Raw genomic sequence first — 144,179 nt, forward strand, 5'->3', positions numbered from 1 at the left:
GCAAAGTAAGCCAAATAACTAACAAGTGTGAATCCCACATCAATCAAACTTTTTTTTTTAAACCAAGGCTTCTTTTGAAAGCCTGCTCCCTTATTCACTACATGGTCACCGCCCAGTTTTCATTAATGAATGTAGGGCCCTATCGCTTGTTATCACTAGAACTTAAATGTAATATTTTAATTTCTTCTAACATCTAACCATCCTGAAGGGTTTTAAAAACTACACATTACACATTAAAGTTCAGTTGTGCAATATTAAATTTGTTGTCACTGCAGTGTTTTATGGTAGAATCATGTGTAAACAGGGTTTATGATTGCCCTTTGAACCCCTTATCAGAGCTGTATTTTCTCACATTATATAGGCCTCATGCTGTTGTACACTGGGACTCTTCCTTATAAGCAGTTAAATATAAAACATTTATCAAGAATATCTATATATGTCATCAGCTTTTATTATAAGACAAAAGCAATATTAAACCAAAGCTGTCCCAGTCCTTCAACTTCACGGCAGAATACACATAGTAGCCTGCAGGGGGAAGCAAATCACAAACTTAAGAACAAAAGTTTGGTGGCGAGTGGACCAAAGCAGTTTGATCTTGACATCTTTATTCCTGTCCTGCAATACATTTGCCACATTTTCAAAGAGTAAATACATCTTAAATAGCTAAACAGTTGACATTTTTTTCACAAAATCCATCCACGCGCCCATTCCACAGTCTGCAAGGGGACAAACAAGCCCTTGAGCCCACCGAATCCTTGTGCAAAACCCCCAATGGTCCTGAAAGTCTTTGTCATGCTCGCCAGGTTTTCAGACATGTATACTGGTGGTTCACTGGCTGAGTATTGCGACAACATGATGCTTTTTCTAATGCAATGGTAATCTGAATGCATAGATTTGTGAAATTCTATGGTATTATTATATCACGGATGTACTGTTTAAAGATTAACAAGGATACCACAAGGACTGTAATTACATACTACAAACTCCACGCTCCTTTTCCATTGAAATGTCTGAGTACAGTGGATGAAAAATAAAAGCTGGGTACAACACAGCCAAAAGTAGGGCCCCTACGATTATCCCTCAAATAATGTAAGCAATATAAATTGTAAAATCGAGGCTTCTTTCAAACAGTATCAAGAGAGTCAAACACATTCACAGTTCATATCCTTCCTCCAAGCAGAGAAAAGAACACAAAACCTGACCACCATCATCCAGACAGTAATTAGACTGGTCATATTTCTGTAAGCAATGGTGAGAGTGAAAGAGAGTTCATTTGCATGTACAATATCAATTAGGTCAAAAAATAAAAACACTGTTTCCTTTAAAAGAAGGACAATGGCCAGATAAAGTTTGTCATCTGTTACATCAGAGCTTTGGATTTGAAGCAACAGGCTTGTAGTGTTTAGGACTCGGCACATTTCGACATATGCCCAATTCAGTGAACTACTATAATCTAGATATAATCTGTGCTAAATGCAACAATTTAGTCAAATCACTATCACATGTTCCAATGTGATAGAACTGAAATGTCATGAATATTTGATTATGACAAATTGGCTTATGCTGGGTTCTCTCTAAAGTTCATTACTACAGAAAAGCCCGTCTGTGTAGTGTTTTTAGGGACCTGTCTTTCAAATTCTGTACAGCGCATGTCGAAAGTCAACACACTCGTGTCTTTTTTTTTTTTGCACACATAGTTAAAACAAACAAACAAACAATTCAGCAAACTGAACAGATGACCATCTCGCTGCACACATGAGGTACGACCTAGCTAACAGATAAGGCAAAGTAAACACACATCAGTCTTTTTATTCAGGCAGCAAATTAATCCAGTTACGGAGCGCACAAGCCTGTCTGTAATAAGAAACACAAAACAATGCACTCCCATATCCCGCTCCTTACACCTGTTACACACAATAGTCCCACATATACAGTAAATATGGTTCTGACATGACTAGCACCTGACTTGATATTGTTCCTTTGAAAAGCTGAAAGTGGCAGATAAAGCAGAGCAGTGTGAGGATAGTCTGGTGTGTGGAAAAACTGAAGTTTTACTCTGAGGCAGGACTTGTGCATTACACTTTGCAAAAACTAACTTATGACATCTATTAACCCTGGTTTCCTGGACTGATAGATATCCTCCGGGACACCAATTCCTGAGCCTTTTCGTCCACAAGGAGTGATTCTTGCAATCTAAAAATAGCTGTTGTACACCATACAGCTACTAAAATGAAATGCAGAGACTTTTTGCATTGCTGTTTTGTTTTTTTTTAATCGACTCGCTGCCAACTTTAAGGTATTTATCCCATTCTACAGGCAACCTATCGTGCTTTTGCAACTGCAAAGATAACAACAACTACATTTTCATGCACGGTACCTCTCCTTCTTAAACAAAAAGTAAAGCAGAAAAATAAGTAGTCATGACAGAGGGTATATTCCCAATACTTTGTAATTTGGAAAGTAAATTATTCTATTGCACCAGAATCTACGTACACTAACCATTACTATTATTATTCCACAAGACGACTCGCAATGAAACATCTGTAAAGAGAGAAGGCAGCGGTAAGCCATCTATCTAGAAATTCTCCATTCAAGAGATCTAGTCCAAAAGGATCTTCAACTACCTCAGGCAGGTCAAAAAAATGTCAAACCAGGTGCCAGCTGAAATAAGCACTTTCAAAACTGCCAATCAAAAATAAATGTTTCATATCAAATACAAAAATCAAAGTTGTTTTTTTTTTGTTATTTTACAGGTAGGCTAATTGATAAACAACAAAAAATACAGTCTTTCCCATGTCAGCATCCACCCCCTGTATCCAGTTAGAGCGCAGGGATTTCATTGCCATTCAAAAGAAACCAAAGGCAGGTAGGGTGAAGCGGGAATGGGATGGGTTAGCATGAGAGGTGTTGGGTTAACTAAAAGTCAATTCCAGTTCTTTCCACTGAAGTCACTCATTCCTTCCAGCAGCTAGGTGGGGGATGGGGAGTGGAATCAGGCTTTTAAGGAGGGCGGAGGTGAGATACCCGCCCCCCCAATTACCAGTGTTGAGACTGAAAACAATAAGTTAGCAGGAAAGTTGTGGAGCTACCCAGCGATGCCACATTGCAGCTGACAAAGAGTCATTAGTGGTGTTGCTCACAGGTCGATGTGGACCAACAAAAAAGATGGGGCTGGACCAGTCTAGTTCCGCTAGCCACTTAGGCAACAGTCCAATATTCCCCTTTCCATACAAGTCTATAGTTCAGTCAGCCCTGATGGTTTCTGTCAGGGCTTTTGTTTCAATCATCCTTTTGTTGGAAAAGTTTTTGTTTTCATCGTTGGGTTGTTTCATCTTCCAGTCCTTAAGTCCATGCTGCCACTTTGTGCCGTAGCGTTTCTCAACATGTAGCAGTGAGCTGGGCAAAGAAAGTGACACAAGATATAATTAAAGTTTTAAAACTCAGATTGTTTCAAAAGTGCTTTTTTTTTTTTTACAATGAGCATCATCTACACAGAGTTACAGGTGGTCAACAAATGAATGGTGAAACCAACAGAACAGAGATATCAAGCTCATTTTCCATGTTTGACCTTAAGTGGGCCAGACCAGTGAAGCACCCCTTTCTGCCATTGCAAGTACTATGTCTCAGTTTCTCTGCATGATAAAGAAATAATTCTATAGTAAATGGAAGAAATCTGTCAGCATGACTCTTTGGGACTAAATTATAAGTAATAAATGTATCAAATTACAGAAAAAGTAGCTCATTGCCTTTTTTATTGTAAAAGGACTATCTACAATGGAATTTTATATTGTAGATGGTGAAAAATCATAGACATTTTCTTATTTAAATGCTCACCTATTTGTTAATTACTTTAGTGTAATATGAAGTTTTTTATCGGAAGGAAAAATGGTAAAACTTCAAAATATATGGCCTTTCCAAAGCTGTCCTGTGGGCCAGATCGGAGTCTTTGGTGGGTGAGTTCTGGCCCCTGGGCTGTATTTTTGATACCCCTGCAATAGAGCTTTGGGCTACCATGTGCTTTGATCGCTCAGGCTCTGGAGCTCTGAGAAAATATTTCCAAAATTTATGTGTGACTCTGGTGCTACCTAACATATCAGTCCAAAATCTCCCTTACATGTTCAGTTACAATAGCATATAACATCATTTTCATACTCATCAATCAGTGGCTGCTTGTACTCTATGGTTGGGGGCTTGGAAGAGGCCAGCTCCCACCCTAACAGGATAAAGGTGAACAACTTTGTATTAACTTGTAATGATATGTCCCTTTAAAGGTAAACCTTCCCCAAAGCCAGTGAATTCCATCATTCCATGCATTCACAACTTAGCTTTGCAAACTGATTTGGTGACCATTACTGTGTATATAATTTCTCACCTGCATCACGACACCACACAGCGACAGCTCATACAGTCTTGACCACTCTCATCGGGTGGGTTCAACTTCCTCAACTTATGCTGCCTGATCTCTCTAACCAGTGTGTAGAAGGCGTCCTCTACTCCCTGTAAACACACGCAAAAACACAGACATACAGAAAAATCCAGGCACTTAAAACACTCCCTTTCAAGGCTCCCATATTAAATGCACGTCTTCTGATTGACAGCAAAGCTTTTAGGTGTGCTCACCAATTGGCAACATTACCATGACAACCTTAATCATTGCGTGCACTGAGAATTATTAAATACGTTGTCAAGAAATCATGATGACTAAAAAGACTGCATTTCTTTACTTCTTGCATTTCCTTTTGAGTGACAGATATTCTGCAGGTGTAGCGATGAATGCGAGTATGTATGTACCTACATAATGTGTCACAGTGAGTCACAGACAGTGGGAGCTGTGAGGCAACTGGTCCTTATGAGCCCTTTCAAATACTGTAGCTCTGTTCTCAAGCCAAGGTAACCTGGCTATGAGTCACTGCCTGCAGCATAATAAAATGTTCCCAGCAACACAAATCACATCATAGCGCATGGTCTGCTGTAAGATGCGCATGAATATTTTTGCAAAATGTGAAATTACACAGCCTAAATAAGAACACTGACATAACCTGCAGATAACATAATGATGCAGCAAAATTAGCATATGAGGAATTTTAAAGATTCAAACACCAATAAAAGAGGCAGGACACGAGAAAAGTATTCCTCTGCGGAAAAACTTTATGTTGCTCCTTACTTTATGTAAACTGCTTACCTGCCGTGTTTTGGCAGAGGTCTCAATGTAGGGGATGCCATAGGAGCGAGCGAGCTCATGGGCTTGCCTCGTGTCCACCGTGCGCGCAGGGAGGTCACATTTGTTTCCCACAAGGACCATGGGAACATCATCGGAATCCTTAACACGCTTAATCTGTTCTCTGCGTTGCAAAACAAGAAAATTGAAAATTTCGTTTATTTCATTTCCTTATTATTATTTTTGTTCCTTGATACATCCAAGCACTTTATTTAGCCACAGTTACATGTCTGTTGGCTGAGATCCTCCCAGCATCATCAACAGCTCCACCCCTGGAGAACCAACCACCCGGGGAACTTTAGGACCCAGAGGAAGAGCTAGTGCCTACCGGTGCTGGGCTGTGCTGTGCTGCACTGCTGAAGGAGGGTGGGTGGGTGGACAACAGGCAAGCGGCAAACAGCATTACCTCATCACTACAGCAGCAAGTGCCAAATGCCATGCAGCCAGGGGGGACTGAGTGAGAGGAGAGGGTCAGATCACTCCATCAGCCCAGCCTTTCTTCTCAATCAGCCCCAGTATAGCCTGCAGTACAGTCAGCCAAACCCATCTGCAGTCAATACTGCCAATGGTAATTATGACAACACTTGCTCTGAGTTTTGATGTCAAAGCAAACAAGTTACCCTATCAAACCACAGATACTTGTATACCTGGTATTAAGGCGAGTGCTTAAAGTTTAGCTTTAAAGAGTTGTGGATTGGTCTTTATTTGGTGTTTTTGTACATGGATGAACACTGCTCTGCCATGTAGCGCTAGTCAGCACTGATAGTGGGGGGGAAAGTTTTTGTGGGTTTTATTTCTTGTCACAAACAATTGTTGCCTGTAAATACAGGCAGCAGATGTCTAGATAACTCAAAACATTTAACTGGGCACTGAGCCAAAGTGCACTGCATACCTGTATGGTTTAAGAGCAGTTATGCTAAAGCAGGGTCCAAAACAGCTGAGTTGCAATGGCAACAGGCCAAACAAATGTACATTTACACACTCTGGAAACCTGTGACTTAAAGTGTAGCCTCATGCAAGACCAGCAAGTGGATGCCTAATGTGATGAGAAAGAAAAAATGTGGCAAAGAGAGAAAACACTGTCACTTCCAGCTGAAACTATCACCCCCACCCTCCCTTTCTCCTTCCCTGTCCTTGGGAGCGCTACCTCTCCCTGCTTCTCTAATTGAGTCAGGATCGATTTCATTGGCATCGTGCTGTAAGCCTCCAGTTGGGAACTAAGCTTTCTTTAGCCGTGTTAAACGCTACAGCATGACATCATCAAGTACTGCAGAGAGCTGGCACACACGTATATAAAGCCCTTTTCCTGCAGACCCCACGGGAGTCCCTCTAACACACACTGCATATGCACATCCAGAGAAGCTAACAGACATGATTTAGCACCGGAGCTCCACCCCAACAGGCCTACGGTCTGGCCAAGAAATACAGAGGTGCACATTTTCCAGTTCTCTTTCTTTGCATTACTCTTAGACACACCTATACTGGTGAATGTCCTCAAAAGACTTGGTATTGTTGATGGCGAAGACACACAGGAAGCCCTCCCCCGTCCTCATGTACTGATCCCTCATGGCGCTGTACTCCTCTTGACCTGCAGTGTCCAGGATGTCCAACAGGCAGGTCTCCCCGTCGATCACAACCTGCTTCCTGTATGAGTCCTGCAGAAAAAGACAAACTTGCACTTTTAGAGAAGTGCTAAAGACATCACACAAAACTGATAGTTCACCTTAATGTAACCGGTGGTCCATTGCAGATTCTTACCCTGGGTCACTCAGGGCAAAGAAGTATACTATAGGGACACTATGTCAGTGACTGAATGTTGCTTGACTGTAATCAACTTAGGTTACTTTGTTAAATTCCCTCCTCACTTTCAGGTCAAATGAAAATCAAGAGATCAGAGGAGCAGGGTATCAGAGCCAATGTTTAGCCTTCCAACATGCAGTCACAAAAACATGGGAGTGCTGTCCCTTTGTTTGTTAGAGCATAGGGGCCAGGAATGCAAATACACAAAAAGGACATTGTCTGGCCAGAGGCAGGCGTGGTGAGAAAGAGAGGGATAGAGAGGGAGAAAAAGGGGAGAAAAGACAGGAGAAGACATTCTCACTGGCCTTCCTCTTTGCTCTGCAATATATTCCAGTGTCTTTTTCCTCAGGAAAATATTGAGTAAAAGGTGGAGAAAATGCTTTTCTCTTTTCTGAAATTATGGATTTCTTTCAAGCCTTGTCATTTGGAGGATTGCCACAGAAGTTAATTAATTAAAGTAACTTGGTTTAGACTGTGTGGTTGGACATTTATATAAAACATCTAATTACGCAAAGACTGCACATGAACCATTTTAAAGAATGTCGCAGAAGCACACAACAGTTCAAGGGGAAATACTTCATCTAAAGATAACTGCTGCAGGAATAATGTACAGAACACGTAGAAGCACGTCATACCTCTATTGTGGGGTCATATTCATCCACAAAGTGGTTCTGGATCAGCTGTATGGTAAGTGCACTCTTGCCCACGCCTCCAGCTCCCACCACCACCAGCTTATACTCCGTCATGTTCGCAGCTGCAGCTCAACCACACACTCACACACAACCACCGCTGCTGGAGAGAGGAAAAGGTGCAGGTTAGTATAATGACCAAAATAAACATGACACACAGTTTTGACAAGCACGTGTCAAGATTGACGTGTCCTCAATTGGTGGTACAGACAAAACATATGACAATACCATTAATGCCCACTGGTGAGAAACACGAGTGGTTGTGTATGCTGAAGTGTGTGCATGCAGTGGGGGCTGTAGTTGAGACCCTCAAAGGGGAATGTGAAAAATGTGCTGAAGGTACTCAATGTTCCAGTCCTCTCCCGCTCAGTGTTAGCAGCAAAAAGTGTGCATGAGAGGGAGTAAGAGAGAAAAAGGAGGGGCATCACACTGGCAGATAGATCCATATCACTCAGGGTTTAGATTACTGAGGTCTACCCTCGACCATACAGGGACAGTGATCCAAAAATAAACAAATACATATTAATAAAGATCAAATTGAGTCAATACTAGAACATTTTTAATAAAATAATTCTAAAAATATATTTAAAACTCTTCCACTGTTTCATTTTAACGATGAGGTAAATCACTATCTACGAGACTGTTGTTATGAAGGATTTCTTGTTGATTCACTCTACAGCGATCCATCCAGGAGGGTTACAATTTTATGACCCCCAGGTGTGCCTGCAGTTGCCCCCTACGCTCCACCACACCCACTTAATATGTCCAGTCGATGTAACGTGGTCAAGTTAACCATAAATCAAGCCATGTTATTAAAGAAATACGCAAGTCTCGCGAGGAAACATGCGCGATATCAATTTTACAAAATGTACAAAATGGTACAAAATGGCGCCGGTGAGGTCGGCTGCCGTGCTGGATGCTCTGCCCTAACTTCTCCACTTTTTGCAGTTTTTCGTCACTTTTTGCTATATCTGCGATAATCTTGCATGGGCATCATGCAAAACACACAAATCCGCTACAGTAGAGACACTTTGGTTTCTATTGGTCTGCAGTACACGAACATTTCACCATGTTTAACTCCGGACCCAACCTGGCCAAAGGAGATCCTGAGAGAGAACAAAGGACGCGACCCTAAGCGACGGCCTCGAGGTAAAAGAGCCGGCATCAGGAACAGGCTACGGGCTCGCGCACACCGCGCACCCATGCCCAGTATCCTGCTAGCCAATGTTCAATCCATCGAGAACAAGCTTGATGACCTCAGAGCCAGAATCAAGTTCCAGAGAGACATTCGGGACTGCAACCTCCTCTGCTTCACCGAGACTTGGCTGAACCCAGCGATACCAGACCACGCCGTGCAGCCGACGGGGTTCTTTTCGGTTTACCGCATGGACAGGACAATGGAGTCGGGGAAGAAAAGAGGTGGTGGAGTGTGTTTGATGGTGAACAACAGATGGTGCGACAGCACAAACATCTCCCCACTCACACGCTCTTGCTCGCCCAATCTGGAGCTTTTGATCGTTAAGTGTCGCCCTTTCTATCTCCCTCGGGAATTCACTGCGGTCATTGCCTGCACTGTTTACATTCCGCCTCACGCGGACTCGGACACTGCCTTATGTGAGCTACATGAGGCTCTCACACATCAACAAACACTTCACCGAGATGCCGCACTCATTGTTATGGGAGATTTTAACAGAGTGAATCTCAAACGGACATTTCACAACCTTCACCAGCACATCAACTGCCCCACCCGGGGCACGAGGACATTAGACCACTGCTACACCCCGTTCAAGAACTGTTACAAGGCTCAGCCCCTGCCGGCATTTGGAAAATCGGACCATTCCGCCATCTTCCTCATACCTGCTTACAAACAAAGGCTAAAGCAGCAACCACCAATCAGGAGGGAGGTCGCTCGCTGGACGGACCAATCGGTGGCCGCGCTGCAGGACGCACTGGATGACGCAGACTGGGACATGTTTCGGCGCAGCTCTGATGACATCAACATGTTTACGGAAGCGGTTGTGGGATTTATCGGGAAACTAGCGGACGACACAGCAGAAAGAACTATCATCCGAACGTTTCCCAACCAGAAGCCGTGGGTGGATAAAAACATCCGCGACGCTCTGAGATCACGCACCGCTGCCTACAATGAAGGGCTTGTCTCCGGTAATATGGACCTATACAAGGCTGCGTCCTACAACGTGCGCAGCGCGGTCCGAAAGGCAAAGCGGAGCTACGGGGAAAAACTAGAGTCACAGCTACGACAGTGCGACTCTAGGAGCCTGTGGAAAGGACTGCGGACTATAACGGACTATAAACGACCAGCTTCTTCAATGATGAATGCAGATGCTTCACTGGCTGATGAGCTGAACACGTTTTATGCTCGCTTCGACGCCGCAGCAATTAAAACAACAAACGGCTGTGCGCGCTCGGAGTGCACCAGTGAAGAAAATGCATTCGTCATCACAGAGCATGCCGTGAGGAACACCTTCAGGAGGGTGAACACCAGGAAGGCAGCAGGACCAGATGCAATCCCTGGCCGGGTCCTTAGAGCCTGCGCTGATCAACTAGCACCGGTGTTCACGGAGATCTTCAACCTCTCCCTGGCCCAAGCTGTGGTTCCCACGTGCTTCAAACGGTCCATTATTGTCCCTGTTCCAAAGAAACAACAGCCCGCTTGCCACAATGACAACCGTCCAGTAGCACTGACTTCAATTGTGATGAAGTGTTTTGAAAGACTGATGAGAGATCACATCACTTCTTCACTTCCTCCCACCATCGACTCACTTCAGTTTGCTTACCGGACTAATCGTTCCACAGACGATGCCATATCTCACCTGCTCCACACATCCCTGAGTCACCTGGACACTGGCAGAGGGAATTATGTTAGGATGCTGTTCGTGGACTACAGTTCAGCATTCAACACAATAATTCCCTCTAAGCTTTTCACCAAGTTGACGGATCTAGGACTCAGCTCATCACTGTGTCAGTGGATCCTCAACTTCCTCACAGACAGACCCCAATCAGTGAGGGTAGGAAAACAAGTCTCCCCCTCCATCTCACTCAGCACTGGAGTGCCTCAGGGCTGTGTTTTAAGCCCCCTGCTGTACTCACTGTACACTTATGACTGTGTAGCCACATCCGACACCACCTCCATTGTCAAGTTTGCTGACGACACTGCTGTTGTGGGCCTGATCTCCGACAACATCGAGACGGCCTACCTGGAGGAGATTAGGAACCTGGAGACCTGGTGCCAGGAGAATAACCTCCTCCTAAACATCAGCAAGACTAAGGAGCTGATCGTGGACTTCACTACAAAGCAGGCGAGGAATTACAAACCCCTCATCATCAGTGGCACGCCAGTGGAGAGAGTGGACAGTTTCCGATACCTGGGTGTCCACATCACTCAGGACCTGTCATGGTCCTGTCACATCAACACCCTGGTTAAGAAAGCCCGTCAGCATCTCTTCTTCCTCAGAAGACTTAGAGACTTCCATCTGCCACTGAAGGTGCTCAAGAACTTCTACTCCTGCACCATCGAGAGCATCCTGACGTCAAACATCTGCACCTGGTTTGGGAACAGCACCAAGCAGGACAGACGAGATCTGCAAAGAGTGGTGCGCTCGGCAGAACGCATCATTCAATCAGAGCTCCCTGACCTGCTGTCCATCTACACCAAGCGGTGCAAGTCCAAAGCTAGGAAGATTATGATGGACCTCTCCCATCCCAACAATGGACTCTTCTCACTGTTGAGGTCTGGGAAGCGCTTCCGCTCCCTTAAGGCCAAAACAGAGAGAATGAAGAGGAGCTTCTTCCCCCAGGCTATTCGGGGCCTGAACCAGGTGTAGGACTGGACTCTCCCAACACGTCACTATAAGACTGGACTCTCACACACGTCACCACACGCACCACCACACATTTCCTATAATCCTATAATTCCTATAATTTATAATCCTTATCTTTATAATCTCTTCTGCTATTTGCACATTCTTTACTGTAAATTCCTAAGTTAATTTGTAAATTTTTGTAGTAAATTGTAAATATTGTAAAACTTTTCTTCTGTCATTTAATGGTCGGGCATTGTACAGCTACAAGCATTTCACCCCCATGTCATACTGTGTATGGTTGTGTGTGTGTGACAAATAAAATTTGAATTTGAATTTTATGTTACCTGAAACGGGCACACTCAAACCTACATAAATTTAGGAGAAATGATTAAAACTGGGAGAAAAACCAAGTTATTCAAATATTAATGAGATGTTTTTCCAGTGTAATAGATTTTTGCATGCTTAAAAATGTGGGAAAACTTGCGTATATTACAATTTTGCTCATTTCACCACCAAACTAGGTGAAGCTGCAAATATTCATGTACAGACACAAACCAGTGCAAAGACACGTACCCACAGGTCATCTTCCCCCACCACAGCGTTGCTGGCCAGTAAAATTCCAGTGTTAAAGAGAAAGTAGTCATATGGTTTTTCTGTTATGTTCTGTGGCAAAGTGAGACTCATTGTATGGACAGCTGACCACAAACTCACCAAATATGCAACCTAAAAATGACCAAATAGCTTCTGAGTAGAAGACATGATGAGTTAGATTTATTACTGACTGATATGAACTTGTTGTGCTGGTTTTATAACATTAAATCGGCTACAAATCTATGACTAACAACAAGTGTGCTGGAGGCCCATTGTAACTACAGGACTCTACTATGGTTACAGTTTGACATTGTAGTAATAATGAGTGGAATAATAATGATGTCATATCTGGTTAAAGACCTAAGAGGAAAGTAACTGAGAACAGTTATAAATGATAGAAAGCCATGTGTCTTAACAGAAGCATAGTTTCACTTTCTGTTTGACAATTTAGACCAACAACCTCTAGACGCCACCTCTACGTCAAATATCTGTCTTTCAAACAGCAAAGCCTCGGTTGTCATAATTGTACTATACAATGAATCTAAAGTGTATATACAGTCTATATATAATATGGGCTGGTTCAAAAAAAAAGGGAGGGTGACCTTAAAGGGAGAGCAGCTAAAACAGCTTGTTTCAGACAGTGAGCCCCCCAGCATGAGACAAATAAGACTCATTTTGAACCGTGACTAATGCAAAATGACTCTGATAAATATTCAAGGTGAAAACTCGTATATTATAAGTCCTCCTAAACAAAACAGTTCACTATTAACACTAACTTTACTTAACACCCAGTGTAACCCTAAATCTCTCTTCCTCAAAAGTTTAAACTATGTCTCATTTAGCATAAAAGACGGGCACATGTGGGTTAAACATCTCCACATGCTCATTAATAGTGTCTCACTTTGCTGAATGGTCCTGAAGAGGAAAATCATTAACCTGCACCACCTGCTGCAGTGTATAATCAATCTGTCAGGATTTCATGAGCAGCACAGTTCACATATGCTCTTTTACCTTCCGCAGGGAGCCGTGTGTCATCCCTCATATAAAATGCACTCTTTGTTATAGCTGCTACACAAACTACTTGCGCGCTTAAGAGTGTAAACATCAGGGCTTCAGTTGACCTGAGCAGTAAACACTCACGCCCTGTCTCTTGTGCTTTGACTCCCAAAGGAATGAAAGTACAAGCAATAGCTGGGGTGAATCTTGAACTCTAACAGTATAAAGAGAGAAGTAACAGGTGGCCTGTCATAAACACAGCCTGTGGTCAGTTCAATAACCGGACAAGACACAGAATTTCAAAAGAAAATGAAACATATAAGGTCAATTTAGCTGTGGAGAGGAAAAAAATAACAGACGTTCTATATTTGTCTCTGGGTGTGGTGTTGTATTAATAGAATCTGCATTCTCAGAAAGAAAAAAAAAGTCCTGTTTGGGTTATTTGTGTCTGAGGCTGTATGTGCCTGTGCTGTTAGGACAAACTAAGATTAACCAAGACTGCAATAATGTTAATGATTGAGAGACAACCAGACTTGCTAAGTTGAGGACACAGTCATTTAACTGCTCTCATTCAATCACCATGATACGCAAGCACACAAACGCACACACTCCTGCATCCCGTAAGCCACTGCTTCACCTTAATGGAACAGGTAGCTCTGAGCACCATCACCATTACCAACAACGACCTCCTTGTCAAAACACCCTCGCTGCTATAACTCTGAAACACAACAGGAAGGGAATTATACTGACCCCTCAAACTTGTGGTTAAACATTTAGCTTCCTTTTCCCTCAGTGTAAATAAATCAGCCTGGTACACAGTGCAGCCTGCCCTGGCTGGACTGCAGACTCTGGTGGAGTAGCAGAGCCAGTCTAGCTCCTTAGAGCCCCCTCTAACTAAATAAACAGCAGCTGTGTGGCGAACAGAGACTTGTGTGGGGCAGGCAGACGCTGGAACACCTTTGGCTGCTGAAACTCCAGACAGGGCAAGGATCAACAATAATAGACTCATCGGCAGTTATTTCACGTTTAGTGTGGACACAAGATAAAATGTTCAACTATAGACAAGTCATTTAGATCAAAGATTTGATATGACTTATTCCAGTTCACTAAAAGACAGGATGACCAATATGCCATCATACAGGATGAAACACTTGATGACTAAAACTGAATACTCAACCATACTGTTGGTCAGCTGTTCCACGTATTCGCTCTGTTTTGTCATATCTAAACATTATTGTTAATCAGAGATTGATCAGATGCCACAAGCCTCACTGGTGAGCACTTGTGCATCTTAATTTCACTTGCTGCCTCACAATTAACAATAAAAGCACTGTTTTTCACAGAATTGGATTCTATTTGTGGCAGTAGCGGCCTGGACAGTTAGCCAGTAGGGAAACTCAAGCCTGAAAGAGCTAGATGGGGTCACAGCACTAAAACTAAAGAAGCTAAATCATTCTGGGTTGAGATTTTTTCGAAAAAATGAAATGTTGCCAAAGCCTATGAGAGATTCACACAGAAATATGCATGAAATGCCTCCTTTTTACCCGATATTCATCAATATGGCAGTGATAACTCGTGCGCTGAACTGATTAGTATGACGAATTTAGGCCAAACAAAAACAAAAAAAGATAGCTACATAATCGAATACAGCATCATACACAGTTCTTCAACATTTAACACACGTGGTTACAGCATTTTTTCTACATAACCAGATCTCTAGTGTACACCTGCCAAGCCAGTGATATTTACAGCCTAAAAAATGCAAATTCAACACATCCATGCATCGCTACTGGGAGTTCAGAGGAGGGAAAGCAGACAGCCGTCTTCTCTCAAACTAGGCCATGTCAGCTGCTGATTAATAATCCTCATATACATATGGAGATGAATAGCAAAATCAGTCACTGACACAGACAGTGCTGCGTTTCTACAGCCACTTGTTGTCAGGAGGGGCTCATACTGAGCGGGTCTTTGTGTAGATAGAGAGGAAAGACGAGGACACAGCCTCTGGAGGTCAAAATCATTAGTACTTGCATCAATTTCATCCACACTCAGGGACTAAGCAAAAGAGTGTTTTGTCTGAGCTCTCCTCTACACACAGATGGGTATGTTGGGTATAGCTGTATCAAACACAATATATCCCCATCTTCTCCTCTGCAATCCCGAGTGGAGTTGCTCTCAGCGTATGGTTAAACTCTGCTACCTTTATTTGCACACATGTGAAAACTTGCATTCATGATGTGGCAATTGTCTGTGTCCTTTTTACACACGGTGTACATGTGACCAAAGTAATTATCCTACAGCAGGGTGACTTTTGTTAGTCATTCAACAAAAAACAGTAATGAATCTGCCACAGCTGTCACACAGGCCGCACCTATCTCATTCCAAAGTTCCCAAAACCTTTGTAGAGCAGCTCTCTAATATGATCAAGGGCCACTATTTAGCATGTTTGAGTTTAGGGTTATTTATAGTGCACCACCGCCGGTCTGAAATTAACAGTCCATTTTGAAACCCTAGAGCCTCGCCTGGACCAAAAGGATAATCTTACATGACAGCTTACGGAGGGTGCAAGCAAAGAGCAGCAATTCAGATGGTAGCAGGAGAGTTCATTGGCAAGGGAGAAGACTGCTCTCTATATATACACCAAGGGCATAACAAACACAGAAGAGAAGAGTCTAGCAAGAAAGTGAAAAATATTAAACATAATGAAAATCCTCCAAGCCAAACTTCATTGCATCTTTTTCATCTTCTCAACACACGTGACACAAGGAGCTAGGTACATGGATGACCGTCTTCCTCAACATGCACTCTGGTCTCCATTTAAGTGCTTAATTGGTTAAAGGCTCCATACTGGCAGAGCCACAAGCCCACTGCAGAGATAATAGATTTTTAATGGAGCTATGATGGTAAGGAGACCCTCTCAAGGGAGGTGTCACGGTCAAATACGGAGACTCCGAGACCCATCCTAAAGTCTCGATAACCACCCCACCCTCCCTCTGCTTTCCAGTGACATCATTCTTCTAAACAGCATCCAAAACACTAAGTGTTTTCCACCAGCTTAGGAATGAAGCGCTATTCTTCTCTCAGGCCAGTGAAACACAATTACGTGAAGACATTGGTTCAGATTTTATGAAGTTGGTAGGAGGGTCAAACTGACTACAACATAGTTAAAAAAATTTACTCTTTTCTCTAGAATTTAACACAAAGCTGAATTTGGTTCTTTTAATAAACCATTTCTTTCCAAATTTCTAAATGTTTCACTATCTAAAGAGGCCTTTTAGCTGTTCTGAAAGCCACTAGCCTCTAGTGACCTTTTCCCTACTGGGTCATCCTTTTAGTTTGTAGGACAGGGTGACACAGTGGAGGCAGCAGCAGAGATAAAAAGAGCAGCTGACCTCCACACAAAAGCCTGCCGGTTGGAGGAGCTGCAAGGGTTATCATTAGACACCTAACACCCCCAAAACTCTAAATGTGGGCTCTGGGTAAATCTCAATGAGTTGTTTTAGTTCATGAAACAATGTGAAAGCAAAGAAAGCATCTTCTGGGTCACATAAAAACATCTAATGTCCATTCAACCCCCCCCCCCACACACACACACATCAATACTAAAACCCAGCAGGGAACGGTGTTATTCGTAAAATTTTGGTTTTTAGAGTCACACTTACTGCTTGGCTGCATAAAAACCTTCAAAGGAAAAAACGAAGACACATTGACCTCACACCTCAATCACTGGACCACCTCCAACTGTTTTCCAGCTGACTTGCCAAAACGCTACAGACACCAACACCAATATTTACTCACACAGAATCGCTGCAAAGCCTCCTTCTCGTAGTCATATAGACTGATGCACATTCACTTGCATGATTATGACTTTCACAGAAGATGCTGTGGTCAGCGAACGTGACGATGTGGCGGATTAAAAAAAGAAACCGTGTACCGGAAAGCCCCAAGAAAAACACACGAGTGAAACACTTTCTGTTGTATTGCCTAAGAGGGCACTCATTCAAATGTTTGATACTACTTTGAATGCTGAGTGCATTTAATTGTTTACTGTCCAGGAGCTTCTATGGCCATTCGCTGAGTGTTTGGTGCTGTCTTTGTAAATCCCTTTCACCTTACTAGCCATTTTTTTTTATCAGATACGAGACTTGAAATGATCATCTTTGTGAATGCCTTGTAATGGAATCTCACTTCCGCAGTGATAGCTTTTATTCACTGTGACGGGGCGTCACCCTAGTTGTCTCTGACGCCACTATCGAGACCAGCAACCTCACAGCCTGCTCCAGTCTTTTCCTTATACAATACAAAAGACAGAGGTACATTAGCATCTATTGCAATGGCACTTGCAAATGTCTTCGGTTTCTCTTTCAAAGTGAGGTAAAGCGGGGGGAAATCCTGGATGGTCATGTTATCCCTTTATAACCAAGTTTTAACACCCAAACTCAAGGAAGACCGCTTACCAAAAAATATATAATTGGCTTAAAACAGTCAGGGGCTGGGAGGAAAAATCATTCTATGTAGGCAGGGTAGAAAGAAGGCTGAGTTCTAAGCAGGATAATGTTCAAGCTCGCCGGGCGTGAATTAAAAAATGTTATGATAGCTAGCTAACCTGTTTTTCTGTAAGGACCGCAATCTCCAGCGGTGCCCAAATAACTGAAAGCACTTAAGAGAGGACATATTTCTCGGTGAGGGGAAAAAAACCGACATTTTTCGTAAGCAAGGATGTGTACAGTATACTTACAACAGGCAGAGGTCTATTGGCGACAGGAGCGGCGTTTCTACCGGAGAGGAAGAAGAAAATCTTTCAATTGTTTTGCTTCTCCGCTGAAATCGGAAAAAAGCCACAAAATATTCCGAGTCTCTTTCCCCGTTTCTTCAGGTATTTGCGTCCTATTCACTGTAAGAAACGGTGTAATTTTAAGTAGCTAAACTGCACCAAGGCATTCATTGGTCCTGGGTCCTATAATGTGCCCGCGTTGAACAATGTGCTTCCCAGAGAGAGCGGAGGGGATGAGGAGAGTAGTGCCCACGCCCAGCTCTATCAAACATAGATCCGCCCCGGTTACCAAGCATGTTACCGTGGCGTTCTTGTGCTGTCGGATTTTTGGCAACTCCACTGTGAAGGCCACTGGATCTACACATTTAAGCGCTAAATCCGAGTATTTAAAGAGGCACGTAAATCTGAATTCATGCAAAAACCTGAAAGTCATGAATGCCAAGTTAATTCGTTTGACAAACAGGAACGCTGTCTTTTTAAAAAAAAAAATTACTATTATCCATCTCTACCCAGCATAACCCTTCGCCACTCTGAAAAGTAAGTGCCACCCAAACAGATGACTAGCAGTGTTTTGGTTGAGAATATCCAAAGTTTAAAAACGAATAAACTAAATCACCAAAACTTCCCAGACATTATGATTGTTTTTCTATGTGATGACTCAAGGTTGGGAACCGGTGATAGTTATAAAGGTAATGTCGAAATTATGTGGTAGGGGAGAGCAGGCGTGATTGTAACACTTTTTGTTTCAGTAGTTACAACTCAGTAGGATGTAATTTTGAAACAAAATACCGTTATTGGTCCACTCCAAGGAGTAATGTTTCTAACCTTTTCATATTCAATTTCACAGATTACTTATTCAGGATTGTTGATTTTTTTTAACTGTATGTTTTTTTTCTTCATATTTTTCTGTTCCAGGTGCTGGGATTTTTTTTTATTCCATGCAAGTGCAACAGTTGGCCACTCATTGTGGTTTTATGCTTGTGCTCTGATCCTTTCTGTAATTTTCCCCCCCTCCTGATCCAGACTTTCTTAATGTTTTTAGTTTTTAGTCTTTCTGACGGTTTCAACAATTTTCTTTGGACACTGACTGATTTTTTTGTACTCATTTTGTAGCTCAGTCCATGTGCTTGACCAAGGCTGAGGACTTGTTGTAGACATAACCCAAATGCTTTTGAGGAATATTTTTTTTGTTAAACCACTCACTAACACTGACTGTATGAATCATTCAAGTATAAGAAATGTACCTCACTCGAGGCATGAATCAGCGTTGTGTCTAAACATAATTTAAATTGGTATTTTTAGTCTCTTTGTTACTAGCATCATTTTCTTTAGTTGTATGTATGACAAATGTCAAAGATAACACATGTTTAACGCAGTGTTTGATGTTTCCCAAAGAACTGTTTGCTGAAAACTTGGAAAATCGTTAATACTGTGCAGTGTGCCCCTAAAAAAATCTGGGCAATCTGGGGCAGTGGAGGACAATAAAAAATGTGACAGGCATAAAACGATTTACAGCTAATCAACAGAAAGAAAGACCAGGACCTAAGAGATGTATCTTGTCCTTCAGTTGATCAATCTACTGTTTGCTGAATCTTCATCAGAAATGTTCTCAGTGGCTGTCATGAAGGGAAACGGGGGGGGGAAAGGTTGGAGTATGCCAAATTACACAAGAACTGGGCTGAAAATCAATGGAAACAGATCTTATGTTGAGATGAAACGACTTATTATTATTATTATTATTATTATTATTATTATTATTATTATTATTATTATTATGAATGTAGAAAGGTTCTGTTAGATTTTGATCCACTAAATCGTCTGATTGGGAACAGCTTCATTTTTCAGCATTCTGATGATCCCAAACAGACTGCTAGTGCACACAAAAAAAATATTTAAATAAAAAAGAAAGGCACAAGAAAACGTTATCAGTCCTGGATTGATCTCATCAATATCGACTGAATATTATCCAGTAACTACTGGATAATAGATTAGATGAGTGCCAACCATAAGAAATACCGGAGTGTACTACATATCCCAGGGAGCCACGGGTCTAACTGGGTCTAACTGCACAAACTGACCCCAGAGCCGCTGAATGGAATTCATGCAGCGGCTTTGGGGTCAGTTTGTGCCGTATCCAGGAAGTCGTCTGTGGTTGCCAAGGAAACTTTTGCTTGCGAGCCCTCAGTTGTAGGTTTGAATGTAAATGTATAGACTATCTAGTGACACAGACGGGAAAATTCTGCAAAAGGTGATATATATTCTTATTATAGATATAATATTATATTTCCGTATACACCAGCATGTAGCTAGGGTACATGCTGCTTTATTTAGCGCTACTTAGAATATCTGGCTGTAGAGAAGGTACTGCTCACTGCTTCCCTTTTGTTTCACAAGCCGTTTTGGTGTTTTCAATATAACTTTATGATTGTTTATTTTATACAGCGTGAGGCATGAGTTACTGTCATGGGTCTGTGCCCCACGGGGTCAGGTCTGGTACAGCACGGGTCCTGGTGACTGAGCTGAGTGGTTCAGGCTCCATCAACCCAACTCCTGCAAGTAAACCCTGTGAGGACTCTGAAACACCAGTGGAATTTTATCTCTCCCCGGAGAAGTTGGTAGGTACCTTTAAATACAGTTAGTATTTATCACCGTTATAAACCTCTTATCATGTTGTTTATACGAATATAATATACTATATATATAATATACTAGTGAAAGCATTTAGTTAGTTTAGCATAATTCTAAATTGACAATAGTAAATGTTAGCATCTGGATAACATCTACCATATACATCTTGCCTGTATTATAATGCCTATTTTACTGAAATAATTTCGTTAGTGTTGTCTCTTATACTAATTAAAATCCTCTTTGATTTTTGCTTAAAAAGATTATGTTTGAAACTGAAATTGGGCAAAAAAAAATTCTTCAAAGATTTTACATCAAATCAAAGTCATGTTTGTTAATCGTAGCTACAGAATGATACAGACTACATAAAGTAAAGAGACAGTGCCCTTCTGCCCAGGTCAGCTTCTTATTCTCCTCCTACAGAAATTGCTGTGTGGCACACAAGACCTCTCTAATGTGACCTCACTGGAGATCTGTGTAGACACTCAAGAAAACACACTTGGTAACTTTGGTAAGACATATAACATGTCACTGATTAAATACAGTACTGTGCACTGTGCAAGTCTTGAGGCACCCTTCATTCGGTTATATTTTGCAAGAAATATGGGAAATAGGTGCAGTGATTCATTGAAGTATGTGCAAATATACACAAATATACACCATAATCAGCATTTGTAATAATCTAACAAGATTTGGTCTACCAAAGTCAGTATTTAGCATGACCACTTTTATTCTTCAACACAGTCTCAACTCTCTTATGCAAGCTTTCTTGTCATTTCTTTAAGTAGTCTTCAGGGTTCTAGAAGGACATTTCAAAGCTCTTCTTGGGAGTTTGGCTGCGTTTTGTTCTGTTCTTAGTCAACACGATCCCACACTGCTTAGGTAATGTTGAAGTCCGTGTTCTGGAGAGGCCATGGCATGTTTTTCTATCCAGGTATGCTTTTACAGCAGTGGCAGCGTGTTTGGGATCATTAGCATGCTTAAACATGAAGTTGTTGCAAATACAACACTTTTTAGATTGTGATCAAAATTGGCCCATATTGGTCTTTCACTGGCTTAAATGCAGCTCCAAACCATGACACTGTGTTTTACAGATGTCTGTAGACATTCACTGTTCTACCTCTCTCTTGACCTTCTCCATATATATTGATGATGACTTGAACCAAAAATGTCCAATTTGTATTTATCACTCCACAAGATCTGTTGCCACTAATTTTTTAGTCCATTTTTTTGTGTAATTTTGCTGGACTTTTTTTTTCTAATTTCTTAAATACATGACTTGTTGATACTGTTCCTCTGCTGTAGTTATTTTGCGGCTGTCAAACTGTGTTATCTTTTGTAGACTCGACTAAACAAATGAATTGTTACTGTGACAGGCAGCTTGTAAAAAAGTCCCTAAATATAGAAATTAAAATTGGTTCTTTTCTAAATTGTCTGTTGTGTAAGTTGTGTGCAGACACAAAACTAGTTCACCTCTTGAGTTAGGTACCTTTTTTAGTTGTTGAATGATTCATAGGTCAGTGTTAAGTAGTTTAACTAAGAAAATGATCAAGTACAAAGACTGTACTGAAAATAAGTAAAAAAAAGCAGCCAGTGTCCCATGAAAAACTTCAGAAAGCTTAGAGACCTGTTGTTCAAGAATAATTAAATACAACAAAGTCTGGTTCCTTGAAGACAAAATACAAACAAATGAGGAATGGCTCAAGACTTTTGCACAGTACTGCAGCTGAATATGTAAAACAGTAAAACAATAGGTGTCTGTTTGTATGTGTACTTATTAGAACTAACTGTTAGTCAGCATCAGTGGTGTTATTGTTTTCTTTGTGTAGCCAAGGCTACAAAAATACAGTAACTTTTATCTCATTTAAGTTCAGTTAAACTAACGAGCAATGAGAAACACAATTTACAGTAATGATTCATAACAGATACTTGTAATAATCACAACACAGAACGAGCAGACAGTCATAAATTTCCACACCTGATTACCTCACAGGTGTGCCAGCCATCATTAGATAATGGTAGGGGCATATATTTACTATGACTGAGCTTTGTCCTCAGAAAAAATCCTAGATTGTGTAAGGCATGACAAACACTGTCTGTACATGTATGAGTCATGTTTTACCTGCCACTTCAGGGACGCTTTCTTTTACTTAAATGATGCTGAACATCTGATTAGCAAATAAATCAGGTGATAAGAACGAAACCATGTTAAAATGACACCAGTGTTACATGAAAATGAGAAAAATAGTTTTGTTTAACTAATTTTCTTGCAGGTGTCTACTTGCCTGGATTAGTGCAGCTAAAAATGAACAACAGCAGGATCCTGTCAGTAAGGTAAGTAAGACAAAAATAGTATCTTTTTCTTTACTTCAAAGTTTGTATTCCTGAGAAACAAATTTACAAAGTATAATAATTTTTAGATTTCCAAGATGATACTGATGCATGCTTCTGGTCATTTTTATCTTATTTTATACATGTTTCCAAAATAGGAAAACCCACATATTTCCTTGAAGAGAAATAAATATAAGTTAACCCAGAACAGAAAAAACCCCCATAGTTTAGTGAATGCTGTCGTGGTTTACTCTGTCATTACAGGAAGTCAAAAGTTATGAGCTTACCCAAAGAAGTATAGTATGGCTATAGTGACAAGGTTTTGAAATAGGGACTTCCAATATTTATGTGTGGAAGATGCTTGTTGCAACTTGTAAACCAGACACCATAGAGGTGAGACCTGTGTACAGGTTTAGAGATACACAGAGAACAGGTTAAACCACCTTTCTCACAATAGGATACAGAGGGGTTCAGGTACTATCAGATTTCAAAATCATGCATTTGATCCTCAGAAAGAGACAGGGAATATCTAAAGTTTTTCCTAGCTTGTCCAGTGATCATAGCTACAGCTGTTTCATCAAAAGTATATTGAAGCAAAGCTACAAATAGTTGTCACAGTAAGTGAGATGGAGAGAATATTTTTTACCATTACTGTGCAAAAGTCTTGACCCATCTCTCATTACTTTACATTTTGCTTCTCATGAGACAGATTTTCTTGAATGTGGTCTATTTAAATAAATTATAAACAATAGATTATGAAGTCTTGAAAAGGTTTAATTTAGACATCGGCAGTTTTTCACTCATTTTCAGTCCATCACTTACACCTAACCATTTTCAGAGGAATTTTTTTTTGTTTGTTAAACAAGTTAACATAGAAATATGAAATATGTATTATTCGAGCATAAAAAATGCACCCAACTGAAGGAATGAACGTGAATGTTGTGCACATAACAGAAAGTTTAGCGAAGGAAGAATTTTTGTATCTGTAGGCACTCTGTTAGTAGCAGTCTGTCAGAAAAAACACAATCCGTTCCCAGTTCTGTAGTTGTATCTATGAGCAGATAATAAAAGATACCAAAAGATAACACAAGCAATAAAGTAATATATTTGAACCACCAATGTGATTCCCAAAGAGCTGTTAGCTGAAAACATGGCATATCTAAACATGGTGGGCAGTGTGTCTTTAATTAAAATAAGGAAATTGGACAATGACACAAGTGTTACATGAAAATGAGAAAAATTGTTTCGTTTATCTAATTATCTAATAATCAATATTTATGGAGGAGGACAGGAGAGATGTACAAGAGTTAGTGTCTATAGCCATCTGTAGAACACTGTGGAGGGCTCTGTCATGGTTTGGAGCTGCGTTTCAGCCAGTGGTGTTGGAAATCTCCCCAACACTGAAAGTGTTACGATCACAGAAAAGTACCTTGCAATGCCATCTGAAAATTGCTGGATTGACAACAGCTTCATGTTTCAACACGCCAGCGATCCCCAACACATTGCCAATGCAATAACTGCAACACTGTCAGTCATGGATTGGCCTCCCCAGGTATAACAGACTGTATTTATGTTCATTTCAATAAATCCCTACACCTACTTTTAATTTTTCCTAGCAGAATATAATAAAATGAAGAGTACTCTGAGACTTTTGCACAGAACTGTACACAGAGATAGATAGTGAACTGTCTGCTCCACCCCGAGAGCACCAGAGCAGAGCAGAGTCAGCCGGACATGCACTGGCTCTGATAGCATTTCCTGCTTTGGGTTGTGGGAATTGTAGTGGAGTTGGTGTTGTAGTGTAAGGTACACTGAAACTATTGTGGAAAGGTTCAGGCAGGGAGGAAAGCGGGAGACAGTGAACAGGACATAATTTTCACGAAGAGAAAGGAGCTGCAAGCTTCAGTAGCCAAGAAAGTATCCTTTTTTTAGCCATGATTATGTAACTCTCTTTCCTGCCTCTAAATCAAGTTTGTGTTATTTTGTCTCCCTAGAGACTTGGGAACCACCATCTCCCAACTGCAGGTGCTATGGATGTCTCGGTGCTGCCTACGAGATCTAGATGGGATTACTACTTTCTGTGCTGTTACGGTAGACTTTATAGGTTACAGGTGGCTTTGTAGGAACTATTCAGGAGCTTGGTAGCTTCTTTCTTTTCTCTTTTTGCAAATGTTAAAAAATGTGTGTACGGAACAAAACATAAATTGTGTCAAGGTTTTTTGGATACATTTCAAATAGGCCTTCATACCTCAAACATTAATTTCCATTTGTCATAGTACCTGAGTGACCCATTTTTTCCCAAATCATTTCCTCGTTTTTGCGGCAAATACTGAACGTGCCTAGGTAGTAACATATGATTCAAGTAATTGAACTTTCGCTGTTTAAAACGTCCAACTGTCTGTGGCATGGGATGATACCACAGTGTGACTTGGGTCCAACATGTTTTTTTTCTTTAGTGCATTTTCCTTCTGCTGGTTCAGTTCATTAATCACACATTTTCTACCACTTAACACTTATTTCCTGTCCTTCTTCTCAGGAGCTGTACTTGTCCTATAACAACGTGTCAGACCTGAGTCAGGTTGGCATGCTGGAGAACCTGCAGCTGTTAGATCTGGAAGGGAATGACGTGGATGATTTAGTCCAGGTTCAGTATCTCAGTTTATGTAGCAAACTGGAGAGACTTACCCTGGAGGGAAACCCTGTCTGTTTACGCCCAAACCCTACATCAACTCAGGTATGAGTATTATGCGATGTGTTTGTCCTTTGTTGTTCAGACTTTAAGCGGATGCTCCTATTGCGATTAACATACCCAGTACATCTTGAAGCAACCGCCACAGAGTGGTGCAATGCTCAGAGTGGCAGTCTGGCAAAAGATAAAACGAAACCAAGAATGGTTGCAGCTGAATAGAGCTTGAGCAAGGAGCTGGGCAGAGTTCCTGAAAAGGAAGTGTTGTATTCATTTGATGTTGTAAATGCCAACTTGCAAATGCAACTTGTGGTTCTAATCGTTCAACAGTCTCGCCTGTGCTGGCTGTCAGCCCTGAAGACAGATAATCTCTAACATGTAATCAGTTTGTGCTGAGACATGAGAGCATGTGTGCGATCGCAACTCTCTGTATGTGGGTCCTTAACTCAACAGAAACACTCTGCTAGAGCAGGAGACATCAAAATACTCAAAAATAATTAGACATAACATACTGTTGAAATAGTATATATGTAAACATCAATGCTTTATTTTTATGTTAAGGTGCATTTTTTGGTTTCTGTGACAAAGCCTTAAACAGCTTATCATGGGCCAAGTCAGTGAAACTGATTGTAGCTGGGTACACGGCTGAAGCTGCAGTGAGCTGAGTTTTTTGGGCCACTGTGAATGTGTTTATTTACACCCACCAGCAGAGCATTAATTAAGAAACTAGGGCAATGAGGAGAGATGCTGAGCTGAATATGCATTAGGCCCGTGCTTTGTAACGACTGAGGGGGTTCTTGGGTTTACTCCCTTGCCAAGTGATCACTCTTCATGCGCTCTGTCTTTCTCTCACTTCCTCTTATTTAAAACTCATTCTCCTCCTCTTTTCTCTCATTTTCTTGCTTTTGTTTACAGGCCTCTCACACTCTCCTTTTCATTTTCTGCATCTGTGTGGTTTGGTGAAACCAAAGCGAGGCCAGCGATTCACTGGCCTCTCTCTCGCTCTCTGCTCTCTTCCAAATGATAAAAGTCTAGAATTTATAGCAAATGAATAATTTATTTATTTGCAAGACTTTACAGACGCTAGCTGTTATGAGCTGGGATCAGCTTATGCTGTCTGGCACCCCCTATTTAAAAATACCACGTATTATTAAAAATGTCACTGTTGCAAAAAAATGTGATCTTGAATCTTGTCGTACACCTTAGCTCTGTCATTTTCTCTTGTTTCGTTCCTCCTGCCCAGATGGCAGACTACAGTTACCGGGCAGCGGTGAGGGAGCTGGTCCCTCAGCTGCGTTACCTTGATGATGTAAAGGTGGAGGAGGACAGGCTTAGCTGCTGTACCACCATGGGAGAAGACTGGGACATTCTCAGAAACTCCATTAGAGATTCTAACTCCTCTTATCCTGCTGGTGATGGTGTGTGTGTGTACTGTTTTAAATCCATCAACATGGTCCAGATATTCAGATGACGATTTAACAAACACCTCACTTTTGTCTTTGTAGAGGAGACAACCGACAGTGTACGTCCTTACAGCCGACCCAGTTCAGCCACATGCCCTTCTCCCAGCTTCTCCGGTGTCTGGGCCATGTCATCGTCAGGCACCAGACCACACTCAGGCTCAAGACTCATGTCAGCGATCAGGCCTGGAGTTCTCTCCCCTTCTGGATCCAGACCTGGTTCTGCAGACTCAGATCTGGCAGTAGTGGAAGCTGAAACCAGCAATCTGACTCACAGTTAGGCACTCCTGTGGTTGATCTCATTAGTCTTAGTGCCATTTCCATTTTATTTTGATTAGCATTACTCTGTGCAGGTGAACTGTTGGAGCAGTAAAAACAATCTTTGCTCAACAGTGCCACCAAGAGGACTTAATTGTGCCATGAAATAATGACAGTTTCAATCACTGATGCCTGTTTTACTCTGTCAATTTTTGAAGGAGCGGGTAACATCATCTTCTGTGGGAACCCAGTCCAGGCTATTCGAGCAAAGCGGCAAAAGTTAAGGGTAAGTAGCAACAAAGTCCTGCAATGCAGTGGAGAAAATTATTTGATCTCACTTAATAAATTATGAGATGTATCCATACACCACACGCTGTGATCCATATACATGAGTTATTTCTGTCTCGCTGTTCCCCATAAAACAGAGTCTTCATTGTCCACTAAGAGGAACAGCAAGCTTTATGAGCTTTGACAGGCCATTATGAATGCCTGGCACCAGCAGCTCGTCTCTTTAATGTCATGTCAGTATAAAAAGAATCAGCTAATTATTATCAGGCAGACAAACAACCTGAGAGGACAAGCATAGTGAGGGGTGATGGAGATGTGAGAAGGGTTGTGTCAGAAGAAGTTGACAGACGGGGCTATCACTGTCACCACCCTCTGATCTGTTATAACTGGCATAAATACACCCCACCACTGTCACTCTGCATCTTATTTATACCTTTCTGTCTCATTCAATCTGCCCTTGCTGTGTTTGTTGTTCCTCACTGTTTTTGCTATCCATAATTAATATGCTCTTAGGCCTCTATTACTTTAAGTTTCCTACCATCATCTATTACCACTCATGCTTGTTGTGCCTCTCTACTGTCTGATAGACAGCACCCACCAGGTCTACTTTCACCCCCCGAGACACTCCCATTCACGTACCAGAACACACATATGACCTCGAGGAGCCTGATCTGACAGAACGTGCTGATGTCTTTGCAGAGCTCAGAGCTTGGAAGGAACAGCATAGCAGGTATTACATGCTGAATTACTTTTTTAAAAACACATACATGTGAAAAATAATAAAAGCTACATTTTAATCTATATCTTGCCATTGCTGACCATGCAATAGATTAATTGCATATTAAAACAGTTGTCCATTGAATACCATCAGAGGGCTGTGGAGGATTTCACAAATACAAAGCCTCTTCACAGCCAGTTAAAATCGCAGAAGCTGTCGATGTGGCTATGTCTGAAGACTTGTATGCACATAAAACTAAATATCATCATTCTTTGTTTCAGACGTCTTGAGGCCATAGCGAAAGACAGACTGCCACAAATCTTGTCCATTCAGCACTCTGATGATGAAGAAGCCCGTTGTGATGAGGAAGAAGATGGCTGTGGTGCTATGAGGAGTGACAGCAGTAATGAAGAACATGAAGAGGAGAAAAAGTGTGACAACCAAGATGCAGCCTCACTAGATTTCTCTTTCCAGTCTCTTTCCCCAGGTGAGAACTTTGTGAAGTTATTTATAACTTCATAAATTATAAATAAGGCTGTACAGAATAAAAGCAGTAATTGTAATGTCTGATCTTTTTGTAATGTAAGGAGAAAAATAACTGAATTATTTCAATTATTCTTATTGTTTGTTTATTTTTAGATCTGCTTCCCAGAAAAAACTTACCCTCAGATATGGCTCGACTGTCGCTGGTCCCCAAAACCGCAGTGTCCCCTTCTCCTCCTCTCAAAGGCAGTGCAACTGCTGTTGATTTGAAACCGCAAGGGATCCGTGCACGGAGGCTTCACCTTAGCCAGGCCAGACCACAATATTTACCTGAATTCAGCAGCGCCTTTGAAATATGTAGGACTTCAGGAGATACAGACCTGCAAATGAGTGTGCCTCCAATGACTCTGCCTGCACCCATACCGCACCCACCTCCAACAGCTGCCCCAAGTGAAAGGCTGAAGCATTCACGGTATGTCATTATTAAAAAGTATCTTTATATTCAAATAGTCAGATTTGAAACAACACATTTTGTTGTAAAATGTTTAGCTGAGTTTTGTAAATCAGTGGCATCACCATATTGTGATCTCAACTTGGTCAGTGGAATGTGGACATTAAAAAAGATCTCTATCTTTTAGTGTGAAGATGGACTCTGGTGAGCAGCCAGGCCAGAAGTGTGAGATATCCAAAATCCTCAAGAGACCAGCAATAACTCGCCCTCACACAGCCAGGGCAGCTTTACAGAAACATCACCAGCACCACATACTCCAGTCCTGCAGAGGGAGCTCACAGCCAGATTGACTGTTGACTGTCTCCTGTCAGTATGACTGCTCTTAACTGCTCAATTAAATGGGGTCTTTCCCCTTTTTCAACTCATCACTCAGTCGTATATTGATTTGTCATAGTTTACCACCATCGTTTCTTTTTCTCTGTTTTTTAAGAACTGAAGATACTGTTGTTGTTCACCAGTTCAACAGCATCCAGTGCTCACGAAGCTCACAGCACAAACAGTACACTGTAAAAAGAATAACCCTATTAAAAAAAAAAAAAAAAAATGATGTCCAATTGTCACATCCAAAATATTTGACTTCATAGAATCCAAATTGAGTCACTTGATATGACCTGATACTTTTATGTTGATATAAACAATATTACTAGACTTGACTGAAACTTTAAATTTTGCATTGATCCAAATTGATTTTTTTTTTACATAGAACCATATTTTAATTATTGAACCAAGCTAATATATTGAAATTTAACCAACCCAATGTATTCACATCGAACCAAATTAACATGAAGTAATATGTTTGTGTTGAAGCCAGGTAATTGATTTACATATATTCAAACTATATTTTTTACATTTCATTTTATTTCAGTTCAAAAATGCTCTGCATTTCCTATAAAAAACAAGACAGTTGGCCAACCAATTATTTCAAAATTATTTATTGTTCCAAACCATTTTAACTATAATCAATAGAGAGGATTAGTAATATACAGATTTAGTGCTACGGCAGAAATGATTAGAGAAATGTTTGTTTTATAAAACCTGCAATCTTTTGAAAACCAGTATAAAACCTGCAATCTTTTGAAAACCAGTATAAAACCTGCAATCTTTTGAAAACCGTTGGATATTTTCCTTTACTGAGACAAAACCTCTCACACCACAGAACTGCTCTTAAATAGACTCTTAAAATATCGAAGAGACCGTAAGTGCACATCTCAGGATGCTCTATAGAATTTTTACAAATACAGCCCTGTGCTGTTTAGCTGGAAAGATGTAAAATATGAACTTCCACGAAGACTACCTGCAGTGATGGTAAAGTTCCTGATGTTCAATGTGTAATAGTCTCATATTGTCACTTGAGGGCACTGTGTGTAAATATTAAATCAGAAAATGAATCCATTGCTTCAACCACACTGAGCAAGCAATCCTTCAAACCTACCACCTTGACATGTGACATTCATAATTTTTTTTGTCTGTTTGACTACACTTACGGCTGGGGTTACCTCCATGCTACAGTAGTGCATGCTACAGTATTTGCCATTTAAATGTACAACATACAAGCATATTTCATATTTTACTGATACAGCAATGCCGCAATAGAATGAAAAAAAAAATCAAGTCCATGTAGAGTTTATATGTTTTAACTATGATACAATCTTTGTTTTCCAAGTGCTATGGAGAATTACCCATCGCCTGCACTGTGACGGTCAATCTCAGACTCATTTGTTCTGAGAAACAACTGGAACTAACAACACTGCATTTGTGGAAATGAGGGCCAGAGTGGCAGCCTAATTCCTTAGTGGTTCTTAAGAGCAAATTATGCCGGGACAAGTTTGTTTTGAAGCCGTCACAATAATTATAACATGGAACTTCATTTCAAGGAAACCCCGACAACCAGCACAGTGATGTCTCCAAACTTGCCCGGTGTTTTGTACGAACACCTGACATAAGCACACACATACAGCAGGACACACAGGTAAGAACGCACGTCCCATATTTGTGTCTGTCGTGCGTCACTTATGTCCACAGAAACAGGATGTAAATAAATGACTCAAAGTACAAAAAAAGAACCACAGGATAGTATTGCGAATATTTCTGACCACTGTGCTGGTTTAAGAGATGTACATGCTCTTAAAGTAGGAATTTATGTATGTTTGAACATGTAATTGCCTACAGCCATCCAGCTGTTATGTAACACGTTAGTTCTTTTCTTATTTTCTAGCAGCACTTTCCATCAGGCAGCCACCCCATCTTTTCACATAACTGCTTTGTCTATAGGATTGTTTAATTTTCTCACTCCCTGTCAGGCTTTTGTAGCCACACTCCCATCCCTCTGGTCTCTCTGTATTACATCTCAGGATGCAGGTAGAGGAGAATGGAATTAAATGCAATGCCTTTTATGGTGGGAAAGTGGGATGGTGTCCACCTACTCTGTCTGAACAGTCTTGTAATTTATTCAAAAGGATCATTCTCCTAGCTTGTCAAGACTAGAAACGGAACCTGGCCTCTTCTTCACTCACTCAGTTATTACCAAATGTTGTCAGAAACCATAAAGGTGTGTTTCTATCTAATGTTTAGGGGTGGTAAACACTGTGGAAAAAAACCCAACAAGAAAATAATTAAATAATTTTGAAGTTAATTTTTTATGTAAAAGTAAAAAAAATAATCCAAAACCTATTTTATTCACAACAGAACATTGATAAATATCTGATGTTTAAACTGAAACAACAAAGTTGGAACAGGCCTTGCTGACTGCTGTATAGCAGCCTTCCTTTTTTAAAACAACAATCTGCAAATGTCTGTAGACTGAGGAGACCCGTTACTAGATTTTTAGATGAGGAAAGTTTTTTTTCCATATATAGAATTCTTGCTGCTCAATACTTTTGGATATTTCTGTTGGTTAAAGGTCTGGACTACAGGCGGGCCAGGTTCAGCACCCGGACTCTTCTACTACAAAGCCATGCTGTTGTAACAGTATGTAGCAAGACAGTTAGAAGCATTCCACAGACACCCATGCACTCCCGTAACATCAAAGATACAGGCTTTTGAACTGAGCAAATTGGGTTGTACATGTACTAAAAACAACAGATTTATTTGCCCTTAACGTCAAAAGACATGGTGCTTTTCTAAATTTAAAACCCCCCTCTATCTTTAGAGTTGCATCATATATAGTACCAATGTACAAAGAAAACTGAATCATAAACTTGTTAATTATAAAAATGTATAAGATTATTCAGAAAGTTCTAAAAGAGAATCAAGTCGACTTCAAGAAAAAATGTTCCTGTCTGCCGCTAATACACCCACACAATAGACTTTACACATACAGTATTTGTCAACAGTGAAGTGGAGCAGCACATACTGTATGTCAGCACATGCCATGAATACTTATAATAATAAGTTCCAGATGTGGTGAATAGGACCCAGGTACTTTAGGTTGTAGTTACATTCTTCAGAATACTATCAAAGCCGCACCTTCTTGCTGTAATTGCTGTAAAAAAAAAGTTCAAATAAATTAACGGAAAATTGATAGTGAAAATGAGGTATTATGATAATATCATCGTGTTTTGACTTGAGACGAGTCACTTTTTCTATCAGGCGTTGGAACTGGAAATACCTACATGAGTTCAGACAGGTCTGGGAGACGCCATTTGTACAGTACTACACGATTCTGCCGCGAGGAACATTCCTTTGTAAGATATTTAGGTTTCATAACTCATTTTCCACTGACACCTTTACAACCAAATGCAGACATGCTGTCCATAATGGCAAACAAAAGGCATGAACACAATAATTATTCCTTTACATTTGCAGGTGTTTAATTTGAATTTAATTTGATCTGTATGGTAAAAATATATTCTATTCAATTCAGGTTTACAACAACAGTAACCTCAAAGTACTTTATACTGTAATTTAATTAAATTCAGTTTTATTTCTACAGTGCCAAATCACAACAACAGTCACTTCAAGGTGCTTTATATTGTAAGGTAGACCCTACAATAATACATACAGAGAAAAACCCAAAAATCAAATGACCCCCTATGAGCAAGCACTTTGGCGACAGTGGGAGAGAAAAACTTCCTTTTAACAGGAAGAAACCTCCGGCAGAACCAGGCTCAGGGAGGGGCGGGGCCATCTGTTGCGACCGGTTGGGGTGAGAGAAGGAAGACAGGATAGAAGACATACTGTGGAAGAGAGACAGAGGTTAATAACAAGTATGATTCAATGCAGAGGGGTCTATTAACATATAGTGAGTGAAAAAGATGACTGAAAAGGAAAAACTCAATGCATCATGGGAGTCCCCCAACAGCCTATGCCTATCCGGTTGTTCAGTCTCACGTCACTAGCCGTGTCTGGGTCTAAACTCCGCTGCAGCTCCATATATCAAACGATCACTATGGCATTACTGAGAGTTGAAAAACTGTCTAAAGTCTTTCATCTTTAATAAAATGATCAGCGTTCTGCTCTACCAGGTGTAACAATTGAGTTTAACATCCAGGCATCCATGAAAACGGAATTTATGACATTTAACGGAGTTAGAAGTTAGCAGGGAGTTAGCTCGCTAGCTTCTATCTAAATACAATATAGCATGTCCTGACTGCGAGGTTTTGGAAACAAATTCAAACGTACAGCTCTGTTATCACTTCCAGCATAAATGAAGACAGAAAACTAAACAGCAGTGACGTTTGTAGAGTTACTGAAGTTGGGCTAGCTGGTATATAATGATGTGCTACGTGACCGCTAGCGACACAGCTATGTTAGCATAATATAAACAAGCTAACTTTTTTTCCACTCGATAAAAGTTAACGTGAGTGTTCTCAGTGGTCAGAAACAAATGTAATCGCATGGCAGGATGCTGTAAAAGGACCAAACTTCAGCCAGGAGAACAACTGAGATAATCCATCCACAATACGAGGTTAGTCATTCATATACTGCTGCATGGGCTGGGCTGTAGTTACATCCTAAGGTTTTAAAAACTGAGCTTAAATAAATGATTAGTGGTAATAAAAGCCGAGGGAGGTCAACCGGGATCACTAACTGTTTTAGGAGCTTTTTGAGATCAAATAGAAGAAAATACATAACATTAAACATGTTAACAACACAAAAGCCAAACGCAGACTACTTTAGGCCCGGAAGTAGGATTCGTCGCGTCATCACTGAACAACCGGATAGCAGCATAACTAAGGGAGAATTCAGGGTCACCTGGTCCAGCTCTAACTATATGCTTTAGCAAAAAGGAAAGTTTTAAGCCTAATCTTAAAAGTAGAGATAGTGTCTGTCTCCCGAATCCAAACTGGGAGCTGGTTCCACAGAAGAGGGGCCTGAAAACTGAAGTCTATGCCTCCCATTGTACTTTTAAATACTCTAGGAACAACAAGTCAGCCTGCAGTGCGAGAGCGAAGTGCTCTAATGGGGTGATATGGTACTATAAGGTCGTTAAGATAAGATGGGGCCTGATTATTTAAGACCTTGTATGTGAGGAGCAGGATTTTGAATTCAATTCTGGATTTAACAGGGAGCCAATGAAGGGAAGCCAATACAGGAGAAATCTGCTCTCTCTTTCTAGTCCCTGTCAGGACTCTTGCTGCAGCATTTTGGATTAACTGAAGGCTTTTCAGGGAATTTTTAAGACACCCTGATAATAATGAATGACAGTAGTCCAGCCTGGAAGTAATAAATGCATGAACTAGTTTTTCAGCGTCACTCTGAGACAGGATATTTCTAACTTTAGAGATGTTGCACAAATGGAAGAAAGCAATCCTACATATTTGTTTAATATGTGCATTGAAGGTCATATCCTGGTCAAAAATGACTCCAAGGTTCCTCACAGTGTTACTGGAGGCCAAAGTAATGCCATCCAGAGTAAGAATCTGGTTAGATACCATAGTTCTAAAGTATTGGAAAAACCCCTAACAATCAAGTGCCCCCCGATGAGCAAGCACTTTGTGACAATGGGAAGGGAAACTCCCGTTTAACAGGAAGAAACCTCTGGCAGAACCAGGCTCAGGGAGGGGCAGCCATCTGACAGGACCGGTTGGGGGTGAAAGGAAAGAGAAAAGAAGAAAGAGAAGACAAAAGAAAACAAAGCATAGGAAGACGGACCAAACACACTAAGGGAGAGAGAAGATAAAATTATAATGACATGTTGCAGTGGTATATAAACACATGGAGAAGAAGTGCTCTGTGCATCACATGAAGTCCCGCAGCAATCTGAGCCAATATCAGCATATCTAAGGGATGGTTCAAGGGCACCTGATCCTGTCCTGACTAAGCTTTATGAAAAAGGAAAGTTTTCGGTTTATTTTAAAAGTAAAGACACCTGTCTCCCAAATCCAAATAGGGAGCTGACTCCACAGGAGAGGGTCCTGGTAGCTAAAGGCTCTGCCTCCCAATTTAGAATCTCTAGAAACTACAAGCAAGCCTGCATTTTGATAGTGCACTGTGGGCATAATATGATAGTATGAGGGCCTGAAGCATTTGTATGTGTCGAGAAATTCTGGATTTACCGGGGAACCACTGAAGAGTGGTTAGGAGAAAGTCACGTTATGTATGAGAGAAAGTCACATTACGCAAAGCTGCTGAAACGTGATTTCTTTGTCATTGCCTTTTTGCAATATAAAACGTAGGATAATATAGACTAAAAACTGCAGCTTCACACTGCACGGAGAGAGTATATCAGGAATGATGACCTAAGGCACTGCTTTGAGTCACTGTTTTGCAATCTTAAATTGGCATACTGGAGCTATATAGCACTTACCACTCATTGTGTTTCAATGCCGTGTGTTCAGAAACTTTGAGCAGAGGCAACAAGGATTACCTGATGTGCAAGAGAGAGAGTCTTAAACAGACCGATATTCATTAGTGGGGTTTTTTTTTTTTTTTTTTGCTCAAACTGATGTGAATGAAACACTTAGGCTAACCAACTGAAGCTTTACAAATAATCGCTTAAATGATGTTTATACAGTACACTGAAGTTACTGGCAATGAGAAGAAATGTTATCATTGAACATTATCATTTCACAAAGCTCCACGATGCTCATTGACTGCATATAGAAGATGGACGTAGCTCTCAGGTCTCAAAAATGAAGCCAATGCTAATGTGAAGTAAACATTAATTCCTTTGATTGGCCAGTAGGGGGCACTTCTCTGGTTGCCAGAAGACAGTTGAAGCGTTATAGAAGTCCATAGGAAAATGACCCTCTGCTTCCTTGCACAGTCACCTTAATGAACACTTTCCTAACAACACTATGCACTCAGTAACTAGTTTCAAATCATGCTGAATATGCAATTATGTCATAGAACGATTTGGGAATTAGTCATAACCTCTAATCTATTGATTTATTTTCCTGAACAACAAATTTTTCCAACATTATTTTTGTCTACCAGAACATGATTTTTCATCTTTCCAGGTCTCAAAATACTGATTCATGTTTGTTAGCATCAACGTTATGTAACAATATTTCAAGGAAATTTGTAATGTGTATATATACATTTTTTTTGTCAGCATAGAAAATTAATGCTGAAAAACTTTTTATTGAGTGCAGCCCAAAGGAAGCGGCATTTAGTAGTGCAAACAAAATGAAGGGCATTTTTATGTCCTTCTTTTTCAGTGAGTTACTGCCAGAGCACCAACCACTCCACCCACCAAACGGGTAACAGAATTCAAGCTGTCAATTTATTCAAGGTTGCCCAACAATATAGGGCAATAGCAGTGACACCGCAGAAGTCAAGTGTAAGCACAAAAGTAGCCTATGTAGTGATTTCCTGTGAAATTTTAAATAAAAGTATAAATAACTGATTAACACTTTAACAACAGCAATAAGTGAAGTAACTTAAGCCTGTAACTTTTAAGGAGATGCTCAGTATTCACACATACTCAAATGGAACTTGAAAAATATTTTCAGCCTGCGATGTTGTAATCTTAGTTGAGCTTTTTCACCAGTTCTTTAAAGCTGTGCTTTTCCACTGCGTAACCATGTCAGCAATTTCCATGTTTGCTCTTCCTGTCAAAAGGAGTGCAACTAGCAAGTGCTTCAGCAATGCTCAGTTGAGTCATTTGTTTACTTTTGGGCCACACATTACCAGCTGCTCTCCTTGTAGCCTGGTTGCACATGACGGTGTGTTTTCGCCTCAGTTGGTGAAACAAGTATGTTTATTTTGTTTCCACCTTCAGCAGGAACAGATTTCTTGCATATTTCCATAGCGCTGTGTTTTGTTGGTGGTTGGTGAAGTAGTTCTCGTTTTGCTATAACGTCACTGGAGGTTGACATGCAGCTCTTGCTATCATACATGTCAGATGACAATGACTGGAATCATTAGGGACGGTATGGTATGGCATGACCATAGTGTCTATGTAGACTAAACATTTTTGATGGAGGTGCTGGCCATTGGTACACCTGACACGTTGACATATTTTCACACATCATTTGTATTATTTTTAAAATCTAAATATGTTACGTCAACACCGATCTGTAGTTGTCAGCCATTTTTTTTATTGGCCTACTGATGTATCTGCATTTTGTGCTGATTTACAATCTGCTTATTGTTTGGCTTGATAGATAATAATGAAAAGTACACATCACTTTTCCGCGTTATCTATTTCTTCAAATGTCTTTATCGACAGTCAAAACTCTAAAGGTCAATAAATGGAAAAGCAACAAAAATATTCATAAATTGCTGATGCAAATAATTGATTTTATAAATATATCACATATATTTCTACCAAGTATTCAAAGTATACCTGTATACAAAGACGTTTATCAGTTTATTTACTTTTTATCTGTTATTTATGTTTGCCTAGCTATTCTGATGTGAGGCGTTTTAAGATTGATTATTTGTATTTGGTATTTGATTCTTCCTCGTATTGATTTCATGTATCTCCTCCACTTCTCATATGTTGTTTGTACTTCTCTGTCACATCCCTCACACACCATGTTGTATTATATTGGCTTCTTCCTTCTTTTGAAAAAATAAAAACTTTCCCACTTCACTTTTTAAAACAATTGTTCAGCTCTGTAAACTGTTTTTGTTTCCTCTTCATGTTTTACTTGGAATCACTGAGTGAAACCGAGTACTGAGTGGTCTCCTTTAGTCCATTCAGATTAATGCAAAAGTGCAATGCAATGCCCTTTAACAAACTTTTTTTTTTTTTTAAACTTAACACCGTGCTTTGAAAAAGTTGGAACAGGTACATGCAGCACACTGTACTTTAACAGCTCTTTGTGTTTGTGAAATGAAGGATAGACAGCCAGAAACGGTACGCTACACTGCAGATGTTAAACAGTGCATCAGATACTTTCTCCTGACAGATACAACAATCACCACAATACCAGTGCTCACTGATAAGTATTCTTCTATAAACAATCACCAGTATATGTCGGCCAGTAATTTACCCCCAGTTTAGTCAATTTTAAATTGAGGAATTTTATTTTTTAAATTTAATTGAGTCTGCTACCATATTTGACACAAAGCTTTGCATCATCTTGCAATTTCTGACTATTTGATAAGTAAATGTCAATTATCTTTTTCTCCTTCTTCATCTTTCGGCTGCTCCCTTTAGGGGCCACCACAGTGGATCATCTCCCTCACATCAGCCTATCCCTACCATCCTCCTGTGTCACACCAACTCTCTGTATAGCCTTGTTCATTACATCTGTGAGTCCTTACATTTAAATTCCTCACTTTCGCCTCCAGACTCCTGCTTTTCCTTCTCTCTTTCAATCCAATAAGGCAGGAGAAAATAATCTCAAACTCACTCACATCATAGACTCTCGGGAGCAAATCCGCACGTGGATACTTTGTAATTACGACTTTTAATTAATTTAATTGAGAAAATGCATTCCTATTTCTTCTGAATATTCATAGAAGAAAGTTATTAAGACTGTCGGTCACACACTTTTAGAAAGACTGACAAATAACTCAATGTGTCATTGTATGAATGGGTCAATCTTCAGGTATCTCCAAGCATATCCCAAGAATCTGTGATAAGCCTAGAGCTACAATGTGTGTGCTATCTATTGATAAGCTGGTACAGGATTGTTAAGCCTCTGGCAGACCTCCCCATAACCTTTCTTTCTTTTTTTTTTTTCATGACTGTCCATGCAGTTGATACCGGCGGCTCTGTCGTCTTCATTTGCTGAGGCTTATTGCTGTTATTGTGTCGCCATTCATGTTGTAGGGAGGTAATTGAGCCCCTTATTTCTTGCTAGATGCCTTTGGAGAATGAGACCTACCAGCCACAGCTGAAGCAGGGTAATTTAGTGTCACTGAAGCAATGTATTAAAAGGCAGATGATTGTGTTCAAGTGTTCACTATATTGCAGAGAGAGTGATGGATGTGTGATATCATCAGGGTAATAAACCATCTGCCTATCACTTGTAGACCATATTTGTCTCACTGCTTTGTAGGGGATTTACAATTAGCTGGAAAGCCTCACTACAATTTACTTGACTATTCAGGGAGTGCATAGTGAAAAAAAAAAAAACACAAACTAATTTTGAAGTTTAGGTTTATTAAAATGGTCTAAAGTGGAAACATAAATAAGTCATGACAACAATAAAATAAACAAATGTAAAAGTAGCTTTGAAAAGATTTTAGCTTAAAACAGCTGAATCCGTTTAGACTGAAGAATCGTTGGCCATTCATGCTCCGAGATAACACTAACCTGTGGGGGAGTGATCGTATCCAGCCCAAGGGGCAGGATAGGATCAGTAATAAGTTCTCCTGTGCACATGGATTTCAGATCACGCTTCAGTCATCTGTTGATATTGGATCAAATAAATCAACCTGAAAACGGATTTCTGCATCGCCACTTCCTACAGATGATGCAGCTTTGCTGGCTTCATTTGGCTCAGACATCTGCTGTGCTCTGGGGCTGTTTGTAAGTCGGGCGTATTGAAGTGTTTGAGATGATGCAGTTACCGATTTCCAAGTCTTCAAGCCTTTCGGTAAACACTGGATCGACTCCTTTGGGTTTTAAGAGAAGTACCTCCATGAGTGCTGTTAAGATGGAATCTTGTTTCTCCCAAGTTCCTAGTATTAATACTCAATATTTTTTCAATGCAGTTACAAATTGTGTGTGTGTGTGTGTTTTTTTTTTTTTTTTTTTTAATGGTCTATTAGTGTTTTCTTCTGATAATTGATTCATTTTTTTTCTATCACACAGTTACAAGCTATACACACTGTTAATGGCAATATTGTGTGTGTGGTGTTAAGTGGGGGTTCCTCAGATTGTTTCAAGTAATTCTAAATGCACTACTGAGCTGGCGGTAATGAAACCGGCACGAGTCCCTGCTGCTAGCACCACAACCACTGTTCAGTCATATTCTCAGCCTTTTTTTTTTTTTTTTTTTTTAATCCTTTTCTTCTGCAAGAGAGCAGCTGAAGCCAGTATCTTATTACATTGGGGGGGGGGGGGGGGGGGCATAGTAAACTGAGATGACTGAGAAAGCCCAAATTTTCCCTTTTCATGATTATAGTGGTCTAATGATGGCCCAACAGAATATAAAATGTTAATCTAACATTTACACATACAGCTGTTTTGTTTTTATTAAAGCTGGTATATGTGTGACGGGTGGTTTTGGTTAATGTTTCATGATGACAACAAGTGTCATTTGGTCATGATGGTGTCCTGTCAGAAAGTGTATGCTAATGCACTACATGTAATAAAACATTACTAAAGTGGAAAGGAAGTTATAGAGTGTGTCAACTGTTCTTTTAATATCCTATTGTTAACAGGAAAAAAAAATAGTTTCCAATTTATTTCATGTTGAGTTTAGACTGTGGAAAAAGTTTTTTCACTCAAGCGTCAGGTCAGCTATACTTTGAGTTTCTTTCCCTTTCTATCCTTGTCTCTTTATCTTAGGTCCTCTATCACCCCTCCACCCAAAAACGCCATCCTTCTTTTTTATTCTCTTCTCCTCTCTCTCAGTGTATAGGGAGTGGTGTTTGGGCAGTCATGTGACTTTTTGTCTGAACACAATTGCCGGTGTTTGCCATTGGCCATTTTTCTTTGAAAGAGCGTTGGTTTCCCGGGTAACGGGGAATGGCGGCACCACTTCGCTTTTCTCTCCAGCTGCCCCCTCCCGTCTGCGTTGTTCTGACCTGGTCTCTCTCTCTCTTTCTCTCTGTCGCCGTCTCTTCGTCAGGCTGTGGATCAGGTAGCCTGTGAGCACGACACACACATACAGTGAGAGGGTTGTCTCGCTCTTCCTCCTCTCCTTCTTCTCCTTTTTCATCAGGCTGGCAGTTGCAGAGTCCATTAGACTGCAGGAGGTGAGTGAAACAAATGACCTTATTTGTTTAGATTTAGGTGCTTTTTTTTTTTTTGTTGCGTTGCACTGTTTCTTTTCTAGCTGAGCACATGGTTGAACTTGTTTAAAATACTAAGTACTAAACTATCCACCTACTAAGTAAATAGAGCATCCAGTACAAATTAGTCAGTGATTAAACAATCATTACTAATTGGAACAGTAATCTTAAAGTTAAAAAATAAATTGGCCTTATTTTAGAGATACTCTAACTCTAATGTCCATGTTAGCAATAGAGTGGGAGCACTATTTGATGCTTGTTAAAAAATATTTTTTTAACTCTAACCGTTTGATACACTGGGATTCCTGCTAACTTGTATGTGTCTAGCACAAAGTTTTATCCATGTTTTATTTTGAAATTTAAAGATATGGCATCACGCACTCATTTTACACATTCCAAAAAGGAAGGAAATCAAAGTCCATCAAGAGGCAAGTTCACTTCTTAAGCATCTTGCTGATGTCTCTGGGTAGTAGAGCTGGGCGATATAAGATTTTTTCATATCACGATATGTTTTTTTCATTTCAGGCGATAACGATATCTATCACGATATAAGCCAAATAACTATATTTGTAAGATTTAAATGTGCCGTTGCTCACAAGTAAAATGTGAAATAATCAGCAGCTTGTTTTTATTTAAATATTTATTTCCCATAATAAGTTCAACAGGGTAGATGTACTTAAGGAACATGAGACTTTTTCAGATAAATAAAGGCAAATATTGCAAACTACACAAAAGGCAGCCGCTAAAGCGTCTAAGTTTCAAAATAGAACAAACGAAACAGACTAAATTGTCAATTCCACTTAGAAACAAAATATTAATTCTAAAAATAAATCTTAGTTTGTTTTACAGAAGAACAGACAAAACTGACTAACTTTTGTCAATATCAAATAAACTGAGAACTAAAAGGAAATTCTCAATCTCTCCTTGTTGTATAGCTGAGCTTTTCAAACAGTTTTAACAGTTACTTTAGTCTGACAAAAGCCGAATGACGAATTGGCGCTTCCAGTCAGAGACTGAGGCTACGTCCACACGTACACGGGTATTTTTGAAAACGGAGATTTTCCGTTTTCGTTTTAAAAAATAATCCCGTCCACACATAAAGGCAGAAATGAAGGAAAACGCTGCTATGAACATGCCAAAGCAGCAGATGGAGCTAGATTCCTAACCGTGCAGAAATGTTGGCCAATCAGAAGTCTAGAAGCCTCGGTGGGAAAAAGTAAACAAAGCTGGGGCATAGAAGCAGAACCGAGTCGTATGTGTGGAGGGACAGTAACTGTGTGTATATGTAAGCATTTAAACACTGCAGAGAGTAGAATTAACAGTATTGTAGAAATTCATTTCACCGAAACAATAACGTGGCGCACAGTGTGACGTCAAAAAATGCGCACACCTTTGACGCTGCGTTTTCTCCGTTTTTCTAGTCCACACGTAAATGCAAAATCGGAGTCTTTACAAATCTCCGTTTTCAGTGACCAAAAACGGCGTTTACGTGTGGACGAAAGGTGCAAACGCATAGAAAATCTGTGTTTTCAAAAATACCCGGGTACGTGTGGACATAGCGCATGCACCAGTTTATTGTATTTCCAGACTTGCTTTCGGCACAATTTACAGTGCACGCTACTCTGTTTTTTGTCAGACTTGAAATAGCCGAAATACCTTCACACTACGGAACTTCTATGGCTCTTCCATCCGGCATTGGAACCATCATCTGTTTTCCCTTCGGTCACGCTCGGTTGATTTTTCTAGTCGGCACACTCATTTCCTCCATTACCTGGGTGGTACGTGGCTGGCTGCTTCCCAAACAAACACACGTGCAGCTTGGCACTTGTGCTGTAAGTAACAAGTCACGTGACGTGACGCTGCGGCTGTGATTGGTTCGGCTCTGCGCTACGTAATTTGGATTGGCTTTCTTTTTTTTGTTTTTTTGTTTTAAGAGGACAAGAGCGGCGAGGTCTATCGCGATAGTTAAATTTTTCTATCGAGAAAAAGTTATATCGCGATACATATCGTTATCGTTCTATCGCCCAGCTCTACTGGGTAGTTATGTGAGGAGTAACTTTTTAAATCCCCGTCCAACTGAATGAAAGAAGTGATGCTTGTTTTCGGAACAGAATGATAATTCATTAATGGTCTAATTCAGAGCGCTGATACGATTACATTTCTGCCCATCCAGTGAGAGTACTGAAGAAATACTCTATTGATTCATGTTATTCATGGAAGTCAAACACACAAAAATAGAGAAGTGTGCTTGCTACAGTGAAGTTGAAACTGTTCTTCCTCTCTGCTACTTGCATCCATCACTGCAAAAACATGATTGGCTAACATAGTTCCTGTTTGGACTGTTGATTTGATCTTTCGAGATATGGATGGGGAAAAACACGGTCTTTGACAGAGGTCTATAACTTTGTGTTTAGGATTTTGTAATCAAGCCGGCTGTCTATTAAGTTGTCTCTGAGGGAAAACTGGCTGGTTCACATATGGGCTGATAGTAACTAGTGCAAACAGGTAATTTAATTAAGTATCAGTATTAACCATAAGAGCCCAAAGCTATTTTGTGGGTAATTTCTAATAAATACCTTTTAAATAAATCTCTTGGGGAAAAGCTAGCTAGTCATACATGCTGTACTTTAATTATTTTTTGGAGCCTTCTGACTTTAGTAGATGGTGCAGTAGTGGAGAGTAGAAAAGGCCTTGCAGCGTATGGTTGCCTGCTCACCCTGTGAGCTAAACTGGCGCCCATGTTTTCATAAATCTTTAAGGTGTCTGGGTTATTCATTATATTGTTTTTATTTTTCATACAACGTGTCTGCTTCATGTTTGGGACATCGCAGAGGTTTTCTATATATTTAGAATTTGATTACTAAAAACTATTTTGCACAGAGAAAAAAAAAATTGTATAATCTGCTCTTAGAAATAAATACACGGGTAAAGCTGTTATTTGGAAAAACGTTTAATCTTTAATCTTCAAAATATGATTTCTGTGCCAGGTTAGATGAACATCATCATAGAGAGCAGCTCTGTCTTGTTATATATATTTCCCCACTCATCCGTGCTGGCAGTCTTTATCCTTCAAGCTTGGGTCCTCTACAAGAGGTCTGGGAGCTAGAGGTTCCAACGACTGCACTCTGCTGGAGTAGGATCTCGGATGTCGTTCCTGGGATCTGCTGGAGCCGCTCACACAGTTTGGGGTTACTGCCTTGAATTCTTCATGTAAACCCTTCCGCTGGAATTACCTGTATAGTAGCGTCCCAACAGCTCCTTTGTCTACTTCTGCCTTCTTGTTCTCCAGCCTTACACAGCTGTAGGTTTTTGTGTGTGTGTGTGTGTGTGTGTGTGTGTGTGTGTGTTTGTGTATTTTGTATGTATTTAACTTGTATTTTACTACTTTGCATTTTCACTGTAAACCTGCATAGGTTTTTATCTTTTCATCTTCTGTCTTATGCACATTTAAGGCTACGTCCGCACGTACATGGGTATTTTTGAAAATGGAGATTTTCCGTTTTTGTTTAAAAAAAATAATCCTGTCCTCACGTAAGCGCAAAAATAAAGGAAAATGCTGCTAGGAATATGCCAAAGCAACAGGTGGCGATATATTCCTAACCGTGTAGAAATGTTGGCCAATCAGAAGTCTAGAAGCCTCGGTGGGAAATAGTAAACAAAGATAGGACATAGAAGCAGAACCGAGTCCTACGTGTGGAGGGACAGTAACTGTGTGTGTATGTGTAAGCATTTAAACACTGCAGAGAGTACAATTAACAGTATTGTAGAAATTCATTTCACCGAAACAATAACGTGGCGCACAGTGTGACGTCAAAAATGGCACACACCTTTGACGCTGCGTTTTCTCAGTTTTCCTCGTCCACATGTACATGCAAAAACTGAGTTTTCAAAAATATCCACCCTGGCAGGCGTTTTTAAAAATCTCAGTTTTCAGTGACGCCGTTTATGTGTGGATGAAAGGTGCAAATGCATAGAAAAAGCTCAGTTTTCAAAAATACCCGGGTACGTGTGGACGTAGCCTAAGTACAATGAATTTTGCTATATAAGTAAGTACAACTGCCATAGTGCTTTCAGGCTCAAAGCATGGTAGTAGGTCCTTGGTTATGATGAAGCAGAGAACTAAAACAGTCATGGCTGGCATGGGTTTTTAAATGTCTCACAGGATATACTGTGTGGAGATTATATGAACATTATTGGCCTAACTTATTTCTATGTTGTAATGAGAGCTGAACAATAACCTCGGTTATTCTTGAATTTCCATGAAAGATTCAACAGCTGTCTGTGATCTGTGCTCCACTCATCGTGGCACGGACACAATAAGGCCTGTGTTTGGGAATGAGGCCAATTTGAGAGGATTTTAAACATTGGTTGCTGTCCTGAAGTGGTTCCCCTTGAGCTTCATTTCTTAGGCTCTACCAACCAGGTGGTTGCTTCTGTGTTTGGTTACTGTGGTAACACTGCAAAGTGGCTCCCTGCCCCTGCCTCAGGTGTACTTTATCTTATGACCCGAAGGACACTTTGCACATACAAATACACATACACTTGCACTCCCATATACAAACACACACTAGGACCTTGATTGCTGACACGGGGAAATATGAAAGACGACTTTGTCCATTCTAGAAGTGACGGTGTAGTGGGAACAATGTTGTTATATATGTTGGTTTCTTAGGTTTATCAGTGTTAATTCTAAGAAAAGGAGCCTTTGCAGATATATTTTCTTCACTCCTGACTTTAAAATCTCTTAAAACTAATGAAGATTTGAGTCTCATCTGCGTTCATGTTTTGTATAAAGCCATTTATCTGTGCTTTTTTTTTTCTTTTTTTCTTTCTTTTTTTGCCAGCTTACATTGGGGCCAAATTTAGGGCTTAAAGCATTTCAAGCCTGTTGTTACTGACTGAGGTTTAACTCTGCACAGTCAGTTCATGAAGATTTTAATTTAATGTTTTTTTTTTTTTTTTTTAAGTATATCCGTTTCTTGTCTGCATTAATCGTTTGTAGACTCAGTAAGCGGGAAACAGGGCTGGAGTGGGTGTCATTGATCCGCAGTCTGGTATTGCATTGCTGATGCAACCAAGAGGAAACTGGTGCCGAGGCCTTGTTGTTGCCTCTGACTGGCTGCCATGATGTCACCACTGCTGACCCGACAATCCTGACATTCCTGCTGATAGAGGTTTTATGCAGACGTGGAGGGCAATATGTGAGAGAGATGCACAGACTTGCACACATACGGCCTTTGTCTAAGCACTGATTAGTAATCTGGCATATACACCAACACACACGTCATTAATTCAGTCTCACGCATATGCCCACTCCAGCACACTCAAATGCTCTACAAGCCGAATAAAGACGGTGATGGCGAGTCTCATCAGCTTCGTTAAAATTCAACAGATCTTTAAGTGTCTCTGCTTGAATTTTCGGTGAATCAGTTTTGCATTCATTCTGTCCTTCAAACTAAAATGTCTATCGTTAAAATGGTATGATTAGAGATTCATTTTGCATTAGTGTTATCACTTCTTTGTCTCTCTATGCGCCTCAGTTTTTTGGGGGTGTTTGAGTATTTGCTTATAATGCTTATTTTTATTTTACTACAAAAGACTTTCTATAGTACAGCTACAGCTTTCCTTTGATTCAGCCAAGCCACAGAAGGAAAGAGATGACAGGCCTGCTGCGGTGAAAGCTTTTAAACGCTGCTGTTCCCGCAGGTGCTTGGATAGTCCTTTCACAGCAAAGGCCAGTATTGTAAACAATGTTAAGAATAAGTGGTTAGAAAATGGAGTGTGACATCTGAGACCATATGGAGGACAAATGGAAAAGGATTTGGACTCAACAAACAGTTGTAAGAAATAATGTAAATCAACAAACTGAAGACTGGAGACAAAGGTGTAGACGAACAGGCTGGGTGTCTGTGAGTGTTCAGTGTGGCTTCTGCCTCACACTGTGTGAGGTTTACAAAGCTTTTGTTCACATTTGACCCGACCCCTAACCTGCACCCATCTGATAACTCCCCTCTCTGTAACCTGGATTTCCTGTCCATCCACTTCTTCACTTTGTTGGGCTTGCTCGACACACTTGGCGTGATAAAGCTACCTCTGGCTCTACCTCTTTGTTATTGAGTGAAACATACTAACAAAGGACATAATTTGCATGCATGATAAATCACAACATATGTTAATGCTTTACTCAGCATATTGAAAAATGTTGGAAAAAAAAATCACAGTAACTTTGTATTATGAGTGAAGTTTTGTGATAATTTTGTATCACAATCTAGTGATTACTACCTGTAGAAGACAACGCCTTAATCTTGCACTAATTTCTCTTTCTTTGTATTCTCGCTCTGTAATCGCACATTAGCTAGGATTGTAATTCATGGGTTTGGTCCTCCCTTTTTCTAAAGAAGTCTTTGGGTTAGTCAGGCCCTGAGGCTGAGACAAACAGGCCCTCACAGGATTGTCTTGATCATTACAAGTATTTTTCAACCTCCTAGGACCTGGCGTCCACATATGTGGACATCACATTTTGGGTTATTTAGACTAAAATACTCAATTTTGCTCTACAAGGGCCTGATATCCACTTACGAGGACATTATACTGCTACTGTTCTATCAAAATTTTAAACGAATATCCTCATATGTGGCTCTTATTTTTCTTAAAAACAAAAATAAGGTTAAAAAAAAAAAATCTGGTAATTCTTTGTTTTTACATTCATTGGGCCCCAATATGCCCAAATATCAAAGAGAAATTAAAAATGCATGTCTTGGAAGAGTTTGGGTCTTAGGAGGTTAATAATGCCTTTATTGAACTTTTAAAGGGCGTAACAAATAAACAGCAAAAAGAACAATAAAATGTTTCTATATTATTCATATCCTTGCAGCTAAATAAAAAGAAATAATAATTCACTGTCACAAAACCAAGTAGCTCGGAATGTTAAAATATGACACAAAAATGAGCTCCCTTAAACCGAAAAAAGAAAAATGTGAAACAATAGTAACAAATAGCAACAAGAATATGTCTGGTGTGTTTTTATTATAGTGATTTAATGTGGCAAGAGTCACATGTTCTCATGAGGCAACTAAAGTGTGTTAATCTGAGGTGTTTATTCACAATTCCCTTTCAGCACAAGCTGATATCAAGTCACCTGCTGAGGTTGCAGTTTCCATATCTTCACCCCATGCTTTTGCATATAATATGATGCATTCGTATTCATAAACGGACTATAAAATTCAGATGAAGCCCTTTATAATCACTTTATAATGACTTGTTGATTTTTGTCTTTTTTCCCCTCCTATCACTTCCTTTTCTTGTATGGGAGAGAGAAAGGAAAAATTGGAAACAGCTGCTACATCTGGTACAAACAGTCTATCCAACTTTGTGTGTCACAGCTCTCTCTCCCTGTAGCATTGAGGCTGGTTGTAGTATCCATTTACTGATAGGAACAGCATGGGGCAACACAGTGTGACACTAATGGCACAGCTTTTTCTCCAGAGACAGTGTCTTACCAGAAAGCGTGATTTTTAAGCAGTCGAGATATTTTGAAGTACTAGTTTGCTGCTTCCAACACGAAGACACTGACGATAAACACACTGCAGCGTGTGATCGCTGTCCAAAAATGTATTTCATCTCTCAAAATAGCTTTTCATTCAGCTGCTCAAAATGCAACGTGACGCAATGTGTGACGCAGCAATGTTTTTGAATGGTGGTAACTTTGTCCTGAGCCAGTCTAGACTGGTTCTGAATAAAGAAGCAGAAAAAGAGATGATGGAGAAAGTGCCAGAGTGTAGCCAAAGTCCTGACAACTTGGAAGCTGTGAAAGCCAACTGAGAATCTCTTTTGCTTCATTGAAGCGGTCTTAAAAAGAGTGATCAGAGAGCGAGGTGGCTTTCTGTATATTTTTCTGTCTTTTCTATCCTGTTTAGAAGAATTCAAAGTTTGTTTACCTGGAGTGTATGAGCTGATCCAGTTGACCGTGTCTTGCTGTCATTTTCCTTTTGTGCTCACTTGTCATCCCTTTGTGTTCAGATTCACCTTGGCGGCAGATTGTCGAATCACCCGTTGTTATTTGTCAGGCGATAATGCGGTGACATGTATTTGCTTTCAAACCATAAATCATCTTGTGATCCAAGTTTCTGGGAAGAAAACAAAAGTCTTTGTCTGTTCTTGATGTGGGATGTGCTATATTTACATCTCAACAGGGCAATTACCTTCACTGGCAAAACCATGTTGTCTGTCATAATGATACACAAGACATAGCTGCAATATGGGAGCACCAACATTGGCCTGACCATAATGAGACAGCAACCCTATACTTAGCCATGTTTGGGAAAAACAGAGCATTACTACCTTGTGTTGCTTGAGAATGAAAACTGATGTCAACAAAAGTTCAGGATTTATTTTTATTTTTTTTAAAGCTTGTTTGGCGTTCTGAAAATAGAAGTGTATCATTCCATTCGTTGTCCAGGTTTTAGTCTTAGCCAACCCGTTGACTACTTGTTGGAGAGTGCTTTTAGTGAAGGGTTGAATTAACTGAGGGAAGAAAATGGTGGTGGTTTCAACAGGGGAGATGGAAATGGATGAGCCTTAGGAGCAACTTCATGCTATTCATTGTTGTTGAATAATAGCCAACAAAGACAGTGTCAGCATGCATTCCCCTCTCTTTGCTCCCAAGTTGAACTGCTGCCAGACACAGCCAGTCTATTTTTCACTCTCAGAGCCATCTTCTTGCCTCTCCTGAGTCGAGTTATGGATGGGTCATCTTTAGACAGACTTACAACCACTTGGTCGTTGAAGTATTGCCTTAGTTTATAGCTGGTGTTTCGAAACCGCTGTGTGACATTTTTACTTTTTTTTTTTTTTTTTTTTTTGAATGCAGATAAATGATAAAGAACTACTTGAAAGACTTGCCTCGAAAAGTGCAGGTTTTAAAGCTGTTTTGGCCTCATCTTTGTTTTCTTTAGCGTCTTTGCTGAATGCAGAGGCGGAGCTGGAAATTGAGAAGGGGAGGGGGTTGCAGGAATGTTTGAGTCACAGGAAAAAAGGGATGATATGTAGAGCTTGACAAGGGGGTGTGGGGTGGGGCACAGCAGTGGGAGGTACCCTGAGGAATGCCTGGAAGGTGTCAGCAAAGTCTGGGAGGCTTTGGACTGATTATCCTTTACATCACAATGCCCTCTGTCTTAAATTAAGTGGATGTGGGTCTGTGGACGGACGAGCAGATGATCCATTTACAAGTAATAGCCCATCAGGACCCAACAAGTGTGGTTACTTTTTTAACTGTGGCCTTTTGGACCTAAGCACCACCTCAGGAGGTTGTTCCCCTATTTTATTCAAGAGGGGTTTAAATTTTGTCAGACATCATAGCTCTTAGATGTGTCAAAAGCTTTGCTGTATAGACAGAACAGTGAAACACTTTACACTGATGGGAACTGACCCTCCGTGAGCCTCTGAGTCAGCCTGGCTAAAAGCTACAGAATTCTTCGCAGGGATCTTTTGTTTTTTGCATGATTTAATTCATCAAATTAATGCAATTAATCCCCAACATCTATTTTTGGAACATCTGCTTTATACAATGTGCACGCTGGTTATTAGGCACTGTGACTGCGTGTCCTCATTAGTTTGGTTGGAATACAGTTTGTTGTCAGATGGAGGCAAAGTAAAGAAAAGGATGACAAAGGTTTTGTTGATCGTCTGCTGCTGCATCTTTGCATCAGAGTTCCAAAACTACAAAGGATTAAAGTAGAGGGGAAGTAAAAAAATTGCTCTGATATTTTGTGACACTAAAGGAAAATTGTGAAATTGGCCTTTTTATTCCCTTGGACTTGGTTAGTTTTTACTTAATTAATGCCACAAAACACATTGATTATAAATTAACTAAAAAGAGGTGTAACTAAATAAGAACTGATGTATTAATTGAGAATGCTAAATGTCACTTATGTCAGTATTGGTGTATATATATTTGCACCACTTTATAGTTTAAAGAACTTCTGGTAACAGCAGGTGTTCCTGTAAGATATGCTGCTGAGTATTTGGTCTCAGTCTTATTAATACAAGCAAATTTTTGGGATTCTCATCAGAAATATTTGCGTATGTTTTCTGTTCATGTAAAAGAGTGTATCAACTGCTACATTTAAAAAAAAAAAAAAAATTATCTGGTTAACATGCAAATCTGTAATCTTGAGATTACATGTTGCCTCTAGGTGAAAAGTTGGAGGAAAATATATGACATGCCACCTGGAGCTGTAAAATGTCCATGGGTACAAATTGGTGGCGCGATCGATTGGTATCAGAAAAGCCTCAGGGCGATATGTAGATTCATTGAAATTCTTCTTTTTATGCATTTTGAAAATGTATTATTATGAAAAGTCAAAGGAAAAGATATAACATGTGCTTTTGAGCTGAACCTGTGTCTCAAATTTATAATGAGGTTGTCAGTAGTTCACATAAGAAAACTACCACTGTGGTTAAATGGTATGCAGGTGTATGTGTTAGACATGAACTTATTACTTCCGCGGCTGCACTTTGTTTTTCATGTGCGAGGCACAGTGGAGGGGTGCCAGACAGAGAGCGGGGATTGCTTCATACTGAAAAGAGCCATAAAAGTTTTATTTTATTTTTTTCAAAACCCATGAACGTGTTCATTTTAAGCCGTGACAGTCTGAAGGGTGTTGTTTTATGTTGCTATAAAAACTGGTAACAATCAGTTTTTAATGTGTGCTTTATTTAGCATCATATAGGCTGTTATAGTCTCGGTGCTAATATATTAGCTCTTTTGCTTCATTATCTGGGCCTCAGTTAGTCCTCCTTTTAAACTCGAGATGTTTGCTTGGCCATTTTCTAGTTTCTTCTGTAGGGAAGATAGTGAGGGAGAAATAAGACACTAAAAAAATAGTTTACGGTTAAGATTGAGGGAGACGTACGGATAAAGATGAGGATAATGTCAAGAGAGTGGGGTATGGCTCATGCTGGGGGCTCCCACACATTCTGCCTAGCCCATTGGTCATGCATGTCTCAGCTCTGTGTGTGTTTGTGAGAGAAGGTTATGGAGGTAGGAGCACAACTCAAGATTGTTACATTATTTTAAAATGTTAAATAGTTTCTATCCTACTTTTGTAAAGTAATGAGTTTCTCTTATAATGTGACTGTGTTGCTTTCTGGACAGTAGTCATTAGATTTAAGTTGCTTCTTTCTCTCATTTTCCCACAGGGCGTTGCCTGACTCAAACACATGCACGCACACACACAAACACACACACACACGTTGTCCAGTTCCACCTGGTCTGTCGGACTATGACCTCATTCCAGGAAAAGGAAGAGAAAATCACCTGACAGACTCATTTGTGTAATCAGCTGTAACCAGAGGCCACTGCGTGTATGTCTAATGCCTCGAGCTACTGATTGTGCTAACAGCAGGGAGTTTATACTGCTCTTAATTTTTAAATTCTCCTGTAAGTAGTCCTTTGTGTCATTCAGAAATACAGATTGCGAACAGAAGAACTGCAAAAATTGATGCTGATAGAGTACGGCAACACACAAAACACTCTTTCAACTACCTGAAAAAGGGGGGAGGTGATCTGATCTGTCAGCACAGCAAGAAAGGGTGGGGAGAAAAAGAGTGAGAGAGAGAATGGACTGGCGGGGAGGGTGTGTTTCTGTGTGGGTGAGAGAGACGGCGAGGAGGAGGAGTGTAGAATGACAGAGGGAGAGAGAACTCTGGCACCTCTCAGATCTCGGCTGTGGCGAGGGCTCCTGGTTGAAGCACATTCCTCAAGCAGCCAGCGACGAAAAGGCAGCGGGACAGTGCGGAGGAGAAGTCGCGACATCCTTTAAATCTCTTCGTGACCACATAGGACTGCCTCTCACCTCCTCTCGGCTCACGCACTGCTCACACAGACACTTGCTAAGCTGCGTAACGCACCAGCCGCTCAACCAGCTCTGCTGCCCTGTCAGAAGTAAAGGATTTCCCCGATTGAGGCACAGGGACAGAAAGAATAAAAAAAACTGATTGAGGAAAAGAAATTTAAATCACTGAAGAGGCGGAAAGGCTTCTCTTTTACTCGGTAAGTGTACGGGCTTCTTTTGGTGATTGTTTGAACGTGTCCTTGACTGCTTGAATCACGGTGTCAGGAAGTTTCTCTGAATACAGCCGGCTTTGCCGTATGTTCCAGCATGCACGTAAAAACCTGTTATTATTACTACTATAAATACTGTTAGTTTTTATTATAAATGGCGAGTTTCTGTTTGTATTGTTGTTTGAATGGCATAATAATGAAGAGACTCTTGTGTTATGTCTGTAGAGTGATGAACTGTGTCTTTACATGTACCTGTTGACACTAGACCCGTCACCCAAGTATTCTTGCCTGAGACAAAAGGACCCAAACCTGTTTGGAGGAAACCTCATTGACTGTGCACTTGTGCAATTATGCCCCTTCCCCCCCTTTTTTCTTTAAAAAAAAAAAAAAAAAACTTTTTGTGTCAGTCACAAAGCCAGCCTGCCTGTGCAAATAGAGGCTGTCCACAAGTGTAATGTATCACAGGCTGCTCTTTTTACTACCCCAGGATTAAAGATTAATTTATGAAAGTCACGGGCAGAGTTCAGCTCACTTACTGCACGTTCCGTGCTATACATCTTAAACACTGTGCAAATCTAATGCACCAAATCCAGTGGAAGTGAGCCTATATAAACGTTGACTCATCATTATGCATGGCTAGCATCTTAGTTACAGATTCTCAGCATGGTTTGTGTTAGACAGTGAAGCTCATTAGCAGGCTGTATTTGTTGTCCAATCAGGGCTGCTGGTTTTAAATCCCTCTCTCCAGGAGGGAATTTTTTTTTTTCCAGGTTGTGGGAGTCAAACAGTTACACCTCGTGTGTTATCTCTGTTAGTATGTTTCACAAAGTTGACTTGTTTCCAGAAAGATAGTGTCAGAATAATAGATGGTTAAGGGAAGGGAGCCATATGGACTTTGACCCAAGCGCTTGGTTCTAATTATTTAGTTTTAGGTTATGTAATCGTTAGCAGTTGTTATACTACAGTGTGTAACCCAAATGATCAGTCCCACCTGATGTTTGCTCAGAGTTATCAAGGACAGTAAATTTATTATCCTAAGTAAATGTAGTGGACCATATTTGCTTGAGATCTTTGAAGGGAACAGAAGTATGACGATTTAATGTACTAGAAAACAGAGTGGCTATTATAGTCATAAGAAAAAGCCACATGTGAAACGTGAAAGGCACTTTTAATTAAACATATTGTGGTTAAAATAAGATCCCTTTATGTTGCTCAAGTGTTTCCAGCTGTCAGTAGAAAGTGACTAAAGCCTGCTTGAATAATGCCATGTGCCACTTAGCATATCCATGATGTAATCGCATCATATTTGCCTCGGCCTAGTGTCTGCCCTTTCACAGCTGCTATAAAAACATTTTCTTTTTTTCCACCTAAATTTCCAGGAAAAGTTTGTCTCACATACATGATTTTATTTTATTTTCCTGTTAAGTAATAGTGACTGAAATGCAGCCCATTAAGACTGCGTTATTATGTTATTATATTAAATCAGATTAGATTACTGCAGTCACTTCAAAGCCATTTCCAAGCAGCTGCTCTTCATGGCTAAAATTGTGCTTCTATATATGCGATATCACTTAAAAATAACGCATACAAATAGTTTGAAAGTAGAGCTGCATTATGACTTTGGTTGTGTGTACAGGAAAATGTAAGATGTCCCATTAAAAAAGAGGAAGTTGGTGGACATGCACAGCTCATTTGTCTGGTGCAAAAAAATCAAGCGATTATAAAGGAAACGATCAATGTTGGTTCAAAACATCATTCGAATTGTTGCCAGGTGCATTTATTTATGTCATTTTTTAATGTCACTACAGGAGGTACAAAGTTGCTAAGTTCCCAACAATAAAAAGAAGTTGTGAGCAAGTGGAGCAGGGCTTTGGTTGCAGATACAAAAGAAAGTTTTGGCACCAAACTGTGGCTTCTGTTTACGTAAAACTATGAATAAATAACTCTATTGTACTATGAACATATGTGAAGGCATATCTGCTGAAGGTTTGAAACCATATTAAGTCGTAGCACTTGCCTCGATGTTTTCAACTTCAACGGCTATAATTTTGCAGCAATTTTTTATTAATATGCAACAATAGCCAAAGGGAAGAGTATCCAGTTTATCATCACCAAGGTAAAGCCGGCTGAGCGGCAGGTTTAAGAAAATATTAATGCTAATGTTTAAAACTTTCACTGCTGCATGGCCCGGTGGTAGGAACTCTGTTATGAACTATATAAATGGTATTATCTCATCCTTTGAAATATTTTCAAATGAGATAATGTGATTTAAAAGGTGGTATACTCCCTATTCCTAGGAATGCATCATAAAACGTTCAACTTTTATTCTCAGCCTTATTTTCTCTCTGCTACCCTTCAAGTCTCCATCAAGTGCTTAGATATTTCTTATTTTCTGTCACATGAATGAGCCTTTTTAGCATTGAGACAGTAGAGTGTCCTGTGAGAGTGGTTGTGCCTTGTTCTCTGCAGTGTTATTTTTAATGCTCTTTTCCTGCTTGAATACACAGATGGACTCCTCTTCTAGAATAGTCCGTCTGTCTCTCTCCGTCTCTGTCAGTGTGTCTGTCTGTCACTCAGCTCACATGGCAAGGAAGGCAAGCCTGCCCATGCACAGCAAGATATCTCTTGGGATTCTTGATGGGAACTTTCGAAGTCATCCTTCATGCTGTGAAGCGTCTGAATTTCTCACAGTCCTTATCAGTAGCATTTCCGTACTCCTGCCGATGCACTCAGGTGCAGATGTAATTGGAAACTCTACGGCCACATGTTGGTGAAATAATATTTTTGCATGTATGAGGCTGTGATTATTTTCAGGCGGGTGGTTTGAGCCACTTTTTCGTCTTTTCCGATAAAACTGTCTTTCTTTCTCGTGTGTTGCTGTGCTTACCTCACTTGCTCTCTCCTGTACTTTTCCGTGCGTCCTTCCCCCTGCTTGTGCAATGTGACGGAAGGTAATGCTGTGCCTTGCTCATGTCGGATCCATTAGGGATGAAAGCACACTGCAGTGATAAAAGATTGATCCAGTACTTCTTGCATCACATCCCTCACATCTTGCTCCCTTATCCTCCCTCACACCCCTCTTTCCAATCCAAAGTCAACCCAGTTTTCAATTTATCAAATCATTTGTACTCCTCTAAATAAATCATCCTCACCGAGTTTACTATGGCAGACGTTTTCCCACAGGATTTCATAAAGGAGAACACAGTCTTGTAGGATGCTGTAGAGTCTTACAAGTTCTCACTTATGAAATTTTCTCGATGGTGTGTTTATTTAAAAAAAGAAAAAATTGGGACGGCTCTGTTTCAGTGTCTCCTTTCTTTAGTGTTCTTGCTGTATCGGGTAGGATAGTATGTACTTTGCTAGAAGAACCAGTGAGAGACTGGCATCCAGCCCAACACACACACACACACACACAGGCCTTTTCTTCGCCTGTTTTATCTGAAGAGGCAAAGACAAACACAGCAGACCTGTAGTTTCAGCAGAGAGGTTATAATTACTGAGAGGAAGGGAGGATTTAAAAAAGGAATTTCACTGTGGCTCTGTTTTGAGATTTTTTAGAAACCTCTCTTTTCAAGAGCACCTGGCTTTTTACTTTTTATGTGTGAGTTGTAAAGCTGTACAGAAATTTGTGGACTGATTATAAACAAGTGTTGAAGTCTTTTGATCCTTGAAGTTGGAGAGGCATTTCCCTGAGGCAGTGAGGCTTTTTTGTTTTTTATGCCAACTTTTCTGAATTGTGCTTACTTTTGTCCTCAGTTATCCCTTTCAGGGGAAGCTGTTGAAATAATTCGAGGTCACCGAGTGACACAAATAGCCACAATCTCCCTTCATTCATCTAACATGTTCAGGTCAGAGGTTACCTAAAGCCATCTACTCTCAGAACCATGCAGACTTGGTCCACCTTAGGATATGTTCCCAAGTAAGCCCAGCTGGCTATAAAGTTCATCTGAGTCAATGTTTTCATGTCTTATCAGGATAAACTTCTTGTGACATTGTCAAACCAATAGCGTCTTATTTCCTGTCGCTATTTGACACCAGTGGCAGGTTACTGTTGCTGAGGTAATGAACAATCTGTGTCTGTTTGTAGGCTTGAGACGCATGGACAGACACTCAATGTGTAGTCATTATACTGCGGTAAACATCTTATTCCCGCTAGGATGGTCATGTGACCGTTTGTGTTTGTGTGAATCTGTGAATATGTGTGAGAGTGAGCGAGCAAGCAGCAAGTTGCTCCCTTGCTGAACCAGCCATGCTATACCGATTCTCTGCACACAGAGCTCTCTGGGCAGTAAATAACATGGTGCCTCAGCCGGGGGACCTGGAAAGGTCCACGAGGGGGGTCAAGACTCCAACAAGAAAGCGAAAAAAATATCTGCCTCTGGGAGCAGAGATAGTAAATCATCATATAGGACAGGAGAGAGGCAGGTGGATCTGACAGATTTGCCCGTCATGCTGAGAGGCTTGACGGTAGACCTGTCATTGAATGTTGATATGGTAGATCAAGCATAAAACATGCAAAACAAACCACCATTGCTCATGGGTAGATGTAGGTAAAACAAAAATTCTCTGGAAACTTTTGGTCTGAGAGATTCGCTTATACATCCTCTTATAAATACACCAAACATGACAACATTACAGCCTATACATAATATTGCTACTTCATTTTGATTGAAGTACAAAAACAGGTTCTAAGTAAACAAAGTTACAAGAGTCTAATGATCCTGTAAGCCAGAGGTAGGCAACTCTAGGCCTCGAGGGCCGGTGTCCTGCAGGTTTTAGATATCTCCCTGTGTCAACACACCTGAATCAAGTGGTTAGTTCATTCCCAGGCCTCTGGAGAACTTCAAGAAATGTTGGGGAGGTAATTTAGCCATTTTAATCAGCTGTGTTGGATCAAGAACACATCTAAAACCTGCAGGACACCAACACTTGAGCCCTGGAGTTGCCTACTCTTGCTGTAAGCAGTATCAGTACGTTTCATGCAACCCTATGGAGTTGAGTCTTCATCACCTGTACAGTTTACTTTACTGCACTTCCTTTAACCCTGTGACAGAGACACCAAAACTGGTCCTTTATTTCATCCAGAGCGATAAGCAGATATAGGAAAGATACAGACATATTTTCAGCATCAGATTACCGTCATACCTGGGCCCTGCTCCAAGACTTAACTTTACTGAGTTTCCTGGATATCTTATCTGGGTAAAACCCTCAAAAGTGGAGCATGTCATAAGTGTTATTTATAAGATATATATTTTTTGTAAGTTTTATTTTGATATATCTCACATTTGGTATTTCCATCTTTATGCTTGCTACTTTTAATATTCCTTCATTAAGAAACACCTCGTCATTGTTCCATCTTGTCCTTGTTGTCCTTGTTATTCCAAAAGGGTAGCTAACATATCTCTCACAAGTATACTCAGCCACAGGATCCTTGTCAGTTTGTGTATATACTTGTGTATCCATACCAAAGATCACCGTGGTGATCATGTGGAAGATCTTAGTCCCAAAGGTGCTCCAAGGATGCTGGAAATCGGCACCCTGCTCTCCTACTTTTTTCTGATGCACACATCCGTCTGCTGCACTGCTCAGGCATCGTCGTTACTCCTCTCAAAGTAATGATGGGGAGAGAAAGTCATGCGTGACACCACCTTCCCATCAAACTATAAATCATCTGAACCTTATGATCTGCTTGCAACACAGGTATTTCATCGTTCACTTTCTGTGCAGTTGAGTATAAAACTCAAAATTATACTATTAAGAGCACTGCGTATAAGAAACCGGTCTGAAAGCTCGTATCAATTTCAATTGTATTGTTTGATCTTCTCTGTACTTACTCAGAGTTTGACTTATCCTGTAAAAATAAGCATATATTTTTAAAGTAAGGTATCTAAAAATGTAGCGTGTTTTTTATTTATTTATTTTATTTAAATAGTTAAATATATATATCTTGAATGTACTCCCTAAGTTACTCTGGATCTTTTTTTTATCTTTTAATGTTTATTTGCTCCACTCTCTGACTGATGTTTTGTTTGACTCATGTAACATTTAGACCACACACATGTGACATCGCAGTTCTGTGACGCATTGTAAATACCAAAGTGTTTACCTGTTTAACCCCTTAGGAGCCTTTATCTTAGCGCACACAAATAGCGTCTTTGTGGAATGAATCTCCTTTCCTGCAGATCTTATCTTTGTAGCAAGACTTAACAAGGTCCTGCTGCAATATTCTACCTTTAGTTTTACTTACACACAGCCACACACACGCACACGCACACTCTTGGTTGCTCTCACTCTATGGCTGTGCTGTATTCCTAGCTAAAGGCCAGGCATGTTGAAACTCCCTAGGTAAATACTGTAAAGGTGTGAGGATGAATGTTTTGCATAGCTGAAGGTCCTTAGCGATGGAATAACATGTTAATTTGTACAGCTGGTGGCTGCTTCTCAAACTTTCTGGCTGTCTTTCAATGATTGTCACGGTCGGGACCCAGCTTTCAGTTTCAAAGTCGAGTCTAATCAAAACCAGCAGTGAATGGACTGCATTAGCTATAGTAGTCACATGGGAACTGCCCATGTAATGTTCACGGCCTGTAAAAAGAGACAAGTGGAATTCCTCACTTTGATCTGTGAAAACATGCTTCACACAGAGAGATGTATGTGCTGGAGTTGTGTGTTTTTTGTTGTAATAGTTCATCCCTGTGCAAGAATGAGCACCTGCTGTATCCTTAAGTAATAACTGCCTCACCTAACAGGCAAACAGACCTGTGATGGACGGGTGTGTTGATAATGATGATCTGATGCTTTGAGATTTCTTTTGTGCTATTTTTGTTGCTGCAACACAGATATAGATATATAGATATAGATATATAGAGATATAGATATATAGATAGTAGAGGTGGGAATCACCATACATCCCACGATACGATATTATCACAATACTTAACGCACGATATATTATTGCGTTTTTTGTTTTTTTTGTTTTTTTAAATATCTGCGATATTCAGATTCTGTAAATAAAGGTAAACTTTATCAATATTCATTTTATCTAATATCAAAGTCTCGCACTCAGTCTTTCTCTCATTTCAGTCAGTTTTATTGTTGACAAACGGAACGGTTTGTATTACATACTAGTCCAACTTAACTGAATGCAACCATCTGGTACAATTATAGCTATTCTGAACTATGCAATTTATGAAAACTATGCAGCCCCTTCAGCAACTGAAGAATTTGAAAGTAAATTAAAACAAAATATAATTTTACATTAAATAAAAACTTAATTAAAATAAAACATGTCTTAAATTAAAATAAGTAAACTGTCATGTTTATTGCTGCCAAAAAAAGTTAAACACATTTGGACAGTGAAGGAATGTCAAGATTCTTGCTCAGAAAAAGGAGCTGATCAACATGCTCTGAAGTCAGAGCACAAAAACTTTTTTTGTAACAAAATATCGTTTTCTGCTGTCCCTGTATCGATACATTATTAGCAAACAAAATATCACGATACTACACGGTATCGATTTTTCCCCCACCCCTAATAGATAGATAGATATATAATTTTTTTTTTTCTTCAAACTTGAGCAACTAATGGTAACTCCCTTCAGCTTATATAAGGACTGACGAGTGTATGTTGCATCATGGATTGCATGGACTTAGTAGAGTGTGATGAACAAAACACCACCTCTCTCAGTTCGGAGGCTCTAAAGTCAAAGGAGTTACTAATTCCATGTACTTTAAATACAGTTAATCATATCAAATGATAAAAAGTAATTAGACAGGGCTCAATACTTAATTATAAAGATTGCATGTTGTCAACCCTAATCATTGTTTTGCTCTTTTGCATTCGAGGCCTTATTCTGATTTTGCTTTAAGATCTAGGAAAAAAAAAAAAACGAGAAAACAAAAAAACAAGAGTAAATAATTGATATGAGCAGACATGGAAGCGACCTATAAATTACTAATGAGTTTAGCGTCAAACTTGTGACACTGGAGGATAGCTTTCCTCCTCAATGGCACATGCATGGGCACATGGGCACATAAATAACGTGCTGGAAAATTCAAGACTACAAATTTTCCACTTATGTACTGTGTAAATTGCATTTGTTAAATTAGTGGGTTCAAGCATAATCATTTTTGAGTCAGGCTCCCTGGTGTCTATACTTATTCTCATGTAACGTATTATTTAGTCTATCTGCTAACTGAATATCTTCTTCTGCGTGTCTGTTCGTAGGCTATATATGACCATGTACTTATTGCGCATCCTATATAAGTGGGTCTGCCACTACTATGTGTTTTATATGAGTTTGGCTGGGAACAGAGTGATATCCTCCTTCCCTGGCAAGCACTGCTGAGTCAGGTTGGGAGTATATAATTACATATGGGTACCCATCAGCAGTCAGAAAGTCTTCTTCTATGGCTCACCCAACAATATAAACTCCTGTGCTTGCAGGGCTCAGCTTGCAGGCAACCAAACCAGTCATCCTGAGCTGAGCTCTCAGTGGAGGCCAGCTTTGCTTGACCTCTCATTGGCTATGTGAAAAGGACTTTATTATCATTCTCACCATTAGCTGCTGGCTCTATGGGCAGATCCATGAGTCAGCGCAAACAAATATGTCCCCTGTAATGTATTCACCTCCGCTCGGCTTCCAGGCTTGAAGCAAATAAGTGAATGGCGACTGCCAAATCAGGTATGAGTAAGTATTCATCACAGTGCGGTGAATAATGCAGTATTGTTGTATTGCGGCCAGGCCTGTGTAAACTCTTGTGGCCACGTGCTTATAGGTGTCTAGTTTATTGGCTTACAGTGAAATCCAAAATTGTGCCACGAGTTCTTTAAATTTCCAGAGTAGAATAATAAAAGCAAAACCTACTTTCTTGGGCCATCGGTCCATTTTGTTTTCATCGCTTTTCAAATTCATAATCGCGTTAGGATTGGAGCCTCTCCAGGCTGGTGTTGGGCGAGAATTTGTAATTTCAAGAACTGAATTTGAACAAATGTTCTTTGTATGACATCTACATATGCTCTTCCTCCCTTGTGGTTAAGGGCAGGTTACGATTTGTCACTGTGAGTGCTGCTGGTGATTCACGGTGAGTGGGATTTTACACTAAGTGCTGTTTTTACACAGTGTGACTGCAGGGGTATTGACTGCCAAGGGTGATGGCAAGACTCTGAACGGCCATTTCAAGGTGTCCTTCAAGTGGAAGTAATTGAGTTTAAGCTGTAAACTCTCACTGATCATCAGTTGCATGCTTAACGCAAGGACAGCTTGTATTTTATTTTAGATATATGTATGATGCAGTGAGTTGCACCATCTGATTTAGAGTTAACATTTAAAAAAGAGCAAAGCAAATGACATAACTAATCTATATCAAGATCAACTTTTTAAATGTGTATAATCACCCTCATGAAGCTCATTTTTAGCAGCTTTTTATAACTACTCTGATTCTATTAATACTATATTGTTTCCTATATTTGCCCTTGCAAAGGTTCTGCCTGTGTTAATGAACCACTGATCCACTTTCACTGAGATTTCACACTTGGATTAGGTAATCATTATAATGGAGAAGGCTAAAAGGCTGGAGTGACAGATCCCTGTATGGAAGTATGACAACCAAAGCTTATTAATGCTGTTTCTGATTCTTTTGCGCTCAGTCATTAGCATGTCAATGGAGTAGAAACACAGGCAGACAGGGGGCATTTTCAAAAGGGCTTGTCAGTAACAAGCACTTGGACTTTTTTCTGAGAAATATTTACCAAAATAATGTACTGTGAAAAACTGCATTATTCATCACGTGTGTTGAAGCTTCACTGAAGCTTTGCTAGTAGAAACCCAGGCAATTGTTCAGTCTCTAATCAGCAAACATCGTGTCTGGAGCCTGGCCCCGGACTGTGAGGAAGAAGTGTCACCATCAGTGTCACACATAATTTTACACATAAGGCTACCCTAATGCTCGCATTAAATTAAATGTGACTTTGCAAGAGGAAACCAATGTTTATTCTCAAAAGTAGAAGAAATGTTTCCATGTGTCACTTACTGACCCTTTTTAGAGTTGCTTTCCTAGCACCTAAACAAACTTATTGACCACTAGTGAGGTGTGTATACATGGAAACTTTAGTGTTAATTTGTGCAGTAGAAGCCCTCACCCCTTGTAAATCTACAGCACTTTCCTCACAATACTCAGTGTGCCTCTGTCTGCTGCTGGCACTTGGTCCCTGCTGATAATAACTTATGCAAAGGAGTTGCTGGTGTCCGTTGGAGAATTTAGAAAGCGTTTCTTACATGTTTTCATCATGTAAGGTTTGGAAGGAGCTCTGTTAAAGATACAATCGCTGCTGATAAATACATGAGGCTAGGCTAGGCTTGTTAGCGTTATTAATTTAAAGCAACTCCCTGAATACCTTCTAATTGTGCCTGAAGGCTGAGTTGATCTGGGATTGCACAGATGTTTTATCCAGTACAGTACAGTTCAATCCCAGAGGCAACTTTTAGTTAAAAATGTGCAGGTGGAAGAAGACAGATTTAAATGTATGGGTACTGGGACTACTAATGATTTTTTTTTTGTCTTTAAATTCAGTTGCTTTTTCCGTCATAGTTCTCCTGTTCAGATATGACCTATCATTGGCCTTATCAGTGAATACATGAACAGTTTAATGTGTAAATTAAGAACATTTCCATTTTTTAGTTTGTGTCCGTTGCAACTCTTTTGCAGCCAGTGTGCAAGACAATTGAGATTTCAACATGTAAAACCAGTTCTATTTGCTGAGGCTAAAGAACACTTTTCTGCCACTGTGAACAATTTTTAGTGCTGTTCTCAACTGATTGTGTCATAGAACTTTTTGTTCTCATCTTTCTGTGGAACATAACCTGTGCTGACGTAGTAGATACTGAAAAATGAAATAGGAGGAGGTGTGACAAAGAATGCGAAACAAGGAAGCCAGGCAGAATGAAATAAAATATCTGTATTCCATTTTATTGGTGGTAACAGTGCTTATCTGTGGTAACACTCCAGAATGGCAGTAAAAGCTGGTGTGTCAGACGACTCAGCGATGCCAGAGGCCACAAAAGAGACTGCATTGTCTGCTGAGTGTAGAACCAGAGCAACAATAGTCTCTCTGCAGTTTAGATGAGACCAGGCTGTTCTGTGCCAGCGTGTTGCTGTCTCTTTGAGTGTTTGTCTTTGCCAACCTGGAACAGAGTGGCACTGAGGGCCTAGCTTCTCCCAGTACTCTTAATTGTCCTTTAACAACAATATTTATCCTATTATATACATGTAAAAAAGCGTGGGACAGGGTCTTATTTCCCCTGCGTATACTGATAGGGATAAATGTTTGCATGCATTTGTTGCTACGATCCATTGACAAATGCGATGTAAACTCTGCCCTTTACTCCTGCCATTGTTCCTCAGACTCGTGTTGCTGCCCTTACTCAGAGCTGGAGCAGATTCTTATAAAGATAAGCCTACACGGTCTGTCTTCTTTTTGTGAACTCCCAAACATATACAGGCATGCATTCCCAACCTTTGACCACTGCATGTGCATGACACAGGGTTGTGTACTGCCCCTGCACACACACTCACATTCATATTACACACCCACACGTAGCCTTGAGCATTTAGGAGCTCTAGTACATTATTAACCCTGCTTGGAATTTTTCTGCAAAGCTTTTGTTTCCGCAGGTTTCCTAATATTGTGTATGACTAACAGAAATGACTTGTTCAGACCTTTAGAAAGGAAATTGAAGGTTAAGGTGTGTCTGCCCAGCTGCATCAAACCAAGTGCATTGTGCTTGAGTGTCAGCTTTTATGTCTTTACATGTCTTGTGTGTTTATATGTATGTAGGAAAAAAGGGGATTTGGAGATTGGGTGTCTTTCAAAACACTTGATTCCTGTCTGAGCAGCCTCAAATGTTTGAACTTTAGGGGGGGGGGTTTGGGTCCTTGTGACGTAAATGTCGTCATCGGACCACGACCAAGGTGGTCGATTGACAGCGTGGACTCGTTTGTGGAGAATTTACATTACAATGCACCAACTACGCATGCGTCCAGGCAGCAAATTTCAAGCGGACTTCAAAGAAGTATAACAGGAGTGGCTAACTCGGTCTTCTGGTCTCCCGCTGTCCGTATATGCAACCAAGTATAATCTAGGCTTTAAGTTCCCATCAGTTCGCAGCTTGAGACAGATCAAGCCTTGTGTATTTGCAGTGCTGTGATAAAAGCCACTTTTTCTTTTAGTCAAATTTACAAAGCAGATGGGAGACCTGTATTGAAGAGACACAAACAGAGGCATAGACAGGGTGATGAAAGACACAAAGCAGGTTTGCTAGATGGATGAGTGATAATAAGGGTGGCACATTTTCTCTACCACTCTCTTTTTTTTTTTAAACTGTCAGCATTTTTTCTTACATATTCGTTGGCTTTCTCATTTATGCACTGTCACTGTCTTTTTTTATCTTTCATTATATAAAAATGACTTATGTGTATTCCTTGTGAAATTCACCAGATGAGCTCCTCAAGTGGCTCTTTTGTGAGTGTGTTCTTATCTGAGCTTGGAGTCAGAGATTATTGATTACTGTTTATTTCTCTTCAGGGGATTTGTGACTGGTCAGAGTTTCAGTGAAAATTGCAACCTGTTTTTTGTCATGGGTAAAGTTGGGTATGTGGTGGTGTATTATTATTATTTTTTCCATTAGAATTGGGTAGGGTGGGTCAATGTGAGTTTAAGGTGTACGGTTGGAATTTAATTCCCATGTGGGGACAAAACTGATTCGTAACACTAAAAACATTTACTTTTCTGTTGCTGCAGCAACTACACAACAGGAGAGTCACTTCCTACATTTAGAATGAGTCACTCACGTGGATTCATTAACCTTGATAGTTTGCCAAGTGAAGCGTTGGAGAATGTTGAGTACATTTAAGCTTAATTATTTATGTTTTCGTTGTCTTTTATTCCTGCTGATTTACAAGCTTTTGTTGTCCTTTCTGCCTTATTAGGTGTAATAGTGAAGTAATAAAGCTCACAAAGTAAAATAAATGAAGGATGACTCTGAGTGATTGCCTTCACACCACCATCTGCTCAGCTGTGAATGCTACTCTGCTGCATGTGCTGCCAGACAGTCCTGAGATTATTGGAAACAGTGGATTTGCTGCCTGAATAACTATTGCCAACTGGACTCTGTTCTACAAGACACACATAAGATGTGTGTCAGGCAATATATAAGGCAGCTGATATCTGTAATAGGCTAAAATCAGGCTCTAGCATGTTTAGAGGCTCATAACATGTGCACAGCAAACTGCAGCTGGTGTTTGTCCATAGCATTTGCATATTTATGTGTTATATTGTCAGTGTATTCCCACTCTTTATCTTTGGTGATTTTAGTCCATGTTTTTAATGGTACCTTTGGTTCTCCTCCTCCTGTTTTTCCACGAGAACTGACACAGGACTCCAGAGCTGTTCTGAGAAAATGAGCTGGGTCAGGCGGATGTCTGGTTGTCAGTGTTGCTCTGCCTTTGACAAAAAGAATAGACAGCAACCTGAGACTAACAGGCCCGTTTGTTTCCTGTTAGTTTATCACATTTCACTAGCCAGGAGGTACAAGAGCTAAATATCACGGGAGAGTGACATTCTGTGCTGGGAGATGTTTCTGTGTTTGTATTCTCATTTAATCTGATTGTTATGGTGCATAAAAATCTTGGATGTCTAATGTAGGAAGTTTTAGATGAGGTGCTGCGAAGAAGTTGCAGAATAAGCCTTAATGTCAAGAGCTCAACCTCTCCGTTAGCTCCGTTTCTGTTTCTCTCAGGGTTGTTTCCGATCCATGATGGTGCCTTCCTATAAATTAAAGTTTGGTTTCCAGCCTTTAGTTTTCATTCCCATGCTTGAAAATGAATGTTTCTTCAAGTTCATATGTATGTGTTCATAAAAAGCCTCAGAGCTAAAATAAACGATTGTCTACACATTCTGTCAACCTGTTAAGCTTGATTGTGCATTACAACATAGCACACCGTGTGCCCACTCAAAGAAGAGCGTTGACATCTTTGCTTGCGTTGACATTTCTGGCGTTGGAGTTTGATAAGCACTCCCTTTTTCATATCAGGTTTCATTCCAGATGAAATCATCATACACGTTTCATCCAAATAATTTTTACCTCGTGTGATCATCCATCACTATCTCCCGCTTTATTTCCTATGATCTCATTGTATGTGATCAATCTCTAAGCTATGTGTTTTGGTGCCACATTCTGGGATGCTGTTGCCACATCCATCGGGTCTGTGATGCTGTTTAGATGCCAAACAAATGGTAAATGGCCTGTATTTGTATTTGCCGGGGAGCAGAGTTCTTGTTTGGCATCTAAACAGCGCAGAAGTAATGGTAGTGTGGACCAGGCAGGTCAGAGGAAGGGTGGGGCGAGGCCTTTGTTACGAAAAACAGGAATTCTTCCGGCTGGAAGATGAAGTCAGTGCATTCCTCCAGAGCAGCTCCCAATAGTCAGTGGAGCATTGAAGGAAGGCCATGGTGAATGCTGGGGCTCAGTTTTAAACACCTCCCATTGAAAACCAGAGAGACAGACAGAAAGAGAACACCATCTGTCACACTGTTTGGTAAAGAGTTGCCTTTTACCCACCTAGGCTACACTTGCTGTGCCAAGTCCTTACAGATAACTCTGCCTGAGGCCTTTTTATGTGTACGACAGTGTTTTATTACCTTGTTTTGAAGTGTAGCTGTAAAAGTACAGACTGACAGCAGGACTGCACATAATGAAATTTCTTTAGGTTAAACCTGCTGCCTGGACGTGTTTTAGACTACCCGCTGATCAACTGTGGAAGTCTGATGAAACCTACTTGTGGTCCTGCTGAGGCCCGTCAAACTGAACACACGTACACACATTTGTTCCATCTCTCCTGCTATGTTTCGTACACTCCCAAACACCCTCTTCAAAACATAGACACACTTGAGTTGCTCCACTTTCCCTGTCTGTTCCCCTTGGCACTAAGCTATCATAACGGCTTTGAAGGAGGGCAGCAGAGCGTTTAATTGGGTTACAGATTGGCATTTATGCTCCCAGGTCCACACGATACTGCCGGGCTTTTAACTAACCACTGGGAACTTAATAAAACGCCACAACGCTGTACCCATCAGCTGCCAGTCTTTTCTAATTCCATGATCCATGTCTCAGCACAGCAGATTTTGGATGTCAGTGCTGTTTGTTGTATAAACTGGTATTTCTACAAAACGTACAGTAAGTGAGGGCAATATGTACTGTACATCAACGCTTTCAATGCATCATGTTTAGGTTATCAACAAGTTGTGTCCCATGTGTTGGTGTTGGATTACATAAGCACATTGAGCTCACGTTTTTGTTTGCTGGGTATTCTTGTTACTTTGAGGAAACTTTGTTACAGTAGCACACCTCTTACTTTCTTCTCTGCTGTTTAATTTTTTTTTCACAGAGTTAGTGCCATGCAGTGGTAAGCTGAGGAAAGCCAAGCTGAACTGATCTGCTCTGAAGACTTTCTTACCCTTCACCGTACCCTATCAGTCCCAGATGGAGCTCAAAGTGTGGGTGGATGGAGTAGTGCGGGTTGTCTGCGGTCTGTCCGAGGAGACTTCCTGTCAGGATGTGGTCATTGCTCTAGCACAGGCCATTGGTAAGTACCTCAAACGTTGTCATCATTTCATGACACCAGCTTATCTTTAAGCCTGCTTAAATAAAAGCTTGGCATTTAGATTTTTATGCATACACAAACAAGTGTACTGAAGCATCGCAGAATTGCCCTCATCCTGTTCTTTATTAACCTTTTTGCTCTCCGCTGACCCAAATCAAGTACGCTGCTGGATTGTCAGCAGGTCAGTTTGAATTTGAGCCGGCACTCTGTCCCTATATCCTCCGGCTTTATTTGAGCTATACGCTGCGGTAGGATTGAACAGAACTCCAGTTTTAGCGCTCTCCTCCTTCTATGAGCAAGCTGCTTGCCAAGTCATTAGGGAGGGTTTGTCCTAATTTCAAGGTCCTTGTGGAAACTTCAGTTTATTTGAACATTTTTCACATGTTGTGTGGCTCTTACGCAGCTGCCTTTTATTCCAGTCCACAGAGGCAGAGATTTAGACGTATCAGCATCGTCATAATGCATCTGATGTCATTTGTTCATTATTTAGAATTGGTACGAGGACATAACCCCACAGTTTTATTAAAAATAAAAGAGAGAAGCAACTAAGAATACAAAAAATTTGACTGATGTATATCATTTTTTAGGAATAAAAATATTGGTGTGCTACTTCTTTGTATGGAAATATTTAGGGTAGGAGGTTTTTTATAGTCACTCTTTATTTTTTCTGTCTTTGTCACAGGTCAGACAGGCCGTTATGTTCTTATTCAGCGTCTAAGGGACACAGAAAGGCAGCTGCTGGCCACAGAGAGGCCTCTGGAGTCTCTCGCAAAGTTGGGCCAACATGGCAATGAAGTTCAGTTCTTTCTACGTCGCACTGGCCCCAGCAGCAGTGATGGACCCGGCTCAAAACAAGAGAGACCTAATCCCCTTCCATTGCCTAAGCATCCTGAACCAGAGCCTTTGAAACGTAGCCAGCCTAAAAAAGCCCTGACCTTTAACTTGGGGCCTTCCACCTCTCCTAAGACCAAGGCCAAACAACTTAAGAGGTCTCCACGGGACTCTCCAGAACAAAGAGCCTCCCCCTCTCCTTCATCCAGCCCTCTGTCCCCTCATATGTCATCCCCTTCTCCCTCACTACCTATAGGCCCTTCAAAAGATGAAGTATTCAGGAAAGTTCTTCAGCAACAGGAGAGACTAAGAGCCATTGAGGCCCAGTTAGAAGCCCTAGAGAGGGAGTCACACACCTGGGAGCGTCCCTACCCATCTCCATGTCCCTCACCTCTTTCTGATGCTCGTTTGCAAGACGAGATGGACGCTTTGGAGCAAGCAATGCGAAGGAACCAGGCAGAGCTTGCACATGAGCAGTACTGGGAGGAGGAGCTAAAAGCCGAGGTAGAAAGCGAGCGAGGAATGCGAAGGAAGCTTGGAGAGCTCCATACAAAGCTAGATGACTGTGGACGGCGGCTCCATGAATTCTCAGTTCGCTCTGCTCAGCTGGAGGAAGAGATCCAGCGGGAAACCCAGACACAAGGGAAAGCCACAGGACCTGAGGAGTCGTTTGACGCTGTAAGGGAAGAGTTACAAAGTCGAGAGAGACATGGGACAGAGCTAGAGGAACAGCTATCTGAGACTGACAAGGCTCTGGAGAAAGCAGAGTCTCTGTTGCAGGTAAGGAGAGAGGTCTGTGCTTTAGAAAAAGGGCTGTAACTCCACACAAGCCCTTCTGTTGTCATTTCAGGGGTGCAGTCCATACCCTTTTTTGTATTACTCAAAACAGTATTCATGTTATACACTCCAATAAACAGTACGTCACGAAGCCTCGTGCATATTGATGAAACTGCAGTAATATGATTGCTGAATGCTCATATTCTACCATGTCTGAAAGTGCTTCATTGTCATGAGCTATTTACAACCTAGCTTAACTGGTTTAGCAGGTATCATCTTTTATGTATCGCACTTTCTAAATACGTGGTTACTGACTGTGTTTATATTATGTCGGCTTATATATGCATATTGTATTGTTTATAGATTTAAAAAAAATATTAAAAAGATTTGATTTGTAGAACAAAAGCCTCTTTTATTGGATCTATTTCTCAGCCTCAGCGTGTTGTAGTTTAGAAAGTCAGTTTGCTTTTGGTTGTCTTAGATGTGGCTTCATCAGTTTGAAGTGAAACGTGTGTTTCCTCTATGATAGTGATAGTTCAGTTTTTCAAATCCTCATGCACTGAAAGCCCAGAGTGTCCCATTCTTTGTCCTGTAGGCCACAATAAATATCAAAATATATCGTCACTCATGCTAATGGGGATGCATTTGTCATGAAACATTTTGCTGCGGAACAGAGATTTTTTTTTTGGGGGGGGGGGAATTGTACATGCCTGTATAAAAACACCAGGTCATAACAGGTAACCAACAGCACTGTGAGTGCTTATAATCCAAAAGTAGCGCCAAAGGCATTTTGCCACCCAGACAGTAATTGTATGGAGGGAATGAGAAACCAGTATTTCCTGTAAATGAAATATTAACCTGACAGGGTATAATAAACCTCCGTTCGTAGTAATGGAAAGGGTCTATGTCAGCTGATTGGTTGAGGCAGCCAGCCGAGTCTTTAAAGTGTTGGTGGTGATGAGCACAGTGTTCCTGCCATCAGACTAATGGAGGAAGACCTGCAGGTATGAACTGCCTCACCAGAATGTTGTGGTCCAACATCAATTACTCAGAGACACACACTTATTGGCTTGTTTGTGTGCACCTGAGTTCAGTCTGCGAGCCTAAAGGTGATGCCACTGCTTCACAATGTTCTTGAACACCAGCTTTTCAGTAATCTGAAGGCATCTGAAGACAGATTTAAAGGGAAAAAGCAAATGAGCTTTGGCCAGTATCTATTTATAAGTTTGCATCAGGCTGCTTAAATCTGACTGAATCAGAAAAAGTCTCATGGCACTTGTGGTGATTTGATTATTCATTGCAACTGAAACTGTCTAGTGACGTGATGGGCAGTAATCTTAATCAGTGACTGGAAGGGAGACTTTTAGAGTCTAGTGCCCCCTTGTGGTGAAAGCAAAAAACGTTCATTTATAAATGCAGTGATAAATTGTCCCTGCAATTGTGCAGATGGGACATATACCCACTACTAAACATCCTTAAATATGCATCCATACTTGAAAATGTGTAATAGTTTTATATGCTGCACCCACTTTCCTTTACAGGTAAAATACTTGTCTTAGATTTCTCTCACTGATCCACATTCTTCCCATTTCAGGACAAACAGGATGAGCTGGAGGAACTGAATAAGGAGCTGAGGCAGTGTAACCTGCAGCAGTTTATTCAACAGGCGGGTGTCCTGCCTGTTCAAACCAACTCACGCACAGAGCTTCAGGAGCAACTGGAGCAATTTCTACAGGATGGATACAGGGATGGAAGTAAGGAAACAAAACAATCCCTCAAATATTAATATTATGTTATGGTATACTTGATTTGTGTCATCTAAAGATATTTCTTCTTTTAACTCAGATCAGGGTGTAATTCAATTTGAATCTCCACCTCGTCCTACTGCAAAGCAGTTCCTGGGACATCCACGCAACCTTCAAAACCCTCTAGTGTCCAGCCTCAACCCTGAGGGTGTGTATGTGTGAGACCCCGCTGCTTCTCAAGTCCACAACCCTGCTCCTCTCCTGCCCTGCTCTGTCCATCCCTTGGTCCCAGAGCCCCTCACCCCTGCCATATTTTCTACCCCAGCTTGATTGGGTTTCGGGCTACAGCTGTCGTTTATGGTGTTGGGTAGTCGAAGCATCCCTATGGTGGCTGTCCCTGCTGCTTCCCAGCAGCTTTCCTCTGCTCTACATTTAAAGACATAAAGACCTCTATGGCTAATTTTCAGCAGATTCTTGTCCTCAGCTTTTTACAGTATTCTTAGAAGTCCATCCAATTTGTCACATATTCCTGTATGCTTTAACTTTTGTGGGTCTGTTTACTCTGTCAATTTCCCTTACTCCTTGTTCTCCGCATCTTACTATATGCTTCTGTACTAACAGTAGCTGCTTTTGTTATCCTTTAATGCATTTAGGGATTTGCTGCTAGCCCTTTTCCCCTCCTCTGTAATAACAGAGTGGCCTTTCCACCCTCGAGTCAATAATCGACTATCAACAGCTGCTTTTCAAAGTATTTCCATGTAACACAGCAATCGCACTGGGAATTACTGTGGCAGGCATTCTGATTGTGTTTGTTGTTTTTGTTTTTTGTTTTTTTACTCTTGACATGAAAATACATGCCACCAATGTAATTTCAGTTTGCCTTTTATGTATGGATACTATTTATAAGAGGGATGTATCTATACAATGCCTTGTACTTTGGTGATGCTTGACCAAAGAGCAAGAGCCTTTTACGAGGGCTCTGCAAAATATATTGCACTGTCCCATTCTCTTCCCATGTGAAGCCTTGGTCCCTGTGTGCCTGCAAAGAAATGGTATCTTCCTGCTCTCTTTCTGGAGACAGTGAATCGTATTTGGTGAGCTTGTATCTCTCGCAAGTCCATTTTTGCCAAACTTCATGCTAAAAGAAGAGATTCATTTCAAAAGTAGTGCCACAGGACCAGGGTTTGTTAAGATGCTTTTCTTTTCCTCCACTGGAATGAATCCGCCTGGTTCCTTTGCTTTCGTCACACTTAACATTTGACCTGTCACAATTCGCACTGTACCTCAGTGTGCTGTAGGTTTAGGATCGGCTTAGTTCACATACGTAGATTCCAATAACAATCATCAATCAAACAAACAATGGGAGCTATCATCCATAAGTGATCCTGCAAACCACCTTAAATCAATATTTATTGTGTCTTAGCACGTAATATCTCATTATATTATCTTTGTATGTGTCTGTTTGCTGACAGGTCAAAGTGACGTGTGTTGAAGTGTGCACTCTCTTTACCTTCTGCTGTGTGATGCGGTTTTCTTTTTGGGGTTATATCAATTCTCTCTCCTTTGGAAACAGACTGCATCCCAGTGCTTGTTATAGACACAGCTTGAAACTGCGTGTGTTCAATAATACTCATCTGACTGCAAAACTACAGTCATGGTGCTCAAACCTTGTGGGAGCAGGAATGAACCCAGTGACTGGGTTTGGGTCTATCTGTGTTTCTCATAGGGTTATGTGAATATCTTGATTGACCCAAATCTCTCGTGTTGTGTCTTAGCTGAAAAGTGTTATTTTTTTCTTTCCCTCAATACAAAGGGATCATCATCCCCATATATTTTTGTGTCTTGCAGTCCTGACATCCCGAGACTCGTCATGGAGATAAAACATGGACCGCAGGGCCAAGGAAAAGTTGTTCACTGTTCTGTCACCATCACCTCTTATTTAACCCTTTCCTTTGTAACGCTCATTTATTTTTTCAATATACCATGATATATATATATATATATATGTATATAAATAAGACAAATATATTTACAGAGTTTTCCTACTGTAAACACTGCAGAGTATCTGTATGAAATGTAAAATAATTAGGAACCTTTGACCTAGAGAAATTATTGCAATAACTATGTATTTAAATATAATAAAATGTCCACAGTGTTTTAGATAAACTTTTATTGTCTGACTGGTTTTTGCTACACTCCTGTTCAAATTTTATTACAGACATATTTCTTTAAATGGTGCAGTCCATTAGAATCCACTTTCTAAAAAGGACAGTGGCACACAGCATGCAAAATGCATTATGAATATATTATATGTACTGAAATATGCATGTTTTCCTCATAGCGGGTGGTACAGTACATGATGTGAGAGTGCACAATAATTTCCAAAGTTCACAAAGCGCATCCTTGCTTGTCTATGCATCACAGCTGTTCCTGTTATGGATGCAGTCACACAGTGCATCTATATGAAACTAAAAACAGGAACAGGAGCATTGCTCTATGATCTGTTTAGCTGTAAATAATGTTGGCGTTCCTTTGACACTGATGATGTCAGTTTAATCAGTGGCTTTTCTTTTCTTTCCACTAGAGGAGATGCCATTGCTTCACTACAACAAGGTCAGGTGCATCGAGTGTCTTGTGTCGTTAAATTGCAGACGTGCTAAATTATTATGCAATTTGTAGTTTGATTGTTATGTAATTTGTAATAAGAATCACCCTGTACAAAAAGGCACGACACATTTGTGCTCCACCCCTTTCCTGTTTTGTTTACTCTGGAGGGTAAATATTCTGGCTGTCACACACTGAGTGACGCGAGCCTTCCTCTCTCTCCGGCTAACCCCCACCTGAAACCCTGTGGACGTCTATAAATACTCTCATGTACTGATACTCAGCAGGTATAATTACAGGGAGAGTAAATATTTTTCTTCTGTCTGTCCATTTAGGTGTGTCTATTAGAAACTGTGTCCATCCATCAAAAACATTGATTTATTTTTTTTTCATCTGCCTTTTCTGCTTTGTGCCAATTTTAATGACTTGTGAATTATGGAAAATTAGATGAGACTGCCAGTTTTGATATTATGATCAATTATGTGGAACTGGATTATCCTGAGAAGATTTAGAGCTGTCTGGCTTTGTAAGGGTTAGATAAGCTTCAAATCCTTGTTTAGGTCCCGGTGTCTGGACAAGCACAAGCCTCATGTGACACTGATGCCAACCTGTGGACATAGGAGGAATTACAAAATGTGCCCTTTTCCTAAAGGAACCTTTATAGTTTCCTTTCACTATATTAACAGTAATATTCTGATCTCTTCAAATTATGTAAAAAAGAAAAGTTGTTACTTGAGGACCCTTCACTTTTTTCTTTCTTTTAAAAAAAAGATTATCACAGGATAATGTTACGCATGTTCCCACACCCCAGACATCCCACGTGCAAAATGAGGCATCCACCCATTTCATATCTAAACCCTGAGGGCTCCAATCTCATAAGGGCACATTAACAGATTACGACTATGTTTTAGGACGACGTGCTGACAAAATCTTTTCTCATCAAACAAATGCGCATAAAAGGTGCTGCAAAGCTTAAAATTTGATTGCTTTCAGATATAAAAACTCACCAGCTCACCATGTGCATCGGGCACTGGTTGCCTGGGAAAGAACCTCCTTGGAATGGGAGTGAGCATCTGCACGTCCACACGTTATGATGATGAATGAGGCCATGAGTTAATGAGTCTGACATACTGCACTTATCTATTCCTTTGTGTCACTGTGAGTCATTATGCACTGATGGGGATAAAACATCCTCACACCAAGAAATGCACTACAGGGCACAACACACAGACAGTTGATTTGAGCAGAAACTTTACTTTGGTTACTTACAAGCATACATTGTACATACTGTATTGCTGCAATCCGTATGTATTTTCTTACACGGTAAGGTTGTGTCACTATATAGAATATAGTTAGTCTATATATGGTTATAGTCTGATTACTATGCATAATATTATCATAATATTGCATAATATTAGTCATTCTGTCCTGAAACCGAGTTTCTTTATAGCACTGTTCATCTTTTCCTTATGGGCCCAAAGGAACCTCTTGGAAGAACCCTCTGGAGGCCCCCTGACCTCAAATTGGTAACCAGTGAACGTGAACATGATCCAAACCCAACAGATGAAACAGAAACGAAACACTCACCAGGAGTCTCAAATGATGGCATTAAAGAGGAGGGAGTGCAAACGCCACACGGTCCTAAATAAGGTACTGTGTGAACATAGTAGGAAGTAGGTTACGGTACACATGGAGACCACTGGGAGAGCATTTATGTCCAGGCGGTGCTCACGGGGCCACGATCAAGGGCTGCTTGTAAACAGGTGTCTGTCTAATCCGGCTCTGGCTGGGTCTCAGACGAGTCAAAAATATGAGAGGTGTTCCCAAAACCAGGTTAGCCGCTGTCACACGCACAGTGGAACTGGAAACTGGCACAATGTGCGTTAGTCAGTGGCTTACCTGCTTTTAGACTGCAGATTTTGGCCTCAAGGCGCGCACAATCTGTGGAGTAATACAGACAAACGCTGTGTCATAAACAGCTGAATTATTTAAAGTTATTACACACACAAAACGACACGATAATGAAATTATCATCATGGAATCTTCTATGGTTTCCTGGAAACTAGTCTCTTCCAGAATAAGACATTACACTTAGCTTCCTGCCCACGATTTATGGATTACGGAAATATATAATAATGCTTTCATTTTCAATTGGCATTAAAAAAAGTTCCTAATAAACATATAATCACACGTGAACACTTGGCGACCCTAAACACAATATTACGCTGTTGTAACCAAATAGAACATCTAATGACATGCAGGATATATGTGGCCTGTTCCCCACACCATATAGAGAGAATAAAGAATAGTGGCAGATAAAGCAGAGCTACTTACCAGTCCCAAGTTTTCTTTTTGGAATATGTTTTTAGGAAAAATCTTGAAGTTTTCCGCCTACGTCCCAGTCTGCTCATAATCCGAACATCCAGCTAGTTTTTTCCTCTATTATAAATCTCAGAGCATGATTAAAGTTGGGTGCATTTAAGAATATAGTGTAGCCTACACCGACGCAGAAGTTCAATTCACTTGCACTACCCCTACCCTGCCCACTCCTCTGCATCTGCAACCCGACCTGGTTATTCAAATTAGGAAGAAGTTGACATCACGCTCAGCCAACGGGCTCCCGCGCTGGGGTTGAATGGCCCACCTTTTACGGATAATTGACCAATCACAGCCTGGGAGAGGCGGGGTTTTAGAAGAGCACCGTTCGGATGAGTTCTCCTGTTATAGTTGGGGTGCGGCGCGTTCAGTTTTGCACGTCGTACATTAGGAATGAACCATTATGTTGTTAACAGTTTCCTGCCCTGCTCGATTATTTATTGCGAGCATCAACGCCGAACAGGTTTCTTTGCCCTTAAATAGACATCATGTGATGCGACAGCTGCCATTGGAGGTGGCATATCTGTACTTTAGACTAGTTTGATAAAAGACGCCCCTACCCCTACGATGTGAAGTGGTTGAACTCGACTCGCTTGTGTACAGTGTTGCCATTAGCCGAGTGTGGCTGAGCACGTACCAAGGATGCTGCATGACAGCCTGATCTGACGGTGACGAGGAGGTGGAGGAGGAGGACGACGACGGGGATAAACTCTCAATTATTTACGACGGGAGAGTTGAGGACTCCCTAACAAATGACATAATATCATAGCGAGTTAAAGCAATGTGATTGTGAACGACCCCCGATTAGATGACATTACCCCCCCCCCCCCCCCCCCCGCCCACCCATATTTATTCATCGATTAATTAGTTGTAGTTATCTGTTAAAGTGAAACAATGTTACTTTGATGAATTAACCCATTTTTAAACTGTAACATGTTCTCTCTTTCCAAGATGTTATCAGACTTTTCGGTTTTGGAGTTTTCTTGTAATCAGTCTTAGACTGTCAGAGCGTTGTGGGATTATTCACAGCCAGGATACACATAACCCGTGACATGGAGTAGAAAATCAGGATTACGCACATTGCATTATGTAACAGTTGATTTTGTGTAAATTGGAGTTATCACTAGGGGGCGACAGAGTTTGGCGTTTCAATACAATCCGGCACAGACTCTCTTGGTGTTATTGCAGGTGTACCCCTCTATACTGTTATGAATTTGTGCAAGTGAACTTAAAATATCACCTTTACTGTGGAGCGCATAGGCACGAACCAATAAAAATAAAGAAATCGGTTTTAAAAAGGGACGCAAAGCACTTGACCTCTCGTTGACCTCATGCCACTTAAGATGATGTGAACTCTAAACTACTGAAATTAAGTACTGTTAAATCTAAAACAGCGTTTTTCTTGAAATGTCTTGTGGTTTATTACTGCCAGACTACACTGTGTCCATCTAAAATGTCATTCTGTATTTTTCTAATCATAATTTTCTGATTAAAAATGAAGACCTCAAATAGACTACCACTCTAAAGCTGTTACTATAAAAACAGCTGCCTTGGTTTATTTGTTTATTTAGTATCTGGACCTCTGAACTACAAATTACATTTGAACTACAAATTGTGCCAAATAATAGAGGTATCACCTCATTGCCCCTTCTATCATTCCCCTGCTACAGATCTCTCCTCCCTGGATGCTCGTATCCTCTCTCTATAACTTAATTTCTCTCCCTTGCATATTGTAGTGGACTTCAAATTCGGGTTAGGGTTATATTGAAAGAGAGCTGCTTTATGGTATACAGTTCTACCACCTAAAATCAGACCTCATGCAATCCCCACAGATTTTTTTTAACACACTGTTTTCAGAAGAAATCTGTTTAAAATCTACACTGTAAGCATTATGCTTTCCTTCATGCTCCTCTGTGCTAGTTTCTGAGCTCCTACTCTGCACTGCTGTTGAGATGTTATTTAAAAAAAAGCAACATTTTAAAACTAAATATTCCTATTTTGTATGTTTCTGTTGTGTATTTAATAAAAAACATAATTCATTCTTAAATCTTTACTCAAATACAGTATTCATGTAATAACTCAGACTATTACATGAACTGGGGGATTGCTGGAGGATTCCCATGATGCAATGAGTATTTCCTTTTCAGTATGTGTTAATAGGCCTCTCTGCCGAATCACACTTGTTATTAATCTCTGGCTCCACAGCATGGCTTTCATCCTGTCTTCATTCTCTCACCCCAACCGGCTGCTCCTCCCTGAGCCTGGTTCTGCCGGAGGTTTCTTCCTGTTAAAAGGGAGTTTTTCCTTCCCACTGTCGCCAAAGTGCTTGCTCATAGGGGGTCATGTGGTTGTTGTTGTTGTTTTCCCCTGTATTACTGTATGGTCTACCTTACAATATGAAGCGCCTTCAGGCGACTGTTGTCGTGATTTGGCGCTATATAAATAAAATTGAAGTGAATTGAACTATTACAAAGGTAATAGAGTAAACACTTGTGAGCTAGAAAAATCTATGATTATTCTATTTAAAAATTATATGGTAAAACAAGATTACACCCAGTCTAATCAGAAAAGACTGAATGAAATATAAAATATGTCAAAGAAGACTGACCTTTGTCCCACCCATGGTGTTGGCCCATGACTGGATCATGCCAATTCCTCTTTGTCGTGCCACTCAATGTTGTGGGTCAAAACTGGCAGTGTTCTTTAAAACAAAATCAAAAAAGAAAAAGTGCATTAAAAATCACGTGTGGAACAGAAAATGTTGTGCAGTCGTAGAATGGCCCATGAATTATCGCACTGTCAGTAGATTACCAAAATAACTTTTTATGGTCACATCTTTGGGAATGCATCATTACGTCAATTTGCCCCAATTTAGTTTTCAGTCACAAAACTGACACTGCGCCTCTTTGGTAAACCCCGATAACAGCTTTATCGATTGCCATTAGGGTTTTGTGCTGGCGCAGACATGACTAAATCTGGTCTTGGATATCAAGCTGACAACTTTGACTACTCGTTTTGTCCTAATTAATCTTGCGTGAAATAGCCTACTGTTCAAACGTGTCTTTAAGAAAAACAACAACAACAACAAAAATGAACCTAGTGATCACTAAATATAAGCTGATTTCAAATAAGAGGACACTATCTCTTTAAGAGCCAATTCTTCTGACTGCACGCGGCCATTTCCGTCTCCAACCAGCCGGTGGTGTCAGTCAACAACCCTGGAGACTTCAAACCACTCTGAACATATACCCTACACCTCTGAATAGGGTAGGTCTTATATTACTGTTAATTGCTTTAATAGAATGCCACAGTTACATGGGTTAAACGGAGAGTTTGAATAAATTACGGACACACTGAGTGCTTTCAGTAAAGACTTCAAGCCAGCTTGTACTTGACGTTTTCTAATTTTAGCGTCCCAATGCTAGCTAACATGCTACACTGGTGCTAACGTTACTAGCTAGCGGCATTTAAGTACGGTTATACAGAAAATGCTATGTTCTTGTCGCAGCGGATAGCTTTAAAGTGGATGTTTTTATATGTGCTGCTTGCTTATTTTATCTGTGAGAAAAGGAAAAACGCAATGTTTGGTCCCTAGTTTCTTCTTTGTTTACAAATGTAGCTCCTGCAGAGTCCATAGGTTGTCCTTTAGCTACCGGGTGTTAGGAAAGCCTTTTGTATTTGTGTGCAAGCAATTAAAAACCATCAAAAGAGTGAAAATATCGTCTCAGAAATGACTGCATATACAGTGATATGACACTTGTGTCGCTTAAGAAAAGTGATTTGTCACTTCATTCTAGTAATACATCTCTGAGACCATTTTCGATTCCTGATTGGGGCAGAGAGGGGCGGGTGTAAATAACAAAATTCCTTAAGTGCGTAGATTCGCGTATATGTTAACAGCAATACATGATTATCACGATCTATTTCATTAGGGGAAAACAGTTATTACCTTCTTTATTTCTGCATTTGTGTTAAATCTTTGAATTGTTATATTGTATTAGAAAAGTTGCTGCTGATGCTGTTCTGATGGTCAACCATGGATGAAGACGACAGCCAAGATGAGCTGATCAATTGCAGCACATCTCACAGCAGAGGAAAAAGAGCTGCACTGTGGGCCATATCAGGTAGTAGTTTCCTTGATCGGGAGCCCCACATACTTTAAAGTTTTACTGCATTTTCTGTTTGTTTTATTTTATTTTATTTTTTTGTTTTTTTTCCACGTTAACCTTTCCCTTTAGATGACTCTGATGACTCAGACGTGGAGTCTGAGGAGGGAGAATCTGAAAGTGGGGATGAAGAAAAGGATGGCCAAGTAAATGGAGATGAGGAGGAGGAAGAAGAAGAAGGGAATGAAGAAGAGGATGGTAGGAGTGACTCAATATGTATTTTTTGTTGGCTGAACATCTTTGTGATCTGAATCTTACCTTAAGTATCATAAGCATATTTGAGAAGCGAAGTTTGCATACTTAGGACATCTTCTTCTTACCTATATTTGCTTACTTTAAAATCAGCAGTCAGGCTAGTTGATTCATGAAGGTGGTTTTCAATTTGCGAAGTTAACGCAGGGTTTCCTACTCTATCACTGTGTTCACATGGTAAATGGACTGGAGCACTCAAAGCACTTTACACAACTAGTACTAGGGCTGAACGATATATCGCATTTGCGATAATATCGCGACATGATCAAGTGCAATTTTCTAACTGCAAAGGCTGCGATTATACTCTGGACATGTCCAAATTCATGGGCTGCATCCTCCTGAGGCCGCATTTGTAGACCGATTACGTCACAGCGACGCGCCGAAGGCTGTCCAAATTACTACCATATCCCAGAATTCATAGCGCGGCCCAGCCAAACTCCAGTTTCCAGCAATGGCGGCCGCTACTAAGTTTTAAAATTACTCATACTAATCTTTCTGGGTCACAAAATAAACTTTTAACATATTTTCAGGCGAGAAAGTAGTTGTGTAAACATCAAATATCTGCTCGGTTTATCAAGATATCCCATATTTGCAAAAGTGCTTCGGCGTTTTCAGAGGCGTCTGCTACCCACCAGCTCGACAGCTAGCCGGGAGCTCGAGGGTTACTGATGCGGCCGAGAACGGCACAACTCCCGGCACATCATTTTCAGATCACCGCGGAGTTTCGCTGCTCGGGTTAAACGTAATATATAAGTCACTTAGACAACCTAAAAATGTTATTGTTGGGCTTTTTTCAGTGTTTTGTTTGTTCGTGAGTAAATCGGTTTGGCTGAGATTAAAGTTATTAGATTAGATAAAATAAAACTTTATTAATCCCCCGGGTGGGTTCCTCCTTGGTTTTCACACAGCTGACTAAACGTCAAACAGAAAACTTATTAAACAGAAGTATGAGACAGTCGAGAATTTACACCAGTGTCTGGTTATATTTTAGATAGCAAGAAGCAGACGGCCGAGTTTATTAATATTATTTTTTAATTGAATGACTGTCTAGTAGTTCACAGATGTTGAAAAACTGAGTGTGGTAAAGCCACTGATTTTTTTATGTATATTTCTGCAATCTGCACATTGTACTGACTTTCATTTTAATGTTTACACCAGGGTTCCTTGTCAGCACTTTATGCTCAGATGTTTGTAAGCTAAAAATAAACTATTGTGTATGTTCAAATATACTGTTGTGATTGAAGAAGTTAAATAAAAATGTCAGTCATCAATTCATGCATCACCTCATGTCATCATAACAGAGGTCTGTCTTCCAGGAAAGAACAGTTTAAAATTAATGTAATATAGTATTGGCCATACTATATGATGTATTGCTTGTCTTTGTTTAATAATACAGAAGACAAAGACCTTAAAAAATAATCGCATACCGCATCGCAATCGCAATATTGGGGCAAAAAATCGCAATTAGATTATTTTCCATAATCGTTCAGCCCTAACTAGTACTTTCACCCATTCATATGAGCACTTTTTTTCTACTGTTTCTAAGTGATTCCTAACTACCATCCACACACATTCATACTCCGATGGATGCATCGGAGAGCAACATGAGATTAATATCCTGCCAAGGACACTTGGCATGCAGACTGGGATCAAACCATCAACCTTCACATGAAAGAAGCGGTTTAGTATCACATGATCAGTTACAAACATGGACAGCATAATGGCATATTTTACAAAGAGAGACTGTAAAATATGAAAGTATGAGTTTAAATGCGTAGTATCACTGCAGTGTGTATATGATAGGAGAAATGCCATATCTTACGTTAAAGAAAAGATGTTTGAATAAGTATTTGCCTTTACCGTATAAGTGCTTTATTGAAAAAGTCTGCTTAGAGCCAGGAAGGAAAGCTGGCCAAAATGCAGACTGTATAATTTAATAGACTGAATGCTATTATTAAGGCATGAAAATTCCAAATTAAAGCCTATTGTTCTCTACTTGAAAATGGTTGACAGATCCCTCTAGGTTTGGGGGAGAGTTGTTTGCCTGGAGCATACAGGTTTAAATATCTTGGGCTCTTGTTTGTAAGTGATGGAAAGTTGGAGAGTGTGGTTGATGGGAAACAGTAATATGAGCACTGTACTGGACCACTGTGGTGAAGAGAGAGCTGAACCAGAAAGTAAAGTTTTTGGTATACTAATTGATCTATGTTCCAACACTCACCTATGTTTATGAGCTTGGGGAAGTGACTGAAAGAACAAGATCCTGGTTACAAGCAGCTGACATGAGTTTCCTGTGTATGTTGGTTGGGCTAAGCCCCCATGACCCAGCTTTGCATAAGTGAAAAGCGTAAAATTTGCTGATAATCAGTAGGAAAAAAGTAAAGAGTTATTTTTTTCCTAAGGATCTGTGCTACTCTGTGCACAACTTTTGTTTTGTTTATGCCAGTTTATGTAGAATATATTTCTGGTAATTTTTATTAGATCTAGAAGAAGAAGAAGAAGATGCTCAGCCGGAAGATGGAGCTTTTGGAGGAACCTCTGCAGACCTTGCAATGATGAGCTCTGATGAGGACGCAGAAAAGTGTCCCATCTGCCTTAACTCTCTCAACAGTCAGCCTGTGGCAACACCAGAGAACTGTGAGCACTACTTCTGTTTCGACTGCATCCTGGAATGGGCCAAGGTGGGTCTGAATTTATGATGTATGAACAAAAGAAAACGTTTACTTATGAAGTGTCTTACATTTTCTAATAATCGCTATTTTCTCTGCAGTTTTATGCTTTTGTGGTAGAATCATAAAGATTTTATTTATCCCCAAGGCGCAATTAGGATACAACAGGGCAGCATGACGTTAAAGATAAGGGCAGGGCATAAACAGGCAATAAGAATGACATAATAAATACACAGAATATACAGTATGTGTGTAAAAATGAGCACAGATGTAAATGGGAGATCAGAGAATGTGTTGTCTTTAACTTGCACTAAAACACAAAAACAACAAAAATAGAGACTTTACACAGTACACAGAGTTTACACTATACACAGTTTTAAAATTGCACAGTTTTAAAATTAAAGTGACTACGTGAATAAATAACCGTAAGTGACTAAAAGTGAATAAAGTGTCAGCAATATAAAAGAGTGTAGAGTAGTTTATGTTTCTGGTGTGGGAAATGGTCTTATCGGCTGGAGTTAAAAAGCAGAGTGGCTTTGGGGACAAAGGTGGCTCTCCTCCTCTTAGTCCTGCAGGAAATGCAGCGGAGGCGCCGCCCAGAGGGGAGCTATTGAAATGTGGGGTGAAGAATGTGAGAGGGGTCATTGATGATTTTGGCTGCCTGTCTAAGTGCCTGTTGGCTGAAAACCTGTGCAAGAGTTCTGACAGGCAGTCCAATGATTTTAGAGCACACTGATGCAGTGTGCTGCAGTCTGTTCCTGTTCTGAAGGCTGAGGGAGTGGAACCAGCAGGTAATGGAGAAGCTCATGATGCTTTCCAGGAAGGCATAGTAAAAAGTCATCATGATGGGTGTGCTGACTTCAAAGGAGTTGAGTTTCCTTAGGAGGTATAGCCGTTGGTGGCACCTCCTCAGAATCTCCTCTGTCTTAGCAGTGAATTTCAGGAGGTTGTCAAAGATGGTTCCCAGGTATTTGTGCTCCTCAACTACCTCCACTGGCTTCCCATGGATGGTGGTGGTGACTGAAGCAGCCAGATCCCTCTGCCTACTGGAGAAGGTCACCACCATCTCTTTGGTTTTGCTCATGTTCAGTTCAAGTTTGGAGCTGTCACACCACTCTACAAACTCCTGAAGAGCGGGCCCGTGGTGTTGTCAGGGGCCTGACAGCAGTGACAGGAGAACTGTGCTGTCAGCATATTTCACCAGGTGACAGTTGGGCTGTGTGGATCTGCAGTCATCGCTGTAGATGAAGAGCAGGGGGGAGAGCACACAGCCCTGGGGGGAGCCAGTGGAGGTGGAACGGAGACCGGAAAGAGAGTTGTTGATCCAAGCTTTCTGAGTCCTGTTGGTCAAAAAGTCCAATATCCACAGGATTAGCTGATCATCCAGGTGAAATTGGGAGGAAAGTTTAGTGGCCAGGATACAAGGTTGCAGAGTGTTGAACGCTGATGATAAATCAGAGGAAGAGAAAGGTCAGCGGCTCAGTTAGTGTTTGTTTTTTGTTTGTTTCTCCTCCAGAATGCAAACTCGTGTCCTGTCGACCGTATGGCCTTTAACAGTATATACCTCAGGAAATGTTATGGAGGCAAAGTGAAAAAAATGGTGAGTTTGAAACAATTATTAACTCATTTTACTCAAAGTACATTGTGTTATGTTTTCTATTTTCCTACGTGTCTTTATGATTATTGCTTCTTTTTAGATAACTGTGCAAAAGCCTGTGAAGGAAGGGCAAGAGGAAACCGTTAATTTGGACTTGGAGCAGACCAACTGTGAAGTTTGTGGGGGCAGTGACCGAGAGGACCGCCTGCTGCTATGTGACGGCTGTGATGCAGGGTGAAGTTTACATTATCATTTAGGGTTGGGCGTTATGTAGAAATTTTCCAACCGGCAACCGTCAGTCCAACAATCGCCGATGGGTGATATATTCACGCATGCGCAGACGTTTTGATGGGCGGGGCTATGTAAACATCCACGGACTGATTCGCACGTTTACAACACAGAAGTCCAAACATGGACGAACTAGTTTCCAAAAAAACGAAACGCTGTCAGCGTTAAAGCAGCCTAAACGCAGTCATCACGATTAAAATTTTAACATTCTCAACCCATCTGGAGTGCAGAATGAACAAAATTTGGACAAACTGCCGAAATGCGTTGACACAGACATTTCAGGTATTTTGACTCAGTCCGCGCTCCAGATGGGTTAATTGTTAATCGCGTGAGTCATGATGACGGCGCGTTAACGCTGACAGCACTAAAAAAAATATATAATGTCGCCAATTTGGAATTTCTTTGGCTTTAAACCAGATGAAAGAGGTAAATCTAAGGATGTAATTATTATATGTTTATATATAAATATATACAGTGGCCCCTAGAGACAAAGCACGTACAAACTCCAAAACACATTTCTAGCGTTAACTGACCTTCGAAAACAGAGCTACCTAGATCACTTAAATTACACAACTGAAAGCATATGTGTGTTGTTTGTGTATTTATACACAAGCCCTCCTATATATATTAAAATAATTTTAAAAAAAAAGTTCATTTACCTGTTACTACCACACACCAAATCCGGTCGTTGGTACTTCCTGGCTTGTGTAGCCAGTAGGTAACAAAAGCTCAACACTGCGCCTAGCATCCTGGAGCACTTCTGTTGTCTTTTGTACTTGTTTTGGAGTTTTTATGTGCTTTGTCTCTAGGGGCCACTGTAAATATACTTTTATTTATTCACTCCACATAAAATGTAATAAATAAATCATTTAGCTCAGGTGGCAGAGCAGGTCAACCACTAATCAGAAGGTCAGTGTTTTGATCCCAGGCTGCCTCCTGGCTGCATGCCAAATATCCTTGGGCAAGATACTAACCCCATGTTGCCTACTGGTGGTGGTCGGAGGGCCCGGTGGCGCCAGTGTCCGGCAGCCTCGCCTCTGTCAGTGCGCCCCAGGGCAGCTGTGGCTACAATGTAGCTTGCCATCGCCAGTGTGTGAATGTGTGTGTGAATGGGTGAATGGCTGAATGTAGTGTGAAGCGCTTTGGGGTCCTTGGGGACTAGAAAAGCGCTATACAAATGCAGGCCATTTACCATTTAATACAAAAACAACTATTCACAGTTCAACTTGTAACTATTTAAATTTTCAGCTTTTTCCTTTTAAACAAATTTAAAGTGAAACAACACAAAACACTACAAACCACAACACAATTAAATATAAATTAAAATATGAAAACAAAAAGAACATGCATATTCTCTGTCATATGGGCCTGCATGAATAAACTTTCTGAATCCTTTATCATCCGCAACTGAAAATAGTTGTGGATGATTACTATACCTTTCTAATGTGACGTTGTTGTCCCTGGCTCTCTTTCTGTCTTTCCCTCCTGCTCTGTTTCTGTGCTACTGTGAGTGTAACTACCGCCCCTTCCCCCCTCTTCCCAGCGCAAAGCACAAGGCTTGCATGCGGAGTGAAGCGGACAAAACGTGCGAGAAAGAGGGTGAGAGAAGGGGGGGGGGGAGGAGCCGGCTCGCGTCGTTCACGTCAAAGATCCGGTTCTAAGAGCCGTTTTGTTCGCGACCGACACATCACTAGAGGAGGGTGCATTTCGCTCACAGATGAAAGAGGGTGGTGTTACAACAGCGCTATTATTATTATTTTTTTCTGTTGACTGCTTCTGTTAGCTCCATAACTATTAGCAAACGTACTTACGGGTAAATAAATAAATAAATAAATCGCCCTTGTAAAAACTGTCGTCGATAGTTGATATATTCGTCCAATCGCTCAACCTACTTATCATTGCTAAATAGCCTTCATATTGTGACTCATGCATATGAATGCTTGCATATTTAACAGTAAGGTGTTTTATTCTATAGATATCACATGGAGTGCCTCACGCCGCCCCTTGACTCTGTTCCTGTAGAGGAATGGTTCTGTCCTGAGTGTGAAGCCAACAACCGTAACTCAAGTAAGCCTTCAAGTTAATGAAGTTCTTTGTGCAGCACGTGATCATTCACTGATAGTAATTAAAAACAAAACCTAAATGTTAATTAAATAAATATACAGTTTTGTACATATACTGAAAAGTATCCCTGTTGGCTTAAATTTTGTTTTATCTTGCTTTTAAAAGTTTATTCTTTGTGTAATTGATGTTTATACATTTAATTTTCTAAAAAAAAAAAAAAAAGATTTCGGGAAAAAATGCACCCTAATACAGCCTTTCACAAATCAAACTTTAAAATCTCCTTTTATCAGGAGGTTCAGCTGAGGAACTCAGTGATGCTGACAGCCTGCCTTCTACTGCACGTCCTGCCACCAGTCGATCACAAGCCCGTGCTTCAGGCCCCACCAGAGCCATTGCCCGTACCCAGCAGAGTGAGAGGGTCCGAGCCAATGTCAACCGACATCGCATCACACAGGCACGCACGTCGCAGGTTTGGCATGAAGCGAGATGCTTATGTCTTGGCTTATTTTCTAACTCATTACTGTTGCATTCATGCGTTGTTGGATTTTGCAGCTTATTGTGTCAAAGCTTAACAAAGTTATTTGTTCCGCGTAATACATTTATTAATACCATTAAACACTTATTACCTCTACCACGGGGATTATGTGATTGGAGCAGCTTGATTGTTTTTTAGCTGTTAGCAGGATCTATCAAAAAGTCATGGACAGATTTGCTTGAAAATTTTCTGCAAATTTTCAGCCCTGGTGGAGGTATGCAGTCTGGGAATGCTGTTGGTATTGTCATGTATCTGGATAATATACTTTAGTGCTATTGACTGCAAAAAAAAAAAAAGGCATGCATTTTTGACTTTTAAGTGTCTTAAATGCCAACTAATATGTTTTTGCTAAGTAGCATTTAATGTTTGAGAGTCAAGTTTGCAGAACGTTGTGAAAGCAAAGCAGTGGAGTAACGCAAACCTTTTCCCATTAGCTGGCCCCGACATATCTGATACAGTCCACTTGGCTGGATGAAACGATTAATGCTGTGATTGCTGGGCTCAACACAGCTGTATACATACGGGACTTAACACCTCGTTTAGCATCTAGCCGTAAACGCAAAACTGGTAAGTAAGGACATATATGAAGGAATTATTTTAGATAAAAGTACTTGCATGAACAGATGATGAGTGAATAAACTGATGATAAAATGCTTTTTTTCCCCTCTCCCCTCTATTTCGTCACCTGTCCAGGAAAGCACAAAAAGGTGAAAAGTAGGAAGACATCTGCTAAAAATGGTAAAGTGTCTAGCACGGGAGTCAAGAGGAGGAAACGAAAAGTAAGGAGGAATAAATCTAGGAGAAGGATGGTAAGTCTATTATCAACATCAAACATTTATATATGTGATTTTAAACATTCTTCATTTTCATTTCAACAATGGAAATTTCTATTGTAGTCCTATGAAAGATTTCAAGAACAACTCTCTTTTCCTGTTAGATGATGAAGAAGGTTGCCACTCCACGAAGCCGTATTGCTAATAGTCTTGGAATTGTAAAGGACAAGAAGAGCTCATCGCTTCCAACAGTTTATAGGCCATCAGAGCACACACTAAGCAATATGCGTGCTGACATAGGAGCTGCATCCCTCTCTATCTATGGAGACCCATTTGATTTGGATCCATTTGTGGATCGGTAAGAGACTCAGCTCTATATACAAAGATTAGAATATCATTAAGTTCATATTTATGTAGTTTCATTTAAAAGTAATCAGCCTTCATATAATTCTATATTTGTTACGTGCAAAGTGAAATATTTCAAGCCTTTCTTTTTATTTATTTTTTCTAAGATCAATCAAAGACAGATTTCTAAGAAAATTATTGTGTCAGTGCAGTGTAGCATGAAAGCTATCAGCTTTTTGTGCTGCTGTGGTGGTTGCTTTAGTAGTAGCCTTTAGCTCATCTGTATTTTTAAAATTGGGTGTTTTCTCATTTTCATAATGGCAGCAAACCATAGATTGTCTCTGGGTTTCAGGAAAGACTGGGTGTCTGGCCCATGACAGCAATGACAGTCAGCAAACCCATTGGTATTTTACCTGTTTGAACAGCAGTTTATTCAAGCTTGAAATTAAATCTTCTAATATTTATCAAACTGTCAATTATAAAAATGAAAAATGAAATGTTTTTGTTTTTTACATATCACAAGTGCAGAATATGTTGAATGTTTAATTTCTTAAATAACTGATGAAAAATACTGATTTTCAAGATTTGAGTAGCACCTGTATGTCTCACTGTTTCACTAAACTTATTCGGTTAGAACTATTAACCCAGATGTATTGATAGCAGTGTTGAATATTCTTACACACAAAAAAAAAAAAATACGTAAAATAATTACACCGTAAAGATGTTTTGTTTTTCTGTTATCTAAAAGAGGGTAGTGGTTTATTTTATTGTAACCTGTAATTTTTTGCAGGTCTTGTAAAACAAAGGGGAGTTTGGGAACCACTGTATTAAGCTAACTTTTTTCCTTTTCTTTTTGAACCTATGGTGCCCATTTGACCAGTGAGGAGGATGAACAGCAGGCTCATGTTTCATCGCTACTGGAGGCCAAGAGACGAGGGATCTCCTGCTCAGCGCTTCGCTCTCATCAGCCCGTGGCTCGACCAATCACTGCAAGTCTTTCCAGGTATCATTTCCTGTTTGCCCTGGGACATGGATTAGGTTAAAAACAACTGAAAAGTTGAATAAAGCTTGCAGTATTTGTTTGCTTTGCTCATGCTCAGACATTCATAGTTAATTCATCTGTATAATTATTGTATTAAACAAACTAATTAAATACAGGTAGCTTTAGTTGGATCTGTGCTATTGTGCTAACTGTTGTTTATTAAAATGTAAGCAACATGATTGATGCATCATACGTCGTTTTACTACTACTGCTACTACTGATAAAGTGAGTCATTTTATCAACAACCCCAATTTTATATGGTAAGGCTCATATTGACCCTGTGCACGAGAAAATGCTAACTTCCTGGTTTGAGACCGGATGTGGGGTTGTACATTTCCGGTAGCTTTACTTTGCAGTCAATCGCTACTTCGACGATATACTCCAAAATCATGTCCAAAACTCGAAAACGGAAAGATCGCGTTAAGTTACAAAAAGCAGAAGGTGGGAACACTCACCACTGTTGTGTCATAAAAAATCTAATGATCAATTTTGACGTTTAAAGAGTTTAGATCGATCAGTTGTTTACATCACTCAACACAAGCAGAACTGCATTACTGCATGCAGAAGACACATCGTCCACATTCAGAAGTATCTCTGTATAGTGACTGGTCTTATGATTTAAACAGGCAAATGTTCAGCATTCAAACTACAGGTGAAGAATAGTCAAACCAGATGTTTCCCCCATTATGTCGAGATCAGCTAGTCAAGTACACACCTACACAGCATGTTAACAAACCGTGAAAAAAGCCACACAAAAAATGAATGATTGCTGGTAAGGGTTTCTATACATTAGTATTTACGAAGGGTATGTTGTGACTTACCTTAAAAATTACAGCGGTCCCTCGCTAATAACGCGGTTAACCTTTCACCTCGCTGTTTCGCAGATTTTTTAGTGCAAGTTTGCATGCTTATTTTTTTTTTATGTCACATTGTGTCCTGCGTCCTGATCGCTGCAGACGATCTCCTCCGTGACGTCTCTCCTGTCGCTGCATCGATTGCTAGCAGTGTGACTCTGAAGTGCAGTACTGTATGTCCACGAAACGTTTTGCACCATCAAAAAATAAAATTGGCTACTTGATTTCACCTATCGCTGGTTATTTTTAGAACATAACACCCGCTATAAACGAGGGACAGCTGAGAAATATAACATTTGAATCCATTTTCTCTTTTGTCCTGAGGTGCAGGGAAAAAATATCAACAAGTCGATGAACATCATTTACAGATATATTGGGTAACTGCCCTAGACATCTATAGAAATGTAAATCGCCGCTTGATTCATTCATTTGCTTAACTTGTTTTGGACCATAAACCAGGCGCAAATAGGACACCGGAAACAAACCTCCCCACAGTAGTTTCCGCACCGGAAGTAGCATATGCTAATGTGCACACAGTCAATTATCAGCTGTTTACGTATGTTGGTATGCATATCTTTTTTTTTTCTGTTAATTGTAGAAGTTAATCTACCTAAAAACCATGAGCATAAATACCTTAATTACTATTAAATTACTCCTAAATATGATTTTGAGCCGTGTTTAAAACTACACATTCAGTTGGTCACTATGAGAGGAAAAAACATGACTTTCAACATTTTGGTACAGTTCAGGCAGTTAATATCAATGATAGGGGCTTGTAATTGTAAACCTTAGAAATTAAGATGGAAATGGCTGAAAAGGTAAGGAAAAACTTAACCTCAAAAGAATGAATGGCCACACCTGACAGCTACTTTTATGTTGATTGTGGTTTTTGAACATAACATGCAAATGTCTAGAACGATTCACCTCTCTGTCGCATCTGTTGTGACCATTTTTCACCCTTGATTGTAGTTATAGAATATTAAATCTGCTCCAGATAGGAGATGAAAACTTGCCATTTTTTTAAAGCTTGAAATTTCTGGTGAACATTAAAACATATCTATTACCGCGGAAGCACTAGCTGGTAGTCGGGCCGTACGCGTGTCTTAGTGCAGTTGAACATAATCCACAAAGTCCGCTTGTAGTCGAAAAACAAACAGGCAAACATGTATTTCCACAGTTTTGAAATACAGTGATCCATTTGAATGTTCCTGTACACTGCAAACACGGTAAGAAACTGTTTTTCTCCACAGCTAGTTAAAGCCCCTGTAGCTCCATACTGCCCGTCGCGAACACTCCCCCCGTGCACAGTTACCGTGTGTTAAAGGAACAGTACATAAAAATTAAATAAGGCAAGAAAAAATAAAATTTAACTGTAATCTTACGCTGAACAAATTATAAAGTAAAAACTGAAATTCCCCATTATCTTACACTTATCCTTATCCAAAATGATTCAAATTATTAACAAATATACACTCTGTGCAATCTGAGTAAACTAAGAGATGATTAGAACTTTATCCTATACATTCTGTAATGCACATATGAATCTACAAACGTTACGTTTGATTTATATCCGTAAATACTTCACAAATCTTATTGAAGGTTTGCTATGCTATACCAGGAGGGGTATGGATGTCCACCCATCAGGAGGTGTTGTGGAGGCAGCTCCTGTGCCTGATCTGCTGGGCAGCATCCTATCAGGACAGAGCATGCTCTTGATGGACAGTTCTGATGTTGTCATTAATCGAGATGGTTCGCTTAAAGCTACCAAACCAAGTAGGTGTATGTAATACATTTTTGTGTCACATATCCAGACTATGAAATGCATTTATATTGTGTGTACTTGTATTTTCTAGCTGTGTGCAGTATATCCCACACATTTACATTCGGGGTGCACGCATTTGTTCTTAAATACTACTGTTTATATTTTACTGCAACATTAAGTTATAATTATTTTTTGCCAAGTGAACAGGCAGTTTAGTATCTGCTTCTGCTGTGAGATAGTATACTTTGTTGTTCTTTGCAGCCATGGTGAGCTAGCGGCACATGAACTAGATCTGCCTTAGCTTAATTGCAGTTCTAGTTAGAATAGCCTGATACTAGGGCTGCTCGATTATGGCAAAAATGATAATCACGATTATTTTCACTGAAATTGAGATCACGATTATTTGACGATATTTATTTAACCCTTTAAGACCTACTATAGAACCAAGTCCACCAGAGCTTATATTATTTTTTTTACATGCTGTAGTGCCATTTGTGGGAGCATTTCAAGTTGCTATACATCAATACAACTGTTATAGCCCATATTTTAATAATATGTATGCATTAAGTCCATAGTAACTACATAAATTGCAAAAAAGTGCAATAAACTACAAAAAAAATTGAAAATCGCTTTTGTTTTGTTTACATATATTTCTACTTGGAGAAATTTAAGAGGTTTATCCCTCAAAACTTTAAATACAATAAAGTTGCAAAAAATAGTTTCCCACCACAGGAAATTTATTTTGAGTGTCTTCATAGTTTTATTTTGGAGATACAGCAATTTTTATATACTGCAGGAAAAACAAAAAACAATCCTATGATGCAAATTTGCAAAGAAAACAGCATGTGCATCATTTCACTGTGGGAAGTGTTACGAACAGCTGATAGGAACGGCAAAGCGTGTTTCTGGAATATTATGTTTTTGTTCCTGCAAGCGCTTTTTATGCAATTTTTGCAAAGCTATATGTGGAACGAAACCGTGACCGAGGACAAGCTGATGGCATAAGATGTAAGTACAACTCCTCTGGTTTCATATGCAAAACAAATTATTGCGCTAGCTTACACGGTTCAGGTTCTACAGGGATTTAAAAATAGTTACGCAAAACGGAGCGTGCTGCTCTGACCGGCTTTAAAGGGTTAACAATGACTTTAAAAAATAATATAAAATAGTGTGCAACACCACTGAAGTTTTTTTTTTTTTTAAACTCTCTTTTCAACCAACGGCAGTCACTCTCCAAATAACTTCTGCTTAGCTTTCCGAGCTTCCCTCGGGTCCTCTTAATCAGCAGTCTCCAACCTTTTTTGCGCCACGGACCGGTTTATGCCCGACAATATTTTCACGGACCGGCCTTTAAGGTGTCGCGGATAAATGAGGGAGGGGCTAATAATCGGCTCAGTCATTTTTAATGATCGTTGAATGCCCAGATCGTAATCGTGATTAAAATTCGATTAATTGAGCAGCCCTACCTGATACCTCATAGCAGAGGTCCATATTTTAAAAAAGTACCATGATAAACCTTAAGATGCTTAAATTTAATTTTAGCAAGAAAACTAAAGTTTGTTTGTTTTTGTTTTTTTTCCTTTCTTCTGTTACAGTGATGCCATCTCCATTAATACCTGGCAGTAGAAAAAGCAGTAGCTCTGGAGATGCAAACAGCCCAGGGATGTCAGCAGGTCTAGGAGACACTTCTGTGTCTGTGAACTACAACAGAGATCAACCAGGGCCCTCCTGCTCCTCTGTGAGCACACCATTGTCCCAGAGCTCAACTCGGTTACCTCCTTTAGCAGCTTCTTCAACTAGCCACACACAAACACCTCTCCATTCTGATCTCAGAGGGCATCCAGGTTTGCATCCACCTCGTCCAAACAGACCCACACCCTCTAATCACCGTGTAAGCAATGGATTTGGAGTCCCTAGGGAAGGCTTGTCATCTGTCTGTCCAACTGCAGAGTCAAGCTCCAAAAGCAAGGGAATGATCCCATCACAAAGCCAATCTAAAAAGGCACCTACAAAACCCATGTGGGTAGATGTGTCAGAACTTCCTAGAATACCAAAAATAAAAAGGGAAAGTAGTGGCATGACAAATGATGGCACTAGTCAAGATGGCAGTCATGAAGTTAGTAGCAGCAGGGGTCAGGGTAGGAGATCCACCCCTAATAATAATGGTTATGGCATGCCTGAAACGGGCATGAATAATCTTTCTGGGGACAAAGGAAGGCAGCAAAGTGTAGACCGGCAAAGGGGCCAGGCTGATGGTCAGGCCCCAAGGCACAGGCCTGATGGAGGTAGCTCATCTTCAGCTTTCTCTAATTCATTCTCTTCATCCTCGTCCGCTGGGTGTCCTGCCGGCCAGCCACGATATGCCTCCTCCTCATCGTCATCATCGTCATCATCGTCGTCATCATCAGTGAGCTTCCGCATCAACTCTAGTGGGAACCCATGGCAATCAAGGCGGCTAGGCATTGCATCATCCTCTTCTAGTGTAGGCACCTTCCAGGAACACTGGAGGAAAAAGGATGATGAAGCTAAAAAGAGACAATTGGACAGGGATAAACAAATGCTTTTGGCATCACGTAGTCTGGGTAGTAAGGAGCAAGATAATATATATGATCCCTTTAATCCTACTCTGTCAGATTCAAGCAGCTCAGGTGACGAAACGGAGGGCACAAGCCCAGATGGCACTTCTCAGTATGTAACACTTGACAGGAAGCCTCCTAGTCTAAGTAACAATGAGACTATAATGCAAAATGAGCAGGACCTGGTACAGGTGAAGACTGAAACATCAGAGATTGAGGTCACACAGGAAGGACCAGGGATAGCTCAGGAAACCACATCTGGGGCCAGACTCTTGGAGGACATTGTAAAGGTTGAAAATGAATCAAGACTATCAGGCATAAAGACTGAAGAACAAACTGTATCACTTGACAAAGTCAAGAAAGAACCTTGTGAAAATGCAGGTGAATCTGAAATCAGTGGTGACAGATTTTTTAATTCAGAGACCACAGACACCACACCGCCTGCTGATCAAACTCTGGATCTTGTAAAGACTGAGAGAGAGACTCAAGAGGCAAAGAGTGGACAACGTGCTGGAACTCCCAGCAGATCTCTCTCAAAGGATAAGGAAGATTCATCAGTGGATAACTCTACAACTGTCAAGAGGAAACAAAAGGAAGAAACTAAATCACATGTTATGTCATGCTCAAAGTCCCCTTCAAGAGATTTGGACTATACGAAGAAAAGCTCCAAAGCTTTGAAGGAGCAGTCCTCCAGTGGATCTGAGACAGACAGAGGCAGGAGAGGAGATCAGCATGGTTCAGGCCATGTCACAAAGCAAAAAGAAGTAGACCGTGAGGAGAAAGAAAGGAGTTCCAGGCAATCACGGTCTAGAGAGAGGAATAGGGCACACTCAAGCTCAGACAGTTCTCAACCCAATTCCCCTGATAGGACTCACAGAAAGAGACGGCGGTCCAGGTCACGATCAAAAGATGAAAGGAGAAGGTGGCGATCCAGGTAAATATATAACAGTTTTTCAAATATACTTTATACTAATTAGGCAGTGATGCTGTGTTTTATTTTGACCTTCACTGGAATGATTTATAATTGTGGACATTTTAGGTCTGCTTCCAGCTCCAGCAGTAGAGACCATTCAACAAGGAAGAAGCATAAACGAAGGAGCAAGGAGAGAAGTGATGACAAAGAGAGGGACCACGAAAGACGACGAGTTTCAAAAGACAAAAGACGTGGTCGGTCTCGGTCAAAGTCCCAGTCCAATTCACGTTCCAGGTCCAGAACCCGATCTAGATCAAAGGACCGTAAGCACGGTCGGTCAAAATCCCGGTCCAGATCCAGGGAGAGGAGGAGAGAACACAGCAAACATTTGTCTCTCTCTTCAAGAGACAAGGTGGAGTCACGATCTAAAGAGAAGAGGAGAAACAGGTCTAGATCCAGTTCAAGAGAGAAAAGGAAAGAAGAAAGATCATCCAAAAGCTCACACCAAACTTCTCTTTCATCCTCTAAAGATGCAAAGAGGTTGCAAGACAAGAAAAAAGAGAAAGATGTTTCTCAAAGCTACAGTAAAGATGAAAAAGTTGAAGCCAATCTGAATAAAAAGGAGGGTCCATCCTGTTCTTTCACCTCTAAAGTAAAAAAGCCGGACAAAGTCCTCAGTGCAGAGAACCAGTTCAAAACTACAGAAAGTACAAAAGAAGCAAAGGATAGAAAAGAAATTAAGAAAGAAAAACAGGCATCGGTTGGCATGTTTGAAGATAATCCTATTAGTATATCGATTAAGAAAGAGGAAACAGACAGTTGTTCTTTGGCAGTAAGCAAAGAGGATATCGAAGTCCCCATTAAGACCGAGACTTGCGAAATTCCAATTGTTAAATCAGAGCAAGTCTGTGTATCCAGCTTACCCCCCGATACTTCCTTTTCTACGCTGACCCCGCCTGTTGCAGACGAAAGCCACCAGGACACAGTCTCTGAGACTCAGCCGTTGGCCGTGGCCAAACATCAAAACACTGAATTGACTGTCCCTGTAAAACTGGAAGTTCAGCAGCCTTCAGACTCTGATGATGACTTTAATATTGATGTGATGCTAGACACCTTGGATTACGTGAAATCTGAGCACACAGAGAGTAGTGGTGCAGCTGTCGTACAAGAGAAAGAAGTGGTGGCCGGGAAGAATGAGGTACAGCAGATATCAACAAAAGCAGGAGCAAAAACATCCAAAACACAAGTGAAGCGTGTTACCTGGAATATACAGGAGCCTGAGGGTCCACAACCAGAGAAGTCTGCGAGCAGTAAGTGGTATATTGTTACTTTACTATATCATGCCAACTAATGTGTTTTTATTTAAGTCACTTCATTATTTTTAAATGCCTTTAGAAGTGATTGCTGTTCAATATAGCCTGGATACAACTGTTCCCTATAAACTGAAAACTCAAGCTTCAAACTGCTCTGAACACTGTTTCTAGCAGCTTTTTCTAGTCTTTAAGCAAAGACTTTTAATATGTAAATAAATAATATTATTTTTTTAATTTTTTTTACCATAAGACATGCAGAACTAATGTTTTACAGTACAAGTATAAAGATGTGCCGAGATCCGAGGTGTGTTGTGTATCTTATGTTGCTAATTGTGTGTTTTTGTGCTTTCCTTTTCGCCCCCTTGCACAGAACTTGCTCTATATAAACTGAAGCTAAAGCAGGAAGGGGCTCGCAGACCTTCTTTGACAGTCCAGGCATCCAGTCAGGTAGGTCTGAGCTACTTGCCACTGCAGTATTTACCAGATATTTTTTGCATGTGCTATTTCTTATGTAATGGCAATATTCGTAGGAAGGTGGCAGTGTTTATCCAGAAGAAGCAAGTTTGGTGTTTTTATAGAGACATGTGATAGAAAGTGAAACTGATACCAAAGCAGTTTCAGAGTAACTGAAAGTAGAACTGTGCATGTAAGCAGTACTTATAAACTGTGTCCCCATACAAGTATCTGTAAGAGACACAACAGTATTGTTTTAGACCCATCAGTATTAGTAATTATTTGTATAGACACACAATAAAACACAGGTTGTTAAGTATAGGACAAATGTGTACAAATTGAATTTTAAATAATTGTGCATTTGGAGAGTGACTTGATTTTAAATTCATGACCACAATTTTCTGTGTGTTTATATGATGGAATATTTTGAATTTTTGTAGGTGGTGGTCACTGTATAATCTCCCTTGACTTTTACAGGATATTACTGCAGCTGTTAGTGACCCCTCCAAGAAGTGTGCTGATGGTCTTCTCAGTACTTCCTCTAAATCTGATGGTCTTCATTCTGGGGAGTTATCGGCCACTGCACAAGGAGAGGCAGAAGAAGGAGATTTATCAAGGAAAGACAAGGTGAATAGAAATGCATTTTCAGCTTAAATAAATATTTGATTATAACTTTTACCTTCATGTTATGCCCCTGCAGACTGAATTTGTTGGTTGTTTTTTTTTGGGGGGGGGGGGCTGGTCTGGGCCATTCCCATTAACTTTATCCCAGGAAGGCTGTATGGGAATTTTTTCAGATAACTGAGATACATGGATGAACTATCCATCCATCCATTCGCGTCCGCTTATCCTTTTCAGGGTCGCGGGGGGCACTGGAGCCTATCCCAGCTGTCATAGGGCGAGAGGCAGGGTACACCCTGGACAGGTCGCCAGTCTGTCGCAGGGCCAACACACAAAGACAGACAACCATTCGCACTCACATTCACTCGCACATTCACAACTGTAATTATTAAAAAAGTGCCCAACAAAATGAAAGGAAGACATGGTAGCCTTTTATTTGCAGGAAATGTCAACGTTCAGCTTCACCTTATGTTGTGCAAAATCACTTCTCTGGCCAGCCCCCCAAATTCGAAAGAGAGAGAAAGATTGTGACACCATGCTTCATGTTTGGGCTTGCTTGGATAACACTTTGGAAAATGTGTGAAAATTAATTGCACAAATGTTCCATGCTGCAGGGAACATTTGTGCAATTAATTTTCACACATTTTCCTATACTGAAGAACGAATTTGTCAAAGAATTTGAAGTTCGAATGAAAGCAAAAGCATGCACAAATGTTAGTTTCAAAATGAACGTGTGGAAAAAATTATGTCACTGCATGAATTATGATTCTATTTCTCCTAACAGTATTTGAAAAAACTGCACATGCAAGAGAGAGCGATAGAAGAAGTTAAGCTAGCTATCAAACCTTTCTACCAAAGGAGAGATATCAACAAGGATGAATACAAGGAGATTCTTCGCAAAGCTGTCCAGAAGGTGGGTTAGAAAAATATGATGATGATGAAATTCTTTTTAATTCTTTATTTGCTTAAACAGTTTTTTTTAAGGTGTGACTCAGGAGTTTCTCAGTGTCTCTTTTAACAATTTGAAATGATCTTTTTCTCAGGTGTGCCACAGCAAGAGTGGAGAAATCAACCCAGTGAAAGTTGGAAATCTGGTTAAGGCATATGTGGACAAATATAAACATGCTAGGAAACATAAAAAGGGAGACGATTTAGGAAAAGCCCCAGACACCCAGGCTGAAGCAGCCAAAACCTCTGACAGTCCACGATGAGGCAGGAACTATAGGCAGGGACAACTACACCCACAATATTCACTTCATATTCATATATTATGCTATATTATTCTATGTCCTAGAATTGGGCGTGATCACACTCTAAACATACCAAGTGCAAAAGGTCAACCAACCTTTGCTCACAGTTTCAAAATGGAACATTTTCTATAATGTTGAGATTTCTATCCTTATGGTATTTTGAACACAACCTTTATTCATTGATGACTTGAACAGTACCTATTGGTGTCTCTTGCCAAGAACTATTCTCCGTTTGTAACACAGCTGAGAAACTTAATGGGAGACTTTGAGAGTGTGCCTTAAAGAGGCAAAACTCAAAGACCATCCCATAGAGGTAAAAACCGGGTAGCTTTCTCCACCGGCATATCACTGGTAGGATACAATGTGGCGTGGCGTTTGAATTTTCTATGTATTTCTTTTGTTTGTTTGTTTGAGAGGGAAGGGGTATTTATCATAGGCAAAACTCAATTTGTCAGACGAGAAGCGGGAAAATATGAAGAATATGCATATTTAAGAAAACTACATGTTAAGAGAGCACATGGTTATGCAATTTTTGTAGAAAATTTATCAGTAGACTTAAAAATAATTTTAGGTTTGGTTGTAAATATAATATATAGATTTGATACATTCACCTGTATGTTCCTTTCATCCGTGTTGCCTGTTGCGAATGATTGACATAAATTTGTTTTAGTTCAAGTTGACTGTGTTTAATGTTTTAAATTTAGCGCTTCTTTTCATATTCATATTTCTAATATCCATGTCTAATGAACTCAGTTCAGCATAATGCAGGTGAATTTGGAGTGAATAGTCATATTCACTGTTCTCCTTTGCTGTAACTTCAGCTCCTTTTAAACCCATAATTTTTTTAAAAGAACCAGAGAATATTAGTTTTTTGTGCCAAAGGAGTAAAATGAATACAAGATCCATAGGTGAGATTTCATTTGTTTCAGTATTATGTTTTTAGACAAGGGATACAATTCCATAGTAAATAATATAGCTTTTACTCAGGAGTGAGGGCAACACATTTCTCAGTGGCAAAGGTGGAAAACCCCAGTTATTTTTGCAAAGAATGTGGTGCAAATTGCCACTCTGTTATCTCTACTAGTTTGTCGACTGTAAACACTGATTAATTAGGTTGCTGGACCTGCCTTGTACAACTTCCTTGTCATTATCTTTAATTGTGCTGTATAAAGCCAGGAACTTGGAATGGAAGAATTTAACAAATAGGTGCTCATGTTATCTGAATGTATGTGGTTTTTTTTTCCTCTATTTACTTGATCAGTCCAGGTGTTTCTACAGGGAAACATCAAATAATAAATCACTGATGACAAAGAGATGTTTGTCTTAGTTTATTTCAAGTACTCACTTACAGTCTGTCCTGTTTTTTACAGTTGTGTTTTAGGGATTTTTCAACATTAGCAGTTTTATTTTATTTTAAAATTTTATTAACACAGTCTTAGCTTTACACGAAACTATACCAAGTTTAAAATAATCTATTTTAGATTTTACATAACCCTTTGTGCATAACTCATATACAGCAAAGGGTATGGAAATGGCAGTTTATTCAGTATAAAAAGTGCAAGATGAAAAGAAGAATAGCTGGTCAGTTTCTTATATATAGCCAGTGGCAGTATGACACAAAAATATTACTATACACATACATCATTATCTTCAAACATACACACAGTAGTTCTATAAATATGTAATCAGTAATATAAACTTAGCTTGTCAGAATGGATTTACCATTATAATAAGCATTCATTTCATTTAATATAGAATGATATCAGTTTAACAATACATTAGATGAAAGACAATTGGACAGTTCTAAAGCGATTTTTAAACTGAGGTTAGTAATGTAACAGTACAGCAGTAGATGGGGCATTTCCCCTCATGTAGTGAAAAGCAGGCACATGGCAGTATTGGCAGCTATAACACAATCACATTCAGCTGCTGAGCGGCCAACTTTTTAGCTGATTCAGAACCTAGTGTAGAATGTGTCCCATTACCCCATAGGAAATTAAAGTGGTTTCAAATAAAAGTCAGTGAAAGATCAAATTTCAAATCTGGTTCGGGAAAAGTGCAGCATCCCGCATCGGGTCTTCAGCTGTTAGCAAGGGAAAGCAGGAGCTGATGAGATCATAGAGGCTGTTATGTGAGATCTGTAGGCTGACGTTGGAGCTGTAAAGAGACGACGCTCCCTCCATCTGGGCTATCTCATGAAGATGTCGACAGATTAAAGGTACCACCTGCAGAAATGGAGAGAAAGATTTACGGTAAAGTTGCATAACTGCTGATGACAAAGTAACCATTGAAAGTGACGGCTGATGATAAGCAACAATAGTTATAGGAAAAACATGTCCTACTTGGCAAGTCGACATTCAACATTCTTTGTCCAGTATATCCACTATCCCTCCTCGGCACGTCTAAACTATTGCCTCTAACGTTCTGTCACCAAACCTCTTCTAACTATAACTATACTATGCACCCTTCTGCTTTTATGCAATTAAGCTTACATTTGATTTAAACTTGTATATACACTTTATTTCTATATATAATTTTTTTTCATATCAATGATTGGTTCTTTTGCTACTGAAAGTGCTGGATACATTTTTCTATGCAGATGAAACCCACTGAAACAACTGGGGTAGTTAAACTACAAGCATACCATGAAGCGAGAAAGGTCTGGATGACCAGGATAACTTATGCTAATAAACAACCTAATTACTATAAGGTCTGACTGGTCATATTCCATTATGCACAGAGCACCTTTAGTCTAGTCTTCTTCACTGTTACCTGTCATTCGGCCCCTGCATGGTCTTATCTGCAATTACTGGATTCCCCAACACGCCAGTTGTTTTATTATTATATTGTGTGTAGTCTGTTTTAAATCCTCTTCCCTCTAACTTTAACTGGTTGAGGCAGTTGGCAGCCCACAACAGGTGGCAGCCAAAAGCCAAGTGTTGCCAGGTGTTTCCTCAAAGGGAATTTTGGGGTTATTTTTGTTCAGTCTCTGTCTTACAGTGCAAGTACCCAGCTGTGCTTTTTTCATGAATTATTGCTAAGAAAATAAAACAAAATTGAATTAAATCGAATAACTGAGGTGAAGCAGGGCTCGGGGGATGGTGTTACCTTCACTACAATAAGCTTCTTCTCCAGCGGTTTTCCATCTGGAAACTTCTCTCCAAAGCACATGGTGATGGTGTATTCAGGAGATCTACCATTGTTCTCCTTAAACTGTTTCAATTCTGAAACAAATTCAGGGGGAGTCATTTATTTCAGGATGAAATCCATTTTTACTTCAGTAGTCTAAGGAGCTTGAAAAGAAAAGTGTCTTCTTTAAGTTGCTTTAAGACGTTTCACCTGTCATCTGAGAAGCTTCTTCAGTTCTAAGGTCAAATGGTGGAGAGTCCCAGATTTAAGCCCTACGGGAGTGTCCCCCCAGGAGGAACAATGGACCCCCTAATGATCCTCTACCTAATCACATGAGCCAAGGCGTGAAAATGGGTGTAGGTCACAATCAGCCAAGTTTTCGGTTGAACTCATTATGAAACCAAGCGCCACCCTATCATGTGATTTCCAGAGGTCAGAAGGCCCAGGATGTGAGTGGGCATTAAGGCGCCTGGGAAGGGATCTCAAAACTGGATTATGGATGGCAGTTGGTGCCGTGAGCCACCACCTCTGTTTGAAAAGAGGTGTTGGCTTACGAGGTGAAACGTCTTCAAGCAACTCAAAGAAGCCCAGACGCTTTTCTTTCCAAGCTCCTTAGACTATGATGACCTAGATGACTAAGAACCTTCACAGACAGTATATGGTGTATATACAAATATATAAATGAGCAAAGATCTACACCTACCATTCACAAACTTTTCAAAATTAAGGAGCTCCACCATGGTGTTTTGGGGAAGCTTTGCTGGCTCTGCATTAGCCAAACTAGGGTCACTGGTGCTGGCAAACACATGGCATCTATCCTGCCTCCAGGCATAAATACCAGTTTCTCGCACTTCCAAGAATAGACCTCTCTGGATGCTATTAAGTATGCGGTTGGTGTATTCAATCTGGTAATAAGAAGGTTGTGGTGAGTAAAACATGAAAATGCTTCATCACACAGCAGTATACTGTACCTAAAATTAGGGGTAAAATCCATCTGTCCTATTCTAAAGTCAAATTTTATTTATCACATCAGAATCTGTCAGCTTCATGCCTGAAGTAACATAAAAAATAATTTCTAGTGTCTGCTTGGATGGTACAACTGTGTAAAACATGCATCTAGCTAATGCAATGATTATACCTGTTTGTGGTCCAGCAGACCATCAGTGGAGGGGAAGCAGAGTTTGAATGTGTCATACTCAAGGGCCTCTGAGTTGTAGTGAAGCTGCAGTTTGGGAGTGTTCAAAGTCATCTTTACCATTTCTTTTTTCCTGTAGTGGATGGATACCTCTAGGTCAAATAGCCCCAGCTGAGGTACTGGTGCAGGAGTTACTGTACAAAACAAAACAGTTAATAGACAACAGATCCCTCCTTCTTGGGTAACTATGTACACATATTTTTAGTAAACCTTTCATCTAGGAAGATAAATTTGTATAAACATACCTCCATAACAGGTTTGCTGAACTGGTAAAAGCTGTTGGTTGTTTCCGGCTGCTACAGGATAGCTTTCAGTTGCGGGTGGATTTTGCTGGCCATAGTTCTCTGTCCACAGTTGCTCCTCTGTTTTGACAGTAAAATCATTTTAAACTACAATTAACCTCCATTATAAACCACAGAAAACCAAATGCAATCGACAAACTTTACCTGTTGGCTGGCTGCCAAGACCCAAGGCCATCAAATCGTTAACCAGATCATGCTGTTTATTGGGGAGAGGCAGTGAAACTGTTAATTTTTAGACAGAAGCACAAAGACAAGTGAGATTACACCAACAAAGAGAAGTGAAAGTGTGCTTTATGTGATGCTGAACCTCATTTGCTGAAAGGAGGTACTCTGTGGAAGAGCTGTATATATCTGGTATAATGTCATTGCCCTCCCAAGGGTCGCGTGTTGCCAGACCGTCTTGGTTTTCTTCAGGGAAAGATGAAAGATCAGCGTTATTTATACATTCAAACTCGGAACGGTTTTACCCCAGAATCTTGGCCTAAGTGACAATTAGCTTACGTGCAGTGTTGATAATCTCATAGACTTTATGTGGGTCATCAGAATTCTTGGAGTTATCTTTTACCATCTTGAAGCGCACAGAGAGGTTGTTCAGAGCACAGCGGAAGTTGGTTTTCCACCTGGCTTTGTCATTAGGGAACTCATTAATTTTCCCACTTGCTACTGCCCAGGCCTATGGAGGAACGCCGAGAGGAGTAAACATAATGACAGCCGGGTAGAAAATTCAGACTTACTATACATTTTATGAGATAATTACACACATTAGACTTCACATGCACCTCCTAATTGTTTTACACACTATTTGCATTTCACATCTAAGAAGAAGTGGCTGTTTATGAAAGATTTAGACACTTGGCTGAAATCTGTAGAATTCCTTTAATGATACTGGCACCAGCGAATAATTGTGCTCTAAGTATGAAAACAAGCTGTGGTTTTGCACATCAAATGTATCAAAAACATTAGTACAGGATTTCTTTGACTCAAGATCAAGTGTCACTACTAGAGATGGTATGCCATAACTGCCTCTGGGAACAGCTGCAACAAGCCAAACAACTCCAGCCTGATAGTAACAATAACACGACAAAACTATTTTTGGAACTATTTAAAGCACACGCTTAGTTTGTAAGTCGCTTACTCATGAATGTAGTAGCTTATTATTTCAGTAAAAATGTCAACATAGTCATTTTAAGCCTTTTATCTGATCGCACGGATAACAAAGGTTAATCTGGCAATAAACTCACCCGGAAGATTTTACTGTCCTCGTCACTGCAGTCTTTTCTGGAGTTGTGCTTCCAGGGGACTCTGAACTTGTTTGTTGCAACATAGCACAGGCCAGCATACTGGCCCGTTTCCACCTGCTCTAATAGCCAGTTGGAGAACTGAGGTTTTGGGAAGCTGAAGGGAAACGCGACAGGTCAGTGCTGTTCTACAGCGACAACAACCGTGAATAAAGAGACGGCTTATGAGCGCACAAGGGGAAATCTAAAGACATTCAAAAAGAAACTCCTAAATCTGGAAGCTGCAGATTTATTCTACAGCAATAAACCGCAGTAATATTAACTATTAAATGTGCAAGGGAGAAAAACAAGACGGGTTTCTTCTTACCTTTGCATTTCACCGATTCTCTGTAAAGCCGTCGGTCTGATTTTTCCGAACACGTCTTCTAACATTTATACTCCGATTATAAGTCCCTCCTTCAGAGGGTGGAAGCATCACCGGCGTGCGATTTTCGAGGCACGGGTGGCTGAGAGTGTTTGCTTCTTACAGAGAAATTGCAAGACAGCCTCGGCGACCGGATGTAATGGGCGTGTTAGTGGGTTTGTATAATGGAATTTCTCGCTGGAGATTACTGGGAGAGATCTGAAAGTCGCTGGCTGCGTGCCAAGCGAAATTTGTTTCTCTTGCGTCGGGAGCGCGCACTTTGCAGTGAGAAGGGGTGGGGTTTTTTTTGTTTTGTTTTTTAATAGAAGAGAATATAACATAAACAGGTTTCGTGTCTACTGTGAAAATAGGCTACACAAACATAGAGCTCCAAATGCTTCATCGCCCTGCCGTATGGAGGCTTAAAGTTGTCTTCTGACTGGAAGTAATCTAAACATTTTGGAGCGGCCCAGCCAGACCGTCATATTCAATCTGATACAGAATCTGTGCAGTGAGCTGGAGATTATGGTGATGGCAAGGAGGCCTTGCAGCCTGGATGAATGAAAAATGTCAAAATACAGACTTCTTTTTTAAGAAACCCCAAAACACTTTAAATGTATATCCATTCGACCAGTATTCAGTCACGTGGTCTATCTGGGGGAAGGGGGATTTCTGTGTTTTAGCTACAGAAATCTGTTTTATAAAAATAAATAGACAGTTGACAACTGTTTTCAGTCATGTGCTCAGCAGACATAACCTTTGGCGATGTGCAAAAATCCGAGCAAATAGTATTTTTATAGGACGTCTGAAAACGACTAGAGCCGTTTACTTGTTGAGAAATTGGTATATTGAGCGTTAAAGATTCTCTTATTCCTATTCTCTTATCTCTTAATAATCCGTAATGATATATCAGTGTCTGTTGTAACCAAAAACTGAACGGTAATGTAAAGAAACCCATCTTTCACTTTTAAACAAAAGTCACACGTCACTACTTCCGCGTCTGGTTGTTTGGAATATGAGCCAGGCTCAACCGGATACGCTCTCCCTGCTCAGTGCGCGCTCCCGACGCGGGGAAACACGGGACGGGAGTAACTATTTCGTCACTCCGTCAGAATCATTACACCATCCCATAGGCTTACTGTCCCATAGTTAAATGCTTACTCGAAGAGTTTTTTGCCCGCTGAAACTTTGGGTCACGCTCAGTTATAGTGATCAGCTGGGAGTTTCACCAGTGTCACGAAAATTCACGAGCATCTGATTAAAAATATGCATCATTTAGCGTATTATTAACGGCCTGCATCCAAGGCTCAGATATGTTAACCGGTGGATCATTCCTAACGTGACCTATTTTGCGATCATGTGGTCTACAAACCTAGGCTCTACAATATATATATCAGTGACATTTTGGAGAATTTTGAAGACTCTGTCCACATCACCACAAATTCTAGCTGAAATTTCACATTCATCTAATGAAAAAAATATGAATTAGACAGTAACAGCCATATAACCAGTGCTGGCATATCCTCCATACATTACACCACCAACAGCATCACCGCTAGCCTGAACTCTTGATACAAGGCAGGATGGAGCCATACTTTCATGTAGTTTAAGTCTAAAATTTTGGCATTCATCTGAATTTCACTGCAGAAACTGAGACCCAACAGCAACATTTCCCCATCTTCTATCGTTCAATTTTGGTGAGCCCGTGCATATTGTAGCCTTGGTTTCCTGTTCTCAGCTGATAGCAGAAGACCTGTATCTGCTTCAAGGTATGAAGTGCTCTGCATAGAAGCTCTTCTGCACACCTTGGTTGTAACAAGTGAGTTAATATTGCCTTCTTATCAGCTTAAAGCAGTTTGGCCATTCTCCTCTTACCTCTGACAAGGGTGAAACAAGCCATTTTCACCCAGAGAACTGACACTCGCTAACTTTCTTATATTCTGGGCATATTCTGTAAGCCCTAGAGATGATTGTGCATGAAAATTACAATAGAACAGCATTTTTGAAATACTTAGATCAGGCTGTTTTGCACCGATACACATGACATGTTCAAAGTCACTGTAATCACCTTCTCCATTCTGATGCATGGTTTGGACTTCATCAGGCTGTCTTGATGTTTGCTGTTTGGCCTGGATACTTGTGTTAGCAAATAGTTGAACAGTGGCTGGTAATGTACATAGTATCAACAGTAGTAGAGTCATATTTGAAAACCTTATCAATAAGATTTAGCAACTGCTAAACATCACTTAAGCAGTTTCGACTCAGATACCTGACATGTTTCTGATTTTCTGAATAGTCTACATTATTGAATGGTTTCACCTTGTCTGTACTTTTTTTAAACTCTTGCTAAATGAGTCCCCCTTGAAACCACCAAGTTCCAGTGAGTTCAGAAAAATAAATCCACCAGTGAATACCCCACAGTGTGTATTAAAAGCTGTGTGTCTCTGTGTTTGAGACTTTCTGAGGCAAAGTTCTGCAGGTGTTGTACAGACTTGTGTCATGCGGTAGAATCAGAAAGAATATTAATAACCTGACAGTGATACTGCTTTGGGGGCGTCTCAGCTGCATGCATTATAGTTTGCGTTATTGAAGAATAAACCTTTGTTGAGCTACTTGATCCAACACAGGCATCATTTCCTCTTTCCGCTGTTGTGTTTTCAGAATTTCTCTGTGCACAAAAGACTAACTGAAAGGTAATTTCTTCACCTTATCCTCCTAGGAACCCTTTCTACCTTTCACCCACAATCCCAGCACAAAATGTCAGTTTCTTTGTGTGCTTTAGATACTTTACATATTCAGATTGCACAACCATGTTCTGACCACAGATTGGGTTGCTGACATTCTCACTTTTTAGGGAATATAGCTCTCAGGGCCGAGCATCTGTGTCAGGAATAAGGAAGTGATTCATGCTGTAGATGGAGCACTTCTCTTTTCTTGCTCACTGAAAACTGTGTGTTTGTAGTCTTTGTAGTTGGACCTTGTAGAACCCCCCCCCCCCCCCGGCTCAAAGAAGCTAATCACGAAGGATCTGGCTTTAATATTGACACAGAACACAGATTGTCACATCCTATTTTGCCAGTTTATGCATAATTCAAGGGTAATATTTTGACTTGTCTGCAGAACACAACAGAAGATCATTCCAGCGTTTGAGAGATAACATACAAACAACATAAGAAGCACTCAGCTAGTCCTTGAAAGACAAACTTGTGTTAAGCAGGTGCATTTCAAGTCAGACTTGTTATGCTTTTAAAGGGGATTTCTACTGGGAATTTTAAATATAGATTCTGCCCCCCCCCTCCCTCCACACACACACACACACACACACACACACACACACACACACACACACACACACATTCATCTCTCTGTTTTGCATTCTTTCTCTCTGTGTGCTATATCATGCCACATACACGCACATACTTTAACAGGGAGCAGTGCTGGCTTAACGTATTGTAAGTGAGAAAAATAAACAGACTTGCGGGGGTGTTGATACACTGGAGTAAAGAGGTTTGATTGGAAAAAAGAGAACCACCGCTTTTTCGTAAATAGACACGCCCTTACAGGTGAATGAGATTTCACCTGAAGCTGTATGAACATGGGTTGATATTCCAAGAAGATAGCGTTTGTTGATTCAAGATTTATTGATTTACTGGCAACGATGTTTGCCTTTATTGAGTTGCATTGTATTATACACACACAGAGTTCTGGCAATTGTTGTCCATCCTTTTGTATATTGCTTGTTTTAGGATCATTTATAGGATACCTCTTTTCCAGCCCTGTGTCATTGTTGGTTAATTGATAATACTCTAATAATATCCTGTGATCAGGTGCGTCTTTTGGGCAGTTGTCCAGCCCAGTGACTGTCCTTTGAAACAGATTTCATATTCTACAATTTTGCTCTAAGATGGTTTCTAATATAATTTTTAATAATGTTTGATATGCCTAATCAGCACTATGTCAGGAAGTCAGACATCTGCTGAGCCAAGACTAACTTGCACTGTAGGTTCCAATGAAGTGTCTCAAAACAAAAGCAGTTTGTTCAAAACAGAAACTAAAATCCTGGAGGTATGATGCAGTATGTTTTTTTTTTTTTTAACGATGTCTCAAAGCGAGAAAGCAGCATAAAGTGTGGATTATATGACTTCCCCTAAGATGAGGTTATCAAGGTCCACAGATCAGTCGTGGCAGTGACCGTGCTGAATGAACTTGTTCTTACAGAGCGTTCACTCGGCGCCCCCTGCTGTTTTTACGGAGAGAAGCGAAACCTTGGCACCACACCGGGGTTTGCCATAGGCTACAAGACGCTATCCTTCAAGCTGGAAAAGGCAGGTTATTATGTTTATCACCGTGTAATTATATTATATTACATGGAAAATACGCATATAAAATTAACAACATCAAAACACAGCTGATTATTATATGGCACTCAAGCATATGAATGCAGGAGTGTATGGATTCTTAAGGCAGGTTTAGAAAGTCCCCAAAGTGAACCCACTTAAGCTTTTATTTATATTTAGTGGTGTAAAATAAACTTTACCCCATCGTGATTTCCTGTTTTTTCTATGTGTGTCATCCTTAAATATTTCAGATAATCAAATAAATTCAAATATTAGAAAATAATAACGCAAGTAAACACAAAATGCAAAAAAACCCAAACATACACATACACAATGACATAAAATGTCATTAAAAAATGACAATAAAATGATTGTGAATTCTCTCATGGAAGTTCCAGCTGAATGTGAGCCAATAAACAGGCTTAGGGTAACCGGGTGTGACTCTACCCTCCGGTATTGGATGACGCAATGCTGATAGTGGAGCGATAATAACAGCCGGCCCCGAGTACGAATTTCAGATTCTGTCCCAGAATTCTCGAACAAGAAGTCACTTTGCCTTAACTAACATGTAATGTAAGTGTAAACTAAACGTAGCCACATAGTACAGTAGAAAAGCGCAATCTAGGCACAGAGGGGCAAAAACTATCAGGGAATTTCGTTTTCTTCAAAAGTGTAAAGTGGCTTTGGATGATGTAATTGCTGTTTTTCACCGCCAGATGCTGCAAATGTCCTTTAGAAAAACACGATGCAAAACTCTCCGTTTCCACGCTGACCTGTTGGTGTTTTTGCTGTTAAGGAAAGTTTTACACATACAAAATATATTTCTAAGATTCGAGTCGATGCTGAATGAAACTAAATTCAAATAAAACAAACAAACAAAAAAGGCTTCAGTTTAGAAGAAAATGGTTGCATGAAGCTGTCCAGTCACGCTGTGGTGCTGAAATGTTGCATCCGTGCACCAGCACATTTGGGTTTGGGTTCATCTAGCCTGTATCATCCTACAGACGTAAATGGGATTATTATAACATAAGGGAATCTTTTTAAAAACACAGATGGGAAATGAAGAGATGCCGTGCATCTGAAAAAGATTTTTCCGGGATAACCTGTCGATTACGCGCAAACAAAGTGGACCTGCAGGGCACAGACTCGAGAGGTAGCCGTAATATTATATTTCCTTTCACAATCATCTCATGAATCGCGTCTCTGCGAGTTTTATAACTGTGTTCAGAGACACGCTTGCAGTTTGCAAAGCTGTAGCCTGGATACAGCAGAGAGCGTCCTTGGCATTTGCGATTGTAAAGAGCTGGAGGGGGGGGGTAAGACTGATAATTTGAAGACTTGCCAGAGGTACATTGTCAAATTCAAAAGGCATTTCAAAGAACCACACCATTCACTTTTTCATTCTATCTTCTTTTTTCTTCTTTCTCTGTCTTTTTTTCCTCCCTTTCTTTCTTTTCGCACGGTTGCAGACCGTTTGAATCGACCAATGGGCCTTCAAGTTAGAGACATTGGAATGTAAATGAGCCCAGCGCGTGCTCCCGGCACAGTGAAAGCCCGGGATTGTTTATTGAGCTCCCGGAGCCACGCGCCTGGCCCGGGGGAGTCGGTGTGCAGAAGAATCACACAGCGGGGGCGGGGCCTCGCCACGAAGCGTGCGTCTCAAAAAAGGGGTGGGTGGGGTGTGTGTTGGAGGCGCGTGTTGAAAAAGAGGAGTGCTGCCAAAGTTTGGGTCAGATCGGCTCGTGGAGTAAGCAGTCAAGAGAGACTTGGACTAGAGTTAGCCACACGGTCCCCACGCGAAGGACACGAGAGCTGTACACTGCCAACTCTTCTCCTCCTGCCACAAGTTTCAGGCTGTCCCTCTTTGCGAGATGGAAACCGCGACCATCACCACCACGCAGACTGCATTCACCTTTGGACTTAGCGAAAGACGCGCCAGCATCAGCCTGCACGCCCCGGCCCAGGACTGCTCGGTGAGCGCTGTGCACCAGAACACCAACGTTGCCGGCTACCAAAGCAAAGCCAAGGTGCTGAAGAGACAGCGCTCCAGCTCTCCGGAGCTCCTGCGCTGCAAGCGTCGCCTGAGCTTCAACGGCCTCGGCTACTCCATCCCCCAGCAGCAGCCTGTGGCCGTGGCCAGGCGGAACGAAAGAGAGAGGAACCGGGTCAAACAGGTTAACATGGGCTTCCAGACTCTGCGTCAGCATGTGCCAAACGGCGCCGCCAACAAGAAGATGAGCAAAGTGGAGACGCTGAGGTCCGCGGTGGAGTACATCAGAGCTTTACAGCAACTTCTAGACGAACACGACGCGGTGTCGGCTGCTTTCCAGTGTGGACTGCCATCCCCGACACTGTCCAACAGCTACTCTGCCGACCCGGAGTCGCCTCACTCCACCTACTCATCAGATGAAGGTGGCTATGAGCCTCTGAGCTCAGAGGAACAGGAGTTATTGGACTTCACAACTTGGTTTGACAGGTACTGAGGCTGTCATGTCATAAATGAACCGCATAGCAGCGTGTGCGCGCAAAAAAGAAGAAAAGCGTCTGACTTCTTCCAGAAATGCTTCGAAAGACTCGATAAAGGCATCAGATCTGTCTTGCTCTCTGTGCTTCCAAGTGATCTGTTGCCTCCCTCACTCGGGCTGCTTCTGCAGGAGCAAAGCAATAGTGACAAACAGGGAGAATGAGTATGAATGCGTGAGAGAGGGAGCATCTTGTTGCATAGAGCGTAGTCCTCACAGGAAGGAGGGAATTGGACACGTTGACGCGTGGAAGTAAAAAACTGTTTGAATAAGTGCAATTAAAATGTGACACAGCAGACTCTGCAGGGACGGCGCTGTCTACAAGATCTGTTCGTCAGTAGTTCATCAGACCCGGACTGCCTTCCTCAGCTGCCACATCTCTTGAAGATGTACAACATAAAAGATGCGTCAACAGACTTTTGTTTTTCTTTTTTCGTGATGTACGTGTCCTCTCCTTTCATAACAAAGCTGTACCATACAACAAACTGTTTTAACACGAAGACATATTTTTGTACATACAGTCAAACAGTGTTGTAGCAGAACGTTCACTGCCACTTTTTTTCCTGACAGTGTTTTGACAACCAGCTGTCAGCGGGGCGGCAAGCTGGCATGTATGAGTTGTGTGACTGGGCAGCAACATCAAGGCTACTGCCTGTAGTTTATTTGTGTGTGTATGTCTTTTTAAAAAAAATAGTTGTCAAGGAGACATTTATTAATGTATGCACTCTCAGCTTCCCGTAGCCTAAAATGTAAATATTTGATTTTAACAGATATATTTTGTGTAAAACAAGTTTTATAAATAAAGATTAATCTATTTATATTATATGTTTTTGCAGTGGCTTGGTTCTTTAGCTGATATTGCGTGTGCGTGTGAGTCTGTGTGTGTCAGCAGCGGCGCTAATTGAGCAAACGAGGGAGCTTCTCTTTTATTCAAAGCCCCTGCATGACCTTTTGCCGACTTGGTTGGGCACACGGGAGAAAATTGCGCAGCTGGGCGAACACTCACCAACCATTATAAACGCGCACCTTCCACGGCGCTTTGTCTGCATTCAGGGCAGGGAGATTAATATTACGTTTCATCCATGCATTGTTTCTTTTGCGTACTCTGCTTTTACCCAATGTCCCAGAGTGCCTGGAGCTGAGGGAAAGGAGGGGGTGGGGGTGGCAATTCACTCAAAGGGTATAGACACTTTGAAATACAGCCTGGGGAAAGTCAGCAAGACAATGAGACGGGGTCAAAATTCTTATTGCCCGATTGAGATCAATCTAAATGAAACCTGGGGTTGTAGACTAGTTGTATCCCCAACTGTGTTTTTCATGGCGCACACAGGCCAATCAAAAAGCCCATCTCCTGCGAAATGGGGAGCACAACGCCCCATTGTGAGCACTATTGTGTGCGCCTTTGCGCCTCATTATACGAATTATTGAAGATCTTCTATTGTAAATAAACACTGATGCCGTGTTCAACTAAGCAGAACGAAGTATAACGAGTTTATTCTCACCTGGCGCGCCTTTGGGGTGTGGAAAACGGGAGCAAGAGAAGCTGCTCTTGTTTGTGAATTGTGAATGTACTTTTCCACAAAATTTAAAGAAGAGACGTTTTTTTAAATCACTTTTGATCACTTCATATATTACTTAAAAACAAAAAGTATGTAAACACAATAGCCCGATATCAAAACAAATTGTATATCCGGACAAAAACGTTAAAAAGTAGCAAAGTCAAGATGAGTAAGATGTCTCTCTCTCTCTCTCTCTCTCTCTCTCTCTCTCTCACACACACACACACACACACACACACACACACACACACACACACACACACACACACAATGGAGCCTGCAGGTGTAAGCCACGTGCCTGTACTTGGTCACAAAGGGCTCCGGCTCTCCCATTGGTTAATGGCTCGCGAATGTGAGCCCTGTCGGTGGAGGCAGTGACAAAATCAAACAAGTGATAAATGGCATTAATTACGCTCGGCATTATAACCTCCTACGTCACCGCGCCTCAAAGAGACAACTCAATGTTAGGCGCAAAATACCCCGCTGGTCCATTATTATTCGGCTGAAATGGCGTTTGCTATGTCCTTCAGTGTCAGGCAGAGGCCACGGCACAAAGTAAAAATAAGCGCTTGTCTCATGTCCTCCTAAGATTGATATGCAATTTTCTCCGCGGCCATGTAGGGAGGAGAAGGGGCGAAAGTAGATTTATTCATGTCATTTTGTCCATGGCTCATTTTCACTTTGACAATACATAAGGGCGATGTTAATTTAGCCATAGTCCACTGGTGAATATCAATCACATGGAGCCCATTTATGCATGCGTTTTCGTGCGCAAAGCCATGATTTACGCTTAAACCATGGAAACGCCAAATGGGAACGTATAATATAGGGATAAACTGGCCAAGAGCGGAGTGATGAGAGGTCATCTGTTGCTTTGAATGCAGTATTGAGTTTGCCTGGTGAATTTTGGCTTATTTTTCATGACGCATTTGCATGCGTATTTTGCACATTAATGAGCTACTTCGGATATGTTGGGTACGAATGTTTTGACCCCTTCGGCAAAAACGTTTATCTTTGTTATCCCACAACATGAATCATTTTCGAAGGCAGACAACACGCAATTACAGTCTAACTGACACTATTTACCAAACAGTTTTTCTTTTCATTATCTTTCCCTTGAATCAAAACGTGAGCAACTCGGGATGATTCCCATAGAAACAAAAAGTATAATCATCACTTTTTAGCAAAAAAAAAGACAAAAAAGTGGGTTATAGAAATATTATTTCAGCATATCAAAATAAAAGTCATGGCTGCATTAAAATGTGAGACAACTGTTACTTTGTCCTGTTTTTAAATCAGGATCCGAAAAAGCCCAGGATGAAATTTCTGCTTTTCATTTAACATAAATTCTTTGTAAAGGGGTTTGAGTTTACTGTTGTGATGTTGTCTGTGAGGACAAGGATTCTTATTATGGTCATTAGTGAAGACAAGTTCAGGGATGTTGGTTGCAGAGATGTTGGATGGATGTTTTGAAGTAATACTACCCCAAGCATAGTCAGAATCTGTAAGATGTGAGTGAATGGCTCATCCAGTCATGGCTCAGAGTCACATCCTCCTGCTGAAAGTATTGCTTTAGATTAATACCACCTTGTCAGTGTGTCACAGTTTTTGATTTTTCATAATGACCTTAACAAACATCATCACCTCCTTTCAAACTTAACATTAATGTAACACGATCAAAATAAATGTACACAATCCACAACAGATTCATTTTGGCTGATAGAAGCACTTAAAACATTTTTAAGTGAGTGAAGAGAGTCTGAGTGCTTAACGTGTGTGCACTGAAACTACAGTGGGGCAAAAAAGTATTTAGTCAGCCACCGATTGTGCAAGTTCCCCCACCTAAAATGATGACAGAGGTCAGTAATTTGCACCAGAGGTACACTTCAACTGTGAGAGACAGAATGTGAAAAAAAAAATCCAAGAATCCACATGGTAGGATTTGTAAAGAATTTATTCGTAAATCAGGGTGGAAAATAAGTATTTGGTCAATAACAAAAATACAACTCAATACTGTGTAACATAACCTTTGTTGGCAATAACAGAGGTCAAACGTTTACTATAGGTCTTTACCAGGTTTGCACACACAGTAGCTGGTATTTTGGCCCATTCCTCCATGCAGATCTTCTCGAGAGCAGTGATGTTTTGGGGCTGTGCTCTCTGGCAAACTTCAGACGGGCCTGGACATGCACTGGCTTCAGCAGCGGAACACGTCTGGCACTGCGGGATTTGATTCCCTGCCGTTGTAGTGTGTTACTGATGGTGACCTTTGTTACTTTGGTCCCAGCTCTCTGCAGGTCATTCACCAGGTCCCCCCGTGTGGTTCTGGGATCTTTGCTCACCGTTCTCATGATCATTTTGACCCCACGGGATGAGATCTTGCGTGGAGCCCCAGATCGAGGGAGATTATCAGTGGTCTTGTATGTCTTCCATTTTCTGATGATTGCTCCCACAGTTGATTTTTTGACACCAAGCTGCTTGCCTATTGTAGATTCACTCTTCCCAGTCTGGTGCAGGTCTACAATACTTTTCCTGGTGTCCTTCGAAAGCTCTTTGGTCTTGGCCATGGCGGAGTTTGGAGTCTGACTGTTTGAGGCTGTGGACAGGTGTCTTTTATACAGATGATGAGTTCAAACAGGTGCCATTCATACAGGTAACGAGTGGGGGACAGAAAAGCGTCTTACAGAAGACGTTACAGGTCTGTGAGAGCCAGAGATTTTCCTTGTTTGAGGTGACCAAATACTTATTTTCCACCCTGATTTACGAATAAATTCTTTACAAATTCTACCATGTGGATTCATGGATTTTTTTTTCACATTCTGTCTCTCACAGTTGAAGTGTACCTCTGGTGCAAATTACTGACCTCTGTCATCATTTTAAGTGGGGGAACTTGCACAATCGGTGGCTGACTAAATACTTTTTTGCCCCACTGTATTTCCTTTTTTGCTTTTGTATTTTAAATGAAGACAAATATGATAAACAAGGTAGAAAACTTCAAGAGGTACCAAATATAAGGATTTTAGCAGCATGTTAGACAAGAGAAGATGTTTAGAGATAAGTGCAAGAAGAAGACAGATGAGTAGGTGGTGTGCAACCTTGAGCGATGCTTACAGAGGTGTTAATGTTTAAGCAGAGGCACAGATGTGTTTCTGTTTAACATAGAAACACCACACACACACACACACACACACACACACACACACACACACACACACACACTTGGAAAGAGTTATTGTAGCTGGACCCTGCGGCTATTACCTGAGCTAGGTAGTAGAAAGACTGTTTATTGTTGTAGGTTTTTTTTGCCTTAAAAAAACCAAAGAGTTCATTTTTCCCCCCAAAGCTGTGCACTAACAAGCAACTCAGCAAAGTCCTTAATCTCCCACCCTTTGGGCACCAGTACAACCAAAAGACACACATCACAGGATCGACTCTTGTACCAGTGCGCTCACAACACTGCCTGTCAACAGTAACAATCTGACAGTAGCTCATTACTAACACAACAAAATAACCCATAAACACTAACAGGTAACATTACAATAAGTATGGCAATGACTCAAGCTTTCATTACAATAAAAAAACTGTTTATCATGAAGGTGTGACCTTTCTCTCTATGTTGGAAATAATTCAGAGCTGCCGTATGCTTCATTAAGCATTACTGGGGTCTAAGCAGTGAAGCTGTAGAGATACAGAAATGTCTATACATTGTATTTATTTTTTCTTTCATTGGCGCCACAAAGAACTGAAATCTGGGTCAAAACTAACCAAAGTCATTTCACCAAGTAAGTAAAAGTCTAGTCTAGGTATTTATTTTTGGATGCAACTTTCAAACCCATTTTTAAAAAAAAGAAACCCATTTAAAAGCTTCCAAATGATATTAAACAAATTTGGTGTAAATGATCTTCGGACCAAAGTGTGAAAATGAACCACCAGGGGGTGCTCCAAAAAGCGAAAATTCTTCATAGCAATAGATTTGCTCCTATTCTTCATACACTTTCTTCATAGATGTGAAGCTTAAGAGTTTTCAGATACCAAAATGTTTCTTTAATCTAATCTAATGCTGAAGTGGCTAAACATGAGCTGAGGTCATATCTCAGCAAATGTGTCATTTACTAACACCAAGCGTGGTGTGTGGACTCCGCACCCATTCAGTTAACTGCTAGGGACGCTGGAGTAAGCAACATGTTTTTTTCCTACGAGCTTTTAAGATGATCAAATCAAACTTTCATAGAGAAACCTGCTTGTTCTTTACAGTTTTTATGATTTGTACTAAACTGTTATTTTTTTTTAACTCCTTCATTGTAGCCTAATTTCTGAATATCTCTTGAAGGTGTCCTAAAGTTAGAACTGAAAGCCCACTTGAATATAAGTGTCAACACAAGATCTTTATCTTTGCCAAACTGGGCCTGTCACATTGTATTTTTCAGCAAATATTACAGGGCCACACAAGAATGCTGCAAAAGCCTTAAAGTCTAGTTACTAGTTACTAGTAGGAATCTTGCCCAAGTCACTTTTGCTTTCTGACAAAAAAAAGTCAGCAATTTGACTCATGTTGTTCTTCTGTCTTCCCAAACTAAAAGAAAGCAAAGTCTTCTTTCTTAGCTTAACGGAGAAAAGACGTTTGAATGCATGCATGCATTCACCTCAGCACTTTTAACTGACACCTCTGTATGTGTGTGAATAGGCCCTAAACTTCGGTCGACCCAGTAGAGGAAGAACCCAGCTCAGGCCTGAAGGTTGGAGGGATGGAGGAGGTAGGGATGTGTGATTGGGTGGAGGCGGTGGGGCTGTGATTTGCATGGGCCATTGTGCTGCACAAGTTTGGGTGCTTTTTTTCTGGCTTGGGCCCTTTTGGCCATTTACTTCCACTCTGGCTGGCTGTGGCGAGCTGTGAATAGTCTCTGCTTGGAGGAGACACAAAGACGCTTTTGTGCTACGGCCGCACCATATTCATCATGTAATGCCTGTAAGACAAATCTGATTGGACGTCTCTGTCACTTTGATGTGGGTCCAGAGTGCGAGTGGCCCTGAGATTGCTAACTTCACTCTCTATTGCCTATTCTGCAGCATTGATATGGGGGAGGAGGCAAAGGGGACTGAGAAGAGGTAGCTTAGAGGGAGAAGGAGGAGGGAAAGGGAGAACAGGCAGGGGGTAGTCCTCATTATTTGCAGGAGCAAATTCATAATAAATTTCCCCATTCTACAAAACCGGGTCGAGATGATTGACACTACTTTACGCCAGGCCGAACAAAAGCCCTGATTTGAGCAGAATACCAAATGAATGGGGCGAGCGTGGACTCAATTCAAACAATTTTAATCTCACCCTGTCCTCTCTTATTTCTCTTCTTCTTCTCTCTCCCCCTTTCCCTCACACTTACCCTCCTTTTTCAGCTCCAACTCTCCTGCCTCTTTTGTCCAGAGCATTCTCATTTTACAGGGTAATTCTACTCCAACGGATGTGCTAATTGTGCTGGGTTAAACTGGATGCTGGTGGACTCCTGTGATACAGAGCTTATCCTTGCCTAATGACTGTAATGATGGCTCAGAGAGACTGCAGCCTGCAGCCTGGAGTGGACTGCTTGTATAGAGCTTGAGATGGAGATGTTTTTTCTTTTAGATTTGTATGGGCTGATAGGAAATGAAGAGCAGAGCTCAGCCTGATGTTAGGGTTAGCTGAAGGAAAGAGGCTTAAAAATGAAGGGACTTCAAACCGATGCGTCCAGCAGCAGTGCGTGGTTTCTTACAAGTGCAGGATGAATTTAATATAACCACAGGCAACAAGGAAGCTTGTTTTGAAGCCACAAGAATAAAGTTAGTGATGACTAGAAGAATGTAAGATCAGTGAACCTTTAGTGCTGATGTGGGAGCACCACACAGAAGTACAGAGCGTGTCAAAGTGAGGCTTATTATAGAGGCAGTGCAGTAACAGTGATACACAGGACAGACAAATAAACAAGTTTTCTTTGAAGCAGCATCTAGTGGCTAACAGTGGAACTGCACTGTAGGCACTTGAAATGTACTGGTTTCAGAAGTTGCAGTGATAATTCTCTGATTAACAAAAAACAAAACACTCCAAAAGTCATATTCATTAAATACTTCCATGCTGTCAGTTTAATTTCAGCCTAACTAAAAATGCATTTCCTCCCCTGGAGAGCTGCTGGGAGCTCCTTAGTACCGCACCCACACTTGTTCCGTGCTCACTTTTGTGATGATAACATGGTAAGTCATCAACAAAAAAAGAAAGGTTTGCGTGTGTGTGTGTTTACCGAGTTCAGGTGCATTCCATCACTCAACAATATGTAATGTTTTAACATTTGTGTATGTGTTAGGTCGGTGTGCAAATATTTATGATTGTGTGTCTTTCAAAGGTCGCACATCTAACTCTAAAAAAACACCTTTCCACGCTCTACTTAAACAAGCTCTAGCCCCTCCCCGCTCTCTCTCTCTCTCTCACACACACACACACACACACACACACACACACACACACACACACACACACACACACACACACACACACACAGACGCACAAACTGGATACATGCATGCAGACATGTCCCAGGGTCTTCAGCAGGTTCAAGCCTGCCCCTGGAGAACTTGTTCACAGTGACACACCATGGCTTCATCGGTTTCTGACATGTTTCGCCATCAGCTTTTTAGATCACACGCTTCATTCTTCTATTGTTTGATTCAGACAGACAGTAGGACACTTAGATATTTTCCTTTATATGGCTTGTGAATAACTCTGCATGACACAATAAATGTGCCTTCTTTATGGCGTCAAAGCAAAGTGTACCCTCGCTTGTAGTTATGAAAGGTTGCGGTGTAAAGATTCAATAGAAACATGAAAGTGCTTGCAGGATTAGGATAAAAAAGATACTACACACACAGGTGGATGAATGATGTTTTGTTTGATTCGTCTGGTTTCACAGTATTGATGATGCATTTTATTCACTTACTTCTTATTCATATATTGATCTTGTTTTGGAACCTTTGTAGGTATTCAAAATTACAGCAAGATACAGGGCACCATGCTTAATTGGAGTTAATTTACATTTTTAAATTACTGTATATTATGGCAGCATCAAATACTGCACCCTATTCAACTACATTTTTTGACAGCTATGCTTCCTGGTCACTTCAGCTTTTTATAAAGATTATAAAAAGCTGTATTAGAGCTAAAGAAAGGTCAGAATGTGACAAATGCATTTGAAATGTGAATATATGGTGAGATATATAGATATTTGCAGCACTTGGTCACTCTCTCCTTCTCTTGTTCACTCACACACACACACACACATACAAATCCATAGTCTCAGGTCGCCCTGCACCCCGTGCATTATTATCAGCAGAGATGCCCAGGCTTAGAGTCCTGCACCCTCCTCCCTAAGACAAGGTAGAGGGAGGATTAGTGTGCACCATTTAGGGCTTCCTTTCAGCCTTCCATTTCATTTCATTAGCTTGTGACCTCTCCAGTTAATTATTTTGATCTGGCCAAAGGCTTGGCCTGCTTTTGATGATCCTGACTGACTCACCCCCCCTCCCCAGAAAGCACAATACTTAACACACCCATTGAGGGTAAGAAATGGGAGACGTGAATAGGAGAGAGGCACGAAATGGGAAAAACTGAAAGTGGCATTTACCAGTCACAGGCAGAGGCTGTATTGAAAGGAACCTGGTGATGGCAGGGTGGTGTTAGGACCTCAGAATACACTTTTGTTTTTCACTCGTGAAGTCGACAAGAGAATAAAAACTGTAATGCTTGAAAAAATTCAAGCGATTTCAGGTGAATCGCTCAAATGTCAAGTCTGTTGCTGTGGCCACTTTCTGACAGTTTTCACATTCTGATCATGCATATGTAGCTGGAATTATGAAACAAATTGCTCCTTTCTTTAAAGTCCACCTGTCCATCTGTTGCTCTGATGCACCAGTTGCCTGTATTTGTCCATCCTGTGGGTGTTTGCAAAAGGATAGTTTCCATTTGACCGTGGCCACACAGCTCCATACTAAATGCAAACACAATAATCTTTGCAACTTGTGCTATTTAATGCCTAACAAGCATGCCAACCAATGCATTTTTATTTTTTTTATCCCAACATGAAGGATGAAAAGTTTTGAGGGTGGTGCAGTGCGATGGTTGCCTGATATCCCTGTTTTTTTCCTTCCTTCTTTCCTGCCTTGTATGCCTTGCCTTGCTGGCACTGCTGCTGGCCAGTTTACTCTGTCTGGCTATGCATGTAAAGAGTGTCCCCTCTTTGTTCCAGTCTTGGGCCCACAGCCAAGCTCCCCCCTTCAAAACTTAAGCCACACACACATGCACACACACGCACACACAGTACCCCACTCACCCCTTTTTTTACTCCCTCAAACAACTCTGTCCCTCTCCCCCGTGCTGCCCTCAAATTGCAGATAACAAAAAACGGAGCATAGCACAGCAGAGACAAGCATCACTTTAAAAAGCAGGTGTCTACAACTTTTCAGTGCTCGTCGATTTCAAATGGAGACCCTTTAACCTTCGTGCTTTTCTAGCTGGTGGATGAGGTATCCAGTCAGAAGCCTAATCAGTTTCCTGTGACAATACTGGGAGGTTGAGGGCTGTCAGTCCTTCTTTCAGACAGGGGCTCCAATGAAGCTGTGGAAGGGGAACCCCCTGATTGATTAGTGCCTCTTTATTGAAGTGTGTGTGTGTGTGTGTGTGTGTGTGTGTATGAGCAACAGAGACTGTGTGTCTCTATAGGGCCCCAGCCAGAAAGCTTTATTTAAATCCAGCCAGAGAGAGTACTATAATTATGACTTTTTCTTTTTGCTGGCCGGTTAAAGCTGACAGAGAGGGTTCTTATGGCTCACTTCACCCTCTCAGCCTCCTAAAGAGAGATTATTACTGCCCCCTAAGAGGCCACGGCCAGTCAGTCTCATCAATGTGGCTTTATAGACCTGAGACATGGAGCCAGGTCCAGACCAGAACTCTAAAAAAACAAAGGTGGAGGACAAGTCAGTGTGTAATCCCATTCGGCTGTATTCACCGATGCCAGTTTGGATGCCCAGTGTTTGAGACAGAGAGTGGGGTCAGTTCACAGCTATCACCACCCACAAACAAACAAACAAACATAAGCTAACCAAGGGTCAGGTAAATTAGCAACACGAGGCTGATCCTGTGTGGCCTTGTTCGTAGGCAGTCTTCTGCTTTCTCTTTTTAACAGGTCATTGACTATCAGTATGTGTCTGCTGTTCCATCTGTGAATCCCGGCAGTGGAGCAATGGCCCTGCTTCCATTGTTCAGCCTCTATCTGCTGACCATTTTTAGATATGTGTGTTTGTGTGTTCATGTGTATGCTCACCTGCTCAGTGGGTGGTTTGCCTCATAATTCATACATTTAACTCTACTTGTTTGATTTGTAGTTCCCCTTTATTGGGTTGCTTTCAGATAAGCCAGTAAAGACTTTGTGGAACAGTCAACATGGCAGGGGTTGTCACATGTAGGCAGGAAGAGTAATTAGGCTTCATTGGCTCAGATAAAAAAAATCCTTTACGGACGCTAAAGATAAATGTCATTTAAACACTGTAAAGCCATAAGTCAAACTATAAGCGAGAGTGATTTATTTTCGACAGGCCTGTAATAAAATTAATGAAGGGCGGGCTAATAGATATCGTTAGCATACAGATAAGGAACTACGAGACTTATGACACCAGAGCACAGCAGGCTCATAGTTTGGCTTTACTAACTCGGGCAATAAAAACAACACAAAACTGCTTTGTTACCAAATTTAATGCAAAATTAAATAAAATCCTTTTTCTGTGTTGTGCTTATATTTGTGCCTCTGTACAGAAGTACAGACTTACTGTCATGGTGGATTCAAAATTTCTTTGCTTTCACTGCATATTTAAAGAAAATTACTTTAAATATGTTCCCACAGGAAACCAAGTATGCACAGTTAACTATACAATTTTACTGAATTAACTGTGTCTTATTTTTAATTTAGGCTTTTTTGGTTTTTATCTGAAAGCCATCACAGGAAATGCAAAGTATATTTCACCGAGCCTAGCCCTGACCACAATTATTCACCAGCACAGAAATTAAAAACCTGGCAATGGGAGCTTTTTCATCAGGAGCCACCACTGCACAGCTAGATAGGATGACCAGATGTGTCTTTTTTACTGCACTGCATTTTTCCTCGTCCCCCTGTCCCACGTGTTGAGAAAATGTCCCACATTTTGACTGGTTTTGCAGGACATGCCCTTTTCTAAAGTCTGGCTTTTACTCAGTGTATATGAATGTATAGTCAGAAGAAGGTTAGCCTGTGTAATGCTGTACTCATCAGAGAAAATTAGAGTAATGCAGTAACACACACAATTTATTGTATTTTTGAGTAAGATATAACAATTTCAGACTACTTCTCTGCATTGATCTGGTCACCCTACAGCTAGATGTCATATAAACATTTAAAAAAAAGTTCAAGAGCACATTTATTTTCCCCCAAAATATCGCTGGGTAAGGTACCATAAAAACAGACTCAAAATTTAAAGTAGTAGCATTAATGTGTTACATTCCACCACTGGACTTAAACATTGGACTTGGAAATTTACCCCATCGGACAATGTAGGTCACTGTGTATGCACCCACATGTGTGTTCACATTCTATTTGAACCATTATAGCACACTACGGACAGTGTCATTGTTCACACATCTATGACACAGACACAATAACACAACCCTTCCAGGTTATCTTCAGGACCTTGAGCTGCACTGTACTGCCAATGACAAACTGCTATCGGACCTCAGACCTGTCCAGTTTATTGCCCTTACCGCCACCATTGTCTATGGAGAGCTTTTGGGTGATGTTTCTTCTTATGATACTGTATCGATTATTAATGCATGAGTATGGGCTGAAACAGCGCTCATTGATTTGGCCTTTTTCATGTTTGTGCATGTATGGTCTCAAGGTTAAGCGTTTTCACCCTAATTTAGTTTCTTGTTATCGTGTCAACAGAAGTGACGCAAAAACATGTATGCAACGATAGACATCAGAGTCAATATTTGAACTTAGATCCTTGTTACTTTCTCCCTTCTGTATTTTCTTTAGCAGTTTTTCTTTGGCTCTTGTCATCACTGTGAGCAAACAGGACTGGTCATGTCATTTGAGTCCAGGGATTAACAGAAGCAAAGAGCGTAATCCTAACGCTTTGAAGTGCATAAGACAGTGCAATCTCACATCACACGGAGCACCTGAAAAGCCCTATCATTGATATTGATTTAAAGAAACCACCAGGCTGCTTTCAGCTTTGAACTTCACTTGATTATTCTTTTTATTTTTTGCTCTCAAAGGAGGAATGTCAGAGTCATTTCTTGAAGAGTTACAAAAAAGAAAAACAGTAGAAACAAATGACTCAATACAGCCTTTCAGTTTATTTATCCACCATATAATAGGAATAAACAGCCTATTAGTTTCATGCATGTACTTTAATCTTTAATCTTTAAGGCGAGTAGCAACAAGTCTGACCTTTTCACCATTAATCACAGCCTGTTAGATAACAACTTCAGTCTCACTCTTTACTGTTTCTGTTCTTTTGGTTGTTCATGGCCTCCATGGGTGTAGAGGATTCGTAGCCAAACACGAAGGCAGCATTCACCCCCGTTTAAGCATTAACCATGTCCTCCATAAGTGAATGAATGCACAGGTCCTCACATACCCTTTCCATCTGACCCATACTCAGACACACCTGTGTTCAGCATGTCTTTTAGCTGGAGAGCGAAAATTCCAACATGAGCCCATTTATCAGGGGGAGAAGCTCAGCGATTAGTTATTGGTGATAAAGATTTGAAGTCAACATCCCAGCAGGTGTTTTTTTTAAACTACACACCAGTGACTCCAGTCCTCTCTGGCAAGAAAGGACGAAACCCACCGCTAGCCCTCCTCTAAGCTGCATACATTATCAACCTACATTGCCAGTATTGCATAATTAACATTTACTTTATAATGAAAAATTCAGCTAAATAAAACTAATTTTAAGCTTTATGGACATTATATGTCAGCTAGTCCAAATTCATGAATCCTCCCAGTGTCAGAGCTATCATCTTTAGGAGAAAACTAGCTTGTTAACTTCCTGCTAGCTCTGCTAAACCTTGTAAACGCTCTTTTTCATGGATGACGGGATGTTAAACTTAATTATAACAGCTGCAGGAACAGCCACACTGATTTTATTGGAGATGCAAGACTTTGGACTCTCAGTGGTGCCTCAGAGTTTGTTTGATTTTGGGAACTAGAAGAGCATTGGGACCTGAAAACGGTTAATGATGTCAGCCTTAACAAGCAAATAGTCACGAGATACATCACTGGCCCCGATTCCTAAAGTAGATCTTTTTGGATTTATATATCTATATATGTGTATATAATCCCTGAATCAGGTCCTTTAATTAGAGAGGTGTCCTACAACAGGACTAAAACACACAGGTCTATTTGACCCTTAGGCATCCAGTATCAGTGCCGAGATAAGTAATCTCCTTGTAGACACAAGAATGTGTGATATGCTTTCGCCTCTACTGGGGGGTCCACATTCACTTATCTCATGAACAGCAGCAACTTGCACCAGCAGCAGTAGCATGTTTGCACCCCCCATGCAAACAATTACGATAGCCACCTACCGAGGCAAGCAACTCCATCAGAGTTTGACAGGAACGAAGCCACAGGCTGTGAAAATTAACTAAGTTAGCCTTTCAGTTGCTAGTCTGTGCAGAGGAAGCCAGGCAGAGAGAATCTGGTTCATTTGTTCCCTGATCAATCAAAGTCCTTTATGGGTTGACATCAGAGAGTTAAGTTGGATTGTCTTCCTAGTAATCCATTCCTGTGATAGTTTCATCACAATAGACAACAAAAGAATGGCAGTTGGTTTTCCTGCAGGGATTCTTTACTGTATTCGACAAATACAGATGGATGGACAGCATGTATTTGGTGCTATTGTTACACGGTGGGCAGGTTGTCCTGCATCTGCTGCCCACTGGGACCAGTTACTTCATTAACAGTCCCTCCAAAATTCCATTCATTCAGGTATTGTTGGTGCTCAGTAAACCGATGTGTTCAAGATGTATGGAATAAAGAGGTAGATATGAATTTCATTTTAAACAGGGCGCCATGAATTAGTTTAAAATATCCTGTCTTTTAAAGATGGGTTAAAATAAAATTTAAGTTACCCAGGTTTCATCCACCTCTTCTGTTACTGCCAACCTTCATTTAAGTAAACACATTTAAACACACAGAAAGTTGCGCGCAAACTGTCGTTGTTCACTTAGGAAAGACTCGTCTTTAACTGGTCCCTTAAAGATAGCAGAAGACAGGCGGGTAAACAGAAATATGATAAAGCAAAGAGGAACTAATAGTTGGTTTTCTAGTGTGCTGCCAGAGTTTGCTTAATGTTAAACTAATAAGATAATACAGGGACCACGTAGACAGAGAATTGTGTGGCGTGTGGTCCCTGTATCAGTGGCTCTGATTTTCAGTTAGATAGTAGAGCCAAATTGTGTCTGTGCGTGTGTGTGTGTTAAAAGATTTTACAGCACCCATTCACCGGCAGGTGTGACTTTAAAGTGCAGTGAGTAAACCTGTGAACTCTGCTCCTCAAGTTGTGTGTGCTTGGTCCCATTTTGTTGGGACAGAAGAAAAGTGATGATAATATAGAAGATGATGACTAATACAGGAGGAATAGACTGCTATGTATACTGTGCCAAAACACCTCACCAGGGGCAATCTTGCCACCCATCATCACCCTGTTTTCTCACTTCTCTACCACACAGCTCATCCGGGGCTTGTGCCCCATTTCCTGACCACATTTTCACGCTCCAAGGATGCTCCCAGTTTGTGACCCATGCAGAAGAGAAGGGGATAGCCTATGTTGGGGGAAATTTGGTTGGAGGGAGCAGAAAGTCAGTGGTCCTTTACAAATATGACACATAGCCACAGGTTTAGGATGCTGGAGTGAAAAAGAAAAAAAGGAAAGTGGGGAAAAAAGATGGACAGATTTCTATTCTCAGCTCATCGACGTGCAGCTGATTTATTTTTGTGTAAAAACAAGTGCAATATTAAATGTTATTCTTGGCATATATTTCAGTTTGATTTAGTAAATGTGTTTGCCTGCATAATAAAGAAAAGCACTTGCGCAAACTTTCAACTCGGTCTAAGTGTGTTTGCCACACACTTGAGATACACAGCAAAAAGAAGAGTGTGTAAGCTGCCGTGTCTCCAAGGCATTAGTGCACAAACACACACATATGCATGCAAACACATTGTTGTTTTCCCTCAAACATCTTGGGATTTGAAGTTGCTGTGCTGGCAAATTAAGACTCCCAAGCATCCAAAAACAATTTTCCATTCAGAAGATGGAACACAGGTCTTTGTTTATTCCCTGCTTCATTCAATTACCCCCTCTTCAGTTTGTTTAACATTTCATACTCATGGTCTAATTTTTTATTTGGTTGCTCTTCAGATCTGTAAATTAATGCCTCAGCTGAGTGCAGAAGCTGCATGTGGTGTAGAATTCATTAAGCCTGCTTGTCCCCCTGCTCGTTTGTGTGCGCGCACATCCCATAACGACGGCATCCCCAGTTAAAGTGAGCGTGTGTGTGTGTGTGTGCATGTACGTATGTGTGATACTACGGTGAAAGGCACCATCTGTTCCATGTGACAGTAATGAAGTGAGGGGCATTGTGGCACAAAGCCTCAGACCCATTCATCACAGCTGTAGGCGGGCCAAGCATATTCCCTCTGTCTTATAGGGATACCTCCACACACACACACACACACACACACACACACACACACTGAACGATTCCAGTTTGTTATGGTCTGAGTGGTGTGTGTATGCAAACACTTGTAGAACAGTTATTCATACAGTAAACGTGAGTCATGATAGCTCTCGATGAAATACTGCACGTTATCAGTGGCATCTTAGAAGTGGATTTATTTGCATGTTATCTGTGTATCTGCAGTACCAGCTAGCCTCATTTACATGGCATACCGTAGCAGCAACTGTACTGTGCTGTGGAACTGTTTTCAGCTCACGGTTGCAAAATTGGAATTCCCACACAATAAAGACCTTCAGTTATTTAGATGAACTGTTGAAACATGACTCTGAATCCCCCTCAAATAACAAGGCAGCCTTTTTTTTTCAGTATTTATTTCAGTTTCTTTTTTTTGCGCCTTTGAGTGAGCTTTTTCCCCTGCACTTGCACAACCCGTACAGGAAAAAGAAAAATGGGTTTTGAAGAGAGGCGAAATGGACATTAGCTTTATTTTTTTTATTTTTTGCATGAAAGGCTAGAAATAACTGCAAATGCCCGTGCACCCTCACAAGACTGAAAGAATCCAACTGTTTCAGCCCGTTAACCACAGGTGTATAAAATCAAGCTAATGGCCATGCAATCTGTCGTTGCAAACTTCTGGGAAAGAAGGGATTTCTCACTGAATTAAAGCGTGCTACACTAATGGGATGCCATCATTTCAACATGTCGGTTTAAAAAATGTCTTCCCTCCTACATGTTCCACAATGAAATGTTCATAAAACACAGCAACTCAGATTCTAGGTACAGTTTTGCTAAATTACTCAAATTAATGACAAGGAGCTAAAATGGTTGTGGCTAAAGAGATGTGAAAGAGAAAGAAAGTATGACACACATTAGGCTCAAGCTGGAGTAAAGTGATGGAACTGAGATGTCTGAACTCTACAGTATGAATGATAAATATACAATCTTAACACTTAATACTGTGCAACAATGAAAGTGAATTAACCAGAAACTAAAGAAAACACCATGTAAACTGTCACAGCAAAGTCTGTGCACAACCACTATGTCCGGTTAAAAGATCAGCCAGATAAAGGTAGTCGTGTGAGTGGATGACACGTCTGACAATGTTTTGTTATATTCTCATCTGTTCGATTGATCAGAATAAAAGAAAATAAATAAAAACTACAGCAGATTTTTCATAAATAAGATATGAAAAGAAGTAACAAAGTCACCATTCTGGGTGCTGTTTTTGTCATGAATGTAACTGTTTTATTTCTGTTATTGATGCAACTTTTTTTTAAAAAATGATCAGATTTAAGCCTACTTTTGTTTGTTGTCGGTCAGTGTTTGAAAAAACTAGAAGTACACAATGTGATAATCGTGCTGATCTTATCCAACAATCGGAAAAAGACAAGGGGGAGACTTTTGCCTCTAGGGCAGAGTTTTTTGGCACAGAGCCCCCTCCTCCTTTACATCAGTTTCAGTTATCAGACACTTTTTTTTTGGTTAGGTTTAGGTGGATAGAAGTGTTGGGTAGGACTATGAAAGAATCATGAATTGGGCTCAAATACACCTTTAAAAAAATGTTAACCGCGTCTTAGAGAGGCTGTCAAGCAGAAAGCATTCAAAGCAACTTTCCCATGTGGGTGTTAGGTGGATGCAGGTAGGACAAAACTATCACAACATGTTTTCCTTCAAGTATTTCCATTTGTAGTGGGTATAAACACTTTTTCTCTTAGATATGGATCAAATGATACCATACACTTTTTAAATCTATGCTTTTCATCTCGTCTAAACTGACAAAACAAGCTATTGCCCAATGTTGTGGATGCTGATGAGGAGATTCTAGTTAATATGTGCTTTGCTAAATCAAAAACAAACAAAAATATAACATACAATTATAATGTATTGCATATATAATATACATCAATCATTTGCAACTTTAAAACCATCTGCCTATCACTGCATAGGTCTCCTCCTCCTAAAGGGTAAGGCAATAATGATTCAGTAGGTGTTATATGTCAAAAAAACATCAACAGGATTTCCAAGACCCCAATTTGACCAAAACAACACTGAATGCATCAGTGTTCTTTACATTACCATGATAATAACCTTATTTGTAATGAGTGTTTGGGAAAATCAAGAGTTCTTTAGTAGAGCTGAAGCCAAACACCGGTGCCTAATCTGTTGGATAAACCACAATCTCGTAACCTGTTTGCTAGTGTATGATCATTCAGTAGGACAGAGCAGTGACCAATATTTCAGAGCTGTTATCTGGATAACAGATTGTTCCACTTGCCTGTTATTGATTGTAGTAAGACTATACGTGTAGCTTTGCTGGCATCAGACACTAGCTGAAGATTCTGAGACAGCGTTTTGGGCTGTTCACCTTGCATGCAGCCAAAGTTTGCTAAGATTTGTCAATAAAACTCAGACTAAAATAAAAAAGAGAGTGCTTCTTATACCAAAAAAATCCTGTTTGTTGCCAACACATTCTGCATAATGCACAGATATCAGTGTGTAGAGATGAGATAAACCAAGACAGGCCTCATCTCTGTGCAAATGATTAGAATCATTGTTCAAACACTGACATCAGCTGGAAGCGCTTTATTCCCAGCTCTGTTTAACCAGGCAGGGCTTTTCCTAATACTACCAACACTAATATTGACTTTTATGGTCTAATCCCTCAATGTCTTGCCTTGTCTCCAAACTCTGAATGCTGTGATTAAACAGCCCATTTATCATATTTTCAGAGGCTCACTGGAGGTGTCTCCTCTCTATAACCTACACTCCCTCCTAACTCTGCCTTGTGATTGTTTAGCCGCTGCACAGTTCAGTGCCATTGCACACTTTCTGTTTCAGTTGTTTGGTTTTTCAACACCCCATTCTTGCCACCACCACTGCCAGACCACCATGCACAGCATCTCTCTAGCTGACATACAATGAGGTTCATTCTCCGCACTTTTTGCCCTCTCTCTGCATGGGTAGCTTGTGTGCGCGTTCCATCTTTAAACTACATCAACACAAGCTTTGTACATAACTGCCCTCTGTGACCCCAGGCTGAGGAAACTCCCTTCATCTGGCACTGACACACCCCCATTCACATTTCCATGTTTGCATAATTACACAGTTTTGAGCTTGTGTGTGTGTGCTGCTTACGCTGTGTGTTTGTTTACGTGTGTGTTTAGAATAGCAATATCTGATTGGTGGTTTCCCATGTGGACATTTTCACTTCAGACTTGGACCATGAAGTATTGGTAAAGTATTCTTGCGCAAGTTAACCCCTTCATCTTTTTGCTGGTGTTTTTCTTTTTTCGTTAAGCATTTTTTTTTGCTATCTATTCCTTTTATTTTCTCATGTGCATGAAATAATATGAAACTTAGACCCAGGTGACCTTCTAAAACTGTAGGACTTAGTGCTACAGTGTAGTTTTAGTGCATCTGTTACAGGATTTACACTGAGTTGTGTAATGTTCAACTATTAAGGCGTTTTCAGCTTTAAGAAAGTGATTAAAAAAAACCCTAGAAACTCATTCTTGCAGAGCATTGTTGTTCTTTTGCAGGTTTACAAATTGCTCCTTGCATCTTTTAATGGCTCTTCTTGGTCTGTTATGAGCAAGTTTAAATCTTCTCTCTCTTCATCACCCTCCTTCACTCCCCGACCCGCCCTCTCTCCTCCCTGCCTCCTCCTCCTCCTTATTTACTATGGTGCTGGTGCGCCTCATGCTCTGCATAGGGCCCCACTTTGCATTTGGTTGTGCTTGTGTGTATGTGTGTGTCAAAACCCCCCTTCCCTCACTCTCACTAGCTGAAAGCATAGAGACAGCGTCCCTCCCCTTCAGCCCTGAGGATAAGTCTACTGTCATGCTAATGCCCATGTCCTGAGACTAATAGGTCCTTTTACACTGGAGTTTTTCATTCCCCTTGCCTCACTAAAGGGTTTAGTGCCAAGGCCCTTTCTCTCCTTCCTAAACTATTAAACAGGATAAATATTTCTGTGATTCCTCCGCCTGGATGATAAGTATGGAGACCGTTCTTTGTATAATTGGCTCCAATCACCTTGTTACGCTTTCTGTAAATACACCAGCCAAGATGCAGGAATGCATAAATTGAAAAAAGAAAAGAAAGGAAAAAAAACCCTCAATAACAAAAGATACAGGATTATGTTGTGCATTTGCGTGAGTGTGTGCTGATGTGTGTTGGTTATGTTGGATGATTTACATGAGATCCTTGGCGTTACCGCTGTTGCTCGGCAATGAAATCACGAATCAGTGATTGAGACTGCAGATTAAACGGAACCACCAGAGAATCAGTGTTTCAAAGGCGCAAACCAAAGCTAACGCTTCCATCATAAATATCTTTATTCAAGTTTTGACAGTGGTGAGTGTGGTTTATCAATGTGTGAGAAGGATGATAAAAAATAAGTGCCACTGCCTCTTTATTAGGTACACCTGTTCAGCTACATGTTTGTCCAAACATCAGCCAATTACATTGCAGCAAGTCAGTGTGTTTAATCATGTAGACGTAGTCAATATGACCTGCTGAAGTTCAAACTGTGCAGCAGAGTGGGGAAGAGAAGCAATTTAAGTGACATTGCAATGTGACATGGTTGCTAAAAATACAAGGCGAGGTCAGTAAAAAATACAAGTCAGCACTGATTTGGCCTACATCATGTTTTTTTTTTTACTGTAGAAATAGCTCTGTTTTCTTTAGATGAATTGCCTGTGACTAAGGCTATGAGTTGTTCATACTGTTAGAAATATTTTTACTGAGTGTGAGATATTGCACACTTCAGGAATTTTTGATGTCTTTAACTCTGACTGTCCACTCTGACCTTGAAGCAAAAAAACTGTCAGGTTTGTGGCAGCAGGGATAGGCTCCAGCTAATTGTTTCTCTGATTCATTGCTGATGCTTTCCCTCATTGGTGGACCAGCAAATTGCTAAAACATCTGCTCTTATAGAGATGGTCACACTGTAAGGGTGGAGACTGATTTTTTCACACAGTGCTTTTGGGTTTTGGCTTAGTTTTTGTGAAATGAGTAATGTTACAGTGTTATATGTCGTGTTATTTGTATGAAGTTAAGATCGTTTTGTATTACGTCTTGATATGTGAAAATCTTAGAATTCAAAGAAGATGTACTTGACTGAGTGTGGGGTAGTTAAGCATAGTTGTGCTGGAGGGAGGCAGGTTAAATAAAAGTACATGTTGCACCTTTTATGTTCTCATTACAGATATTTTATGGTTCTCTGGCTTTCACCCAGCCACCTAACATGCATGGCCATGACACAATTTGCATGTCAAAGTTCCCAAGAGTCTACTTTGACTGATAATTTCCTTCTGAAATTGTCATTGTCTACCTTTCCATTCCCAAAAATGTAATTACACATTAAAATGTTTTGAATGATCTTTTTCTCTGTTCCCCCCCCCCCCCCCCCCCCCCTCCCTTTTGGCAACAGTGACTTAGTTTCTAGCCTTGTTTGCATATGTGTAAATATGAGACACACCCACCCACTCCAGTAAAACCTGACATTCCAGTGAAAAGGATCGTTGAAGCACGTTGAGCATTTGCTATGTTTTGGGTTTAGCTGATCTCATGGTTCGGTAAACAAAAGGGCAACGTGTTTACATCAACCACCAGGACAGATACTGGTGGTTTGTTTTTGTGACATGTGGATTCAGGCCTGGTGACTAAACAAGAGTTCAGCAACGACTTTTTCATTTACAGTTTTTTTCTTTCTGCCTGAAAAATCCTGACAAATAAGGACAGAGAGATTTTATCAGTTTTCTTTATTTTAATTTTTTTTATTACCAGTGCTCCTTCAAAATTCCGTATTCAATTAAATGTAGCGAGAGTCATCCAACTGAGTTATGAGTTTTATATGTCATAGTTATGGAAAATGAAATCCAAGGAATGTAATATGGTAGTTGTAAAGCATGATTAATGAATATAACCCTTTGGCAATAGGTTCACTCGCAGCTCGGGGGTTTCTGTACTTGATCAAAGACTGAATGTCGTTGAAATTTTATTTGCATCTATAAAAACAACTTTTCTTGACTGTGTGCATTTACCATAACACATACACTGTTCTGTATGTTCACAAACACATAATCGGAGTCACTTGGCAGTTAAGAGCATTCTCTAAGTATAATTGGCTTGGGATATGACAGGCAGGTCTGCTCTTGTCTCAGAACACAGAGCATGAAAGTAGCCTGGAGCAAGAATGGATGTGACTCTCTAAGCATTCGTGTCAGTTTCAGCAAGTTGAACCTCAAACTGAACCTCAAAGACAAGTTATAAACACTAGTTTTTGCTGTCATTGTTTGCAAAAGCTTCCAACCACACGTTTGAACTTTAGTCTGAACACAGTTTTTCTCCAAAGTAAAATGTCACATTTTTGTACACCAGGTTTTGTCCCTGTGTCCAATACTGAACGGCACTGGCGTGACCAGCAGAAGGGATGGCTCACAGGGCCTCACCCTGTCATATTCTGTATGTTTGCAAGTCTACCCTACCTTTCTTTGTGAAAGAAATGTCTCTCCTTATAGATGAAGACACCTTCCAGGTCTCATCTTTCCATTTTCTGATGGAAGAGTACATGCCCTCTCTCCCAAAAGAGAGAGGACAAGCCAATGCATTCTGACAGCTCCATCAAGCACAAGAAATGGCTGCTGGCTGTCCCTGTCGCTGCTGGGTACCCCCACCCTATTCACACATTCAACCATGTGGGCATACATGCATGCATTCGTGCACATATAAGTTCACATGTAAGTTCAAAATCATATAACATAAATTACATTAAAATATGGACAAATATGTTTTTTTTCTCTCAAAATTATCATAAATTATTTTGTATAATTTTCATCATTACATATTTTTTCCTCTGACTTCCAATCCATTTTCCCATTTCTCCTTTTACTCAACTGCATCAACACAAGTCTGTGGGCAGGTTGAGACTGAGTAACAGATAGTTTCATACCAAGCTGATAGAAAGAGATAGCCGAAAGCATGCATTACTTCATTTTGATTCCGGCAGCAAATCTAAGCAGATATAGATACTATACACATAAAAAGCACAGGAAACATGTTGGTTAAAATGTTTCTTTTATATCTAATAATCTAAAGATGCACTGGGTGTTTATTCTTTATCATCTCATTTCACTCTCAGTGTGTTTATACACCACATTTAATCATTAGTTATTTTTAATCTCTGGCTCTCTTCCAGAGTGTGTCTTTTGTCCCTTCTTCCTCCCGTCACCCCCAACCTGCCCCTACCTGACACTGGTTCATATTGGAGGTTTGTTCCTGTTAAAAGAGAGTTTGTCCTTTCCACTGTCACCAAGCACTTGCTCGTGTTATTGCAGGAGTTTTATCTGTATTAATGTGGGGTCTTTACCTGACAATATAAAGTGCCTGAGTGAGTATATAAAGTTAGTTCACCGATGTTGTGGTTTGATGCCATATAAATAAAACCGAACGGAATTAAGTGGATATAGAATAACAAAGTGTACCTAATGAAGTGACTGTTGAGGGTAAATGAGGCATTATTCATACAGATTATATTATAGAGAACTGGGCACAGATTTCATAAAATTGTTCAGAGATCAGCTGGTTTTTATTCCACCCAATCAGAGATTGTGTTACAGTTGGATTATCACATCACTTAATAGAAAAGACATGTTTTTTGCGCCAGATATGTAAATGCGGTTGCTGCCAGGGTATCTAACTTTGGTTTCCTGAACTCACTACTATCGACTGTTTTGAACAGGATGAAGAAAGTATGATCTTAAAAAAATGGACTGAGAATGAAGTAAGAAAAACAAGAAGGGAGTTACATGAAAATTAGACCCTCTGGGCTGTTGTTCTTTTTTCCCACCAAACCCTCTTTGAGGTGAAGTATCCATCACTTTGTCAATCATGACAGATAACAGTGTCATCTTCTTATTTCTCTCAGCATTTCAGCTTTTGATATTTGGAAAGCTCCGGGCCATTTGAACTGTAATGCAAACTCAAGGGCGTAAACAGCCTGTTTCTATTCAAAGCCAGTAACGTTTATCCTGGTTGATGTAATGTCACAACTGCTTACAAAACCTGCTTTCTCAAGATCAGTGGCGACTTTTCACATATCTTCTGTTTTTATAAACTAATGCGTTGATGCCAATATATGAATATATCTAGGCCTTTCAGTGCATATTTATATATATACACACACATTTATATTATCACCCTAAATAAGTTTAGTTGTGGACAGTTACTAAACAATTGGATAAAAAGACTGTACACATCAGCAAATGCCATCATATAAAAAAGAGGGTCACATCTCCTTCGCAGGTCTCACTACCACCTTGCAAACCTTCCCTTTCTGTAGTTAGACCTGTTTTGATAGAAGAAAGAAGCTTTACTGGTCACATACACAATCACACAGAGTACAACATGCAGGGAACTCTGTCATGTCTGAGCTGCGAACAAGCTAAAGACGTAGCCGTGCCATTCCAGGGCTTGGTGTTTACCTTTCTGGATACTGGGAGGGAATCGAACTTGCTACTTCTGCTTCAAAGGTGTGTGGTCTTACCACTACACTATGCAGCTGATGTGTGGATTGGAGACAGTGGCACTAACAAAAAGACAGGAGGTGCAGATTGAGGTGGCAGAATCGAAAGTGACTAGATTTTTATTGGGAATGATCACAGTGAACAGGATTAGAAATGAGCACATCAGAAGGAGGTGAAGGAGGACATGCAGAGGGTTGGCATGACGGTAGAGGATGCTCGGGATAAGGTGAAATGGAGGCGGATGATCTGCTGTGGCAACCCCTAAAGGGACCAGTCAGAAGAAGAAGAACAACAATGAAGATGAGAGTCAGTTCATCAAAACTTTCCACTTTATAAGGGAACTAGGATGATGCACACTCTCACCATCCTGATTTGCCATTTTTACAAATTTTTACAACAAATGTGAAGGAATTCAGATTTTCTGAAAACATAGTCTGTTACTAGCCTCTTGCCCCAAGAGGCTAGTAAAAAAGATGCTGTTAATCAGTTCCCTTAGTGTAATCTAAACTGTTTATAACAACATTTTGAATTTGAATTTATTTATTGAAACGGGACAGTGTATGTTAATGAACATATATCAATGTAAATATGTCAGATTCAGGCAAAAGGCTACTTTTCATCTGTAGTCCCTGGCAGGTCAGACAAAAACGAGAAAATAAGGAATTTAGCACACCATCAGACAATGTAAAGCAATCTAGTCCAGACAACAAATACATAAAATTACAACAGAAATGTAAAAAACATATAAGATTACACACAGTAATATGAAACTATTGATCACAGCTCTGAACAAAAAGGTTTTGATACATGTCTCTCAGTTCCTCACACTTTTTCATCTGTAAATCTGGTGAAAGAGTTACTAGAATGACTCACGGCTACAAATGAACCCAAATCTATGTAAAACAGTGCCAACTGCAGACCTTACTATGCTGAGGAGGCAATGTGGGTCTCCCACCAAACCATCTGACAAATGGGCTCCAACATTAATTGGAAGGTTGGTGGTTCAATCCCCAGGCTTTGCTGGTCTGCCTGTCAAAGTGTCATTAAGTGGGTTACTGAACCACAATTGCACTCCCAGTGTGTGTGTGTGTACATGTGTGATAGATGAATGCAAAGCTAAAATGCTTAGAATAAGAGCTCTGTATGGGTGAAATAGGTGACAGTATCTAACTAAATCATCACAAGCATCATGCAGTTACACTCTAATATCTGCAAAAAGACTTACAGTTACAGCGAAAATCTGTAAAATAATTATTTTAGCCAAATGATTTTTTTAGTTGACAACTGTCTGAAGCTACATGGTTAACATTTCTAATGTTGTGTGAGCACTAATCATCTGTCTAGTTCACAGTGTTAAGGGCAGCTTCTGTGAGCCGTGACCTGCTGATTGACAGGTAACCTGCAGGGAAGGAGGCCAGGTATGCACGTAGCTTTTCCCTCCATCGTAACACGTGTGAACATCTGATAGGCAGTGACAGGAAATCACAAAGCCCTGATTTTGTTTTCAGAGTAGGAATTTGAATAAAAGTTAGAACAGCAGAAAAAAACAAATACATCTTTATTTAGTTTCTACAGCACAGATGAAGCTGAAAAAAGCAACATAAAAAGAACTTCTCACTTGCCAGACTACAGACAGCACGTTTGCCTCCCCGTGTCTGCAGGGTATTTATGTTAACAGATAAGTCTGTTTATATTTAACACTTGTATAGGATTTTTACACAAATACACTCCCACCACCGCGACCGTTAACTGTTTCAAGCGTGTCATCACACGTACTGACGTGGAAAGAGGGGAAGAAGCAAAGCCATGAAAATGCAAAGTTTTTCTCTTTGTGTGAATAAAATACACATAATCTCATCTAATGCAAATATCCAAGTCCAGAATGACCTGCTTGAAAAACACACCCAGTGAGGAACTTTACATACTGTATATTGCCTCTTTATTTTTCCAGATTTTCTTTCCTGTTTGTACACTCGTGTATTTCTCTTTGGTGCAGACGTTGACATGTCATTAAAACCCAGAATCCAGACAAAAGGTTGCACTGCTCATTGCGGATTTTCAGCCATTTATTTAAAAAGTGGTTTATATGTTTGTTTTAAATTTATGCTTGCATAGTTTGTCCCGAGAGGCTACACAAGAACTCGGTTATTCTGCAAAGGTGAACTGTGTGAATGAGTGTTGAATGGCTGAATTTGTTAGGGAAGAACAGCGTCTCTCGGCTCTTCCCTGAGGGTTGAATCTGCTGCATAGCGATCTATTTTAGAGTGTTTTTAAACCTCAGAGAAGAGGAGGTTTTATTAGTTTTTTGCCCGCCTTGCACTTTTCAAGGTTGGCAAGAAAAACAAAGTCAAATAAAAGGTTTTGGAAACATGGGTATATTCTTACAACTTTATACTGTGTCATAATGAGCCATGATGAAGACATGGCAGTGGAAAGGGATACTGAGTGATCATGAATTGAGTGATACCAAAGTTATGAATGCAGAGGTTTAGTTAAGTGACTTTGAGAGTTACCAGGTTACAATGCAATTATTAACATAATTAAAGCATGATGGTAATATAACATGGGCAGATCAAAATACAGAAACCTATAGTACATATACAGTGATAAAGGCATTCGTATAAAATGTATATACTCTATAAATTGGAGCTGTATTTTTAGAGGTGATGGTAAATGCACTGAAGTTTCTATAGCTTTCTACTCAGTTAAGCACTCAAGGTGCATTCTTACTTTCAGCACTGATACGTACACATCTAATGGCTACGATGCATCTGGGGCAACTCACGTTCAGTACCTTGCTCAAGGACACTTCAACACGTAGACTGCAGGAGTCAGGGATTAACTCACTGACCTTCTGATTGGCAGACAACTCACTCTCCCACCTGAGCCACAGTTTGTGTGAGTTATGGAAGCAGTTTGTAATAATAGCCGACCAAACACTGACCTATTAGAGCAGCCTTGTGCACTTTCTATCATACAAACGTTCTCCAACCAAATTTGACCATAAACACTCAACGAGTACCCAGTAATTTAAGCTATATTTATATTTAATTTAAACTATGTCAGCTGAAAACATTATTTAAAAACAACATAAAATGTATTCAAATATTAGAAGACGGTGGGTTAAACTAAGAAGAACTCAGGTTGTATTATTCTAGCTGTGCATTCACTGCATATACCATATGCAATTCGGCACTCTGTCATGAATGATTTCTTGAATGAATTGCTCTTTCGAATGCCTACATCCACTCTGCTTTTTTCTCACTGATGGCTGTCGGCTTGAAATTGCTTGAAAATGTGGAGAAAATGTGAACTCTAGAAGATTTGTGCATTTAAAGTGGATTTGTGTATTTTTATTGTGTAAAGTGTGCAAATAAAGAAACCGTGTCGCCTTACAATAAATGAGACAGTTTTTATAGTGATATGTATTATAAAAGAATTGCCTACAGCAATAAAGATAACGGTCAAATTTTGTAGTTCTTGATGTAAATATAAGGCAAAGTGCTTGGATTAAACCGACACCTGTAGCTTGACTAATAAAAAAAGGCGTTGCTTGGTACAGGGGAAAATGCTCTCAGAAAACTAACACGATCCTCAATCCTCAAAATATTCATTTACATGATAAGGAATCACATTTTTGTTGTCCTCTACTTTTTGTTCTGTATCAACCTTTCTCACCTATTTTTACCTCTACTGTCTGTAATGTCTGCAAACATGCGGTTGTATGACCTCAGGAAAACCCTTTTTTTTACTGCAGTCACACACCACAATGGCCACACACTTGTTTACTTTTTAGATTTTGTGGACCATTATTCAGGTTGGTTTTCCCCTGAGTACAGAATTTGATATTGGTCCAACTTCAGTTGGTCTGAAGCAGAAAGAAAAAAACTGAAAACAGCCACTCCTTGCTTGCTCACACACACACACACACACACACAAAGACGTTTTTAAAAGGTAGGCAAATGAGATGGGGAAGAACCCACACCTTTTCATTACCGTAAGTGGTCCTTGGTGGTTTGGTTGGTGAAAAGATGAGGCTGCATTAATGTGTTTGCGAAACAGTCTATGACAGATCATCGTTTATTAAACAGCATTTCCAGTTTATTTCAAACGTAATTACTGTTGGAAATAGTAATTGTGTTTCTGTGGTTTTTGCTAACTTTAAATTTGTGCACCTTTGTTGTAGAGATTTAAGGAAAATGGAGTCACACAAAACAACACAAACTTATGAGCACATGTACCCTGTGGCATTCTAGAAAAAAAGTGCACATTTTTATGTTAATTATTTAAAGTGTTTGTTTCCTGTCTGATCAAAGGTGAACGCAGAAATTAGCTGGAACTGCTATTTCGCTGTTAAGGATATTCATCCATGCATGGCGATTTGTTTACATATTTGAGGCTGGCTGTGAAAATCTATTTGTTTCCACATATAAGCTCCCAAATGAACGACTTAGCAAAAAAATTAAAATAAATAAATGCTGTTCTGGAGCTGGCAATTCATCCCTCATAAGCTAAAAGCTATTACAGATAGCAAAACGATCTAAATGAACAACAAAAATAGTGTAAAAATGGAAAATCCATTTTCTTAACTGCTTATTCTGTTCAGTGTTGTAACTCAAACAGACTCTAGCTTTCTCTGTTAATATATGCGTTGAATGCTTTTAAACTTAAATGTGCCAACATGCCTTGCAAAGTTAACATAATTGTGGGGCAGGTTATGTAACTGTTTTTTTCAGGGTTTTTTTTTATTTATAAATAAACCTATCACTTGTGTCTCTTTTTTATGCAATGGCATGCTATTAAGATGACACATCGGGCAATGTCAACATGTGGCACATTAACATATGCGGTTCCTCTCTCCCCATCTCTCTCGCGCTCTGTGGTTGACGAAGGTGATGTGAAAGTAGACAGATGGGGTTGGCAGCCAGACAACAGGCTGTCATCCTCTGTGTCTGTTACTGGGCTCTTTTTCCATCACTACCCTGTGTACCATGTGCCCCATCTCCTCTAGCTCTTCACCAAGCCATGTTCCCTCTGTCTTACAAACCATTTCCTCTCTCACACTTCTCACCCTATCTGCATTTTTTTTCACT

The 144,179-nt window shown here is 40.4% G+C and overlaps 6 protein-coding genes and 1 long non-coding RNA gene across 13 annotated transcripts; 4 read left to right on the plus strand and 3 right to left on the minus strand.

Annotated features, from left to right (window-relative positions):
• Positions 1–427: 427 nt before the first annotated feature.
• Positions 428–18,145, minus strand: LOC146569437 (GTPase HRas). 3 transcript variants are annotated; one of them, XM_085281744.1, is made up of 6 exons: positions 17,857–18,145; positions 7,654–7,807; positions 6,695–6,873; positions 5,183–5,342; positions 4,373–4,497; positions 428–3,396 (listed from the first exon to the last, which is right to left on the minus strand). In XM_085281744.1, the coding sequence occupies exons 2-5, from the start codon at positions 7,762–7,764 to the stop codon at positions 4,378–4,380; spliced, it is 570 nt and encodes a 189-aa protein (XP_085137870.1). In that variant the 5' UTR covers positions 7,765–7,807; positions 17,857–18,145; the 3' UTR covers positions 428–3,396; positions 4,373–4,377. The 3 variants fall into 3 exon arrangements, with proteins under 3 accessions (XP_085137870.1, XP_085137869.1, XP_085137871.1); XM_085281743.1 differs by having other exon boundaries at positions 7,654–7,810; positions 17,857–18,144; XM_085281745.1 differs by lacking the exon at positions 17,857–18,145 and adding an exon at positions 7,936–8,061 and having other exon boundaries at positions 7,654–7,810.
• A 1,863-nt stretch (positions 18,146–20,008) lies between these two features.
• lrrc56 (leucine rich repeat containing 56) lies at positions 20,009–29,617 on the plus strand. 2 transcript variants are annotated; one of them, XM_085281746.1, is made up of 13 exons: positions 20,009–20,140; positions 20,335–20,507; positions 20,941–21,028; positions 22,791–22,851; positions 24,843–24,939; positions 25,385–25,582; positions 26,778–26,952; positions 27,040–27,270; positions 27,471–27,538; positions 28,128–28,270; positions 28,540–28,745; positions 28,898–29,213; positions 29,380–29,617. In XM_085281746.1, exons 2-13 carry the CDS (start codon positions 20,343–20,345, stop codon positions 29,540–29,542), a joined length of 1,911 nt encoding a protein of 636 aa, XP_085137872.1. In that variant the 5' UTR covers positions 20,009–20,140; positions 20,335–20,342; the 3' UTR covers positions 29,543–29,617. The 2 variants fall into 2 exon arrangements, with proteins under 2 accessions (XP_085137872.1, XP_085137873.1); XM_085281747.1 differs by having other exon boundaries at positions 24,843–24,873.
• An 11,774-nt stretch (positions 29,618–41,391) lies between these two features.
• rassf7a (Ras association domain family member 7a) lies at positions 41,392–74,792 on the plus strand. Of its 3 annotated transcripts, none has more exons than XM_085281749.1 (6): positions 41,392–41,516; positions 69,058–69,255; positions 69,956–70,884; positions 72,476–72,635; positions 72,727–72,834; positions 74,475–74,792. In XM_085281749.1, exons 2-6 carry the CDS (start codon positions 69,153–69,155, stop codon positions 74,504–74,506), a joined length of 1,332 nt encoding a protein of 443 aa, XP_085137875.1. In that variant the 5' UTR covers positions 41,392–41,516; positions 69,058–69,152; the 3' UTR covers positions 74,507–74,792. The 3 variants fall into 3 exon arrangements, with proteins under 3 accessions (XP_085137875.1, XP_085137874.1, XP_085137876.1); XM_085281748.1 differs by lacking the exon at positions 41,392–41,516 and adding an exon at positions 53,221–53,604; XM_085281750.1 differs by lacking the exon at positions 41,392–41,516 and adding an exon at positions 65,056–65,076.
• On the minus strand, positions 74,782–77,762 carry LOC146569440 (uncharacterized). Its single transcript, XR_014893308.1, has 2 exons — positions 77,565–77,762; positions 74,782–77,171 (listed from the first exon to the last, which is right to left on the minus strand). It is a non-coding gene; the product is annotated as an uncharacterized LOC146569440 (long non-coding RNA).
• Positions 77,763–80,782: 3,020 nt separating this feature from the next.
• Positions 80,783–102,392, plus strand: phrf1 (PHD and ring finger domains 1). Of its 2 annotated transcripts, none has more exons than XM_085281751.1 (19): positions 80,783–80,873; positions 81,608–81,730; positions 81,845–81,970; positions 84,506–84,705; positions 86,210–86,293; positions 86,391–86,524; positions 88,554–88,645; positions 88,933–89,111; positions 89,612–89,744; positions 89,871–89,986; positions 90,115–90,308; positions 91,176–91,298; positions 93,810–93,964; positions 95,549–97,463; positions 97,569–98,752; positions 99,126–99,202; positions 99,686–99,835; positions 100,614–100,742; positions 100,873–102,392. In XM_085281751.1, exons 2-19 carry the CDS (start codon positions 81,643–81,645, stop codon positions 101,038–101,040), a joined length of 5,247 nt encoding a protein of 1,748 aa, XP_085137877.1. In that variant the 5' UTR covers positions 80,783–80,873; positions 81,608–81,642; the 3' UTR covers positions 101,041–102,392. The 2 variants fall into 2 exon arrangements, with proteins under 2 accessions (XP_085137877.1, XP_085137878.1); XM_085281752.1 differs by having other exon boundaries at positions 88,933–89,096.
• irf7 (interferon regulatory factor 7) lies at positions 102,386–107,571 on the minus strand. Its single transcript, XM_085281753.1, has 10 exons — positions 107,311–107,571; positions 106,947–107,100; positions 106,207–106,378; positions 106,013–106,113; positions 105,850–105,901; positions 105,649–105,765; positions 105,347–105,537; positions 104,912–105,113; positions 104,188–104,303; positions 102,386–103,304 (listed from the first exon to the last, which is right to left on the minus strand). The coding sequence occupies exons 1-10, from the start codon at positions 107,373–107,375 to the stop codon at positions 103,116–103,118; spliced, it is 1,359 nt and encodes a 452-aa protein (XP_085137879.1). The 5' UTR covers positions 107,376–107,571; the 3' UTR covers positions 102,386–103,115.
• Positions 107,572–113,382: 5,811 nt separating this feature from the next.
• On the plus strand, positions 113,383–115,028 carry ascl1b (achaete-scute family bHLH transcription factor 1b). The gene has a single exon (XM_085281079.1). It carries the CDS (start codon positions 113,555–113,557, stop codon positions 114,164–114,166), a length of 612 nt encoding a protein of 203 aa, XP_085137205.1. The 5' UTR covers positions 113,383–113,554; the 3' UTR covers positions 114,167–115,028.
• Positions 115,029–144,179: the final 29,151 nt, after the last annotated feature.

Source organism: Mchenga conophoros, linkage group LG7, assembly GCF_057382185.1.
Source record: "Mchenga conophoros isolate Kocher_MC1m ecotype Shallow Benthic linkage group LG7, M_conophoros_male_GT1.1, whole genome shotgun sequence".
Lineage (NCBI taxonomy): Eukaryota > Metazoa > Chordata > Actinopteri > Cichliformes > Cichlidae > Mchenga > Mchenga conophoros.

What these genes read in the sequence shown, in the direction of transcription:
- irf7 (XM_085281753.1), bottom strand. Translation starts at nt 107,375, where the DNA reads ATGTTAGAAGACGTGTTCGGAAAAATCAGACCGACGGCTTTACAGAGA. An exon ending in AGAATCGGTGAAATGCAAAG is followed by an intron (nt 107,101 to 107,310) that starts GTAAGAAGAAAC and finishes GTTTCCCTTCAG; the next exon opens with CTTCCCAAAACCTCAGTTCT. An exon ending in TGAGATTATCAACACTGCAC is followed by an intron (nt 106,114 to 106,206) that starts GTAAGCTAATTG and finishes CTTTCCCTGAAG; the next exon opens with AAAACCAAGACGGTCTGGCA.
- phrf1 (XM_085281751.1), top strand. Translation starts at nt 81,643, where the DNA reads ATGGATGAAGACGACAGCCAAGATGAGCTGATCAATTGCAGCACATCT. An exon ending in TTGGATCCATTTGTGGATCG is followed by an intron (nt 90,309 to 91,175) that starts GTAAGAGACTCA and finishes CCATTTGACCAG; the next exon opens with TGAGGAGGATGAACAGCAGG. An exon ending in GCTTAAAGCTACCAAACCAA is followed by an intron (nt 93,965 to 95,548) that starts GTAGGTGTATGT and finishes CTTCTGTTACAG; the next exon opens with TGATGCCATCTCCATTAATA.
- ascl1b (XM_085281079.1), top strand. Translation starts at nt 113,555, where the DNA reads ATGGAAACCGCGACCATCACCACCACGCAGACTGCATTCACCTTTGGA.
- rassf7a (XM_085281749.1), top strand. Translation starts at nt 69,153, where the DNA reads ATGGAGCTCAAAGTGTGGGTGGATGGAGTAGTGCGGGTTGTCTGCGGT. An exon ending in TGCTCTAGCACAGGCCATTG is followed by an intron (nt 69,256 to 69,955) that starts GTAAGTACCTCA and finishes TCTTTGTCACAG; the next exon opens with GTCAGACAGGCCGTTATGTT. An exon ending in GGATGGATACAGGGATGGAA is followed by an intron (nt 72,636 to 72,726) that starts GTAAGGAAACAA and finishes CTTTTAACTCAG; the next exon opens with ATCAGGGTGTAATTCAATTT.
- LOC146569437 (XM_085281744.1), bottom strand. Translation starts at nt 7,764, where the DNA reads ATGACGGAGTATAAGCTGGTGGTGGTGGGAGCTGGAGGCGTGGGCAAG. An exon ending in GAGGACATTCACCAGTATAG is followed by an intron (nt 5,343 to 6,694) that starts GTGTGTCTAAGA and finishes TTTGCAACGCAG; the next exon opens with AGAACAGATTAAGCGTGTTA. An exon ending in CCTCTGCCAAAACACGGCAG is followed by an intron (nt 4,498 to 5,182) that starts GTAAGCAGTTTA and finishes GTGTGTTTACAG; the next exon opens with GGAGTAGAGGACGCCTTCTA.
- lrrc56 (XM_085281746.1), top strand. Translation starts at nt 20,343, where the DNA reads ATGAGTTACTGTCATGGGTCTGTGCCCCACGGGGTCAGGTCTGGTACA. An exon ending in AACCAGCAATCTGACTCACA is followed by an intron (nt 27,271 to 27,470) that starts GTTAGGCACTCC and finishes CAATTTTTGAAG; the next exon opens with GAGCGGGTAACATCATCTTC. An exon ending in CAAAGCGGCAAAAGTTAAGG is followed by an intron (nt 27,539 to 28,127) that starts GTAAGTAGCAAC and finishes ACTGTCTGATAG; the next exon opens with ACAGCACCCACCAGGTCTAC.